The sequence below is a fragment of the Cimex lectularius genome, unplaced genomic scaffold, assembly GCF_000648675.2.
Source record: "Cimex lectularius strain Harlan isolate CLEC.00 unplaced genomic scaffold, Clec_2.1 scaffold52, whole genome shotgun sequence".
Taxonomy (NCBI): domain Eukaryota; kingdom Metazoa; phylum Arthropoda; class Insecta; order Hemiptera; family Cimicidae; genus Cimex; species Cimex lectularius.
In genome coordinates, this window is record NW_019392742.1 from 816,894 (window position 1) to 961,072 (window position 144,179).

Consider the following 144,179-nt stretch of genomic DNA (forward strand, 5'->3'; position numbering starts at 1 on the left):
ATGAAAGATAATATCGTATTTTTTTCAATGCTTATTGATTTGTGAACATTGTCTGTTTTGAAGTAACAAGCATTCAGCGCTATAGATCACCTTGAAAAAGTTTTTTTTACTGAATTCACCGGTGTCGAAGATTGTTGAAAAGAGTACGCTTTTAAAAGAAACCATATAGTTGAGCTCTAGGTAGGCAAGTCTAACATACAAAGAATAAATTGGTTTGCACATTCTAAATATTCAAGTTATTCCAACCTTCTCCAGGAAAGGTTTCGTTTTCCTACCGCGTAATCTATATTCTTGTTTTAAATTTCCCTATCCAATTTAATTTTTTGTTAATTGAAAACTAAGTTTTATTGTTACTAAGTTTTATTGTTATTCGTCTAATTTGGTTATCCTGGGCCGTTATTCTCGTTATCTCACGGATCGATCAAACATTATTTTTGGAGTATATCGGTGTGCTGTCGTGCTCCTCAATTCTTAAAACAATGTGATTATAAAACGAAAAGAACAAAATTATCCAAGTGCTTAGTAACTTAACTACCTAATTAAATATTGATGAACTATTTCACTCCATGTAACTTAGTTTGTGAAGTAGGAGGCTTGGGGCCGACATGCAGCTGAGGTCATCATGTTTTCAGCTGCAGCCATTTGGGCTTATCGATATATGTATATTACATCTACCTCAGGTTGTCAACTGTAGAAATTATAAAATACATATATTATTTGTTATTTTATATTTACCAATCTATCAAACTCTTTCTCTCTCTGAATGAAAAAGGGATAGAGACAGATAAAGAGAGAGAGAGAGAGAGAGAGAGAGAGAGAGAGAGAGAGAAAGCGAGAAAAAAAAAAGAAAGAGCGAGAGTGTGTAGTGATACAGGGAGAGAAAGAGAGAGAGAGAGAGAGAGAGAGAGAGAGTGAGAGAGAAAGAATAAAAAGAAAATCAGAACGGCCATGTGAGAAAGAGTGACAGCGAGAACGAGTCAGAGCAGAGTATGCATGTAAGGGAGGGGTGAGTGAGAGTGGGAAGGAGAGAGAGAGAGAGAGAGAGAGAAAGCGAGAGAAAAAAAAGAAAGAGCGAGAGTGTGTAGTGATAGAGGGAGAGAAAGAGAGAGAGAGAGAGAGAGAGAGAGAGAGAGAGAGAGAGAAAGAATAAAAAGAAAATCAGAACGGCCATGTGAGAAAGAGTGACAGCGAGAACGAGTCAGAGCGGAGTATGCATGTAAGAAAGGGGTGAGTGAGAGTGGGAAGGAGAGGGAGAGAGAGAGAGAGAGAGAGAGAGAGAGAGAGTGAAAGAGAAAGAATAAAAAGAAAATCAAAAACGGCCATGTGAGAAAGAGTGACAGCGAGAACGAGTCAGAGCAGAGTATGCATGTATGAGTGAGAGTGGGAAGGAGAGAGAGAGAGAGAGAGAGAGAGAGAGAGAGAGAGAGAGAGAGAGAGAGAGAGAGAGAGAGAGAGAATGAATGAATGAATGAATGAATATCGTTATATTTAAAAAACCTCGCAAAAAAGAAGACATAGGGAAGAAGGGGAAAGACGGAATGACTGAATGAATATTGTTTTATTTAAAAACTTTCGCAGGAAAAGAGGGAGAAAAATAGATTAAGTAAGTCACCATGAGAGAAAGGAGAGAGAGAGAGAGAGAGAGAGAGAGAGAGAGAGAGAGAGAAGAAAAAAGAGAATGAATGAATATTGTTTTATTTAGAAAAACCTCACAAAAAGAGAGTGAGAGAAAGGGTGAGAAGATAAGGCGGGAAAGAGAAGGAATGAATGAATGAATATCGTTTTATTTAAAAATCCTCGCAAAAAGAAAGCGAGAGATAGGGGGAGAGAGAAAGAGACTAAGTGAGCGAAGGAGGAAAGAAGAGAAAGACAGAAAGAAAAAAGAGGGAGAGGAAGAGTGAGAATGCATGAATATCGATTAATTTAAAAAACCTCGCGAAAAGAAAACGTAAGTGAGTGAACGAGAATGAAGTGAGTTACGAAGGGAGGAAGAGAAAGATAGAATGTGAGGGTGAAAGAGAGAGAGAGTGAGAGAGAGAGAGAGAGAGAGAGAGAGAGAAAGATACAAAGTCGTAAGCGAGTGACGGTAAGGTGGTTTTTTCGTTTCTCAATGTAATTTTTATATGAAAAATAGTTGGATCGTTCTTTTCATATGTAGTTATGTAATTATAGAATGGGGCTTCATATTCTCTCTTATTTTTCGTTATTTTTTATTCTTTATCGTTTCCTACTTTTGAAGTATTTTTTTAAGATTTATATACCTGCAATACCACGATCCATATTTTTTTTAACGGCGTCGTAGATTTGAAGGACTTAAACAACTATAAAGTTGATCTAAAGTTAAGCGTGTCAAAAATGCGAAGAAAAACATTAGTTGGTACATCCAAAATATTCAAGTTATTCTTTAGGAAAGTCGATTTTTTTTCCAAGGGGACTGTGAACCACCTAATTTGGAAATGTTATTTCTCTGGCTTACTTTCATTCCCGAGGATCGAAACATTAATGTATACGTTGGCGACAGGTACGGCAGTTAGGTGAGTTTTGTAAACGAGTTAAAGTACATAGTTATAGTAAATTTTACAAGAACTAGGCTGTGAATACCTCATATATATTCCAGTGGGGTGTTATTAATGCCTTTGTCGTGCTCGCTTCTATATTGCATAATTATGTATGATGGCCCTTAATTGGGTACACTCGGTCCGGAGATTTGTCCCTCCAAAAACTTGGCCCGGGCTTTGGAAAAAAGACCGTTAATCCGGGAATAAGGTTGAACTTTAAATTGGCGATTCTATGAAAAACTGGATAAAGGCTGAACGGTGTAAAGAGACGGTTTAATTGCGTCGTCTGTCACAGCGCGGCGGGTCTTTTTGTCGTCGGTCCGTCGCGGCATTCCCGGGGTCCGGACGTGTCGCCTCTTCGCGTACCACGGCGGGTGAGTTATCGAACCGGACAATGAGTCGGATTTGTCATAATTGCCTCCGTCGGGGCGGTTTGAGACGGAGCAATTAACATTGGTAACGGAGAAGAGGCTGGCTTTGGGCTTGGCTGGTAGGCCGTCTAACGGAGACAGTCGTCCGGCTATTTCAACAGAAGACTTGCCGCTACCTTACAATGTATGCACAGAGACGGGGACTTTCTCCCCCCAACGGACGGCCCCCGTCGGAAGACGGTCGAATACAGTACGATTCGCTTCACGCAATTATCCTTTCTTGCCGCCGAGGGAGAAACTGGTGCCCTCCTCCTGTCGACGGAGATGACGTCTCTTTGCAGACTCATCCTCTAAAGGCACCCAACCATCAAAGCACAATGCTATACGCCAAAAAAAGGAAAAAATTCGAACTTTTGACATGTCATTTCACTTACAAAGCACGTACAATATACATAAATAAAAGATGAGTTATGAAAAATGAACAACATATAGAAAAAAATACAATCATGAGATCTCCTCTTCAACTGCTGCAACTCGACAGTCAATAACAATTAAAGGAATCCAAAACCTTAAAGCCCTTTTAAGCTAACACATAAATCCGGGACCCTAGAATTCCATCAGATTTTAGATCATAAAGAATATCCGACAGTATAGGAGGCCGGGTCTAGAACGGAAAAGGCCTTACCAAGTTGCGCTTATGTCACGCCAAATCACCCAACGACACCGTCCGATGGGCGAGACTATGCAGGTGCCCATTGTCTGGAAGATTTATCTTGGTAGCAAATAATAACAGACTGCAAAGAAGTTAGTCTATAGTTTTCTGATGAATCTGTAGAACTTCATTGATTACGATATTGCCACTGCGCAAGGTTAAGTTAGTCTATAATTATTTTACAATTAATTAAGTTTGTCAGTTGAGATTAAAAAGTCAATGGCACGAGCGGGATTCGAACCCACGATCTTCGGCTTGATACGCCGCTGCTCTACCACTTGAGCTATCGTGACCACACCGGAGTCTGACACCAACTTCCCATCTCAACCACGCCTTTTGAATTTTACCTCCTTTTTGCTTTTTTTATCTCAACTGCAAACCTTAATTAATTGTAAGATATTAATTGGTCAAGCGGACCACGAAACTAGTGAATCTATAATTACTGTATAATACCCCGGGTTATTTACCCCGCCCCGAGGAATATCGAAGTACTCTGGGGGAGTGAATGTGACCAGACTTCTATGTTTGTGGCGATATATATGTTATGTATTGTATGTTGTGTATCTATTCTTAAATTGACAACCTGAGGTACTAACAAGAGGCTAGCATTTTAAAATAACGACGTAATATACAAGTAAAAGCAGAGAGTCAGTAACCAGATCGAGATGCTCAAATAGCTGCAGTTCAATACAAAATACGCGAGAAAGACAGGAAAGAGAAGGAATACACGCGGAGGGGCGGCGATAACCTCAGCTGTTTGTCGGCCCATAAACCTTCCACTTTATATATATAATATATATACATATATATATATATATATATTATATACTGCTTAATTATTATAAGGCATCACGAATGACGTATATGCTGATGTGGCTCGAAGCAGGCGCAGATCGCTGATCCAATATTTCAAAGACATAAACATTTTTAACTGTATATAACTTTGTACGTTTACGCATGTGATAGGTGTGTAACGAATGCATTTATTAGCGTGAATAGAAAGAATTATCCCAATTACAACGAGGAATATCGATTGCTTTGGGATAGTGTGTGAATGTAATTTATTAGCGTGAATAGACGCGATTATCCCAAATTACGCCGAGGAATGTCGAGTACACTGAGGTAATGTGAATAATGATCAGACTGTCATATTTTATCTTGTTTATTTGTTATTGCTGTTTTATCCACAATTGGCCATTGTGGGCTCGAGGTTCAGAGAAACTAGTAATAGGATAAATTTAAGAGAGAATCGGCTACCATCCTAATCGTTCTGATACCAGGGGAAACAGGAAAAGCAATTAGTAGAATGAAAATGCAAAGAAAGTCAAGTATAAAAATTCAAGAAAGAGAGGAATGACACTAACAAACTAATATACATATAATAATTATACAGGTTGTCCTTTTTAGATGGTACAGCTGAATGATGATGCTATAAAAAATTGTTTAACATGTTTTAGTCCAGTTTCAATTTTTTACCTTTTTTTGAAAAAAATATATACAGGGCACCTCAGACACAGTTCAACTTCAACATTTCAAGTACGACCATCCTGACACATCCTTTTAAAGGATGCTTTACGGTGAAAACAATGGTGCAGTCGAATTTTAAAATGGTCAAAAAATGGCGAAGTTTTGACAAAAAACCCCGGCAGCGTAATTTCGACCAGGAACTTAATATTTTGCTGTACGTTATAGGTTTTAGGGTTTTCAAAATATAAAATTAGATATGTAATCCGGACTTACAATTTTAAGCCGTATCGCTTTCATCTTGTCCACGGACTTCGGGACTTGATTATGACATGCGTCTAACGTTCATTGCGCAAATGTCGATTTGGTAGGCTGAAGAAAACGTTTTTCCATACCATCGTATGGACTGAAGAATCCAAGTTCACTTCTAATGGCATACTGAACCGTTGGAATTTTCGAACTCGGTAGAAGAAATTCCGAGAATTTCGTACTCTTGTCATCATCAAGTGGTTTACAGTATCAGCGTATGGTGTGGACTTGTGGGTACCTAAGGCCGTGTTCTACTTCAAAATCTCAAGTACACCCTATACACCCTGACATATCGTTTTAAAGGATGGTTTAGAATGAAAACAGTGGTGCAACCGGATGCTAACGTGGTCAAAAAATGGCAAAGTTATGGCGAAAAAAAGATGTACACACTGCTGAACTTATGGTGAAGGTTGGTCCAATCTATAAATTTATCCAGGAATGATGCATTTAGAAACGTATTTAGAAACGTACGTAGCTGTCGTGACCTCGATCCACTCGGACATCAACTTCCGAAAAATGGCAAAAAGGAGGGAAAACTCACAAGGTGGGGTTGAGATAGGAAGTTGATATCCGAGTGGATCGAGGTCACGATAGCTCAAGTGGTAGAGCAGCGGCGTATCTAGCCGAAGATCGTGGGTTCGAATCCCGCTCGTGCCATTAACTTTTTTTCATTTCAACTAAAAACCTTAATTAATTGTAATTTATTGAACGATTACAACAAATAAATTTTTAAGGTCTGGAGATTATAGCTGCTTAGGTCTAGGATGCTGGCGGCATTGTCAACAACGCGTTGCACCAACTGTGTTGTCTTGTAATTTGAGTGAAATCTAAACTGACATTATGGACTTGTCATATTAATTGTCGGAGAAGAAGTTTTTCTCTGGAATAAACCTAAAATTTTAACCAAACAAATAGCAAAAATCTTTCTTCTTCTTCAGACATCCACTTTCTTCTGATGATTTTTACCATTAGGCCGACGCTTTACGGTGACAAGATAAATAACTCTTAAAAGGTAGATAAAGATCGATATGAATATTAATTAAAATGGATCACTCTATAAGCTCGTCGCTAATAACCAGGAAAGTCCGAGAGGATTTGGGCCAATTTGCCAATTTTTCAATTAGTCTTTCATTTTGTTAAGTAAAAAAAAGACAATTGACCGACGATACAATCAAGAAAATCTAACGACCAGATCCAGAAAAAATATTAAATATTTAAATATAAAGAACCAAACCTAATAAAGGATAACACTTCTAAATTTTTCTGGCTTCGGAAAAATTCTTCCAATCCTAAATTCTTAAAATATAGTTTCTGCCTGCCACTGAGCTGTCCATCAGAGTGAACATTTCATAGATATTATGTATCTCTATCGACATTGATTCAGGAGGTTTTGCTCTGGTCTTTTTGGCGTAAGCAAAACTTTTGATCGATTGTTCGGGGCTTGCTGTTCGTGCTCAATCTTCTTTCCACACACAATCTCATAATTCACAGCTACCCCAGTGGCCAGTTTTTTTCCAGTCATTAAAGTCAATTCCCTCTTCGTTTTTTATCCTATTCAAGCTGGTCTTCCTCATGATAGCGTTCAGGCTCTTTCACTCAAGTCACCACCCTGACTTTGGCAGTCGCCTGCCTGATCACCTCGAGTAACTCTATTCCTGTCGTTTTTACTTCACTGCCCAGGTGTGCAAAGAAAAAAGAAAATTTAACACTGGAATATCCACCAACATAAAAAGTTTTGCTAAAATTTATAGATTTTTATCATAATCATTTCTTCCTTTGGAATCAACGGCGTATTTAGACTAAAGGGAAAATTCTTTAGTTCTATTGTCAAAGAAATGGAAATTACCAGATCCACTATTGCAAAATGAAGGCCTTTGGCGCTAAATTTATGTTTTTTTAAACATCTTGCCGGCTACCTGTATTACTCATTTTCACAATAATATTGCAAACTTTTGGTTCACGATGGTGACTTTCCATGGTTAAACTGGATTCAAATGGAGAAAAGACGAGAAATATTGTTTGTTTACAAAACTATTAATATTCATGTTTACTTTTTTTAATTAAATCCGTTATGAAAAATGAGGATTAACAATTTTTTTGTTTTTTGTTTGTATTTTCTATTCTGCTTTATCCAATGAACAAGAATATATCGATTAATTTAATTAAAATTAATAGAATAAGAATAATTGACAGGGGCGTCGGTGGCCGCAAAGGTTTAGGCGTTGACACGGCGCCCATCTTGTAAGGTAAAGGTTCCGGGTTCGAATTCAGCGGCCCATTTGAAACTTGTTTCAATTTACTAATAATTTTTGTCATCCGGCCCGGAGGACCCAAACTAGGAAATAGTACTGTAATAATTTGAGGTTATGGCGTTGACATGGCTTTCATCATTTAAAGAGGGGGGGGGGTTCAAATCCAGGGGCTCTGCTTTCGAACCCAACGTACTTACAAATGGGCTTTTTTTTCAAAAAAAAAAAAAAACCGGCACCCTGAGGGTTTGTATGGCCTCTGCTGTCGCGAACCCTCCTAAAAAAAACCATTCATTTTTGTGCAGTTTAGTTCAACTTGTATGGTGATCTTAATTTAAATCCTTTTTAAAAAGATAGTTCCCACTCACAGTAAGTTGTTTTGCAACGATCCGGATTTCGAGCCTTTTAGCCCATCATCAGGTTGAAGGACTTCTACAACCACGTCTCAATCAATCTCAACAAATTTTAATTGTTATTATTTTTATAGTAATTTAATAATATTCAGTATTTACTATTATAATATTTATTTGTGTTATAATTTCCGCGTTTCGCACGTTCAAATTGAGCGCCATTAAAAAAAATTAGCTGCTACTTGGAACGTCGCGTTGGCGGAGGTATCAGCGGGTTCACTTTGGAATTCATGTCGAGAGACGTGGTTATAGAAGTCCTTCAACCTGATGATGAGCTAAAAGGCTCGAAATCCGGTCGTTGCAAAACAACTTACTGTGAGTAGGAACTATCTTTTTAAAAAGGATTGAATACAACACTCACTCCATCAATTATCATTTCTCTTAATTTAAATTGTCTTCTGGCCCGGAGGAATGGCTTTCCTCTCGGAAGTGTCTCTATTGAAAATTCGCCCTCCTCTGAGTTTTCGTCGCGTTTTCCCTATAAATGGGAGCGGAAATGTATTTTTCCCCCGGTCCCGCCTCCAGGGCAGATAAACGCGATGAAAAACGGCCCGGGCCGAAGGAGGAGTCGTGTGCGGTGATCTCTCTATCAAAAGGCCCCCCGCTCGAGGGACGTCGCGTCTGGAGTAGAGGGAGATGATCCCCGAGGAGGGCTTCCTCCGGGAGAGATCAGCCGATCAGTCCCAAATCGGACCCGACACAATGTACAGTGCTGTTCTGTTCGTTCTCCTCGCCGTCAACACGCGTCACCTCCAAGTCATCGCCCAAGGTAAGCACACGAGCGATGCCGCCTCCGGCAACTAACGCTTTTTTTTCAACACCGCTAACCAAGCCAATCTCCATATCACTATCTTTCATTCTAAATCGCAAAAAAATCCCTACTCTTAATAAATCTAAAACCTTCAGTTATCTGACGGACCTTTTCTACATTGATGAATTATTATAAATATAAAGAGACCAAAAAAACAAACCTTGAAATAGCTAAGCCCTATCTGCCAAAGAGGAAAAATGAAATAACCGACACCGACAAACATTTGAATCATATTCTGTTTTAAAATTTATATCCTTAACATACAATTTTAGCACTTCGAACTTACTAAAGTTTCAACATGGCTATAGAAATCCCTTGATACACAAAACTGAAGTCTTTTATTTCTCATAGTAAAGAAAAATGGCTAGTTTACGTAAAGTTTAATAGCATAAATAACTAAGTTAAATAATTAGGATTTACCAAAGTTTCAACAAGGATGTCGCAAATTCGCTACGCAGAAATTTTATCATTGTCAAAAAATTAAAAAAAAATACCATGTTGTGATTTTATTGTTTTGTTATATCAAAATTCAAATTGACGGGCTTTTACCGATCAAGTTTTAGTATACTTTCAGCTTGTTAAACATACGTTAATTTCACGAACCTACTAGAAAATTTATTTTATTACTTCTGATAGAGAAACATTTATTAATTTAGAAAAAATATTTATTTAGCATTTATTTGTATATAAATAATGACTTTTTAGCTTTCTTTCTTTCAATCCGAAATCTAAATATACAATCTTTAGAATTGAACTTTTAGAACGGAATTTTTAAAATCTAACTGCAAATAAAATGTGATTGACTCGGTTCACCTACTGAACCTTTTGTGCCATATAATTATGCAAAAATTAAATGACTTATACGATCAATTTTCTTTCATTCGACTTGTGGCAATGGTTTCAAAAATTAAGCTTTTTGACTGATTGTAATTGGTTATTTTAATGTTATGAAAAAAAAGCTTGAAAATATATTTTTTGTTTTTACGTGGTAAAATACAGTAGCACTAATTTAAGTTGTGTATTTGGAACTTAATTTGTCTATTTCTAATCCGTTCGACTTCGCAATACGGGTCTTCTAGTCTATCTAAGAATACAAGAAATGGTTATATTAAGAAAGTTTTTTTTTTAATGAAGTAGGATTCAGTTTTAAGTTTAAAGTTTATTAACTTCCACTAGCTGTGGCTAATTTGTAAAAATATACGGAATACGTCTTTTATTTCTAATGTTCAAAAATCTATGGAAAACAGAAGACACATGCAATGCTTGTGGAAAAGAAGCATTGATGTACAAATCAACCATTGTATAAAATGTCCTTACTATTTTATTTTTATTTTTGGTAAATAGATCAAAAGTTCATCAAAGTCAATAAAAAGACACACCAATTAAACAGACTTGCTTTGAATTTATTTTTTGACAACTTATAAATCAAAACTTATCGTACTTTTGCACAGATTCTACATGATTATTTTTATGTTTATGTATGCGTATTATTCTTTTTTACGTGAGACAGTAAAGTACAGTAGCAATGATTTATGTTTGGCATTTCGAACTTACGAAACATTCAACATGCCTATCATAAAAAATTAAAAATTCAGGAAATCAGCTATGTTATATCTTATGGTAATAAAAAAAATGATAATTTTTAGTAGTTTGAACTCATAAATTAAACATTTGGTATTTACCAAGCTTTCACTACCTATGGCTATTTTTTTAGCATGTTATAATTCCAAACTGATTGTATTTGCATTGATGGTTCTTGTTTATTTTAATGATAAGAAAAACACTTGAAAGTTTATTTTCGGTTTTTACGCGAGATAGTAAAATACCATGAGGCTTAAATATTTTATGTGTAATACTCTAAAATCGATAAAACAAAAAGCAGAAGAAGCAAATATTCACTTTGTGGAAGGAAGCATTTGTGAACAAATCAACCAGTTCATAAAATTCGCGTACGACTTTTATTTATCATTTAACGAATGGTTGATCAATTCATCAATCGTTTTTCTTATTTTCACGTGAGATAGCAAAATATAATCAATTTATGGATGGTTAGGGAAGCACTAATTTAATTTGGCTATTGGGACTTCCCAATTAACGGCGCGATTATCACAAATCGTTTGTTCAAATTGTCAACAAAAGTATTTTATTTCTCATAGTAATAAAAAACATTACTGCTTTGATTAAGAACATTTTATGAGTAAAAAATTTGAGATTTATCATAATATCAACACGGCTATGACAAATTTCTTTTAAAAAAATTGCAGCCCAATTTTATTCTGTTTATTGAATTTATGTTGGCTGCATAAAAATACAAACTGTCCCTTCTTTTATTTATCGGGTTTTAGTTGTATATTATGTGCAGAATCTGCTAGAAAATGTATTTATCAAGTTTTTGGTAGTAAAATTTAATTAAAACTAATTTAGAAAAATAAGCAGCTTAGGTCTTTTCTTTCTGATAGTCAAAAATCAGCAAGAAAACAGACAAAAAACCTGCCCAACTTGAGGAAGAAAATATTGATGAATAAATCAACCATTTTATTAAATTTTATTTCTCATTCCAACAAACGGTTGATTAGATCATCAATGCTTCCTTCCACAATTTGAACATAAAACGCACAACCGAACAAAGTAGCCAACAAGTAAAAAATAAACTTTTAAGTTTATTTTTTGGTAAATTATAAATCCAAAGTGTTCGTATGTTCGAGTTTATTTTTCAGAAAAACGGTGGAAAGTGTATTTTTACCCGAGAGAGTAAAATATAGTGGCACTAATTTTCATAAGCATTTAAAATTTACCATAGATTCAACGGGCCTATCTCAAATCCGTTAAAATTTGCAACGCAGGTCTTTTATATATCCAGGTGATAAAAAATAGCTGATTTAAAAGAATAAATACATATATAATTCACATAAAATATATCAAATATTCATTAGCTATAGATTATCTGTAAAAATGTGGGCTGAGGTCTTTGATTTCTTGTAGTCGAAAATCGATAAATTAAATTAAACACATTATTTTTTGTGCCACAGAACTTGTAGAAAAAACATTGATGAAAAATCAACCATTGTTTAAAATTAGTGTAGACTTTTATTAGTCATTCCAGTAATTAATGTAATAGTTTTGATTTTTTCTGAGTTTTACAGTTAGTAAAATGTAATAGCATTAAATGAAATGGGGGATCTAGAACCATCAAAGTTTAGACCTGGTTATCTCAAATTTTAACAATTTTTTTTTCTCATAGTAATAAAAACATTTTATTTAAGAAAATTTAGTAGGATTGATTTATAAGTTAAACATTTGTAATTAACCGCAGCAGCAACAACATTATCTAAAATGTACAACGACAGTTTCTAAAATGCAAATCTTTAAAAATGTGCCCTACGTCTATTCTTTCTTCGTTGGCTATTTTAAAATGCAAACTGGTCTATTTTGCTTATCATGTTTTAGTTCTAAATTAATTGATCCAATTCAACTGACTGTTTATGTACGGTTTTTTGGGTAAAATTTGGAAGTATTAATTTTTAAATTGAACACTTGGAATCTACTAAACTTTCACTAGCTATCTATCCGCAAAAATTGTAAAAATATAACCCTAAGATTCTTCATTTACAATAGCCAAAAATTTACAAATGAAACATAGTAATAATAATAATGCTTTATTAGTACAAAAAATGTTTACAAAACAGAACATATGCCTTAACATAAAATAACGGCATGGATAAAATCCGTCTGCCAGTATTCATATGAAATATATGAAAAAATAATGAAACATAGTATTATAGACAGAAAGTTTATTTTTAGTATATTATTAAATAGTTAAATTATGTGAAGATTGTACTTGTTATGGTGATGTTAAGATTTGACTTTTTGTTTTATTTGTGATAGTAAACTCCTAGCATTAATTTATTTTGAGCATTTGGAAATTTAGTTATCTGTTTATATTTTTAAATTAGCCTGTTATTAATAAGAGTAAAATTTAACAGTAATAATAATTTATAGCCAATATAACAATCGACAAATATGTTAAAAACGCAAATATTCACTTTTGTATCATGCTAAAGACTTTAGGGATTTCACTGCAATAAAATCCAAACAGATCACACTTTCCTTTATAAAGTTTTAGGTTAGATTATGTTTACCAGAAATATATTTATGTTAACGTTAAGAAGTCGAAACAAATTTTTCTCTATCTTTCATGTAATAAAAAACTCCTTTGAATAATTGTTGCGTATATATTACACAAATTAAATATAAGGAAATTTAACGTGGTGGGTATAGTAAATGTAGAAAAAAGCAAGGATATTTTATTTCCAATAGACAAAAATCGATTAATAAAAATTATTTCAAGCGGAATAGGCATTTTTATCGAGTTTTAGTCGCCTTGTTTTAATAATGAAAAACAAGGTTATGTCAATTCTACGAAATATGCTAGAAAGATTATTTTATATATTAACGTATAAATTAAGCATTTTAAACAAAAGTTTTGATGGCTATCGCAAATCGGTTTACATTCCCAGTCTCTTATTATTCATAGCAATAAAAGAAACTACTATTTTTACGATGGGTATTAAAGCAACTGATTTACTTCAAACACCTTTGCAATAGCTGAATCTTATTATTTAAAGATGGAGAAGCAATAAAATTAACGACGATCAAACGTGTTCCTACTTTTTATTTAAGACAGAAAAGTTTTGTCTTTTTAAAAAGATTGATCAGCAAACTCACTCCACCATTTATAATTTCTAGCAAAGTTTAGTTTCATCTCATTTTAAGTTAGACATTTGAACTTTTATATATATTTTTGTCGATTTTTTTGTAAAAAATGTGAATTTGAATGAACAAAGTTAAAAATGAGAATGATTTGAGTTAAATATTTTTTATTCGAAATCAAAATTAAAACAGTTCTGATTAACAAATTCCCTTTATCTTACTTATGTTAATCATGGATTCGTTGTTAAAATTAAAAAAAAATCTGGAAATTCTGTTTGCATTTGTCTTAAGGCAGCATTAATTATCGTTAATGTATCAAGTTTGAACATAAGCTATACAAAAATCGTAAAAATGTAGAATACGGGTTTTGTCTACCTCATACTGAAAATTTAAAAATACAATATCTTGATTTTTTTGTCATATTAAAATATATATTAATACTGAGGTTTTATAAGCTAACTTTTTTCATCTTGTTACTCGATTTTTAAACAACATAGATCTAGAATAATTGGTACTACTGCGACTCTTTGCTGAGATATCAGTTGAGTGGAGTCAGAGATGGGTTTGGTTTACCTGATGCATTTAATCTAAGATTAATCTATTTGAAGGTATTTAGAGGAAATTTATTAAATATCTAATTTACAAGTTAGAACTTCAATGGTACGAGTGTGTCGAATGGTTCAAACTATGATACTTTGAAGATGATGCAAAATGATACTTTGAAGATCGTGAAATACGGTCTGGTGTGACGTAGGTTTTCTTTATCGTGCCAATGTTTCGATCTTTATTGAGATCATCTTCAGGGCTTAAAATGTTATTTTTCTGCGTAATTGAGTCATTCTTGTGTGTCGTGTTGTGATTGCCCTAGAGTCACTAAACACCTTACACTATGCAAAATGTTCTCTCTTCGGGATTGTTCTCGATGGGGATGTTTTTATGTAGAAGGTGATAAAACCATTACTACTGTCCACATCTTCTCAGCCGGATAAATCTCCATGTCCCTACTCACAGTTGTCGTCAGCAACACAGTTTTTACATCCAGTTTCATAAGTTAAATTACGGGAAATTTGGTATTACTTACCTTCAAAAGGACTTTAATGAAATATGTGACGTGCATAATTTGGATATATTTGGATCCTCTTTTAATATATTCATTAACGAAATGCCTAAATCCTTATGTTTATAATTAGTGTATTTATTTTGATACTCACAAAACTATTTGTGTTTCCTAATTTTAAATATTGTAATATGAGTGTACCGATTAGGGGTGTCATCCCCCTGTAATGTCTAAAACAAATAAATAAAAGAACAAGAAAGGCGTAACAATATTGAGTAATTAAAAAAAGAGAGAGAGAGAGATACGTAAACATATTAAGTAAAAGAAGTAGAGAGACAAATATATTGAGTAAAAGAGGACGAAAGAGAAAGAGTGAGCAAAAAATCAACATTATTATTATGTTAACAATTTGTCTGTAAATTTATAATGTCGATTGCTGTGGGTTTTCTGAATATTTGGAAGTCAATTTTGTCATTCAGTCTGCCTGAAATTCAAGTTTGTGTATTGAGGGATAATCATTAAGGGGCAGTTGTTCTAGGTAGTTTTTTACCATGCGTTTTATGATTTTTGTGAGGGTTTCGTTTGTTCATGTTGTCATCTTCGTTTGGTATGATTTTTATTTTTTGGTATTGTCGAAGTTTTTCTGTGATTATGACTAGCTTTTTTTCGCTTTAGTGATAATCAGGTTGTTCGTTAGTAACTTGTGTTGGTGTAATAATTTTATATTTGCTGGTTATTTATTTAGACTTGTCAAGATTAAAAGAATAAAAATAATAATACTTATTTATTTAGAAATCGTGAGATGCGGTCTGGTGTGATGTAGGTTTCAGAAAAACATTTTCTTTATCGTGTCAACGTTTCGATCTTTATTGAGATCATCTTCAGGGCTCAATAAAGATTGAAACGTTGGGAAGATAAAGAAAATGTTTTTCTGAAACCTACATCACACCAGACCGCATCTCACGATTTCTAAATAAATATCGGTTAACGGTCATTAATCACCACACAATAATACAATATAATAAGCATAATAATAAGAAAAATTGTTTCCTATAGACGATTGTTTGGACAATACACCTTTGGCTATTATTGGTGTTGTTGTTACATTATCTTGACAACAGTTAAGTATAAATTTGTTTGTCTGCTCTGAAATTTTTTTTAAATTTTGAAAGCAATGGAACACTGATAAAAATCATATCAAAGGTCAGACGGGTTTTGTATTTTGGCCGAGAAAATGAAATATTTGCAAGATCGTCCGGTGGCCAGATGACCTGATGAACAGAATTCCAAAGAGAAAATAAATCTTTTATTAAAATGTTTCGTATCATAAAATAGACAGTTCATAAAGCACAATTGGACGAGTGTCATTATAAATGTATTGACATCATAGTTAATTTAAAAAGCTGGGTTTTCTGTAGGGTTCAGCCAAGAAATGGTTCCAAAGAATAATGCCAAATATTTTACATCTTGTTTGATTACAATATTCCTCTTAATTTTTATTATTTGTTTGGAAGTTTGTTGGTGACAAATATACCCGAAATAAACGTCAAGTGTAATTCTTGAGTAAAATAAACATCGCGTAAAGCTGTCAGCCGTGCGCTTAGACCGTTCCAGTGCGGCGGCCAGATTATCATACCAAAAATTTATGCATGCCGGGAGCCGGAATGTTCGGCTGAGCACTTGATCGGCCGAACAAGACTCGATTAAACTGCTTAGATGACGCATTCCAAGATGCCATTTTACCGTCTCGGGGATCCTTTGAAATGGAAAATGGGTTAAAGCCGAATCGGCAGTGGAGTTTCTGTTTTTGAAGTATTCATCGTCTTTGTCTGTGTGTTACTGTTGATTTTTGTGTGTGTATATATTTCATTAATAAAACCTAGTTTTCTCTAATTATCAACCCGTGCCGCTGAATATAACTGGTTGGGAAATTACTAGTGTCCCCCTGGTTTTATGAGAAACCGTTGTGGTTAGCAAAAAAAAATCCAGCGGAAATCTAGAACAAACCCTTCTTTAAATACCTACTGTATTATAATTTTATAACAGTAAAAAATGATCCTAGCCCATTTATATACGTTTCTACCAGTATAATTTTTTTGCAAAAAAAAGATATGAAATAAGATACTCATGTTACTAAAATCTGATCCCAAAAACTGTATTAATATTTCCTAGGTTCATTTTTAATTGTTCACGGCGTAATGGATAAATTTGAACTCGCTCGTTCTCTCTCTCACTCACTCACTCAATCTCTCTCTCTCTCTCTCTCTCTCTCTCTCTCTCTCTCTCTCTCTCTCTCACCCACTCGCTCTCTGTCGTTTTTATTTTTGGTTAAAGTTTTTGTTGTTACATACGTCTTATTTGCCTTACTACATTTCATTTTCAATGTATTAAATTATTTATTTATGTACAAAATACTTTGACATGTAAAGGAAAGAGTGGAAAGGAGAGTCAGAGAGAGAAAATTATAAGATGTGTGATAGGGAGAGAGAGAGAGAGAGAGAGAGAGAGAGAGAGAGAGAGAGAGAGAGAAAGAATGTCACAGAGAGGTGGAGAAAGTACAAAGAGAGAGAGAGAGAGAGAGAGAGAGAGAGATAATGAAGGAGAAAAGAGATTGAAAAGTTGAAAGGGAGAGAGGGGCGGAAAGAAAGAGGAAAGAGAGAATGCTAGGGAAAGAAAAGAGAGAAAGAGAAGAAATAGAGTTGGACAGATAAATAGATTAGATCTAGAGAGAGAGAGAGAGAGAGAGAGAGAGAGAGAGAGAGAGAGAGAGAGAGAGAAAAGAGAGAAAGAGAAGAAATAGAGTTGGACAGATAAATAGATTAGATCTAGAGAGAGAGAGAGAGAGAGAGAGAGAGAGAGAGAGAGAGAGTGAGAGAGAGACAAAGAGAGAGAGAGAGCGAGAGAGAGTGAGAGAGAAAGAAAACCACATGGACAGATGAGATAGATAAAGAGATAGAGACAAAAAGAGAGAGAGAGAGAGAGTGAGAAGAAGAAAAGAGATTGGAAGGTAGAAAGGGAGAGAGAGGGGGAAAAGAAAAAGAAAGAGAGAGATAGATAGAGATATATAAAGAGAATTTATAGATACATAAATAGGAAGAGCGAGATTGAAAAGAAAAAACAGAGATAGAGAGCGAAAAGGTCATAGAGAGTGATGGAAAAAAGAGAAAGAAGGAGAGAGAGAGTGAGAGAATTAATGACAGAAGGAGTGACTGAGAAGCAGAGAGAAAGTATGAAGGAAAAAAGATTGAAAGATAGAATAGGTGAGAGAGGGGGGTGGAAAAAAGAAAGAGAGAAAATGAGAAAAAGAAAAATGAAAAAGAGAAGGCTAGGGTAAGGAAAAGAGAGCGAGGCTGAAAAGCAGACTGAAAGAAAGGAGAGAGAAGTTTTATAGACAGAGAGGAGAAAGAAAAAAAGAGAGGTAAGGTTGAATGAGAGTCAAAAAAGCGAGACAGCTAGAAACAAAAAAAGACATATAAAGTGAACGAGTGAAAAAGTGAGAAAGAGTTTGACAACGAGAACGAGATGGCTGTTTCTTTCCTTCTGTACCTTCTCTTCTTTTTTTCCATGACACATACTCTAACTTCCTCTTTCTCATCTCACTTTCTTGATCTCACATTCTTTCTGATTCTCTGTTTCACTTTGTCACATTGTTACTCACTCTCTTTTACTCTTCCTCCCTCGCTCTCTCTCACTCTCTCTCTCTCTTTCTCTCTTTCTCTGTCTCACTCTTGTTCTCTCTCTCCCTTTCTCTCTTTTTCTCTCTCTCTTCCTCCCTCTCCCTCCCTCCTTCCTTTCCTCCCTCTCTCTCTCTCTTTCTCTCTCTCTCTCTCTCTCTTTTATCCGGGTACACAGACGTCCCAGCAAACTCATCAAATTATAACTGCTTTAGAACAGATGAAAACCCTTATACAATTTGTATTAATGTATATTTACCTAAATCAATAATCAATTAGTTTAAGCAGTGGTTTCTTTTAAAAGTCATTCGTTGTAATTTTGAATGTTTGATTACTTTTTTGGCAGCGGTCATAAAATGTTTTTTTAGTGAAAATCGTGTTGGAATCCGAAACACCAAAGGCTCACAGCGAAAATAGGCGGACCTCGACAGCAATTTTATTAGGATTCAGCGCGGTTGTTCGTATTTAAAATGAATCATCTTTTGCATAGTAAGAAATATTAGAAACCAAGCCCTGTTTACTATACAAACACACTAAGCGTTTAAAGCTGCTGACGTGATTTCTTAAGATAGGCTATGGAACCGTGGTTGTTCTTATCAATCCTTCATCTGCTTAAGTAATAAATTTATTAAAATGTTAACGGAGTTTAGAGAGAGCTATGCCTTTAAACAACTATTTTAAAGCCGTACATCTTATTCAAATTCTGATTGTCTTCAGACGTTTTTTCAATTTTTTCAAGATTAGAGACGGACTATTGTGGTGGACGGACTGTAAGGGTTCTACTTGCCATTGAAGTCACGTCCGACTGAACCGAGTTTACAACACCTCGCTTTAAATAACGACCAAACCCTGACTCAGAGAGATGAACATTTTTCCTTATTGAATTTATAATAGTTCATTTGGGGTTTTTCGACGATCACGATCTCCGTGCTGAAAGCCTGTGCCACCGTCGTCGACTGCAGCCCAAAGCGAATCTGTTCTCGTTTGTCCAGCTCCATTATCTTCTCTCCGTCCGTTCGGCAGCTTACGTAATTCGCGCCGTGATTATTGTTATTAAAACATGAACACTCAAAATTTAACGCGGCTGAACTACTTAATTGTGTCTCGGGGGTTCAACGTTCTCAGCGAGCCTGTCTCTCTGTTTACACACGCGATTCAGAATATGATTTACTTAAAGTGAGTAAAATAAATTAAAACAGCTTCATTCGTACTGTTTCAGACATTTTAAATTGCCTGGTAATTTAAACAGACCAAAAGCTTCCATCGGTTTTTTTTCCATGGTTCGTCATCTTCCATCAGAAGGTTCAGAATACCCCATAAACAAAACAACCTGCAAAAGTAAATAATAATATGTCGAATTTTCTTCACAGAGAAAAAATCACTACATCAAAATATAAAACAGGCCCTAAAAGTTATTTTTAACCGAGACACATGACGTAAGTCAAAAAAGACCTAAACGCAGATTCATCCAAAAGCGTCCAGTCTTGTATTTATTGTTCATTGAAAAGTGCTAATAAAAGAACCGGTTTTAAACCTTCTTTTTCGAGATTCAAGGTGGATTTGAATATAATGTTTTCCTTGTTATAGATTAAAAGCAGAAGAGGGAGAATAAACCAGTGAACGACTTTTCCAAAGGGGGCCGTTTTGTAATTGAAGTCGTCTGACTTGTTTCCAAGATTACAACACTAATAAAATTTTCTACATCTATTTTATCTTTCTCATCTCCATGTCTTACCAAGCGTATTCTTTTTTTTTAAATTACTTTAGTCTCTTTCTTCCTGCGCGCACGTGTGTATGTGTGTTGTCTGGAGTTTCATTCACACCGTATCGTTCTTTATCTATCTACTTATCTATCTATCTATATCTATTTACTTATCTATTCATTTATCTGTATTATCCTTATACTCTCTCACTCCCTTTCCATCACGCCCCCACTCGCTCTCTCTCGCTGAATCCTAATAAAATTGCTGTCGAAGTCCGCCTATTTTCGCTGGGTTTCGGATTCCAACACGATTTTCACTAAAAACATTTTATGACCGCTGCCAAAAAAAGTAATCAAACATTCAATTACAACGAATGACTTTCAAAATAAACCTCTGCTTAAACTAATTGATTACTGATTTAGGCAAATATACATTAATATAAATTGTACAAGGGTTTTCATCTGTTCTAAAGCAGTTATAATTTGATGAGGTACGTTTGCTGGGACGTCTGTGTACCCGGATAAGAGAGAGCGAGACAAAAAGAGATAGATAAATAGATAGATAGGTAGGTAGATAGATAGATAGATAGATAGATAGATAGATAGATAGATAGATAGAGAGAGAGAGAGAGAGAGAGAGAGAGTGAGGGAGAGAGTAAGAGAGAGTGAGTGACAATGGAACACAGAGAATCAGAAGGAATGTGTGATCAAGAAAGTGAGATGAGATAGAGGAAGGTAGAGTATGTGTCATGGTAAATAAAGAGAAGGTACAGAAAGAAGGAAACATAGCCATCTCTTTCTCGTTATCAGACTCTTTCTCTCTTTTTCCAGACTTTGTCTTTTTTGGTTTCTAGCTGTCTCGCTTATTAACTATCCTACAACCTTATCTCTCTTTTTTTCTTTCCCATCTCTCTCTCTCTATAAACCTTTCTCTCTCCTTTCATTTCCTCTGCTTTTCTGCCTCTCTCTCTTTTTCTTAACCTAGCCTTCTCTTTTTCCATTTTCTTTCCCTCATTTTCTCTCTTTCTTTTTTCTATCCCCCCTCCCTCTCTCCTATTCTACCTTTCAATCTTATTTCTCCTTCATTCTTTCTCTCTGCTTCTCAATCACTCCTTTGTATCATTAATTCTCTCTCTCTCTCCTTCTTTCTCTTTTTTCCATCTCTCTATCTCGATCTATACATCTCTCTCTCTCTATGACCTTCTTTCTTTCGCTATCTCTGTTTTTCCTTTTCAATCTAGCTTTTACTCTTTATATATCTCTATCTCTCTAACTCTCTCCCCTATTTTGTCCTCCCTCCCTTGCCAACGCTTTTTCTCTCTCTCTCTTGCTTGTTAGATGTAGGAATTTTCAAATCTGAAAAAATCACTACATTTATAAATAAGCTATTAATCAAACAACATGCCAATTTATCTCTATCTCTCTCTCGCTCACCCTCTCTCTTTTTTTTCAGGTGAGAGATATAAGATGGAGGTGACATTAAAAAAAAAATATAACGAAGACAGTAAAAATGAAACAGAGAGTTAGAATAGAGAGAGAAAGAGGTAGAGAGAGTGAGAGAGAGGAGAGTAAGAAAAACATAAAGTAAAAGGGAAAAGTAAGACAGAGTAAAAAGTAAGAAAGGGAGTGATAGATATATAGAAAGAGACTTAAACGAAAATGCTTACAGATAGAAAAATAGACATGTTGATTGATGAGTGAAAAGAATGAGAAAGAAATAAGAGATTGTTAAATAGATAAAGGTAGATAGATGGATAGACAGATAAATACAGTAAATAGATATACAGTTCGAGAGAGTGAGAGAGAGGGAGGGAGAGAGGGAGGGAGAGAGAGAGTGAACAAAGAAAGGAGGTAGAAATAGGAGATTTAGAGAGAGAGAGAGAGAGAGAAATATGGATAAACAGTCTCAGAAAGGTAGATAGATAGTTTTACTGGAAACCAAATTAATCAAGATAAAAAATTCATGAGTTTTAATAAAAATTATGTAGTTATGATAATTTGAAAGAAACACTGGAAAATCATTTAGAGATAGGATAAAAATTTGAGTTAAATTTATTCTATCAAAAAACGATTTTTCGGTGTTGTGGTGAATTTGCTTTCAAACCATCATAATTGAATAGTTTTTTATTAATACTCAAGAATTTCTTATCTCGTTTAATTTTGATTTCATTAACATAATTATATTGTAATTAATGTAACGATAAAAATACATATAGTTTGAAATAAAGAACAAAAACGTCCGGTGTCCTGTTTTTGTCTTTGGGTGTAAACATAAAAATATATTTAAAAAACTTGAAATTATGTAAATAGTTATAAAGAAAAAATTCTAAATGATTCATAAGCAGTGATTTATGCTTCTTCTAGGTACAAAATTTATTCACGAATCCCATTGAGACTTGAACAAGATCTGACCAAACCGGAAATTGAAAATGCAGGGTTTTTTTATAATGTCATATTTCTTGCATAAATATGTGCATGTGGGTGACATACGATTCGCGAGATGACGACTGTAAAAAGATAGAAAGCTGTAAAAAATTGATGTGACAGGGAGACAGTCACTGCAAAGATTGCTAAATTGTAAGGCGGCTTCGTTTAATCATCACGATCAAATTTATGTTTCCTCGGAGCTTCAGACGTCTTTACAGCCCTGGAAGGTGGCCCGTGTCAACTTCATATCTGCGGCTTCGGCTGATTTACAAATACACACAGCGCAACCTCCATTGACTCTTTTGGCTTAAGTCCAGGCTGACTCACGGGCCCAAATCCTTTTTTTTTTGTTATTTACATCCTCGATAAATTGCCGGCTTGAAAAGGGGGTTCGTGTTTCCTCGTACTTGAAATAAGCCCAGCAGACGACTTGGAGACCTGTTCCTTATTTCCACTTTATGACATCATCGGCTTCGCCGTTCCAGTTATGAATCGGTTGATTTATTTGACTTGCTCATTGGAGAGAGAGAAAAAAAATGTATGCGCTGTTTATTCGAAGTAGAAAACGGGAAGAGATTTTTATTGCCAACTTTATTTATACTTTTTTATTTTCTTCTGAGTTTCGAGTAAAAATAAAGATATCTCCGTTTCTCTAGACAGCCTGGTGCCTACCGATCCTCGTGTTTATTTTATTCAACTCCATCTTTATAAAACATCTGTATTTGTTAATTTTTATCTCTCTTAATCCATAGATTACGATCATCGTCACAAATTTACAAGTACCTATCGCCCCACAAACTTCAGAGCATGTAGAAAAATACATTGTTTTTACGAGCTCGGGCGTCGACCTCAGCAGTTTTGGTTTCCTTTTAGAGAATCCTGTTGGATCCAGTCTCATAAGAGCTTTAAAGAAAAGTTAAGAATATTAAAGAGACAAGATAAACGTCATATAAAAGTTGTACCTCGCATAGCTAAAATTTTCAAGCCCCTGCTGCTTAAATTTGTCATGCGATAATCACAGGTCGGCGTCCGTTGGTTAAATGATGAGCAACACTACAAGTTATTAATATTCCATGATGAATGGGGGTCTGCCTGTTGTAATGGACTATTCCTACGTTGAGATATTTAAAAGAAAATATCTAACAAAATTACTTGATCGTCATCGATCATCTGCCGCTATTTTCGCTGTATGAACACAATTTCATCTTCAGCAAAGCAGTTTTGTTTCAAATTTATTTTAGACTAGAAACAAGGTTTTTCCCGTGGTAATATTTTTCAAATGTAAGAAAATTTGTAATGTGGTTGTTTCTCGTTATTTTAGTCTATTTTAGCTTGTAGTTTGGTTTCATGTGCACTTCAAGTAATATATATATNAGCAAGTCACCCTGTATATATATGTGTGTGCGTGTGTGTGTGTGTGTGTGTGTGTATGGTACTTATCAAGTTTATATGTGTTTATAGTTTGTAATTTGGTTGTTTCCCGTTATTGTAGTCTATTTTCGCTTGTAGTTTGGTTTCATGTGCACTTCATCTGCCGCTATTTTCGCTGTACGAACACAATTCCCTCATCTTCAACAAAGCAGTTTTTAAGAAATGTTGTTTCCCGTTATTTTAGTCGATTTTCGCTAGTTGTTATATATATATATATATATATATATGTGTGTGTGTGTGTGTGTGTGTGTGTATCAAGTTGATATGCAGGATGTTAGATTATAACAAGTTTTAGGGGTATTTTTTTTAGTGGTTTGTGGTTTATTGGTTGTATGTTCATGTTTGTGTATTTCTACGACCCTTTTGGTTTCAAAATCATGGAGGATTTGTGTGAGTTTAATACTTTCAGTGTCTTTGATGTGAGTTTATTTTAAATCGTTTTTTAATTTATTTGTGGGATCTTTGTCAGTTATGCTCCTATAGTACACAGTTTGTTAGGTCAAAAAATGCAGAAAGCCATGTGAGTTAAAAAGTGATGATTTTTATTTGAAAAGACGAAATGACGGTCAGACGAATAAGCATAATATGTTAAAAAACATTGGAGAAGACGGTAAGGAGGGATATTGGTCTGTAGTTGTCCAATAATCTTTTTACGGTTGGTGATAAAATAATTGTGAACTAGGAAACATATTTAACATCTTTTTTTATTCAACTGATTTTGTAAAACTGTAAATATGTGACAAGAGTTTAAAGCTTTGGCCGGGTCGTAATGTACTCATCAGTCAGTTGGAAATTTATAGTGAAAGAAGTCATGTATTAAAATGATTTAGCTTATATCTTCAGGAAATATAATCTGTGGATGAAATTGAAAGTGAGAATGGATACGCACGATCGGGGCTTATGCCTCAACGCAGCATATTAGGCCCAGTACTGTTCCTGATCTATGTTAACCTTCCCGCTTACTAAATTCACTAGTTTTCGTGGTCAGCTTGACCAATTGATATCTTTCAATTAATTAAGGTTTTTAGTTGAGATAAAAAAGTCAGTGTCACGAGCGGGATTCGAACCCACGACCTTCGGCTAGAGGTGGTAGAGTAGCGGCGTATCTAGACGAAGGTCGTGGGTTCGAATCCCGCTCGTGACACTGACTTTTTTATCTCAACTAAAAACCTTAATTAATTGAAATATATTAATTGGTCAATCGGACCACGAAACAAAATTGATTTAATAAGTAAAACGAAGTATATCTTCACTAAAGCTCTCCGTGGCCTTTTCATTTGTCGCCGAGAATCAAATAGATTACACGACATTTGAAAAATGGCAAAAAGGAGGGAAAATTAGAAAGATAGGTTGAGAGGAGAAGTTAGTGTCCGAGTGGATCCAAGTCACGATAGCTCATGTGGTAGAGTAGCGGCGTATCTAGCCGAAGGTCGTGGGTTCGAAACCCGCTCGTGACACTGATTTTTTGTCTCAACTAAAAAACTAAAAATTAATTGAATTTCCCGCTTACGTTAGTGCCCTGATTGCTTCATATCTACTAATTACATTGATGAATCCACCTTCTTGTTTGGAGCTCTTTCTCTCTACGTTGTTTTATTATATTTTATGTCGAACTGCTTCATTATTTTATACATCAAGCCAGTGGTTTATTATTAATAAGCTTTGACTTGAACCATTCATCATGAGGTGTAATATTCAGTAAGAAGCCCCTCTTCCCTTAATGTTTCGGTGGGAAATTGGACAATGTGGATAGCACGAGGTTGGGTATTGAATTTCACTATAGCGTTCGTTCTGTCTGTCACATAAATTTTCTGGCGGGGAATCTGGTGCTGCATGTTTTTCTCAAAAGATTAAAACCAGTCTCAATTGCTAACAGCCCATTATGCTCTTGCATGCCACAGATATGGCAGTGGATTCTCGGACCTGCTTCATAAAATATTCAGCTTCAGAAAAGAGCTTTGAGAGTGATTCTCTCTCAGAGAGAGTTCCTCTGAGTTTAAACAGCTCAATGTACTTACAGTTCCAGGATTACTAAAAACGAAAAATATTGTTCAGATGCGTTTCAGTGGTGGGTTTGTACCGCGTCTCGCCCTGCTTGTAACCCAGATATAGTTCTCTTCTAAGAGAATTTTCGTCATGTCAAACTGAATAAAAATTTGGTCGGTTAGTCAGGTATGTACTAAAGATAACAAATCAGGGGTTCCTGGCTAAGTACCACCAAGTAGTAATTCTGGAATAAGATGCGAACTAGCAGAGTCTTCATAATTGTAAAATTTTGACAGTACAGCAGAGAATTAGTAACCCAGCGTGGATGTTCATTACTCCGCTGGTTGTTAAGACTAATGTCGAACAAATAGTAAGTTAAGAAATTAAGTATAATTAAGTATATTTATATAATGAAGTAATATATACATATATTAATAAATTATGTATTTTAACGAAGACTTTCACTATTGATTTAGAATGTATGAAATTATCGGCCCGATTTCTCACGTGATTTATTCGACCGGAAATCCAGCTCTTGTCTGTATCTTAACCGAATTTTGGAAACATTTCAAGAAACACAGTTTTTTCTTCCCACCAAAGCACTGCCGTATCTGCCAGAGGGCTTGATAAAGCTGATGGCAACGTCTCTCTTGAAGAACAAATCCGTTATTTTTACAGTATTTTCAGATAAGAAGGTTTTGTGCTAAAATCTTGCCGATTGTCTTGTATTGCGAGATTTCCCCATGAGGTCTGCGGGGAGATGAACCTGCGTTTTGGTCTGTATATCCTCGTTGGACTAAATTATTATTAATAAGGTATGTATAATGTTACAAAGTTCGCACATTTTGTTGTAAATTTTTGCCATTGAGTGTAGACTAGAGTACTCATAAAGAGTAGTAGAATGCTTGGGTAGAGCGAATTTGTCCTTGGGCTTGGTTCTGTAGTATGTATTTATGGGTGTGAATGTGCAGCGTGAAAGAGCCGATGGCGAAAAATTTAGTACTCCATCGACCCTCAATTAGATTATGGAAGAATATCTCTGAGTGAATAGTATGCAAATAGGAAAAAATATATTTAAGAGTGATTGAGAGTATGACTGGGTTTGGATTTTGGAACTGATTGCTTTGGCCTCGGTGGCTGAACCTATAAGACCGAAGTCGGACCTCGAACTGTTAATACCCGGGGTGGATCATTCTCGATGCCTTGGGACCCAAGTACTCGCTGCCGTGCTTAAGAGCAATTCTCATTCGGGTGTCTTTCCTACACACTCTCTATACGGAACCCAGTTCAATTAAGAAGGACGCATCAACGCGCGCCTCCATGGCGGGTACATACAAGAGCTTTGGCCCAAATGTAAGTGTCCGAGTGTCAACCTCTTAGAGTGACGATATCCCGACGATATATATCTTCTACTAGTCAGATCTTACGATGGCTACCTGCCGACAGTGCTCTTCTCATACGTGAGAGCTACTCTGCTGATCTAGACTACCGTCGTAGCCACTTTTTTAAATTACATTTTCATTGTTAGAGTATTGCGGTGGTTAGAACATTCAGGGAATAGCGTCCGTTTTTTCTAAAATCATACAAGCTCCAGTTGGTACTTACTATTTAAAAGTATCGTTTTTTTTTCTCTCTTTCGTGTTTAGGAAAAGTACCGATTGTTTTAGCCCGTCCGTTTTTTCTAAAATCACACAACCTTTAGTTGTATAGTAGGAATCACGAGATTTTGTGGAAAAACATGAATAAATTTAATCGTACTTACTTTTTAAAAGTATCGTTTTTTTTCTCTCTTTCGTGTTTAGGAAAAGTACAGATTGTTTTAGCCCGTCCGTTTTTTCTAAAATCACACAAGCTTTAGTTGTATTGTAGGAATCACGAGATTTTGTGGAAAAACATGAATAAATTTGATCGTACTTACTTTTTAAAAGTATCGTTTTTTCTTTTCTCTTTCGTGTTTAGGAAAAGTACCGATAGTTTTTCAGACAAATTGGATGTTTTTTCTACGTATTATTAGTAAATTAATTGTTTGCTTCAGATATTTAGTCACAGGAAATTTTATATTGCACTAGGTTTTTTGGCTATTTAAGACAAGTCATGTTTTAATAAATTATGATTCCTTAATGTAAGAGGGGTTTGGAAAAATACCAACATTATTTATGCAATATTGCCTTATTGGCTTGATTATTTATATAATTGGATAACTAAGCCCAAAGTTACTTTATGGTGGCTTATGTTAATTGCAAATACATTGAAATACCTAATCCGCTAAGAAAACCATAATAATGACACAAGTTCTTCACGTTTTTCTAAATTTTGAGATGGTTTGCCAAAATTTTATAAAAAAATCTTATTTATTAGTATTTTTATGTTTATTGGTTGACTAAATAACATGTCCTACCTAAGGTTTCTCGGGCAAATAGAGCCCTGAAAATCTTAAATATTTCGATTTTTGTAGATCAATCAAGAAAAAAGCATGTTTTTACAAATTTTACTTCTGTTTTACTAGGTTTATTTGAAAATAATATGATATGCCTTAATAAATTTGACTAAATGGCGAATTCTTTTATTAAACAAATATAAAATTATTTTGACGTTGGCTTGTGCTTTATACCATTGAACTTTTACCGATATGTAATGACATTAAACACTGATTTAATTTGGAGGAGAAATAAATCTCTTCTGTTGAGATTAGATATGGGGCAAAACAATTTTCCTCTTCAGTACCAGGTTTGAGTTCCTTCAGTCGCGGATCGTCGCAGCATGGCTGCTTCCTGAAGCTTTTTTTTTACCGGGGCGTTTTAGTTTTGTCAAGCGTACGTCGAGGGCTTTGTCCCCGATCGCCTTGCCGTGGAAAGCTTGACCTCTGAAAGTGGAGAGAGAAAAAGGACGAGGTAGAGAGAAGAAAACCGTCGCCGATGGTCGCGAAACGCTTCGAGGATGTGGGCATGAATGAAATGAAAGAGCAACAATGAACCTGAAGGTATCATTAAGCCTAGGGCCGCGCAGCGCGGCCGGTTTTTCGCAAGACCGGTTTGACAAGTTCTCCGCTTCCGAAGTACTTACCTATATCTCACCGGAAGAGAAAATAGTTTTACCCGAATTGTTCTCTAACAGTGTATTTGTCCCCCCCCCCAACACTAAGCGAAACGTCGCGGACGTCTTTTCTTTCAAAAACCGACTGACCCTATTCCTTTTGTAACGAGTCACTTAAAACTGTAAAAATACTTGCCGTATTAATAACGAAATTAGTTATTTTCTACGGACTTGATGCCTTTCATAAACATCAATTTCATTAATACTTTTTAATTTGATTCATGCTTCTGAAGTACTTTATTGTGCAAGCAGAATCAGTCATCACTATACATCCTCGGTAAAAAATTAATTGTCAACAAAATAGGATCAAATGAATATTGCGTTTGACGTTTGAATAATAGCGAGACTAAACGCACCAGAGTAAGTTATCGTCGCGGTCTAGTAAACCTCATAGCATATATATGTAACATCGTAAAATTCCAATAATTTATGTTATTAAACATTAATGGTAACATTAATGAAAATATATGCAAAAGAGGGAAAATTCGAATGGTTGTAGGTTGAGATGAGGGGTTGGTGTCCGAGTGGATCGAAGTCACGATAGCTCAAGTGGTAGAGCAGCGGCGTATTGAGCCGAAGATCGTGGGTTCGAATCCCGCTCGTGACACTGGCTTTTTCATTTCAACCAATACCTTACATAAAAATTAATTAATTGAAAGAAATTATTGGGTCGGACCACGAAATATAACGGAATCAATGAAAATATGGCAAAAGAGGGAAAATTCGAACGGTTGTAGGTTGAGATGAGGAGTTGGTGTCCGAGTGGATAGAAGTCACGATAGCTCAAGTGGTAGAGCAGCGGCGTATTTAGCCGAAGGTCGTGGGTTCGAATCCCGCTCGTGACACTGGCTTTTTCATTTCAACCAATACCTTACATAAAAATTAATTAATTGAAAGAAATTATTGGGTCGGACCACGAAATATAACGGAATCAATGAAAATATGGCAAAAGAGGGAAAATTCGAAATGTGGAGTTGAGATGAGGAGTTGGTGTCCGAGTGGATAGAAGTCACGATAGCTCAAGTGGTTAGGGAAGCGGCGTATTGAGCCGAAGGTAGTAAATTCGAATCCTCCTCGTGACTCTAATTTCCATCACAACCAAAACCCTTAGATAAAAAGAATAATTAATTGGATTAATGTTCATTTTCAAAATATTTTTGAAATTAAACTATGAACGAAATTCGACAGACAAGAGAGGTTTGATGCCTGCTATTGAAGACTAGTAGACCCAATGTATAATTTGTATAAAATTATTCTTTCTATATAAGGTTTTGGTTGAGATAAAAAGTCAATGTCTCGAGTGGGATTCGAACCCAAGACCTTCGGCTAAATACGCCGCTGCTATACCACATGAGCTATCGTGACTTCGATCCACTCGGACACCAACTCCCCATCTCAACTCCACATTTCGAATTTTCCCTCCTTTTTGCCATTTTTCAAATGTCGTGTAATCTATTTGATTCTCGGCGACAAATGAAATGGCCAAGGAGAGCTTTAGTGAAGTATACTAGCAAAAAGGAGGGAAAATTCAAAAGGTGGGTTTGAGTTGGGAAGTTGATGTCCGAGTGGATCGAGGTCACGATAGCTCAAGTGGTAGAGCAGCGGCGTATCTAGCCGAAGGTCGTGGGTTCGAATCCCGCTCGTGACACTGGCTTTTTCATTTTAACCAATACCTTACTTAAAGATTAATTAATTGAAAGAAGTTATTTGGTCAATCGGACCACGAAATATAACGGAATCAATGAAAATATGGCAAAAGTATTGAGCCGAAGGTCGTAGGTTCGAATTCTGCTCGTGACATTAAATTTCCATCTCAACCAAAACCCTTAGGTAAAAAGAATAATTAATTGGATTGATGCGTGCTATTGAAGACTCGTAGACAACAATGTATAATTTGTATAAAATGTTTGATTTGCACAGTTCAATCGAGATTTATCGATCTATCGTTCACTCAAGCTGAAAACCTTACCTACCATTAGACTAAAGCGAAACTACACGGATCAGATTTGATGTATGCTAGAGCATTCTCGTAGACCACCATATATAAAATGGCTAAAATGATTTATAATCTGTTCGAGTCTAATCTATTTCCTGGTTATGGCAAATGTTATAGCTTTTATGCAGCAACATGCGAGGACGAACTCTCTTGAATCAAGTGCGAAACGAGACGGACCAGATGCATAACAGGCCACCGTGACTAGTAGTTTAAAATTATTGATTCCTCCCGTAGGGTTGATTTTGGCAGTTGGCACAGTTTGTTAGTTGTTGTGTTGGTATCTCTTCTGATTCCTTGCAGAACCTACAAATGCCATGTTGGATTTTACTCATCTTCATCAAAGGCCAATTCAATCCGCAGTATATTTGAGCGCACGGCCATCCGTTAATCCGTCTATCCTACGTGATGTTTGTGTATAATATAATAATAATTATTATTAATAAAGCTATCTTAACGAAAACATTTGGATTGCTTGGATACTCATCCGTCAGCATAGTTGCAATACGATTTTTTATTATTTTTTGTTACTATAATAAAAAATGAAAAAGAACGAAAAACAGAGAAAAATTAAAAAAAAATGAATTCCTTCTAATAATTAAATTATTTGACCATATTTTAAAAATTACATTATAAACCCCAGTCTCCACTATTTAGGTTTTGAAGACCCTTGCAAATGTAGACTATAAGCAAGACAAGACGGACCAGATTAGACAGCTTTCATTAGAACACACATCACATTTGTTTTAAAAAAAACTCGTACAACAACTTTATCAAGTATTATCAATAGTAGTCGTCTATTTTACAATCTAACATATTTCATATGAGACGATACTTTGTTAAACTAACAGCGAAACTAGACGGACCACCGGATGGTTTAGTTTACGGTACTCGACCAGTAGACCTCGCAACATTTTTATTTGTAAATAATTTTTTTAGAAGGTTGGACAAAATTTACAATATGTTTTCTAGCTGATATCAGTATTAAATCAAAAATATATTTAATTTATGTAAACACTTGTAAATTTGGATTATAAGCGGTTCCAGAAAGGCCAGATCGATATGAAACTGAACACCTCTAGACTGTTATTCAAGTTGGTAATTTAATTATTATTTTGAAATTGAATAAAACACTTTTAGAATTATAGCAAAACTAGATGAACCAGATCTTTGATCACAATTATCCCCACAATTTGCCCTACTGGTCATGTATTGAACATAATAATCCAACATAATTCAGATCGGTTGATAAACCAATAGCGAAACGAGACGGACCAGATTAGTTTGACGCATCATAATCGGCACACTCCCGCATAACTGGTCAAATATGATTGATTTTCCCAGTTCGATCTGTTAAAGGTACCGAGCATTGAACTAAGAGCGAAAGTAGACGGACCAGATCGGTTTGATGCATAGTACGACATCTGGGATTTAACAGGGGTTAAAACAGTGATTTATTTGTTAGTTTGATCAAGATTTATGGCCTCTAATCCTGCTATTAAAGCTAGTTCTAATTCTGTTAGAAGAAGGACGAATAACCTTTAAATAATAGCGAAACAAGACGGACCACTAGCACAATTGAGAGAAAATTCGAAGTTTGTGGAGTGTAGATTTATAATATTCGATTCTACTTTTCAACCAATTATTTCCAAAAAATAACGACATGATTATTATGATTGTGGATACTGGGAATGGAGTTTGTATTTTCCTAGCACTGCAGCTTTTGGTACTTTCCCTTGGTGCAGTTTAAACGACTCCGTCCATTCGTCCTGCATTGACTGTGCTCGGTACGTTCATGGAAAAGCGAGACGGTACGGGCCCGATCAGCATGGCTTACGATAAATTTTATTATTCAAATCACATTTATCAAGAATTAACCTAATTCGATCCCATCCGTCATTAGGTACGTTTATACAGGCAAAGAGCGAGAACTGACGGACCGGTTTATTTAGAATTATCTAATTTGCTCCTTGAGTCTTTTTCTTGCCTCCTCTGTTCTTACATTGACAATAGACTGACCGAGCCTGACTTGGTCATTGTTAAAGTTCATCGACTTTGCAGACCTGCCGCCAACTTCAAATGAAAGACTTAACCGCCTCTGTTACTACTTATTGCAAAAATTTTATTGCGCATTTTAGATATAAATATAAAATATTATTATGTGTATAGGCTAGCCAATTTTATTGTAATAGCCTCGTCACACCTACCAATTGTTTACTATCTGTCTCTCTGTCTGTCTCTCTCTCTCTCTCTCTCTCTCTCTCTCTCTCTCTCTCTCTCTCTCTCTCTCTACCTCTATCTCACGCACACTCACTCACTTTTCTTTTCGCTCATTATATCTCATTCTCTCATTTGTTCTATATCACTCACATTCATTCTCTCTCTCAATCACTCACTCATTCACTCACGCATTTTCTTTTCTCTTTTCCTCACTCACCCATCTCCTTTCTTCATATGAATTACTCTCACTCTCTCTCTTTCTCCTTTGTATCACTCAATCTTTCATCCATTCACTCATGACTTTCTTTCCTTTATTTCTAATTCACTCTCTCCCCTTTCTCTAACACTCCCTCTCTTCTCTCTCCACTTTCACCACTTCACTCTCTATCACTCAGGCACCTTCCTTTCTCTCTTTCTCACTCAATCTCTCTCCTATCTTTCTATCATTTACTCGCTTATTCATTCACTCACTGAAGCACTTTCTTACCATTCTTTCTCACTCACTCTCTCCCTTCTCTGTACCACTCTTCTCTCTCTCTCTCTCTCTCTCTCTCTCTCTCTCTCTACTTCTTCTTCTTTTTATTCTCTGTCTACATCTCTTTCTCGCTTTATCTTTAACTCTCTTTCTCCGTACCATTCTTTCGTTTTCACTCTCGCTTTCTTGTTCTCCCTTTCTCTCTCCACCGTTTTCTTTCTTTCTCGTTAATTGTAAGTGAGGTTATTCGCGACCTAAATTTGTGAATATGTTTAAGTAAAACGACATTTATCCATTCGCTCTCTCTCTCTCTCTCTCTCTCTCTCTCACTCTCTCTCTCTTCTCACTCCTTCCTTGTCGCACTCTCCATTTATTATTTTTCTTGGGTTGTTTTCGCTCCTGCCAAGTTCAACTCGAGATATGGAAGCCAAGGTGTGAGAGTCGATAGGAGGTCACCAACCCAGGGGACAAATATAACTTCCTTCTCGAAGTAAAGGTCACTCTTTCTTTTCTATTGGTCTTTGTTTAAAAAAAAATAGGCCCCTCTTTCACGGATTCGAATCGCCTCTTTTCCTTTCACACGAACAGGACCTCGGCGGGAATGAGGAAAACACGACGCCGGATAAACAGTATGGGCCGCTTGTGCTGTAAATGGATAAAATTACACACTTTTACACCTTTCATCAAATTGATAAAAAGTGTAAAAGTACGTGTGAAAAATAAGGAAAGAACAGATATAAAGAAAAGGAAAATAATGAATCTCGGTAAAACAGGAATAAACAAACCAGGACAGGAGATGAGAATATAATTAACATAAAGTTACTCAAAATAAAACGGGATAATAAATTATTAAGTTTTCCGGTGACAGTTTTAACAATCTCCAGTTAACGGAAGATGGATAAGAGTAAAGATAAAGCCCTGAGCCCACACGAGTCCTCAGTGCTTTCGTCCGATATTAAAACTTTCCTCGTTTCAACCGTCCTAGTCATGAAATATTTGTAATATATTTTATAACATGACTATAAAATACGTTAGTCGAATAAAAAACGACAGTAAATTAAGTAATTTTTGTAAATATTAACAATTAAAAACATAAATTTATTGAAACATTTAACAGAAAGACTTTACTTTAGAAGTTTCTGTAACTCGGTGCCAAAATATGGATGAAGATGACTATTTTTATTTTTAAGTACTAATTATTATGGCGTTTTTCGTTCTTTCTTTTCCTCCTGTTATGCACAAGACCATTTAATTTCTGAAAAGTAAAAAAAAACAGTATAACTGTAGGTTATAAACTTGTGATAATTTTTATGATAATATAATGATAGTAATGATAATCACATTTGCAACTCGCAAGCAAACTTTCTAAACACAATTGAGCTTTTTTTCAAAACTAAATTAAAACTCCCCCAATAAAATTTAGTAATGTGTGGTGATTAGTGACCGTTAATCGATATCTATTTAGAAATCGTGAGATGCGGTCTGGTGTGATGTAGGTTTCAGAAAAACATTTTCTTTATCGTGCCAACGTTTCGATCTTTATTGAGATCATCTTCAGGTCTCAATAAAGATCGAAACATGGCACGATAAAGAAAATGTTTTTCTGAAACCTACATCACACCAGACCGCATCTCACGATTTCTAAATAAATAGTAAAATTTAGCTTTTTCAAAACTAAATCAAACTTTCCAAACTGAATTGAGCTTTTATCAAAACCAAATTAAATTGAACTTTTTTTTTCAAAACCAAATCAAAATCCTTCCAAATCAGTTTTTTTTTCAAAACCAAATCAAATTATACTTTTTCCAAAAACAAATCACTTTCCAAATTAAATTGACTTTTTTTCAAAACGAGATCAAACTCTTTCCAAATAAGATGGAATTTTTTTGAAAATCAAATCAAACTTTCCAAATCAAAGGCTATTAAAGTATTTATTAATTACTTTAAGAAGATCCACTACAATTTTTTAAATTCTAGACTGACTGATAAATAGAATTTGATTATTTTGCACTATTAAGTCAGATTTCTTTTTAGCAAAAGTGAGAACAATAAATGTGCCCAGGAATTTGATCAATGTTTATAAAATTAGACTTTGTAAATAAACAAGAAAGCCACAAAATTCTCCTAATATTATACATATTGCATATCCAAATATTTTCGATTTACGTGGTGATTAGTGACCGTTAATCGATAATTATTCAGAAATCGTGAGATGCGGTCTGGTGTGACGTAGGTTTCAGAAAAACATTTTCTTTATCGTGCCAACGTTTCGATCTTTATTGAGATCATCTTCAGGGCCTGGGATTTACAAACATTGTTTACATATAACAATTACATTTTGGATGTGGAAAAGTGAATTTATACAATGCAAAATATATATATATATATATATATATATATTTTTTTTTTATATTCAATCAAAGTATTTCTTCTCATACAAAGTGTTTGTATTCTGTGTAATTGTACCATTCTTGCGTGTCGTGCACGTGCTAGTGAGATTTTGCTGTTTTATGTTTATATACGTCCAACGTTTGTAAATCCCATGCCCTGAAGATGATCTCAATAAAGATCGAAACGTTGGCACGATAAAGAAAATGTTTTTCTGAAACTACATCACACCAGACCGCATCTCACGATATCTGAATTATTATTTTCGATATAATTAAGGCGATATGTCAAGGGTATAAACAGGGTGAGTCACCGACTTAAACCCACCGCTTAAAACGAGTAATAGAAATACATCTGACAGACGAAACAGCGAGAACAGGCAAACCAAAATGACCTAAAATGACCGAACTGTTCATCCCCTCGTATCTTCCAAACGGAAGTCACAATAGTTTTGCATTGCTTTTATGAATTTGGAACGTTATTTCTTAATGCTTGATGAATTTCGGCAAATTTCCAAAACATGCTTCAAGTCAGTTATGTCTGAGATCATAAAATATATTTTTTCTAGCATAATCAATTTTTGTTTTTAAATCCGTTATATTTCGTGGTCCGATTGACCAAATAACTCCTTTCAATTAATTACTTTTTAGGTAAAGTATTGGTTGAGATAAAAAAGTCAGCGTCACGAGCGGGATTCGAACCCACGATCTTGGGCTAAATAGGCCGCTGTTTTATCACTTGAGCTATCGTGACTTCGATCAACTCGGTCACCAACTTCCCATCTCAACCGTCCTTGGTTATTTAGCCAAAGGCCGTTGGTTCGAATCCCGCTCGTGACGCTGACTTTTTTATCTCAACCAATACCTTACATAAAAACTTTTTTTCAAACTTGAAACTGTGTGTATGGTTGTGTCAGATTTGTTGACATGCATGCTTCTCTGCATTGATTGTTATTTGGCTAGCATATTTCTTTGATCAAAAACCACTGTTATAGCACAAAGTGAAAAAAATTCTTCAGCATGCTTTTTTCATAACTTTTCTTCTCACTCAACACTCCCAGTCGATCCGGAGTCGGTTTGGCCTTGCACGAAATGGTTTTTGCTCTTTCCCTTTCGCCTAAGCATGCCGGTCATATAAATTTGGAAATAAAAACCTGTCGTCCACGAAAGGCTGCAGATCGAGCAGCGGCAAAGAGGTGAAGGAGGGCGGCGCAGTGGAGACGTCGGACCCATGCCTCGAGTGCTCCTGCGCCAGGGGCAAGCTCCAGTGCCGACTGAAAGTTTGCCCCCGGCTCCCCAGGCCACCCCCGGAGTCCTGCATCCTCCTCCAAAGGCCCAATACCTGCTGCGACAAGCTCCTCTGCCCGGACGGTTAGTTGTACATAAATATCCTGTATTTTGTCATTGTAAAATTTTCTTGGATTTCCTGCACAAATGTTGGACTTTGTATATATGTTGTGTAAATAGTGTAGCTCTTGACAGCCATTGCAGCCTGGTTATGTTTATTTTAAATAATATTAAAGTTTTAGAACGACAGACAATTTAGCGCACTACTCAATTCTAAAAACAGCTAGGAATTTTCAGCCTCCAACGCAGGATTTTAGGCTTAGCTTCAGGTTGAATCTTCATTGGCTGTTGCTTCGCATTCGAAGATGATATGGGTGGCTGTTTCCTCCTCCTCAGGATGGTAGAGTACTCCATATTCCTTTATTTACCCTTCATACTTGAAGGTTGACGGGTACTTAATTCAACCATAAGCCCTATCACCCCATACATTCACTCTAATAAATACATTCAATCTCGATACACGTAAAAGGAAACGTACCAAGTACTTTATAATAAAACAGCCCAAATTCCTCCATAAATCGGAACAGTGGACTCAAAGACACGTTTTTTCATATCGAGTAGCAGTCTTACGCGCTTTCTGTATAGAGCCAAGAAAGAATTCAATTAAGAAGGACGCAACCTTGTTCTACATGCCAGGCATTGTACACAGTACACTGTACAGGTTCTCGAACAAAACTGTCAACCTAGACCTATTCTTATCCGGATGAAATTGTCTTTTTTAATATGATTTTTTTTTATGGACGATATGCCTACTTGCTCCCTGTAAGTGGCCAAGGCGTAGTACTGCTCGAACAAATGTAACACATGAGCAACCTTTCTCTACAAGTGTCCCAAGAACAGGTGTCCGTGTGTCAATCGTGTATGGCCTATTCTCAAACGGGTGAGCTCCCTTCCTTGCGTTTGAGACCTTCGGTGGGTCATGGCTCGGTCGTGCTCTTGACACGCAAAAGCTTCTTGGATGACCTGGCCCATTAAAACTGTCAAAGTTCTTTTATTGCGTTCTTTATTGCTCGTATAACGCCACTGGGCCAATTGCAGTGGTTCTGTTTGGAAATATCTACCGTGTTTTTGATAAGCTAGAGCTTTTCTGCCGTTCCGTCCCATATATTTTTTTTATTTTTATATTTTTAATTAATACGAAATTTCGTAATGAAAATCTTTTCTCTTTTTGTTGTTATTTCTCAATGAGTATTGCGCTAAATTTGTTCGCCAGTGCAATTTTTTTCATTTTATTTCATTTAATTTTTAAAATTGTACTTTTTTGAATATTTTATTACGGTTGTTAACAATAACCAGAAGTTTTCTACAGTAAAGCAATGGATTGTAAATTTCTGGAAGAGTCTGTGAATATTTTAGATATGTAAGCGTTCCTGTATTTCTATTTTTTTTCCAGGACAGATCCAAAAAATCAAATATCTTATAATTTTATAAATATTAGAGTTTTTTCTTATGTAATAAAATATTCTATAATTTTGTAAATATTACAGTTTTTTTGTTGTGTTTTGAAAAGAGTGAGGAACTAACCATGTTCATGTTCAACTCTACCTCAATCTACAATCGTCAGTGTTTGTATGTCTGTATGCAGTGAATCTGGAAGACAACAAGGAAAAAACCCACCGACGATCAAACGTCGTTGACTTAAGCAATCAAAAGTGTTAAATTATTCAACCATTCCCACTATTTAAAAAGAAAACTCTTGGTATTTTAAATTAACTTATTTACTTACCATCATAAATATTTAGAATTTTTGTTTCTTTTGATCATTCTGCCTCGCAAATATGTTTTGGCCAGTAGGACACGTTTCATTAGTGGCCTGACTTGCCTCACCCTGCTTATAACCCTGATAAACTACTAACCCATCAATAAAGGTGGCTGATAAGCCGAAACGAGCCTGAAAGTTCTAAACAGCAAGGAAAAGAAAAAAAACACTGTCATTTATTCTTACTGATCTAAAATCCTTGGTTTAAAAAGGTTTAAATAAAATGACAAATCTTGAAAAAAATATTACGTTATTATGTGCATCGTTAATTGTGTTTTCAACATGATAGAACCATTTTACCAAACGAAAAATAGTAAAATTGTCAAAAAGGCAACAATGCGTTTGTCCTCCCGGGTTTTTGGTTATCGTCTTCACTGGTTGTTTTGTTTTGGCCAGGGTGGTCCACAGAGTTAAATCTGTAGTTTAGCCGTTTGGACAGTTTACCTTCTTCATTGATTAATTTTTGTTTTTCTCCCTCTCGCCATTCTCGCCATAATAAGTGCTGAATTTGTTTCTTGCCTTACCCTGCTTATAACCCTAACCTTTCTCTTGAGTCTGCAGGTAAATAAACCTGTAGTTTCGTCGTTTCCGATCATTTTGGTCTGCCTATAATCGCCGTTATGGTTCGAAGAGGAATTTCGGCGTCTCTCCCCTTCCATGCTAAGATTTCTTCTTGCCCTGCTTATAACCCTGACCTTTTACTTAGGGTCTGCACAGAGATGAACCTGCAGTTTGGTCGTTTCTGATCAGTAAATCTCCCTAAGCTGGTTGTATTGGTGTGCCAGATGCATTTTTACACTTTGCCTTATTCACTGGTTTATAGCTGGTCAGGGTTATGTGCGGGGCGAGGCAAGGAAGAAAAAAACTTAATGTTAAGTACTGATTTGTATCCTTACATATTTCACTGACCATTCTGTTAGTGTCTCGATAGATAAACCTGTAGTTTGGTCGTTTCCGATCGTTTTGTTCTGCCTACCCTCTCTGTTAAGGTTAGACGCGTTTCTGCTTAACTCCATCTTCAGTGATAGGATTTTGTCTTACCTCACCCTACTTATATCCCTATCATTTTACTTCGGTCTGCTAGGAGATGACCTGTAATTTGGTTGTTTCTCTTTATTTGGTCTCTCAGTCGACGTGGAACGGCCATCGCTCGTTTTATTATTAAATTGAACTATAATTAATTAAGGTTTTTAGTTGAGATAAAAAAGTCAATGGCACGAGCGGGATTCGAACCCACGATCTTCGGCTTGATACGCCGCTGCTCGTTTTGAATTTTGAAAAATGGCAAAAAGGAGGGAAAATTCAAAAGGTGCGGTTGAGATGGGAAGTTGGTGTCCGAGTGGATCGAGGTGACGATAGCTCAAGTGGTAGAGCAGCGGCATATCAAGCCGAAGATCGTGGGTTCGAATCCCGCTCGTGCCATTGACTTTTTATTTCAACTAAAAACCTTAATTAATTATAACATATTAATTGGTCAAGCGGAACACGAAATTAGGGAATTAAATTGAACGCTGCTTTGGCGCTTTTTATATTTCGCCATCTTCAACGGAGGTTTTTTAATTGGTCAGGGATATAAGCAGGGCGAGGCAATACTCTAGTCATCTATTGACAAAACCAAGGATAGGCAGGATACTGAACTCAGTAAGATCGGAAACGTCCTAAGTTCAAAATTTTATCTGTTAGAAAGTTTAAAAAAAATTATTTCAAAATAGTACTTTATTGAGCTTAAGAAATTTTGTAAAAACTTTGGAGATGATTGAATATCATGGCAGGCATCTAGGTTTGGTGGGTAAAAACAACGATGATTGATCAGCAATTGAAAATTTTTGTATTGTCTTCATAAAAATAGAGTCCAATGACATAAATAAATGAAGATAACTGTTGATGTTCTAGATGATAAGTATATTAACAACAAGTGCTACGAAGATATCTAATGCTGATTTTTTTTTTTTTTTTTTTCAAATATGCCTAAACAAGATATGTTAGTGAAATTGGTTCAAACAGATCACAAAACCAAAATTCATTGCGTATTTAAAGAGTAAATTTCAAATTTTGAATCATTTGTCTATGTTACAGGAACTAAAAATAATGTAAAAGCCAGATCTAACTTGGAATCTAAACTAAGCGAGAGGACTGGAGGTAAGGAAAATTAAATAATAAAAAAAAACAAATAAAAATCTAATGTTTGTTAATTTGGTTTATTTTTAAGCAATGATATCTTAGATTGTTTTCTCTAAAATTGATTTTGTTTAAATAATTTATGCTGTCTATTTATGCTAGTTTCAGGCTGTATATTCAACGGAACACTCTATGCAGAAGGGTCTGCGATGACCTCCTCTCTCTGTGAGTACTGCTACTGCATAAAAGGCAAACAGCACTGCGTTAGGCCGCAGTGCACACTTTCAGTCCCTGGCTGCAGTCCCGAGTACGCCAAGCACTCTTGCTGTCCGACGAAATATAACTGCAGTGAGTCTGCAAAGCTTTAGATGATATTTTCAGAAAACTTTAATTCATCAATTTTACAGGCGATGCGTCAAACATGACCACTTCGACGACCGTATCGCCAACTTCGACACCTTCTTACATAGGTAGTTTACACAGTCGTTTTGTATATGGTAGTTTTAAAATTTCAATATCTGGCAGGTTGTCACGTCGAAGGTGTAAAATACCCGGAAGGTGAAAGGCTTCTAAAAATGGAGAAGAACTGCGAAAACTGCTTCTGTATGCAGGGTCGGGTGCGCTGTGAACCTGTCGTCTGCAGCATGCCTCCACTAAGCCACTGCCGGCCCATTATCAGCAAAGGGCACTGCTGCCCCACTAGTTACAATTGTAGTAAGGAAAAAAATAAATATCAAACTGAACATTAAACTAAATATTTATTTTACAGGTAGCCCTGAAGAGGAAACAGAATCTTCCGTTACAAAGGTTCAATTTTTTTACAATTTCAAAAATTTTAAATTCACATTTTATAACGTTTCACTCTTTAGGAGTCACAGTTTGAAACAACAACTTTTGTAACCGAAGAGAACTTCACAACTTATTTCCCAGAGTCTACAACGCCGTTTGTCACTACAACATTTGATGATACGACTATGACTGAAGTGGGCAACGATACAGAACTGAGGTCTGGAGGGTATGATGATCAGTATGTGGATGCAGATGCGACGACGACAGAATACTTCTTGTCGACTACATCGCCTTCTCAGATTACAACAATGAAGTTGAACAGTTCTGCCAGTCCGACAGTTAGGGCGATCCCAGCTGTGCTCGAAGCTATAATAAACAGGACGTTGGAACGAGACGGTGACTACGATGAGTATGACTATAACGAGCCATCTCTTCCTCCATCCTTACCAAACCTGAAGTAATATTAACCAAACTTAACTTATACGACTAGTCTTACATAATTAAAATGTTATATCAACAGGATCATTCCATTCGTGGCTGCAGATGCAGTTGTCACTGGCGATGAAGGCAGCGAGCCTTTCGAACATGACGATGGCAAACTGCGAACTACACAAGGGCCTTTGTTCTTTGAAGTTCCACAAAACAGCAAATTTTCACCTCCTGCTGAGACCGAGGGTCAGTACAATTATGAAATTGTGAATATTTTCTTTAGTCTGTTTATAAAAGAATGTCATCATACTTTAAGCTTAATTATTAATTATTGAAGAGTATACTAAAAGTCTTTCTGCCAGGAGATGTTTTTGGGTCAAACTAGACTCACTCTTGTTAATTCTTGATTTAAGTAATGAACAACTTTATTTTCTAATTAGGTGGATTTTTACCAAGAGATCCAATGATAGATGGCCCATTTTATGAATCAAAATTTGAGGGACCTTTTGTCGGAAGCTCAAACGTTCAAAGTGAGCATACATCTGAGACCAATTTACCTTTAATCACCGAACCACCCAAACTTTTTGAAGAAGGTAGTGGTTTAAGTTGTTTTTATTTTTGTATTTTTTATCAACTTAAATTTACAGGGCGTTGTAAAACAAAAGGCACCACATACCATCACGGTGAAGTCGTTAGTGAGCCAAAAGCATGTGAGCTTTGTGTCTGCTACTTTGGCAAAGTACACTGCCAAAAAGCAAAATGCAGTGATAAATCACAATGTCATAAAGACTCTTGCTGTCAGTGTGGTAAGATCTGTTTTTTTTTTTTTTAATAATAAAGTCAAACAATTTTTATTTATTTAATTTTATGCAGATGATGGACTAGAAGAACCTTTGAAAAGTGAAGTCACTCCTCCGACTTACATTCCAGAAAGTCTTTCCAACTTACCGGCCATAACAGTAGCAGATGTCATCGTGACACCGGATCCGTTCAAAGATGTCATCAGGACAGAACCAGCTCCCGATCTTGTCCATATTATGAAAGATATGATCCCTCATTTTGAAAAACCTACTGCTGTGAATTTTTCTACACCGAGGCCTAACGCGACGTCGACCACTGAGGCGACCACTACAGAAAAATCTAAGGATTACGATTATGACAATATTTCTTTCAGCAGTGTTTTAGAATTGCTGTTCAACGGAAGCCCTGAAGGGTCAAAGGCAGAGACGACGACTCAGAAGCCTTCGACAAATTCAGTCTACGACAGCCAAGATTCTGACAGCCCGGAGTTCAATCTCGTCCTCCATGCAGATGAAAGGGCCGACCATTTCAAAAACAACTCGATTGACAGCCCAGAAGAAAAAGCCGATTCAAACGAGCCATCTTCCGATTTTACAAAAGGCCTCCTTAAACTCGCCGGATGTAACATTTACGGTCGCATGTACAGAGTAGGAAAAATCATCGCTGAACTTTCAAATCCTTGCCTCGAGTGCATGTGCACAGAGCTGGGCGTCCAATGCAAGAAACTCAAATGCTAAAAAAAATTATTCAATTTTTGTTTTCTGGCACTTGGTACTCCTATGTGCAGGGTTAATTAAACAGTTAAACATAAATATTAAACATTACATATTATTAAATAATAATTTCAGGTGTTACTTTAAATTTTAACTTGATACTATTACATATTTTAAACAAAACTGTACAATTTACTAAACAATGCTATTTAATATAATAAAATCTTTTTATATATTCTAAATTTCACAACAAATAACAAATATTCTTAGCTATATTTGAAGAAAAAACTATAAATACATTTTTATGTGATTGGATCACTTTAAACAACACTTTAGCCCAGATATTTATGAAATTTAAAAGTCAGCTTTTCAAAATTTGCCTAATTTAACAACTTTTTTTATTGATACTTCAAATTAATTTATTTTTAAAATTGTTATCTTAACTGTTTAACTAACTCAAACTTTCAGGCCTTGTTAATTGTATTTACATGTGTGAAGAGGGATTGAGAAAACCGGTCGGAGAGCGAGGCAAGTGCCAATGGAGGAGGAACTCCGTATCGTCCTGTTGGACTTTGTGCTAGTCAAGGAAGTCTTAAGTTATTTTTTTATTCCAATTTCCTACATTGCCCCATTTTTGTTTCCTACAAGATGTTGACATTCTATTCGACGACACATTTTCACCCGATTCGATTCATTTAGAAAGTACTGATTTGAAAACTGGAACCCAACAGTTATTTCGTTTATATAAAATTTTTATTTCTGAACGGTTTTTATTGATTAAAAACATCTCAGTAATTGTCATTATAATCAGTATTAGAACATCTTGTTTTATATTGTCTTTTTTTTCAATAAAAAAAATAAAGTAAATAGTTAATATTTTTAGATCTAGTTATTAAAGTTGAAAGAGGCTACATAGTTTTAAACTATTATTTTAGTAATTAGTACATAATTTACTTTTTTTTAAATTAAATCTTTTTAACCCTTGTTAAATCTTACCTGCATTATCTTTAATAATTCATTGTTATTAAAAAAAAAATTAAATAATTACTCAGCATAAGAGGGTTGTTTATTGAAGTAAAATCTCATGTAAATATTATTAAAGATATATGAACTTCTTTAATTTAGATATAGTGCCATAGTTCTAACCCTTTCAGATTGTCGTTATTCATAAATTTAATTTTTATTAATCATTAGTCGCTTTGACAATTGTATACCATGATCTCAATTGTAGGTTCATTTATCTTTTCACGATGTCAACGTAGAAATGTTTGCAAAACCGTGCAGTTTCACAGTTTCATGATTAAGATGTAGCAGATTTTTTTTTGTGTGGAAATAAATCAGTTTTTAAAAATGTAAGGAGTATTTTTTTATAATACCATAGTGTCTTGGTGTAGGGTACGAATGGGGAAACTATGTCTTTTTTTGATCCAGCAAACGAATTATTATGTATTTATGTGGAAAAGTAAATCAGATGAGGATGGTGGTTTTTAATGCCATAGCTGACAATGTTAAATTTTGTAGTAAGTGTTCATAAATTTTAATTAAAATTCTTGACATTTTTTAATGAAGGTATGAGTATTAACAATGGCAGAACTAAATAAATAGCTTTTGATGAAGACGAGGATATTAACATAGTTATTATAGCCAATTCTATAAGGCTTTTTAAAAAAAGCCATTTAAATTGTTAAAATGGTCCTCCGGGCTGGATATTCCCCCAGAACACAGATTTTTTTCAGATACTTTCAATTGTGGATACCAAATTATTCACTAGGTGTCACCTCTGCATGAAACATAATCTAACCTTCCAAGCTGCAACAAATGAGCAAATATATATAAGCAAGGACTCATACATTTTATTTCAGATTCGTTGACAAGATCAAAGGAGGGGGGTTGACATGGCCTTTTGGATAAGGTGCAATAAAAAGACCATGGCTGACTGAATAAGGAAAGAAGAAGTGAGGTAGGAAATGGAAATTGAAGAAGCCATTGGAGAAAAGATCATTAGGAAAAAATTAAGGTGTAAAGCTCGTAAAGCAAGTTTTCAGATAGATAGCTAGAGATAGTAAGCTAGTCTCTTCAAGAAAAAATAATAAAGTTGACCAGCTCAGACATGGGAAGCAGATCTTGATAAAGAAATGTCTTCAACAGACAATAACCTGTATGCGATTCACAGTATTAGCATTTTTCAGTCAAATAAACCTTTTTTAAACCAAATTAAATCTTTTTAAACTTGTTATATATCTATATGAATAAAAAGTTAATTAAGATTGTTCTCTGTAGACCCTGAAGAAGAGGAAATATATTGCCGATAGCTCAGCATTGGTAAAAAAAAACACTACTTGTTCTTCTGACTATGCCTCTAATCCATGTGACTTGTACGGATGTGTAATGTTCTTACAAAATACAGCACCAAATAGAAACCCAAATTATGTCAAAATTCTTAAAAATAAAATATTATTGACAGGAAATATTTTTTTAAAATAAAATAAGAATGATGTGCAAAAGAAGATTAAAGAGACCTAACCTCAAAACTTAACTGCAATAAATAATGCTAAGATTCAAATTTTACTGTGTAAATAAAGGACTCTTTATAATCGCTAACTCTAGAAAAATGTTGCAATTGTTTAAAATATAATAATATATTAAAGTTTTAACATAAAAATGATCCCAATGTTTACGATGAAAATAAAATCATGTTCTTATTCCTGAAATAAAATGAAAGAAACGTTACTGATCATAATTTTAAATGTTTAAACTAAAAATACCGACAAAAAAAGAACAAGGTGCCCAGGATTGATACGACAATGGAACAGAATATGCTTAACCCTTTGTACAGTTCCGCTTCACCTCCTCTGAAAAATTAATATTATTTTTTCCAAACAAAGATTTCAAAACATATGATTTAAAAAAAAAATTGATAAATAATTTGAGGCGTGTTTTCTTGTAAATTCTCCATCACAAAGTAGGATCATTATTACCTTTCCCTGTATGGTCGGGCTGCTGAAGTTGCAGCCATGGATCTGTTGAAATCGCCACCACCGAATTCGAACGGGAATCTCTGAACCGTTCTGGTTTTGATCCGGAGCATCTTCCGTAAAGGCCCAAGCCCTGATGTGGACATTTGTGTTTCTATGATTTACTAAGGCACAACAAGGATTTATCTAGATACATTAAATTTTTCTAACTAATTTATCTAATTTATACTAAATCATATGCTTTCTTTTTAAAAAAGTTATTAAAGTAATTTATTTTAAAATAAACAAACGTTGAATCGACAAGCAATAATATTTAATATAAAAGTGGACAAGAGATTCATATGAAAGACAAAACAGTTCCAGCGTAACAAGGTGGTGCCTGAAATGCAAATTTTCAAAATTTCTAAATTACAATATTCACAATTCTACAATAAATTAACATAAAATGTTCTCACCTAAAAAGAAAGGAAATTATCCGGGCTCTAGTGGTGCCGGTCCTTTTCTAACAAAAATTATGTAGGTTGAAAACACCACCAAAACAACTAAAATTATAAAGTTGTAGTAATTTGTAACTACATAAGTTATAAAATTGGCAGCTCTAAAACAACAAATTAGTAATTTATGTTAGTCAATGTTCAATGAATTGATAACAATCAGGTTCATTACTTTCTGGTTTTTTTAACACAAATACGGAACGCCCTGCGTATGACTTTTCGAGTAACCCTTTTCTTAATGTAGCGCCAGGCCTTTCGAATCCTGAAATAGTTCTATGAATAAGTCAGCAGCCAACAAATGATCAGTGATTTTCAATGACCTGCCTTACCCGAGTGTCCGGTACATAGAATGAGCAACGCCACTGAAGAAATTTCTGACCTGTTCAACAACAAGCACTATTATTAAAATGAATAGATAAATTTATATTTATATATGGTTTACAAAATTAATGAAAGTTTAAATAATGAAAATTGGTTAAGTTTAAAGGAAAATCATAAACGACTTTCTAACCTAACCAAAACAATATATTCTTTTAGATTTAACTCACATGAATGTAAACGCTGACGAACTTTTCTTTAGTACTTTTACAATATATTTCTACATTTAAAATCAGGGTGATTTTACAAGGATTGTTAATTTAGCTTTTGATTTTTTCCACTATCACGGCTAAGTGCTATTTATAATATAATCTTCATATAAATTGTTTAATATTGAAAATGCAGAAACAAGCAGAAATTTTATTTACAACTATATACAGTAAGTTAGAAATCAGGAATGCGGTCATCATTCAGCAATCTTTGTTCACTTATCGCTTACATGAGAAGTAAAAGTTTGTTTACAGCCCATTATTATCCAAGATATTTGAATCGGAATATTTTTTATATAGCAACCGTCTACATTTGCTGACAGTTGTTGCTGCCATTTTTTATTATGATTAATTTTAATTTTCAAATGGTTTCAGAAATTTTCTATGAGGCACAGTTTTGTTTATCCTATTTGATATTGTATCTATCCCTTCTAGAGAAATATTGTTGGCATAAAGAGCAGTTTTACACTCTTCGGTCAAGGTATTTTGATAAAATAAACTATCAACAAGATGGGTTCAAGGATAGAGCCCTGAGAAACACTGAATAGTTATAGATTGATTATTTGAGATTGGAGTGGACTATTTTTTATTGTGTAGTGAGGGATATTATATTCTATCATCCTACTGACTTGCCAAACAGTGTCAAGGGCTTTCGCATCATTCAAAAGCATGCCAGTGTGTTTCCTTTCATTGAAGACTAAAGTTAAATCATCTATAATCCTGGCTGCCTGACCTGAAACCGTCTTGCATAACAATGCTTTAATTTGAATAGGAAGCAATATTTGAAAAAATGTGTAGACATTTCTTAAAAAGAAGAAAAGAAAGAATCACCACTATGAAAACCAGGAAGGCTAGATGAGATCTCAGAACTGACTGATTAAAAACTCCACTATATGAGATCAAATTTCCTCCAATAATTTCTACATTGAAATGAAATATACTATTATCTATTGATGATTTTTTAAACCAAACTACTTTGACCAGCAAACAGGGTTAGAATTTGTACTAGATGGAATGATTTTAGATATAATGTCTTTACCTTTTGAGCTCTCAACATATTCAATGAGTAAAATAATGCATTACACATAAAATTTTGAAAATTATGTTATGTTCAAAATGTGTTAAAAAAATCCCAGTATAAAAGTAAAAAAAAAGTTTGATTTAATGTTTTGAGAAGTTTGGTAATCATAAGCATATGACATCAATTTCTTCTAGTTTTTTGTTATCTTTAAAAAGAATTACATTATGCACAGCTAAATGTCAATAAATTAAAATTGATTTTTTAAAAACAACTTTGACTACTAAGCAAGGTTATTATCTAACCTGAATTGAACAATTTTTTTTGGTTAGTTCATAGTACAACAGTATGATTTATCATTGATCATCAAGCAGGGTTAGAATTGTGAACATTAGATTGAACCATTTTAGGCATAATTTCTTTACCATTTACATTTTCACCATATCCAATGAGTGAAACAATATGTTAACAGTTCTCTTGTAAACCGGATTAAAATTTTTTAGTTCATTCATCTTTTAACAATATGAACTGTGATGATTGCCTAGAAAGGTTAGAATTTGCTTGAACCTTTCTATGGATCATTTCTTTATCTCTTGAGCTTTAATAGTATCTTATGAATAAAATGATATATTAGGCCAAAAATATTGCAATTTATTTTATAATAAAACAAACTGCTTTTATCTCTATGCGAGGTTAGAATTTTGTTCACTAGATTGAATCATTTTATACATAATTTCTTTAACATTTATACTTTCACCATATTCCATGAGTAAAACAATACATTAACACTTCTCTTGTAGCCCGGATTAAAAATTTTTTAGTTCATTAATCTTTTAAGCAATATGAACCTCATTTTATCAACATTGATCGCCTAGAAGGGTTGGAATTTTGTACGCAAGATTGAACCTTTCTATGGATCTCTTAATCTCTTGAACTCTAACTGTATCCATTGAATAAAATGATATATTAACACAAAATACTGAAATTTATTTTTAGTAAAATAAGCTGGTTTTATGTCTAAGCAAGGTTAGAATTGTGTGAGTTCTCATTGTATCTAATTTCAACTAAATGTACCAAATTTGAAGATCTAGCAGGGTTGATAAAACCATTTTAGTCATCATTCTTTATATTTTGAGCTCCCACTCTATCTGATTTGAAAAACAGTACATCAAACACTTTTTAGAGGCTTAAAAATAAAACAAATGGTTTGATCTAATGATTTAAGAAGGTAATCAGAAAACGTCAAATTTATTTATTTATTTGGTACTTTCTCCCATTGAAAAGATTGATGCCACTACCCAAAACCTCTGAAGGCCATTGCCTATTGGTATACTGGGTATACTGACAGCTAAAACATGGATGTTCATTCTAGTGTAAACAATTCTAACCTTGCATAAAAATAAAACCACTTGTTGGGAGCTGTAGTCCTCAGGATGAATCTGAAGACAGAACTGACTTTACACTTAGGTAAAAATGCTATGTTTTTCTATTCTGGAATTATAACAATTGAACTGTGCTCCACAGAAATAAAAAGGTTAGAAACGCATTCCAGGAAGATAGTCATTTTCTCTGACAGTCAAGTCACTTAAGGCCTTACTCATGTGAGACAAAGGCAAAAAGCATATGGAATTGTATAGAAGCACTGGCAGAAGTCATTGACACACTGGCACGGGTCCGTATGGGATAGGAGTACAGACAGAAGAAACTGTGCAGATATTGTCAGGAAAGAAGGAGACCACAGAACACATTTTATGTTTTTGTGAGGGTCGGGTCTATTATGTGTAGATTCTTGCAACCAGGAAAGCAAAAGCCACATGCAAGATCCTACGCAAAGGAGCTGTTGTCAAGGCTATGGAGGCTGATGAACAAACTGAAGTTAGCCAGTGATTTATAAAACTAGAGGAGTACACAGGTCGAGATGCAGAAGGTCTTTGGGCCATCTCTTTTATCCCTATTCCTAGTCCTAGACCATTGAAAATAATTACATAATATACAGCTAAATATCAATAAATTAAAATCAAATTTACTTTATATCTTTATTTTTATTTTTTTTTTTAATTACAAGATGTAATTATTATTTACAATATGTAATTTGCAGTTACATGAACTTATATACTACTATTTACATTGAGGGGAGCAAATAATCAATGTTATCCTCCCTCTTCACTTTATGTTGTTTTACTGTTTACTAAGAAAGGAGGTCGCGGGGCCATTTCCTCTTGAGACGCCTTATGGGGTTGTAGGGATGGGATCTATTGGACAGGGCTTGGGAAAGACTGTTTGGATGGTGGGAGAGTTTTTTGAGGAACTTGGTACATTTTTGGGGAATAAATTTTTGGATATAAGGAATTTGAAGGTCGTTGTGCAGGGTAGCATTTGAGACATAATAAGCAGCTTTTACAATGGATCTGAAGACGTTAGATTGAAAGGATTGGAGACGTTGGATATTTGAAGGTTTAGCGGTTCCTCATAGTTCTATTCCGTATGTCCAAATCAGTTTAGACATCCTATAAGTCTGTGCAGTAGACCATATCTTCTGTTTAGGTTTTGTCGTGTCAGTCGTGTATGTTGATTCCACGTTAGTCGTGAGTCTAGGTGGAACCCAAGGTAGCGAACGCAGTCGGATTTGGGGATAGGAACATCGTTGTAGTATATCGTGAAAGGAGGTTTGCTTCAGAGTGTAAATGTGACATGGATGCTTTTGTTTATCTTCATTTTCCATTGTCTACACCAATCTGCTATACATGAGATATGTTCCTGCAGATCTTCCGAAGCAACCGCAGGATCGGAATTGGAGGATAGTATAGCTGTATCATCAGCGAAGGATGCAAGTAGGGTGGTAGGTTTAGTGGGAATATCTGAAGTATAAAGGATGTATACTGGCACACTGCCCTGCGGTACTCTGACAGCCAGGGAGCAGTATTCGGAGTAATCTGATCCTTGTCGGACCCGAAAGAACCGCTCTGTTAGATAATAGCGGAGGATTAGGTAAAGAGTATTTGGAAGGACACACTTTAATTTGTACAGAAGTCCCCTGTGCCACACACACGGTCAAACGCTTGTGCTGTATCAAGGAAAGCTCCCATACAATATTCTTTGTACTCGAGGGTGGAGGATATACAGTCAACAATGTGAAACACCTGCTGGACTGTGGAAGGGTGGGTCGGAAGCCAAACTGACGATCGGGGAGGAGATTAGACTTTAATTGTGGCAATAGCCTTTTAAGAATTTTTTCAAATACTTTGGACATGATGGGAAGTAAACTAATTGGTCAATAAGATGAGAGTTTTTGAATTGGTTTGCCAGGTTTCAGGAAGAGGATGATGTTAGAATATTTCCAAAGTAAGGGAAAATGGGTAGTGCGGAGTATACAATTGTAGAGGTATGTGAGGAATATAATAGCTTTTTTAGGGAGTTGTTGGAGAATTTGGGATGTTATCAGGTCAAAACCAGGAGCTTTGCAGTTTAGTAAACAAGACAGGATATACTTGACCATGGTGGGAGTGACAGCTTTCGGAGGGAGTGACATAGGAAGGGGAGACATAAGGTATTCGTCAATATCTGCATCCATTGAAGCATTGCTGAGTTAAGAATGAGGAGTGAAGGTTACTTGGAGATGTCAAGCAAATGTATCAGCTTTTTCTTGGTCAGATTTGCCCCATGATCAATCGTCTCGACGGAAGGGAAAATATGGAATGTGGTGTTTTAGGATTCTTCTCGTGGCTGTCCAGAGTGATTTATTAGACGTCAAAAGGTTGAATAGGTAGAAGTCAAAAGCTTTGTTGCGGTAGATTTTTAATTCTTTTTTAGCTAAACGGTATAATTGATTAAAGGATCGATGGTCGGAAGGATGCCTTGATCTCTGCCCCGCGGCTCGGGCTAGGCGTTTTAGGTACAGGAGGTTTGCAATGGGTGATGGGCGAGGTTTGGATAGTATGGGGGTTCTGGGAGGACTGGAGAGGTGTGACATCACAGCCTCATCCAGCTCTTCTCGGCTTTTTAAGGAAATGTTTAGATCGATGGAATTTTCTATTTGGGTGCGAAAGGCGTTCCAATCTATGGGGCCAATGATTAAAGATTCGGGATTTGGTTTGGGAATTGGGAGAGGGATATGTTTAGGAGAATGGGACTACGGTCTGAGGAGAGATCGTGGAGGGTTGTTATTGAATGATGCAGAGGTTTTTTAAGATTAAAAAGTCTATAAGATAGGGGAGATGGTTTACATCAGTTGGCCAATATGTAGGAGTATCAGGAGAGATAGTGGAAAGGTGGAGAGAATTAAGTGCTGAGTGGAGTGAGCTACTATGGGAGTTGATCACTCTGGAGCCCTATTGCAAGCATTTCGCATTGTAGCCTCCACCGGAGAGTAATCTTGGTCCAAGAGATTTAAAGTACTCTTGAAATTGGGTGGGTGTTATCGTTTTATTGGATGGGCAGTATACAGAAGCGATTGGAATAGATGTGGATTGAAGGATACCGAGACAGCTGTACTTTGTAGGAACTCTGTGGCATTTGTAGAAATGACGTGATGTGATAGGGTTTTGTGGATTAAGACTGCAGTTCCTCCATGGGCTCTGCGGTCAGGGTGGTCGGTTCTGTAAGTTACGTAACCTGTTATGTGTAAGTGTTTGTGTTTCGTCAGTCGAGTTTCTGTAATTAGTGCAATATGCACTTTTCTGTCATGTAATGTTGTCAGTTCTTCAGTATGTGTGTGGAGACCGTTTGCATTCCAGAGTAGGATGGAAAGGGAATCATTCATAGAAGGGATCACGTTGAGGACTTTATATCTAAAACAATCTGCTTTGGCCACTAAGCAGTTTTCCATTAATCAATTTACTTCATTAGTTCTTCTACATAATATGAGTTCACATCATATCCAACTCCAACTCACCATATCAACCTTGCCCAAGCTTAAAATTTTGAACAAATGATTTGCATCATTTCTTTCTGTTTTGAGCTTTCACAGTATCCAATGAATAAAACAGTACATCAGACACAACATTTTATAACTTTCCTTTTTGTTCAAAGAAGAAAAAAGAATATAATACCAAGTGTAAAAATGCTAAAAACATTTTTTGATTAATGTTTTGAGAATTGTCTGGTAATCTGAAGGCATCAAATTGTTTGTAGTGTTTGGCTACTTTCTCCCATTGAAAAGAATTACGTTATACACACCTAAATATCGGTCAATTAAAATAAAATTTATTTTGTATCTATAACAATCAGCTATGACCACTAAGTAAAGTGAGAATCTCATGCCCTTGATTGAAAATTTTGTTTTTTTAAATGATATATTGGGTTGTCCGGAAAATAATGCAGGATTTTGGTATTAAACAAAAAAAAAGAAACTAGTTACTTTAAAGCAATGTTCTTTAATCAAAATAATTTCCCATNAATGAGTAATCCTGTAAACGTAAACAGAATATTTTATATAGATTTTTTTTAATGAAAACTTAAAATCCTGCATTATTTTCCGGACAACCCAATAACTACATGTTCTAACTGCAATATTTTCCTAAAATAAATAGGCCCTGATGATGATGATATAATCGTTGAAAGCTCAGCAAAAACTTTAAGAATTGTCATTTCTGTTGTGACCTCACTGAAGATCCTTTTGTTCAAGTTGAAAATTTTTATTTCATCAATTCATTAGTATAATATGAGTTCTCACCATATCAACTTTGATAACCTAGCTAGGTTAGAATTCTATACACTACAAACTACTTTTGACATAGTTTCTGTATCTTTTGAGTTCTCACCATATCAACTTTGATAACAAGCAAGGTTAGAATTCTAGGTCGTTTTGTTCTATACACTGGATGAAACTATTTTAGACATAGTATCTGCATCATTTGAGTTCTCACCATATCAACTTTGATAACCTAGCTAGGTTAGAATTCTATACACTACAAACTACTTTTGACATAGTATCTGTATCATTTGAATTCTCACCATATCAACTTTGATAACCTAGCTGGGTTAGAATTCCTATACACTACAAACTGCTTTAGACATAGCTTCTGTATCTTTTGAATTCTCACCATTTAGGATGAATAAAATTGGATATTACTACTATAAAACTAATTGCTTTAATCATTAAGGAAGGTTAGAGTTTCGTTTACTGGAATGAACAATTTCAGATCAATAATTCTTTTACACAAAATAGATTTTCACCATATTAACCTTGACCACCATAAATTCAAGTAATTCATTACCTATATTACAAGGATACATCATTGAATTTAGCATCAAAATTGATTGGAAAATATGAAAATATTGAATGTGTTACAGTTGTCTTTTATAATAATTAAAATAAGTCAAATACCTGTTCACGATTTGATAGGTTGGCTGAGTGATTGCGTAGAAGACTCCTGCTTTTCTTGCTGCTAACTTTATCAACACTTTCACTACTTGAACGTGATTCTGAGTCGCTATTCAAAGAGTCTATACTTTTTCTACGCCTTTTTCGATCTCTGTATTCTTCTTTGAGCCTACGCTTTGTATCCCTTCTTTTCTCTTTTTGTTTTTGTTTCCACCTTTCGTGTTCATTTTTCAATCGAATTTGCCTTTCTTTGATTTCATCTTTCGTCTTTCTTTTGAACTCTTTGTGCGCTTGTGCCTGTCTCAATTTCCACTCTTCATATTCCATTTTCAACTTTTTCTGCTGAGCCAGAATCGATTCTTTGTTCTTCCTCAAATCTACTATCTCCTGCATTTTCTTTTCCTGGTTGCTTTGTAGACGTTCCAGATCGTCCTTGAGTTTTGCGAGTTTCTCATTTATGTACTTTTCGTTTGTATATTTTGTAGAAGAACTCGGCAACGTATCGTCCGTTTCGGCACACAGGTCTCTTTTTTCATCTATCGTCTGTTCTAACTCTGCATTTATTTTGTCTTCTGGCAAAACAAATTTCTTGTTTGTGTTCTTTTTTTCCTTCTGTTTTTTCTTTTTCTTGTTGTTATTTTCTTCAGGGAAGTTGCACTCTGTGGCTTCGGCATCCTGCCGGTTTTCTTTGTCGTCTTGTTTTTTCTTGTCATTCTTTTTATTTTTTTTGTTCTTTTGTTTTTCCTTTTTGGACTTTTCCTTTTTTCTGTTGCTTTCATTCTCAGTAACAGGCACGTCCTGATTGTCTGGTGGCTGTTCGTTATCATTTACTTCATTCGAGCTCATTCGATCAGATCTTTCACATTATTGTTCAGCATTGGTCTTTGTGGGAATACACGTACGCCGATTGTTTCCGGATAGGTCATTGGAAGTGCTAGCCAACTCCGGAAAGGGGTGCCTCACTCGTGGACAGTTGTGCCTTCCAAACTACCTCGCCGCTCGAGTAATTCGGCCATTCTAATGGTACTTTCAAATCCGAACACCCTTCTGCGAACGCGACCCAACTCCGCCGAGAATTTGGCAAGAACCCGTGAGGGCAGAATAAAACGTCGCTAATTGTAACCAACATTTGTTTACCCACTGCATTCTACAAGTAAACATATGGCACGTTGTGAACAGCATGCGAACACATGGAAAAAAACTAGACACAGAAATCCCCCCCGCCCCTTTTGTTTACCTAAAATAACTATTGTGAAAAAAACAATCAGCTAACACAATACTTAAAAGTCTAGCGAGCGCCCGTGGTGTACTAGTTTCTTCCATGCGTGCCTACTACTAACAGGAGCCAGTGGATATGCAACACCCCTTTAAGAACGGTCTCGACAGGCTTAAATCATACTGTTCGACGAGTTCTCATCACTAAATGGAATAAGCAACCGACATAAGTAACAAGATCGTCTCAACAGCTCGCACTCGTCACTCGACTGGGCTAACAGCTGCTTGAAGACCTTGAAGACATTTTCAACAGCACGACAAAAAAATCGTCATAAGATTGGATAGCTAAGCAGCTATTAAAGCATTATTAACAAAAATCCATCAAAATTAGTTAATACATCCAAAGTCTCCATAACCTGAGGAAACAATAACCTGATATCTTGGGTACCAGGACTCAAAGGAATTTTGAGCAACAAAAAAGCATACACACTGGACAGATGAGGATCAATTTATAGGCTCTGAACCTTTTCTTGGGATACCAAAAACAAACTCCAGAATCCTGAATCACAGAATGGATAAAAAAAAAGTGCACTAGAGCCAGTAAACTTATCCTAAAACAACCCTCACCAAAACCGGCAAACTCAGTTCAACTTCAGTTAGAGGCGACTCAGAGGAGTGATAGAACTATTTACCGGTCACTGGCATCAGAAATAAAACCCGACCTAACATAGGCATATTCAATGGTGATCTCATTTGTACGTTATGCAATGAAAAAGAGGAAACAGCCACCCTTCATCTTCGAATATGAAGCAACTGCTAAATGAAGCCAACCTGGGATACAAAAAAACAAACAAACAGCAGAAGTACTCATTAAAATGTGGATCGTATCGACAAACTCAAGCCAAAAGGCTGCAGTGCTTGGAGAACATAAACCCCCACTTCTTATTCTTCTTTCATGTTTTTAAATATTTATTTAATATAATTTAATTTTAATTTTTAAATTGAACCTAGAAAAGGCCTATTTTAGTCATTGGTTCGACAAAAAGACCACGGGAGACGGAAACGCGTGCCAAGGGTCAAACTCTATAGGTTTCTAGGGCTAAGAAGGGAGCCGAGCCCTTGTGCGTCCCCCGTGCCTAGGCCTCATACTCCCACCACATTCATAATCATTGTCATCATCACATCTCATCAGTAAGAGCTTCCACAACTATCCGGCTCGTCAACAGCCACTACTCTCTTCACAAAACTTATGGCACTGCACACAGGCTGCTCGAGATTCCACGGCACTCAGCAGCAATGACAGCAACATGACACCGGTCAATTATCCGATTTAAGTTGCAGTCCAATTCTTCACAGTGCTACCTTAGCTGTACATCCCACTAACAAACTGTGCTGCTACGCTTGCCCGCAGGAGGAAATGTGAAGAGATCCAACCTCTAAATCCGGGCGTGCTAATCATGTTCCTTGATGAACTAGGACTTACTGGTGTGCTTTAAGCACAGAACGGGGGATATAATAGCTCTTAAAGGGCGCAGTATAAAACGCACCCAGACTAATCTATCTGTCTAAGTCAAGTACTTATGGCTTTACCAAATCATCAAGATGGCATGACAGAAGACTTAAGAGAACTTAACAGAAACTTGGACTGCTAGGACTGAATTCATTTCTGACTGTACGGATATACTAAGCAGAACTGTGGGGTTCCATCATCATGGAAAGTCATCCAATCCTTTTAATCTCAGTCCTAAGACGAATTTTCAAATGTCCCACATCTCACTATTCACGATTTTTTAATTCCTGAACTAAACTGTTTCTTAAAGTTCCATACCAACCTCTCCAACCACCTTAACCGTACAAAAAAATTAATTGTTTAATAATTAATGTTTCTTGAAGCCTGCGGTGTGATGAAGAGACGAGAAAAGGCTAAAATAAGGGTAAATTTATGTTTCCCACTGGGGTCGTAATGTCATGTAACATTGAGGTTCTTTAGCGTGCGCGCCTGGCACATAGGCCTTATCACAGGTTCAGAATCTCAAGTTAGGAGCAACTCACCTCCGCGCACGGAAAATCTGCTTCTTCCGTGAGGTTCGGTGTAGAAGCCCACATCATCCTGCAGCATGCTGCCGACATGTCGACTTCTCCCGCTTGCCCCTTCCAAGGGGGTGGATTAACATTGTGCACTCAACCGTGTGCCGTGCGTAAAGGGATACCCAAAAGGGGTCCAAATGTATCTCCCACGCACTCCATAGATAGAGAAGGCAGCTTTATCTCCCTGGGTGTAGGGGCTCCGCCAGCGTCGAAACCTCCGGTCGCGCTACGGCTGCGGTTTCAATTTTAGCGGAATCTCTAACCACCTCCTAGGGGGGCCGCGGTAGCCGAGTGGTTAAGGCGTCAGACTCTCGGCCAATAGATCCCGCGATCGTGGGTTCGATCCCCACCATCGCCTCTGGACTTTTTCTGACGCCTAGGGGACCGGTGGCCGCAATTGGAAGAAATTGACACGGCACTCATCAATGGAAGGGCGGGATCGGATCTCAGTGTCCCTGAATTTGGTCCCAACCCCCTTCAAAAATGAGTTTCTTCGATGGAAGAACACCGGTACAACGGAGGCAAGCTGTACAGCTCAGCTGCGGTGCTCAGTAGGGAACTCCTCCAGTCCCTGGTATCCAAAAAAAAAATTAGCCTCCCGTTGGCTATACGCTTCGGCAGTCCGATCGCTCCGATTCTCGCGAGATCAGGAGGTAATTCGGCGGTCATACGCAAGGCTGCCACCAATGAAACACAACCTCTTCTCTAGGTACCCGCTAGGGGTCTCACCACTAGGCCACTGCGAGTCCTTACCCTTGCAGCTGGGCGTGAACTTGGACGAAAATACGCTGCCCCGCAGTTCAGATGGTTATGCACCATCCATCGTCCGTATATATTGTATCGTCTGATGCCACACTCGCCGTCTGTCAGCCCCTAAGCCAATAACTCCCTTAACTCATCACGAGGGACTAGGTAGGCGTAGTCTCGGCATCTTCGCACGCTGTACGCTTCCTTGGTTCTATCGTCCTTGCATACTTAAGGCGATCAAGCGCCAGAAAACTCGTGCAGCTGTGCTTAAAACAGTTCGTCACGTTCTCAAGGCTACACCGTTTTTTGTGCCTGGAAACCCCCTTGCGACTAAGGTTGGGGAGGGTCTGCTGGAGTCTCCTAGGAGCACTGCACAGTCCCAGGAAATGGATTGAGAAAAAGGGAATTTTTCGAGATGCGCTTGCCCTCACACACCTCCCACTTGCTCGTTCAATGATAACCACCTAAAAAAAGGCTAAATGTAGAAACGCGTCTGGCCAATCAAAATAGCCAGGATAGGCTGTCCAGAATGAACGAGATCAACCAAATTGTTTATCTCCCCGCAGATCCAAATAAAAGGTTCGGGTTATTAGCAGGGTGAAGCAAATCTACAACCTAACACTAAAGATAAAGAGACGCTTGTAACGGCCTAAACAACACAGATAGAAAGATCAAAGAAATCAGAAACGACCAAATTACAGGATTACCTACCCGCAGACCATAAGTAAAAAGTCAGGGAAATAAGTAGGGTAAGGCAAAACACAAATTTAGAACATAACATGGCAAGAAGCCGTAACCGTCTGATAGATTTAAACAGCCCGGCTTGGTAGACTGAAATGATCGGAAACGACCAAACCAAGGTCAGGCGAGTAGGAGGGTAAGGCGGAACATTCATCACTGAACATGGCGAGAAGTCGAAACCCGTCTTTCAGACGAAAAGTAAAGATATTCACAACAAACTAGGTTTCATTTTTACTTTGCCCACTTTTTCTAATATTAACAAGTGTTTAGTCAAATCTTTAATTAATTTACACTGGTTAAGCTTTTATTGTTTTAGAAAACATGTGTTCTTTGCATGTGTGTTTCGTTTACGTGCAAGACAGGTTTTTAAATAAACCTTATCGCTCAGTTCATGATGGATCTAATAAAAAGATAATTCATAAAACGAGGTGAAGCAATTTGAAAATACAAATTAGCCCTTTAGTTGTACAATAAGGCATATTTATAAGTTTAGGTTTTATAAAAAGGCTCTGAAAACGTTATCACTGTTATATTTAAATGTCAAGTAAAATTTCTATTAGTCTGTATATTGATAAATTAATTCGCAGGGTGGTAGACGTTTTGTCCCAAGGAGCTGCAGGAGAAGTGACACAGAAGAAAGGCAAAGGTATTTTTAAAATGATACTTTATAACACATATTCTTAAAAACGATTGTTTTTAATTAAAGGTTATGTGAGATAAAGAAGATGATAGTGATTGGCTTCGTGATCTACACCTTAGTCGTCTTCAGCCGCAATCAATGAAGGCTTAAAAAACGAGTATGAAAATAAAATTCCGGCTGAAAAATTCACATTTGTTTCTTTTCTCTTTGTAAAAATAATATAAAAAAATACGGTCACATGTTTTATTATCAAAGCAAGACAAAGTAGCCGGATCATGCGAAAATAGCATACACAACCAGCCGAATGGACAGGGGGGACGACAACGCCGAAACGGAGGAACATCTCGTCGTGTGTGCAAGCGGTTCGGAAAACGATCCGATTTCCAGCCGGAACCGAGGGAGAAACGTAAGTCCTAAGTTTGCGTCTTAGACAGTGATAACGTTCGAGAGCCTTTTTAAAAGATTTTGAAACAAATATTTCTATCGTATAAGTTTTTCCTGAAGCAGAAAACTGCAGTTTCAAAGGTATAAGTCAACTTTAATATTTGTGTGTGTTCAACAAACAATAAAAATGCAAAGAACCTCTTCAGATATTTTACTATCATGAAAACACAAGCGCAGGATCAACGTAAGTATTTAAATACTTATTTACGTGATGTCTACGGGGTGTTGAATTTTTAATCTGTTAGTTCTAAACATTTTGTCTGCTTATGCCTGCTGGCATAGTCTGTAATGTAAATAGCCATTTCAAGTGATCAATCAGGGTTATAAGCAGGGTGATACAGGATGGATCTCACTCTGCTGATGGGGAAGCGGACAAGCCAACAAAACGAGGCCTACATGATCGGTAATGAATAAATTAGAAGTTAGCAATATAATATGAAGGCCGGTCATAGAAAAAAACAGAGAAAAAGAGACAGTGACCACTTGATAGAGAGAGAGAGAAGGGAGAAGAAAGAAAGAGAGAAGGAGAAAGAGAGCGAGAGAAAGAGAGAGAGAGGGAGAGAGAGTGAGAGAGAAAGAGAGAGCCGTATAAAGATCTGTACCACAACCACTGGTTGACCTCAATTCAACTTGACCTCTGCTCAAAGGTTGAAGTACAAAGTACAAATATTGAGGCGACCTGGCTTTGAACTGTATATTTAAAGCAAAAAGAAAGTGAGAGAGAGGGAGAAAGACAGATAGACAGAGAGAGAGTTACTGAGAGAGAGCCAGATGAGATTTTTGATTTGATAAACGATTTTTTTACGCAGAGCTAGGTCAATTTGACCTTACATTATTTCTAGATGATCATATGTATATAATAATAAAAAAAGTAAGTTGAATGTGGAACAATGATAATAACCAAATAAAAATTTACATATTACAACCGTAATAAATCAGCAAAGAAAGAAATTATATAATTACAAAATTTACTAATATTGTTATAGATTACATACATACAAACTTACGTTTTCATCACCTCTTTAAAACATAGCTACAGAGAGAGAGAGAGAGAGAGAGAGAGAGAGAGAGAGAGAGAGAGAGAGAGAGAGAGAGAGAGAGAGAGAGATGGAAAAAGAAAGAGAGAGGGAGAGAGGAGGAAATAAGAAAGGGAGAGATAAGGAAGAAGAGAGAGAGAGAGAGAGAGAGAGAGAGAGAGCGAGAAGGGAGAAGAAAGAGAGAGAAGGAGAAAGAGAGAGAGAGAGAGAAGAAGATAGAGAGAGGGAGAAAGAGAGACAGTGAGAAAAGGAAGAAGAAAGAGAGAGAAAGAGAGGGAGAGAGAGAGAAGAGAGAGAGAGGAAAGAAGAAAGAGCGAGAGAGAAAGAGAGAAATTGAGAGAAGGAAGAAGAAAGAGAGAGAGAAAGAGAGAGAAAAAAAAGAGAGGGAGAGAAAGTGAGAGAGAGAGAGAAAGAGAGACTGCGAAAAAGAAAGCCAGATAGACAGAGAGAGAAAGAAGAGAGAAAGAGCGAGAGAGAAAGAGAGAAATTGAGAGAAGGAAGAAGAAAGAAGAGAGAAAGAGCGAGAAAAAAGAGAGAGAGAGTGAGAGAGAGAGAGAGAGAAAGAGAGACTGCGAAAAAGAAAGCCAGATAGACAGAGAGAGAAAGAAGAGAGAAAGAGCGAGAGAGAAAGAGAGAAATTGAGAGAAGGAAGAAGAAAGAGAGAGAGAAAGAGAGAGAAAAAAGAGAGGGAGAGAGAGTGAGAAAGAGAGACTGCGAAAAAGAAAGCCAGATAGACAGAGAGAGAAAGAAGAGAGATAGAGAGAGAGAGAGAGAAAGAGAGAAATTGAGAGAAGGAAGAAGAAAGAGAGAGAGAAAGAGAGAGAAAAAGAGAGGGAGAGAGAGTGAGAGAGAGAGAGAGAAAGAGAGACTGCGAAAAAGAAAGCCAGATAGACAGAGAGAGAAAGAAGAGAGATAGAGAGAGTGAATGAAAGAGACAAAACGAGAGAAGGAGGGTGAGAAAAAAATGAAAAAGGCATATTTTAAAAACAATTCTATTAATGTAGAAACATAAAAAGTTACACATATAAATGGACGAAAGGCATATAAACTTAAGATATTTAAATGCTTACAAGTAAATTATGTAGGTAGAAATATGTTTAGATGGATAAATAATTGACATCAATATGCCGAATCGCAGGTAAAATCTCGTAAATTTGTAAACAAACGTCGTGTTGTGTTGAACCAGATGAGCTTTGAAATCGCCTTTTACTCTCGGGTTTATACCTCAGACTAGAGTTTGTTTGCATGAAGCAATACTAAGCTGCAACCTACCATAGATCTACAATGGTTACGATTACAAAGGTTGTAAGTTGAGATGAGGAGTTGGTGCCCGAGTGGATCGAAGTCACGATAGCTCAAGTGAGTATAGCAGCAGTGAACTTAGCCGAAGGTCGTGGGTTCGAATCCCTCTCATGACACTGACTATTTTATCTCAACCAATACCTTAAATATAGATTAATTAATTGATAGTTGATAGACTCCGAAATATCTACACCCTTCATTAGTAGTTTGATATGTAAGTACAAAATACAGATTAACACAGCTAATAATTTGATGTTACTCTATTTGTTGAATCGTTTTTCCATCTCTCGTCAAAATTAAGTTTACCGTACAGAACTATTTTATATATAAGCAGTCCGTCTATTCTCGCATGTTCTAAAACGGCGCATCTTAGAAAAAAAAAGAACTTAAAGAGATTCACCTTCAAACCGGACCATGCTATAAAAAAGAGGAAATGGAAGTGGAACAGACGCATAGATAAAGGTCCTAGATGCATAACCAGAAAGGAAATTGGGGCGTGAAAGGGCAGAGAAAAGATAATCGGGAAGTACGGCCGGCTTAACTCTACATAAAACTATTTTCAAAAGCAATAAAGTTGAAAAGATAGTGTTTCTTATTAATATATTCCTTGTATTTGCACTAAGCAATAAAGAATTATTAATGACTTTATTTTTTGTTAAATTTATTGGATTAAGTTTGACAAACTTTTATTTGCGACATGGAATATTTTTTTGTTTTTAAAGGTCAGAAGTGTTATTTCGGATCGTGGCCAGTTTAGGTTGATGCTGAAAACAATTTCGGAATGCTTTTAGCCTCGATTGTTTATTTGTTTTTCAAAACTAAAGTTTGAATAATATTTCGTGAGATGGCCTGATGGTTTATGCCAAGTGGTTCTCACGGCCTATCCGGCTCGAAGAGTGGCTCCTTATCTGGTGAGTCGTTAAGAGCTCAAACAAATGAACAAAGGCCGTCCGACAATGGGATCGATATCCACCAGATGAAAAGAGATCTGAAACAATCGGGCTCGTTACGTCGGATCGCCGTATTGGAGCCTCGTTCTCAACCTCCGTCTATGATTTAATAAAAGAAAACCATAAAAAGTGATTATCATCGACGTAAAAACGGAAAAAATTGGGCACTTTCATGGCCCTTGACGAGTTTATCTGGTACAATACTGAATTTCCAAAATCTCTTTTTGAAAAGTCCATCATATAACAAATTTCGACCTATCAAGTACTATCAAACATTACGTTGCAGTTTAATGCTTTTTTGGTAAAGTTCTTTACTTTTCCTCCCACTTCATTGCTAAAGTTTACAATTTTCTTATCCAAAAATCATCTAGATTTTCTTTCTGCTGGACTGGGGTGTTTTGCTTTGCAATGATAAACCAATGGTAATATCATTAGTTATATGTAAACAACAACAACAACAACAGACCACCTTTTCACAAATAATAATAATAATTCAAAAACGTGGATATGATTACCCTACATTAAATTTAAATACATCAAGCCGGGGACCGCGGTAGCCGAGTGGTTAGCATGAGAGACTCACGCCGCGGTCGTGGGTTCGATTCCCACCGTCGCCTCTAGCCCTTTTTCACAATAACCCCAAAAAAAAATTGAACACACATATACGAATTGTCACATGGCTAATATGCATAGTTCATAACGCAAAAAAAAAAAAAATCAAGCCTATGTTAAAATATGCCTGTCTAAGTATACGAGTCTTCGTTCCATATGCCATCAGAGTCATAGAGATGAATTTTTTGAATTTATCATGATATGTTTTACATTCTACAATTAACTTTTTTAATTTATTATACCAGTCACGGCACCGAAGCTCTACATTAGTAAGTTTCTGTAAATATTAAAATAAGAATATAAGAAGTTTGCGGGCATATCTCGTCCTACTTTTATCCCTGAGGAACCATTAACGCGTCTGATAGGCCCGAACAATTATGTTTGGAAACATCCAAACGGCAGTTTAATTTTAATTAGCTCATTTGGTCGAATTATCATTTTTATTTCATAAAATGTATGGTTTATTTGTACATTTTTTTGCCTGAGAAGTTCTTGTTCGTCAGTGAAACAAGAAAATATAAAACTCGTCTGACGTAAGAAAATCGCTTGGTTAGATCAATAAATGGGAAACTACCAAAATACATGGTTTTTAACCCGTACACACCAAAAAGGAGGTATGGGATGTAAGCAGGGTGAAGCACAGACCCACAACTTAAGATGGCTACACGAGGAAAAGCGTCTGTCAGACCAGATCAGCTAACAAAATTGATCGGAAATGATCAAACTACAAGTTCATCATCCTGTCGGTCTTAAGAAGAAGACCCAGGGACCATAGACCAAAACGGCCAGGGTAAGGCAGATCACAACGATCGCAAATATGTTACCTATGTTTTTCCCTTGCAGACCACAAATGAAAGGTCAGGGTTATAGAAAGGGTGAGGTAAGAAAAAATCTAGTTCTGAAGGTGTCGGCATGGCTGTCGTGTATCACCCTGCATATTCCTGCGTCTGACCGACTTAAAAAGCGAATATAGACAAATTATCTGATGCAATCAAACGATACGTTTATCTCCACGAAAAACACTAATTAAACACTGAACATGATGAGAAACCGAAATGCATCTGACAGACCAAAGGGTTTTAACTATATTGGTGTCTTGCCTTTTCCTATTTATATTCTTGATCTCTAGCGAACAATGTCCAATAGCGAAAATAGCAAACACAATACAGCAAAAATAGGTAGATCAAATCGATCGGAAACGACAAAACTTTGGGTTTATCCCCCCCACAGACGTCAAGAGAAAGGATAGAGGGCTTTCAGTTGGCTAAGGCTAACTCCACTGAACGGCGTGAAACCGAATCGCGTCTGACAGACAAAACAGCAAAGGTATGTATACGAAAATGTTTTATTTTATCTGTCGTCATAGTAGATTGAATAAGCGTATTGCATGTAATGCTACAGTTGTTCTCACCTGCAGCATTTTATAGCTAAAAGTAAAATAACGCTATTAACCAGAAGAAGAACCCTAGGCAAATCTTGGGGTTTAAAACCGAAAATGGCTGTACACGGCAGTAATAAGAACCAAAATAACGCTCATTAATCTGGTAGACCAAAGCTCAACAGAAAGTAGCTACTCACTAGGCAGCATACAAAGATAAGCAAATCTAGGTATCATAGGGGCAATGAGAACAACCCCTACAAGTGCACTAGAAACTCTGTTAAACCTACCTCCACTGGAAACATTTATACTAGGAAAAGCTCGCTTAGGGTCCAGAAACAAACAAATTGGTTAGGAACTAAACAATTCGAGTACAACCATAATTATCAAAATCAGACACCCATTCTTAGAAATGGGGACTGACTATATCATCCCGGAAAAATTCTTTCCAGCATCCTATAAAGTTACAACGGCCTATAAAGGAGAAGAAGAACACAGGAAAGCATCTGGTATGATGATACGGTATACAGATGGCTTCAAAGCAAACGAAGGAACCAGATCATTTACTATACAAGCCACATGAGCATCAAACTCATTAGGGAAGTACACTTCGGCCTTTCAAGCAGCAATACATGCCATCAACGCTTGTGCCCTAGAAAATCTTAAAAGAGGTTATACTGGCAAAACAAGTCTCATAAGATCTGATAGCCAAGCAGCTATTAAAGCATTAGCATGTAAAAGTATCACATCAAAATTAGTCAGTGAATAAAAATTTCCAAAACCTGAGGAAACACAATAACTTGATATCTTGGGTGCCAGGAGAATAAAAATTTTAGGGTAACGAGAAAACAGACACATTGCCCAGAGGAGGATCTGTAAGACCATACATAGGCCCCGACCCTATCTATACTTGGGATAACAAAAACAAATAAAAATTATAACAAAAAATAGAATCCTCCATCGCAGAATGGATCCAAACAAAACAAAAGGAGAAGTGGATAAATTCTAGCGGTGCTAGACATAGTAAACTTATGATGAAACAACCCTCACGAAGACTGGCAAAAACACTGCTGCAACTGGAGAGGGCTAAACTTAGAAGAGTGACTAACCAGCACTGGCATCTGAGAAAACACAACTGGGCATATACAACGATGATCTCATCTACAGATTATGTAATGAGAAGGATGAAACAGCCACCCTTATCATTTTCGCATATGAAGCAAGAGCTCAATGGAGATTTAACCTAACATACGAAAAAAACTTAGGGAATCAGATTGTACCGGTCAATGACCTAATACTTCTAAAGAGAAGGATTGAGTCTATTGCACTGAACTAAGGAACTAGGGAGGTACAATCAGCCAGAAGGCTGCAGTGTCTGGGGAGCACAAACCCCGCTTCCTAGTTTCCTTTTTATCATACCATACCATTCCTTGTGATCGACCTGGATGTCCTACATCCCTCAGCTCCAGATTATGCCACTATTACTTCCTCTTCTCCATAGACACCGCACATTATACACAGGGTTGTTATGATGAAACAACCCTCACCAAGACTGGCAAACTCACTGATGCAATTGGAGAGGGCAAGACTGAGAGGATTTGTAAGACTACTAACCGGTCACTGGCATCTGAGAAAACATCTACACAACATGGGCATATACAACGATGATCCCACCTGCAGATTATGCAATGAGGAGGGGAGAAACAGCCACCCATATTATCTTCGAATGTCAAGTAACAACTAAATAGAGATTTAACCTAATATACGAACAAAATCTACCGATACTTCTAAGAAGAAGGATTGAGTCTATTCCACTGAACTAGGGAACTAGGAAGATATTTTAGAACGTTGCGATGTAGTAGTTTTGAAAGTTTTGAGGAGCAAAGTTTGTGAATTCGCAGGTACGCAAAGCGTGGAAGTGTAATGGCCGAGGGAGAAAGTCGAAGAAAGTCATTGCTTCATCACTGTCGCCAAACTTGTACGTATCTTGACTCCCCCTACTTAAATTCGTGACTTTCAGCTCAAAATGCAAAAAAAGATCTAAAAATTTCAAGAATAAGCAACCAAAATGATCGGAAACTGCCAAATTACATAGGAAGACTAAGCTAAGACAAAACTACTTGTCAAACTTAATCCTTAAAAAAAAATATGATACATATTATAGGAATTTTGATTGTGAATGACCATCCCGATTTGCCTTTTCTATTCGGAAAATTCAGCTCCCTGCTTTGTACTCTAAAGTCTCATTTTTTGTGTACGGCCTTTGTGGGTGCTCTAAAGTGCCTATCCATACTTCTACCAGAAAAAAATCCACAATCCGATACTAATTTAATCACATGCAGTTCATGAATTGGTATAATTTCCCTCCTTTATGCGTTTCATTTGCTATTTCAAGCTGTTTGAAGGCTACGGTTCTAATGGAGTAAGATTGATTTCAATAATAGCCCGCATAGCCTTCACCTTGGCTTAGCAGGAATGGAACGTACAATTGACTTCTGAATTAAGCACACGTAACAAAGAAGCGATCTGGTTTAAATTTTCGAAATAACTCTCGACGAGTTCCAGACCAGAATGTGGTTTGCCTATTACATCGCTAATGTCCTTCACTAGACGGGCTTCGCAATGAAATAAAAGCAAATATCAACGTGATACGTAAAATAATGCTGACAATTTGCTACACATAGACACAAAGGATATTTTTCGTTTAAGGTGAAATGGCGGAAACTCGAGACAATACTTCCATCTTAAAATTATGAAACCATCACAATTTATGTACATGGAAAGCTTTATTTTCAATTAGGTAATTATCGAAGGAAGAGAAACTCGTCTGGCAGAATAACAGCATGGATAGGCAGACAAGAATGAACTGAAACGGTCAAACTAAACGTTCATCATGAATTCATCCAGAGGTAAGGAGATAAACTCGTAGTTTGGTCATTTACGATCATTTTGGTCTATCAGATGTTTCGGCTTCTCGCATCTTCAGTGCTGAATTTGCTTCTTGTCTAGCCCTGCTTATAACCCTAAACTTTTAGTTGGGATCTTCGGGAGGATAAACCTGTAATTTGGTTGTTTCCGCTTATTTTGATTCTGCTTGCCCTGGCTATCAGACGCGTCTCCGTCTTTCGCCGTGTTCAGTGTTGGATTTATATGTTTTATCATACTTATAACACTGTGCTTTTATGTGGAATATACGAGGGATAAACCTGCAGTTTGGTCGTTTCCGTTCATTCAGTTCAGCCTATCCTGAATGTTTTGGTCTAACAGACGCGTTTCAGCTTTTCGCCATCTTCAGTGCTAGGTTTGTGCCTTACCTAACCCTGCGTATAACCCTAAACTTTTAGTTGGGATTTGCAGGAGGATAAACTATAGTTTGGTTGTTTCTGTTTATTTTGATTCTGCTTGCCCCGGCTGTCAGACGCGTTCCCGCTTCTCGCCATGTTCAGTGTTGAATTTATATGAAGGTTTACCATAATTCACTTGGACTGTACGAGGGATAAACCTGTTGCTTGGTCGTTTCGGTTCATTCAGTTTAGCCTTCCTGGTTGTTTTGGTATGTCAGACTCGTTTCAGCTTCTCTCCATCTTCAGTGCTGGGCTTGTGTCTTGCCTATCCCTCCTTATAACCCTTATCTTTCCCTTGGGATCTGCGAGAGAGGATGAGGGAACTTGTGGTTTAATCGTTTCTGTTCATTTTGATCCTGCTTGCCCTGGCTGTTTTGGCCTTCGGCTTCTCCTCATTCTCAGTGCTAGGTTTTTGCTTGCCTCACCCTGTTTATAACCCTGACACTTCGCTTAGCATATGCGAGAGTATAAACCTATAGTCTGGTCGTTTCCTATCAATTTAGAATGCCTGTTTTGGTCTGTCAGATGAATTTCAACATCTCGCCATCTTTTGTTTACTATCACCTTGCTTATAACCCTTACCACTTTTTTATAGGGGGGGGATGAACGTATAGTTTGGTCGTTTCCGATAATTTTGGTCTATTCAAGCTGTTTTCGTCTGTTAGCAGATTTAGTGACAGGGAGTTTTGTGGCCCTGAAAAGGGCCGGTGTTGTTTCGTAGCGTCAAGACGATGGATCTAGGCCGAGACCGGTGCGTAGTGGTGGTCTGTGACAGAGTAAACCGTTGGCTGAGGTTCGGGGGCCGGAGCCGGTTTACTCCACAGAGGCCGAAGGTACTGAAATGCAGCAATTAACCAAGAGCAGCAGTTGGCTTTTATAACCAAGTCGGCTGTGTTTAGTAGGCGAGAAGCAGGCTAATGCTGCGAGTACCCTTGCTGTCGACGGTGTTCCATTAGTGATTTGTGAGAGCTCGTCGGGTTGACGAGTCTGGTTTCAGTGGGGTAGTGCGCCTGCGTATATTTGAAAGGGCTCTACTCTGATTGGCTTCAGAATGGAGGGCGAGAAAATTCCATAAGTGGTTGTGGCATCTAGCAGTAATGTGGTAAATACAAGTGGCCACTCAGCAGCTTTTTTATACTTTGCCTTTTCATTGGTTGGTTTGTATTTGGCCAGGGTGTACAGGGTGAGGCAAGACGGACAAGACCTTTTACAAATTAAAAATGAAGCATCGACGAAACGAACTTACTAAAATCAAACTGTAGATTGTTCTGGATGCTCGCTGTGTTGGTTGTCATAAGCAGTATAAGGCAATTCAGTAAATCCCTCTACGTCAAATCCTTTGACAAGCCATCTATGGTGATATGCCAGATTTCAACGTTTCGCCGGTGCCTTCGAATTTCAGGAATTTCAATCCTCAAAACTTCGACGCCATCGTTCTTAAAAAACTGTAACCTATGGTGGTATGACAGGTAAAGGGATAAACATTGCCAATCTTGCACAGCTTTGTTTAATCAGACTGAGGATCTTTGACGTCCTGACTCATGAAGGCCGCCTCCGTGTCCGAGGATGGCGTCAGGATGATTTTACATGCATATTTGTCACATCAATGTGGTGGTGCAATGCGATTCTGGTCCAGAAGAAATCCATATATTTTCCTCGAGTAGAGCAGTTTTGTGACTACCAGCTTCCTTCCGCCAGTCCCTTAAATGGGCGAAGTTATATGACACGGTCATAAGCATGGCGAGGTAAGACGGACAAAAATAAGACAGAGAAATGTTCAAATAAATCAAACATCTCAACCAAATAGATATAGTAGTTTGGACTGCTTAAAACTGCTGTTTTGGCCGGTTAGAAGCGTCAGTAGATAGCCAGTTTATAAGTAGGTCGAGGCACAGCAGACCTCCATTCTTATTTTAACCCTTACACAAACTCACAATAATATGGGTCTTCAATGCTGGATTTAATAAATTAAAAATTAATAACCAAACAGTTTGGTAGTAAGTGATTGATGGCATATAAACAGATCAAAATGAGCGGAAACGCCAACATTAATGGTGCATCAACTCCTAGATTCCATGAAGAAATTCTATAAGTTTCTTATGGAAAAAGCATGAAAGGCGGACCAGATGATCCAAGCATTGAAACTCAGGTAGAGGGTATAATGTTTTAAAAAGTGGTTTCGAGTTAGTGACGGGTCTTTAAGCATGTAAATATATGAATGACCGCAATGATCTCAAAGATCCAAAATATTTGATAATTTTATTTCCAACAGGTTTAATCTAAACATTATCATGAAATTATTTCATATCCTTCTTAAAAATCTAAAATATTTTTTTCGACAGAGATGGTAATTACTTTGCAGTGGTGCGTATAATTTGTATAATAACGGAGCCCTTCAGTCGAAGAAAAAAGAAAATTATAATGGTTATACCTGGGGAGTCTGTGGGTCACAAAAGGAGCGCATTCCGTATAAAATTACTCAGGAATCGCCCAGGGAAAAAGCCCCACTTGTGTGGAAGGGCTTTCGCTAATCCCCCCCGGACCCGGGCTTAGTTTTCCGTTTGGAAAAAGGAGGAAACCACGGTCCAGCTGCGCCCGCATCTGCCCCATTGTCACCGGCAGTCTTCCCTTCGGACTCGCGGTGATTTATGCCGGGGTCCTTTTGTCATGAAGGATGATTGCCGGATCCTATCTCGTGATTTCGATAGACATCCATTTGGCCGTGATAATGGGCATTCCTGAGACGACGACCTTGGCTCAGTTTTTCATCGTAGGAAAATAGACCATCCATTGAAAGCCGGCCTTTGTTACAGAGTATTTTTTTTTTAATTTCTTTTCAATGCCCACATGGATTATACATATTAAGTTGATCAGAAAATAAATTCTTCAACATCATTGAAGATCATCAAACTTTAAAACCCGTGTTTTAGCTACCTGGGCTGGCTTTGCACCTGACATCTGAAGGATGTTGACTTTTCCATCTGTTGTTCCCTTTGTAAATAGTTTTCATCCACATTTAAGAATTTGAACTTACTAAAACGATCCAAATATATTTTAAAAAGCTTTCTAGTTAGTCGACAGAGCTTGTATCAGCTGGGTGCAACACAATTTTTGATAATCAAATAGAACTAAAAAAATAATCACGGTATCTGCCAACGGCTTGGTTCGAATAAAAGTAAAAAAATTACTTAAATGATAACTTATTTTACCAAAACAGGCAAATGTGTTAAATATGTTCCGACAAAAACCTAACCATGAAAAAAGGGCCCCTTTTCCCCCCTCCCAAAAAATTAGCCTATCAATATAATGATATAGGGAGTACGCCTACTCGTGTTACAAACTTTTGCGGAAGATTCTACATTCAAAATGGAACCAAAAAGTCCGAATTAACTATGGTCCGAATCTCAGCAGTTTCGGAATTATTTCACTTTTTCTGATTTCTAAAGATTTCACGTCCTTGATTCAAATAAACAATGATAACTCCAAAACTAAAAGGTTTCGGGCAAATCCGTTTAGATCATTGAAAAACGTACATTAAATTTCCAATAAGATGTGATTAACATTAAATTTGTAAACGTGTAAGCTATTAGCAGCGAGAACTTTTGAAAGTTATTTCACTTTTTGATTTTTAAAGATTTCACGAATTTGCTTCAAATAAACAATGATAACTCCAAAACTAAAAGATTTTGGAGAAATTCGTTGATATCATTGAAAACTAGGTTAAGTTTCCGATAGGATGAGGTCAATGCTAAACTTGTAAAAATTCGTGAAATAAGCGTTTTAGTAGCGAGAACTTTGAAAAAAAATTTTTTTTTTCAAAATTTAAAAACTTACTATGGCGATTCTAAATTACTATTTCCAAACCTGGAGACCAACAAATTCCAGAAAACGTACTCCATTTAATATCCTTTTTAGTAGTGCAATTGCTTTTTTAATTTTTTTTTAAAGAAGAAGAAATTGATGAACGAAAAGAAAAACCGTGGTTGAAGGATTGGTAAGGCCGAAAGATTAATAATAATAAAAAATAAAAATAAATAAATTTTTGAATGAATTTATTGACCGTTTTTTAATTTTGATTGGAAATGCTCTCCACCCTCCGCATTGAATTTTCGACGCGCTGCCGTCGCTTTCCCGCAAAACCTGTACTTAATATACATCTGTATATAAAATGTATGTTAATGTATTCTTCATTAGAAAAATTAGCCATAGTGTTAAAAAAATATCACATAGATAACTAAAAAAGTTCTGAATCTTAAAACTCTTTTATTCCGTGGAATAACAATAAAATAATCTTTTAATAAAATTTGCAGTCGTGTTGGGAAATAAGTAAACACTTGCATTATTTCGGTTTAGAACCCAAATTTAAAAAAAAGTTTAATAAATTCATTCAAAATTTCCTTAAGTTTTTTTCTCCACCTTAGCAATCCGTCAACCACCGTTTTTTCCTCTCCTTCATCAATTTCTTAATGTTTCACAAAAGTAATTAAAAAAGAAATTACACCACTAAAAAGGATATTAAATGGAGTACGTTTTCTGAAATTTGCTGGTCTCTATGGAAATAGTCGTTTAAAATCACCATAGTAAGTTTTTTCAACTTTGACAAAAAAAAATTGTTTCAAAGTTCTCGCTACTACAGCGCTCATTTCACGAAAGTTTACAAGTTTAGTATTGAACACATCTTATTGAAAATTTAACCTAGTTTTCAATTACAATTAATTAAGGTTTTTAGTTGAAATAAAAAAGTCAATGGCACGAGCGGGATTCGAATATAGTTTTCAATGGTCTCAACGGATTTGTCCAAAACCTTTTAGTTTTGGAGTTATCGTTGTTTATTAGAAGCAAAGTCGTGAAATCTTAAAAAATCAGAAAAATAGAATAACTCCAAAACTGTTGAGATTCGGAACATAGATAATTCGGACTTTTTGGTTCCATTTTGAATGTAGAATCTACTGGCAAAGTTTGTAGCACGAGTAGCCGAACACCCTGTACTCACTGTGGCCAAGTCCGTTGTCTTTTTAGTCCATAACCTGAGAGAACTCAAAAGAAAAGATAAAAGTTCCAGACCCCCTTCCAAAAAAGGCAGCCTTTCAAAGTAGTAGTGATATCTACACTGTGGCCAACCTCACTTCACCCCTACTTTTATGAGCAACATTGTTTTTTTATTTGTATTGGTTAACTCTTGGCCAGTTTCTGAATATTAAAACATCAGGACTATGTTTTCTCATACAGGTTAGGCGGGTGAAGGGAAGGTAGAGAACTCATAAGAAAAGGAAAAGGTTATAGACTCCTCCTTGCTCATTCAGAAACTGGCCAGGTTTTAATCAGTAAAAATGAAAGAACTGTGGACAAAAAAAGAACGGACTTGGCCACAGTAAAGATACCATTATATTGATCATTTTCTTGGAGTGGGTCTGGAACTTGGCCCTTTTTACACGGTTAAGATTTTGTTGGGATATCATACTTTCTCGCTTCAGTATGCAGACGGTGTCTTGGGTTTTTTCACGTTGCCTAGGGCAGAGAAGCGATTTTGCATGTCGTAGATTTTCTCTTAAGTTCGTTTGGGCTTTTGTTGAAGAGCTGAGAGATTGGCCCCTTGGGCGTAATCGTATTTTTATTTTTTCTTAATAAGTAGGTATTTTCCATTAATTAAATGGTCCAGATCGGAGACGTGTCTAAAATTTATTATTTATAGTTTTCCTTTTCATTAAACAAGATTTATAAAAAAAATTATTCACTCCTGGAGCCGTCTGGGCCAACAAAATCACCCGTTCTAATCAACCAATTGAGCGCGCAAAAATTTGAACGTGAAATGTTAAATGAAATTTAATTATTTTTTTAAATTGTTGGATGCGTGTACTTCGCCCATTTAGAACTATTCTCCCATTCCTAAAGCGGCATAAATTTTTAAGAAACTCGCAATTTTAAGATTTTTTCTTTTACTTACAATACCCCTTTGTACCAAATTTCACGGTTCTACCTATATGGGAAGTGCCTTATCCGGCAATTTTCATGATAAAACTCCCCCCCCCCATCTAAAGTGGCACAAATTTTAGGAAAATTGCAATTTTCACATTCTTAGACCTTTGTACCATATTATATGGTTCTACCTATACAGGAAGTACTTTATAATTTTGATGGCGAGACTATACTCTTTCCGACAAAAGCGGCACTAATTTTTAGAAAATTGCAATTTTCTGATTTTTTTCCTTTACTTGCTATATAAAACCTAACGTTTTTTCGAATTTCATGTTTGTAGCTTTTCGCGAAGTACCTTATAATTTTGGTGATCAGTTAATCAATTAGTAACAAAAATGCCATTTTTTAAATTCTCCTCTTACGAAAAGGCTTATTATTAAGTTCTCAAATTTTTACAATGTCCTATGCGACCTAAGCCTAATTTAAGTATCAAATGTCAAAAGCCCATCTTAAGAGGAAGCTGAGATATGAGGGTGAGAAAAACCGAAAAATCATGTAAAGGTATGTATCTTGGCCAAAGCACTACAGTGCGCCGTGATAATCAAATTGCAACATTTACAAAGCATTTAAATTGCTTTCCAGTGCGAACAATCATTTAAAAGCATAAGGAACATAATTTCGCAGCGGTCGTACCGCTAATGAGAAGCGAAAAGCGAAACTAGGCGGCCAACAACCATAACAAGTCACGAATTCGTCCTATTCGACCAACGAACCATGTATAATTCTATAGTTGTTTGTTTTAGGTTAATCATAAACTAAAGGCTCATGAAATGTAAACCTAGATTGGTTAACCGATTGTTAGTAAAGTTGTTCTCGTTCTAGGCGATTTGGATGATTGCTTGTGACCACTCTGTTCGTCCTGTAGCTGCTATATATACGTCGTTACTATCGGGTTGTTGTACATAAAATGTCCGTTTTCACGGTAAAGTTTTGTAAGTAAACAACTTTATAAAATCAAAAACAAAGAGAGTGAGAGAGTGTGTGTGTGAAAGTGAGAATAAAAACTCATATGATGAGAAGTCAGGATATAAGTATACAGACCATTTCGTAAGTGTGAATGGTTCACTGCACTTTAGCCCAGCAAATTGAGTTTTTTTACAGCTGAAAAATAAATCTAATTTTATGAAATTATTGTATTTACATTACAACCATGGCTCAAGTGGTAGAGCAGTGGCGCATCAAGCCGAAGATCGTGGGTTCGAATCCCGCTCGTGCCATTGACTTTTTTATCTCAACTGAAAACCTTAATTAATTGTAAGATATTTATTGGTCAAGCGGACCACGAAACTAGTGAATTATAACCATAGTTTATTTGAAAATTGGTCGCTCAGAATTCCAGATAAAGTTTTGTTTCTGCGAGTTCTTGTTAACTTTATAAAGTTAATAACTGTCTATGCTTGAAGAAGTGTTTTCACTGGTTTCAGTTCATAAAGCGATTTTTTTCCCGATGGAATTAAACGGAACATTTGAGGCGAAGGGATTTGGTTCATATAATCATGTTTAATCGTCAGTTGCGTCCTAATGAGTGATGAGGCAAATTCAAAATCAATTTTTATTATCTCCTCCTAAGGAGACCTACATACTGCTAAGTGGACATGTACGGCACCACGTACTGGTACTTGGATGGATCTAGAAAGGAGGAAAATATTCGCTTCTATAACTAAATCCTCAGGACTTATGCGAATGCACACCAGGCTGATGTCCACCCAATTGGGAGAAGTAGCCAGTCTAATAAGGGGTACAAAAACAAGCATATAGCTATCATATCAGCCAAGCAGTCATCTGAGTTCTAAGTTCAAACATCATTAGCTCATCGATAGTGCTTAATTACCAAACACTCAATAAATTAGGTATTCAAGTCACCCTCTGTTGGGGTCCAGTACTTGTGGTAGTAGATGGCAAGAAAATGGGTTGCCATACTTCCGATAGGTCCCCAACCCATCTGTAGCCTAGAGATTTACGCTCTCAATGAGTATCTTAGACAAAAGAACAAAATGAAAAAGAGGTAACAGTAGAAGTCACTCTTTGAACATAAACCATTCAACAGCGTTGTAGGAAATTTTGGACAAAAAACAACAGAATGTATCAAAGGAAGCAGGAAAAAACATGAATCCTAAAAGGACTGAATGGGAAGCTGAAGAAGATTGATATACATACAACACAGCACATTCAGATTCTTCGTAATGAAAAATTTGTGTAGCAGGCGGGATTCGAACCCACGACCTTCAATACGCCTCTGCATTAACCACTTGAGCTACCGTGACTTCGATCACCTATGCCACAAACTCCTCATTTCGACTTCCCATTTTATTACAAAAGGTGGTATTAGATGTTTGTGTACATTTGCTCATCCATTGACCGCCATCACTTGGGTACGCTTTGTTTCGCTGCGTTGTAGTATGACTCTATTTTAATATGATTATTGTAAAAAAATTGGCCGTTCAGGACGCAACATTATGCTAAATGTGTGGTGTTTAGCGACCGTGAGTCTGGTGTGACGTAGGTTTTCGAAAAACATTTTGTTTATCGTGCTAACGTTTCGATCTTTATTGAGATCATCTTCAGGGCCTGGGATTCATAAACATTGTTTAAATTAAACAAATACATGTAGGATGTGAAAAAAGTAAATTTATACAATGCTAAAGATTTTAGACTCAATCAAAGTATTTGATCACCTACACAGAAAACAAACACTTCGAGTTAGTACAAATATTTTGATTGAGTCTAAAATTTCTAGCATTGTATAAATGCACTTTTTTCACATTCTACATGTATTTGTACAATTTAAACAATGTTTATAAATCCCAGGCCCTGAAGATGATCTCAATAAAGGTCGAAACGTTGGCACGATAATGAAAATGTTTTTCTGTAACCTACGTCACACCAGACCGCATCTCAGGATCCCCAAATAATCATTATGCTAAATAATAATAAAAACATAAAAACAATGTTTATTTATTTTATAATATAATCAATTTTTAGATTGTTCAAGATAGTATATGGTTATTGTTATTTTGCAGATACTTTGACAATCTATGATAATCAGTATTTTCTAGCCTTCCAGGAACTTCCTTCATGTTGTCCTTCTGGGACAAAGAGGTCTGCAAATTTCGCACCCATCAGTAAAACAAGAATTATATTTCAAGGATGGGATTTACATTGCCGATCGGCGCCGATGGTGTTTTTTTAAACAATCGAAATACTATTTTACAAAACAAGGCCGGTGGATCAGATTCCGACCGAGTAGCGGATTTCACCGAGGATCCCGGCATTATTTGCAATTCATGATATTGCGCAAATTTTCCTCGAACTGTTACGCGAGACTGGCGAGGATCAGCGGGCAAGGACGAGCCAGAGGCGCGTTTGAGAAAAATAAAACGGCCGTTTAACTCGTAGGTGTACATGCGGCTTCGTGTTTGCCTACCTGACGGTGGAAAGCTTCCAAGCTTTTGTCTACCAGGGCGTAAAAGCATTTTGTAAGGACGTGAAAGGATTCGGGAGGACGCCGAGATGCTATTTGGGACGGCGGTCGACCCTTCTGAATTCCAAAGAGCAGCGACTAGCATAATGGGAGATAACCATCGGCCTCTCTTCACAAAAAAAAGATCTATCAATTACCACAAATAGCAAAGCCAACAAAAGTTTAAAATAAACAAGATCAACAAGACACAATTATAATGTAAATAATTTAAAATAAATAAAAAAATAATATTTTTCCAGAATTTATGTTTGTTTATACCATATTTTTTATTTGTAAAATGATATCTTGAATTACTTAAAGATAAATATTTTTATCGGAAAGTAAGGTCATTGTAAATGGTAAGGTTGGATACATAAAATGATCGATGACGATGTTTCGTTAAATTTTGGATTGGATACGTTTTAAATTGGAAGATTTTGTTGTTCTTCAAAATTTGATCCTGCAATCTTCTAAGAATTCTGAAGCATCTGTTTAGTTATCGTCTTGTTTGTATGGGTTCCGTGTAGATGTAAATGTTTGAGCTTAGTGTTTTGATGGCTGCTTGGCTAACTGACATGATAGCTAAGTTCTTGTTTTTGTACCCTTTATAGAGGTTGAGTTGAGATGCTCGATTCGTGAATCTCAGCTCGGATCATACTGGTGTATTTTCCCATGGGTTCTGAGTATTTGGTTCCAGGACCGAATACTCCCACCCCTCTATCTTCTTGTGTTATTCCTTCTATCTGGTATCCGAAGGATGGTGCCATTCTTAAAGGAGGTGTTTCCCTCTCGTTCTCTTTTTTTGGTACCTAGATTTATTTGCAAGTTTTGATTAAATTCAAACATCCTGTCGTCTCTTGGAGGCCATTGTAGTATATGTCAGCGGTGATTATTCTCCGAAGGGTGAAATTTGGACATTTTTGTATGTTTATTGTCGTCCACCGCGTAAACCACTGCTCATTTGATTTGACATGGGTTTTCAGATGGTGGGAACGGCAGTTTCTTTATGAGAATAAACGGGATCGTTCCAGGACAGGAATGTGTGGGTTGTGTAGAGGATGGCCCTAAGATTCTTCCTTGAGGTACCGCTCTTGGGTAAGTAGCATTTTAGGGACAGGTAGTAAGTAATCTTTCCTAATCTTCCAGAAGATTGCCTTACCCGATCGAAGTTTTACTTTACGTCTTGGAATACAACTGTGCGGCATTCCTACCATCAAAGCGGTAACGATGACGCCTCACTTTGGAACTACATGGTTCAAAATCCTTAAAAAAAAAAAAAAAAAAAACGATTATTACTATTGTGGTTAGTTTTGTGGTTAGTCAATTATTATTTTTGATTTATTTGAATTGAACTCTACCACTTGAGCTATCGTGACCTCGATCCACTCGGACATCAACTTCCTATCTCAACCGCACCTTTTGAAGTTTCCCTCCTTTTTGCCATTTTTCAGCAAGCAGCGGCGTATCAAGCCGAAGATCGTGGGTTCGAATCCCGCTCGTGCCATTGACTTTTTATTATTTTAAACCAACGAAAACCAATGACCCGTCCCTCACATCATACTACAAAGTATATACATATCTATACTAATTTGGTGGGCCTGTGAATACTTGATATTCCGTCACAGCCACACCCATGCATACTTCGACATTCACGCAAATAAATACATTCATACAAAAAGGTGTATGTCCCACGTGTGGTGGGTTATATATAGCAATACGCGTTGATTAATTTTAAGTAATCAATGACTTTTCGTTTATAATCACTGTTGTGCTTAAGCACTTTTGTTATGTCATTGGGCGGCCCAAGTTGTGCGGCGCTGGTTGTTCGCATTCTTCTAAAATATGTCTTACTGTTACAGTTGCGCCGCACATGGGGTATTTCCTTGGTCTCTTGCCGATGAGATGTCCATGTGTTAGGCGGGTATGCCCTATCCTTAATCATGTAAGTACAATTCTTTCTTTCTGAAAATTTCAGGGACCCAAGGTTTGATTGTCGGTTTTATCACCTTTAGTTTTTCATTCCAGCTTAATTGTTTCAAGGAATTTTTAATATCCGCCGGACTAACCAGAGTGTCCGGGTCATGCGGCATTTTCGATGCTTCTTTCGCCATGTTAAAAATAGATAAAATTTAATATTAACCTGGTTTTATAACAGTTTAATCTTCCTTTCTGATTTTTCCGTGAGTACTTCCAGTTTAGGCAAACAACACGTTTGTAAATAAACCAAAGAATACATACAATAATGGACCATACTCTGGAGGATCATTTTGGTAGTTTTATATCCTCATGTTTTGACAGACCTTGATATGTACCTTGATATATATGATCTTAACATCCACTTTGTTTAAATATTATATTTATTATGTTATTTATTTTTTACCAAATCAAAATTCTTATGATCACTAAAGTCGGTCAACTTTCAGGCTCAACGGAAAAATCCCAAAGAGCAAAGATAATCGTAAAAGACGATCATTTCGCCACCCTTATTAAACCCACTCCGTATCTCATTTGTACCAGTTTTGAACCTTAAATGCCCAATTAATGTCGAAGAAGCTTTAATAGAGTGAAGTTTTAATAGCGTGTTTTTCCTTCCACCGTTGTAATCGGTCTTGTTTAGAAAGCATAGTCATCTCATAAGCTTCCGAGAAAGCTTATGGAAGACGTGATTCGGGTCGAATGTGCCGACCGTGGAAAAATTCAAGATCGGGGTCGAGCAAAGGCTCGTTACTGGATTAATTTCACACTGGAGTTGTTAAACAACATTTCAATCTGACATGCAGGATTTGTCGTCATTATGCTACCACGGTTAACCGTATCATTAAATAATATTACAAAATATATTTATTTAATCGGAAACTATTAAGATACCACTTAAAAAAAAAATATTCTTTGGCAATCTCGCTTGATAATCGCCTATTAATTTTCGACATTATGAAGTTTATATGATGAAAATTTGGATTATAATTTAGATTTTGATAATTCTTTAAGCTGCGTAAAGATTATCCTCCATTTTTTGCTCGATTGGGACATTTCGTCAAGTTCTATGCAATTGTGAAAAAAATCTAATCAGAAAATAAGGCAAATCAATAAAAACGTAACATTATATAAAAATATACTTCCTTAAAGTTTTTTGGGTATAAAATAACACCATTCGCGACATTTCCTTAACGATCTAATAGATTAGAAAGACTTTATTCTTGAGATTTGTTACTAAGGTTCTCTGGAAATGAGTGTGGAATCTTTTGGATAAAAATACTTACTAAATATCAAATTTTTGGTCATGGTACTTTGTAATTTAATCTAAAAAGTGGTACTTATAAAGAAGAAAGCATAAAAGATTTAGTCATGTCACAAGTCCCTGGATTAGAATGACTTGGTTATGCAGATTTTTTAAGGCTCTTTGAGGTGAGGATAATCTCATAACTCGCGGAAAATCTCGTTAAGAATCTTTTGGATAAAGCCAAAGTAATTAAGTAATCTTTGGTGTCCGAGTGGATCGAAGTCACCATAGCTCAAGTGGTAGAGCAGCTGCGTATTTAGCCGAAGGTCGTGTGTTCGAATCCCGCCGTGACACTGATTTTTTTTATTTCATTCAATACCTTACATAAAGATTAATTAATTGAAAAGAATATATTTGGTCAATCGGACCATGAAATCCAATGAATTTAATATGTTTAATGAAGTATATTTTCGCTAAAACTAAAATTAACAAAGAAACAAACGAAATGCGATTTTTCAAACTTTCTGCCAAAACTTTCTCATTTTATGATCAATATAAAATCCTATTAAAACATTGTTTTCAGTGCCAAAAATCCTTTAAAATGTCAGGATGTATAGGGTCGTATTTGAAATTTTTAACAAAACGTTAATACTGTAAACCATCTGATGATGACAAGAGACATTCTCGGGTTTTCCTCTGCCAACGTTCGAAAAGTCCAACTGTTTAGGGCCTGAGGTACCCTCTATTATTTTTCTCCAAAAAAAAGGTAAACATTTGAAACTAGACTAAAAAATATTAAACAAGTATTTTTTTTAAATTTTCTGGAAGAGCCATGGGTTCAAGAGAAATTCATCCGGGCCATCTAAAAAGGGCGCCCTGTATACTGTCATACAGTTTGATATTTCGTCCTTTAAAATTTAAAATTTGCTATTCATATTTTTGTTCTGGTCCTTCGGATTTTTCAGGAAGAATTTGCGTTTTCCTGAAGATTTTGTTAAGGTCCTGACCAATTGACCAATTAATATATTTCAATTAATTAAGGTTTTTAGTTGAGATAAAAATGGCAAAAAGGAGGGAAAATTCAAAAGGTGGGATTGAGATGGGAAGTTAGCGTCCGAGTGGATCGAGGTCACGATAGCTCAAGTGGTAGAGCAGCGGCGAATCAAGTCGAAGATCGTGTGTTCGAATCCCGCACGTGACACTGACTTTTTTATCTCAACTAAAAACCTTAATTAATTGTAATATATTAATTGGTCAAGCGGACCACGAAATTAGTGAATAAAATAAAGCAATGAAATTTTTAATTTTACCTGATAACGAATAATTATGAAATAAAATGGGGAGTTGTGCAAAGGATTTGATAGATAGTTCATAAATAAAATCAAACTATGAAATTCTCAATTTAAAAAAAGAACTTTATTGATTTTATGATTTGATAGACAGTTCAAAAGTTTAAAAATGAAATTTTTAATTATACAACTTAACGCATTATTACTAAATAAACATGGGGATTATGCAAGGAACTATCCAAAGCCTATTGCTACATTCGCTTTATATTGATGATTTTATTAGATTTAAATTTCGTCATTTGATAGACAGTTAATAAATGAAATAAAACTTTGGAATTATGAATTTAATAAAAATAACCGATTGTTATGAATTAACATGGGAGTTATGCAAGGGGCAATCCTAACCACATTCTTACTTTTTATTTATTTTAATGGTTTTACGAAATTTACGCTTCGTCATTTGTTAGATAGACAGTTCATATGTAAAATAAAGCAATGAAATTTTTAATTTTACGAGAGTACGAATTATTATGAAATAAACATGGGGTTTTTGTAAGGAACTATCCTAAACCTATTGTTACTTTTGCATTATATTAATGGTTTTATTAGATTTAAGGTTCGTCATTTGATAGTTAATAAATAAAATAAAGCTGTAGAGTTATGTTTAATAAAAATAATGAGTTTAATAAAAAAAAGATTCCTATGATTAATATGGTGGTTATGCAAGGGCCTATCATAACCCCATTCTTATTTTTTATTTATTTTAGTGATTTTATGAAATTTATAGTTCGCCATTTGATAGACAGTTAATATGTAAAATAAAGCAATGATTTTTTTAATTTTACAAGATAACGAATTATTATGAGATAAACATGGAACTATGTAAGGAACTAACCTAAGCCTATTGTTGCTCGTGACACTGACTTTTTTATCTCAACTAAAAACCTTAATTAATTGAAATTGATATTTGTTTTTACAGCATTGGTCATCGGCATATTGAATATTAAAAACCCAAATAATACCAAGTTTCCGAGTGGTTACTAGTTCAGAGCTTTTAGGCAAAAAACATTTTCAAAATTTCAATCTGAGATTAATTAAATGTTTAATTAATTATACACATTTTTTTCGAAATGAAAAATTAGTGTCACAAGCGGGATTCGAACCCAAGACTTTCGGCTAAATACGCCGCTGTTCTACCACTTTAGCTGACGTGACTTCGATCGCCCATGCCACAAACTTCTCATTTCGACTCCCCGATTTCATTCCAATTGTAAGCAAATCGCGGCCTCATACAGAAACACTTTTTATTAACGATTGTACTACATTAGCGGGACTGTGTAGCCGAAAGTCGAGGGTTCGAACCCCGCTTGTGACACAAATTTTTCATTTCGAAAAAATTGTGTACAATTGACTATTTATAGCATTAAGTAGAAGTTGATAAATTAAAAAATTATAATTAATTAAATGTATTCTATTATTAAGATTACATATTTCACAAATTAGTACAAATATCATCCTGTTGAATTTTCATTTCTTTTAAATTATCACGATAATACTTACTCCTAGTTTTATATTTTGTGCAGATATATTGTGCAAAAAAAGCAGGTATAAAAAGTATCGTATTGGTGTATATAATAAAATGAGGCGGGACAATAACCGGTGAAGAGGGGAAAAGGGTCACAAAAATGTGTACCTGTTAATGCGTTCAAGACGACTGTCATCCTTCGTCGGCTTTGTCCTGTGGTGACAGGGGTTAATATAAAGATGTTTTTCCTAAATGTCCTATAAACATATAGGTATGTACGAAAAACTCAGGAAAAACTCCTTATCATGACAGGGGAAACGAAAAGAAAAATTTAGTTGACAGGTTGCTAAATCATGGAAATTGAAAATATAGGTTCTTGATGATGCTCACAAACTACCACTTTAAATAATACAGCAATAAAAAAGTTAATAACAAAACTATCATCAAATCATGGAAAGTTATTCAAGGTAATCTAGTAATTATTTAGGATTTTTCAGGATTAGATCAGATACCTTCTGTCTGGACATATTTGCTAAAATTGGGCCCCTTTCGTGCATGAGGATTTTTCTTTTGGATAACAAAAGTCTAAACGACAACGCAAGGTCTTTTGGGATTGACAAATTGGTAAAGCAATTCGAATGATTTTTTTAGGGTTATTTTAAATCGGGCGACGTTTGATCAGGAGATATTATTTTTGTTAAACATAAAAATTTTCTTAAATTTCGTTAAGGTTCTTCTAGATATGGATTGAGTTAATACCAAAATTCGTTGTTTAAGTATCTTCGTAATTAATGAGAGGGCATTTTTTCTGGTTTTTTGGTTGCGATTCTTTGGGATTTGTGAGAATTACATACTTTTGGACATATCGGTAATGTTCTTCTGGAGTGCCTCTTCAAAAATTTACAGGTTGTTAAAATAATTAAATTTTTTTTGCAAATAAGAAAAACCCAAAGTTGACAACCATATTGGAAGTTAATAAAACCTTCTTTGGGAGTGATGATAGTACAAATTTGAAAGATTTTGTGGTTATTTTTAATGGAGTAACGTCCGAACTATATTCAGAATTTAATGAATGAAGGTTTTTAGTTGAGATAAAAAAGTCAGTGTCACAAGCGGGATTCGAACCCTCGACCTTCGGCTTGATACGCCGCTACTCTACCACTTGAGGTATCGTGACTTCGATCCACTCGGGCACTAACATCCCATCTCAACCCCACCTTTTTGAATTTTGAATTGAGATCGTGACACTCACTTTTTATCTCAACTAAAAACCTTAATTAATTGAATGATATTAATTGGTCAAGTGGGCCAGGAAAAAATAATGAATTTATATTCAGAATTTGGTTAATCTACAAAATTTCGAAATTTCGTTAAAATTATAAGTTAGACGAACTTCATACATGCTATTTTTTAAAGCACCTATTTCTGGATTATAAGAACTTCATCCTTGAGAAATGTTAATGTTATTGTGGCAAGTGTATCTTCATTCATAAAAGTTCGATGGGGTTCTTCTTGATTGAAGGAACTTAATTTCTGAAATTTCGTTAAGGTTGAGATTGGGAGATTTTTCATTATGTGGTTTGGTTCGTTCGAATATTTTTAAATCAGGGAGAAAATTTTAGGTTTTTGCACGATTAAATTACATATATTCTAGGCATTTCTTTAAGGTTCTTCATTGTCACTTAATATTTTCCAAGATATTAGGAATGTTTTCCGAACAATAAAAACCAATAATTGAACAAAATATGTTGCTTCTATACGATTGGAAAGTATAAAAATTCGACAAATTTTTTAAAAGTTTTTTTCATCTGATGACATCCGATCAAAAGATTTTTTTAAAGGTTATTCATGATTTGAAAATTTTACAAAAATTGCCTTCTCCTTTTTCCAGATTAGAGCAACTTCATGAAAGAATATTATTAAATTATTTCTCGATTATAAAAACTTCTTATTGAAATATTATTCATGTTATTCTGGATAAGAGTGTCTTCTTTCACGAGAGTAAAGGCTCATCTGTATTATACTTCATTCTTGTAAGTTCGTTCAGGTTGTTTGGATTGGAGGACTTCATTCTGTGAGTTCAATAAGGTTCCTCTTGATTAAAACTCATGAGTTTTATTCATTATGGTCTGTCTGGATTAAATATTGTTTATAATCGTTCATTTAGATTCTTCTACAAAGAAGAATATCCTTTCCAGAAATTTTCTTCAAATATTTTTAAACTGTAAGAACTCCATTTTTGATAAATATGCAGTGAATGTTATTCTGGATTGGAGTGATTTCATTCATGAAATTTTTTAAAGATTCTTCTGGTTTATTATTCATTTTTGTGAGTTCGTTACGGTTCTTCTAGGTGAGAGTACTTCATTCATACAAGTTCCTTAAGGTTTTTTTTGGATTGGAGGACTTCATCCTGTGAGTTCGATAAGGATCCTCTTAATTAAAACTCATGAAAATTCATTATAGTTTGTCTGGATTAAAGTTTGTTTTTAATCGTTCATTTAGATTCTTCTACAAAGGAGAAAATCCCTTCTAAAAATTTTCTTATAATATTTTTAAATTGTAAGAACACCATTCTTGCTAAATATGTAGTGAATGTTATTCTGGATTGGAGTGACGTGATTCATGACATTTTTTAAGATTCTTCTGGCTTATAATTCATTTTTGTGATTCGTTACAGTTCTTCTAGGTGAAAGTACTTCATTCATATGAGTTCGTTAATGTTCTTCTGAATCGGAGGACTTCATTCTGAGAGTTACTCAAGGTTTTTCTGGAATGGAGGACTTCATTGTGTGAGTTCGATAAAGTTTTTCTGGATTGGAGGACTTCATTGTGTGAGTTCGATAAGGTTCTTCTGGATTAAACTTTCGTAAAAAGTTACGGTTCTTCTTTATTACAGGAATTTCATTCGTGATATTTCTTAAGGGTTCTTCTGTACAGACTTCATTCTTGAAAGTTCCTTACGTTAATCAGAACTGAACTTAGTCATGAGGTTATCGTTTTTTATAGGTTATGGAGGTTCTTCTAGCAATCAGAAACTTTATTCTTAAGAATCCTTCAAGGTTATTTTGAAGTAAAGGTACGTATATTTACGTATATTTTCCTGGATGATTGTTCATGCAATGGTATATGTATTTCATTCATATGTATTATGAAGACTTTATTGAGGTTATTTAATTTGGTTAAGTGGAGTTTGCATGTTTTCGTTAAGATTTTTCTGGATTAAACGTCTTTCATTGAAAAGATTTCGTTGAAGTAATTGAAGATATGGATTATCTTAAAGTGAAAGTATTCATAATGAAAATTATTTACGTTTACATTTTTTCCAGAGAACGAAAAAGAAATGAATAGGAGATTAGGGGGATTTTCGTGTTTTGGGGCTTTTATTGTTCTTTAAGGTAAATAAATTTTCAAAATTATCGAAAATTTCATTGAAAACATTTTGGTTCATTATATTTGTCGTTGTAGTCATAGACATTTGTTAAGATTAAGATATTTTCGAACCCTTTTGCGACCAATTTTTATGGCTTGTGTATGAAAGAATTTAATCTTTATGAAAATGCTGAAACGATGTTGACTAAGGGCAACATGAAAAGTCAATGACCCTTGTTATGTACGCAGGCAGATTCCGGGTGACAGTTCGGTTACTGGTAGTGCGAAAGGACCTTATTGCCTGTATGCTGTGGTTGCATTTATTTGTTGGGTATTGGATTGCGCATTGATTTTTCCCTTTTCATTATCATTACAAATCTATTTAATGTATTAATGTATTTTCAATCTTGGAAATGTTTATGGGAATTATGAGTGTAGCTGGCATTTTCACAACATTAGCAGACGGATTTCTTTTCTTTTAACTTCTATAAAAACAAATATGAGCAATGATTTGGCCGTTCTGTCTGCAAATGCGTGTTCACGTAGCGTGCAAAGCGATAAACTCCATCGGGAAATGACACGGCTTATTCCGCTTAAAGTTTGCGTTTTTGTCTCCTAAAGCATACATGGAATAAAAAATTTTTCTCGCCGGCGTAAGTACATTGACGTCAATGGTGTCATTAGAAAGGCGAATATCAAGCGAGCATTAGGAGGAAGATCTTGCCCGCTGAAAAATACAGAAAAATCCAAACGTCCTACCGATTTGTCACAGATCGCTTTAATAGCCGCAATCTAGCGGAAGATCTTTTATAATCAATTCTACATTAAATCCATTTGGACTTCATTGTCTTGGAACGGGCTGAACGATCGTCATTATGAAAAGCCCGAGAAACTGCACGCCGCTGACGTTTACTGTCGGAATTTTCTAACTCAACTTGACCTTTTGAAGAAGCCACTATTCAACAACCACCACTATAATATCAATTTATACAAAATTCAAATTTTACTTTATTACAGAATACTTTGAGGGAGTGAGTTATATTGTAGCCATCCTTTACGACACCAAGAAAGAGGATTTTCAGTTTTTATTACAAGTCGTAAAAATAGTTTTCAAACCAGTTACGCTATGCATACAGGTAAAAACTCTTGCCGACTATCACTACTTTCTACTACAGATTACTACGTATTACTTGCCAGGTTAAATTACTAACTTTAATAATCAATTTGTTGGAATAACAGCTAATTACGGCAATTTTACGAGAAAATTCATAAAAGCTAATTGAAATTGTTAAGGTAAAAGAAAGTTTTGCAGCAAAATTGCAAGTTTCGAAAACGTTTACTTGAATTTGAGAGTCTTTTAATCAATAAACGTAAAAATATAACCATTTAAAATGTCAAATTTATGCGAATTTTAAAGAATCCCAATTAATCACGCCAATAACGTCGGTGGCCGCAACGGATTAAGCGTTGACGCGGAGCATATCACTGTAAGGTAAAGGTACCGGGTTCGAATCCAGCGGCCCTGCATTCGAACCCGACATACTTACAAACACATCCTGACGGTTTATATGACCTCACTGTTGCGACCTCTCGTTTAAAAAAAACTTATATTAATTATTTATAATAATAATTTATTTATATTAATTAGTTATTTATATTTTACAATCAATTGAAGATATTAAACAAGCAATGAAATTTTTAATTTTCCAAGATTACAAATTATTATGAAATAAACATGGGGATTATGTAAGGAACTATCCTAAGCCCATTGTTACTTTTGCTTTGTATTAATGATTTATTAGATTTAAGGTTCGTCATTTGATAGTTAATAAATAAAATAAACCTTCCTTCCTTTTTGCTTGTTCCTTTTTTTAATTTTAATGATTTTATGGTGATAAATATTATATATTATATATCATATATCATATAATTTTAATGATTTTATGGTGATAAATATTATATATTATATATCATATATCATATTCGTAATATTGATATTCTATCAATGATTTGATAGGCAGTTCGTAAGTAAAACCAGAACAATATGGGAGGACATCCACACACATTTAAACAAAATAGCCCACTTCATTCTTTAGAATTTTCAAAACCGTGAAGTAATTTCGTATATGTAGAATAACCTAAACCTGTACAGAATCAGAATTTGTGCAATTTTTGGATTTTGTTATTTGATTTCTGAAAAATGCCCAAAACCTGAATTATGACTGCATTTCAAAGAACCCAAACGAAATCGCCCTTTTCACGATATATCCTCGCCCAATCCCAATTTCCGCTAATTTTCGAGTTTTAGTAGTTAAGCTTTGCTCAAAGTCAAAGGTTGTGCTTATTTGAAAGGGGATTTATTGAAAGGAAAATCTTTTAATTAATTAATTTTTAATTTTTCCTCACTGCGATACCTCACGATATTAATGAACGTTTGGCGAGAACGGATTCTACAGAGAAAAAAGTTAATTACTTTAAGTTTAACAAAATCTTCGTCACCGTACAACGGTGAAACTCTGTTCCAATGAGGATGACGGTGCAGGAAACATGGGTTTTTTTCCTGTTTTTCATCATCCCTTCAAAAACTCCAGTATTGAGCAACTCTTAACGACTTAACACCTTTTAAAGTGGGGCTCGTAAATCACCTTGGAGTACGTCCGAATTTTCAATATCGTCCTCTACCTGACTCCCATTTCCTGGAAGAGACGGTAAGGCGGAGGAAAAGTTTCAATAGCCGAATCGCAGGTAAAATCTTGTAAAGTTGTAAACAAACGTCGTCTTGTGTTGAACCAGATGAGCTTTGAGATAGCCTTTTACTCTCGGGTTTATACCTCAGACTAGAGGGTTTGTTTGCACGAAGAATTAGGATTGATGCAACTTAGCATAATAGCTGCAATGGTTACGATTCGAAAGGTTGTAGGTTGAGATGAGGAGTTGGTGCCCGATTGGATCGAAGTCACGATAGCTCAAATGAGTAGAGCAGCAGTGAACTTAGCCGAAGGTCTTGGGTTCGAATCCCGCTCATGACACTAGCTTTTTTATCTCAAGCAAGATGTTAGATAAAAACGTATAATTAATTAAAATGGTAACAATCTTTATTCCTATTGAAATTTATTTATTTATTTATTATATCTTATTTAGACTTTAATAACATAGGGAATTGTATGATAGTAATATGCATATATGGAGCATGTTAGTAATTAAACGAATTTAAAAAAAAAGTGCTAAACATAGGGGATTCAAGTAGGAAGTGAGTTAATTTTTAATATTCCATGCCAAAACATGTAATGCATTTTGTGTCACGATTATTTTGACTTTTTTTCTATTAAAGTACTAAACAGGTTGCTTATAACTGGCGAATCTTAAATGGCAGATTAGACGAAGTTTTTTTATGTTATATTTTCAATACATAAGATTCGACGGAGGTTCCTAAACTATTTATTAATCTATAATGATAATTGTACTTTGAGTTTATTAATGTCAACAATGTCTTCAATGTCAGCTGATATGCTAAGGTTTTCAAAACATTCATTTAAATTTTTAATCTATTAATTAATCTTTTTATGTAAGGTCTTGGTTAAAATGAAAAACTTAGTGTCACGAGCGGGATTCGAACCCACGACCTAGAAGTCACTATAGGTCAAGTCGTTAGAGCACCGGCGTATTGAGCCGAAGGTCGTGGGTTCGAATCGCGCTCAAGACACTAGATTTTTTTATCTCAGCCAATACCTTTCATAAATATTAATTAATTGAAAAATGTTTATAACGTTAAAAGCTAAAGGCTAAAGGGGGTAAAGTTAGTAACATGGCGTGGCAGGGGATTTTCGGATCATGCATCTTCTGTTGTTCTTCACAGCGTAGACATCCTACCTTTCAACAATATATTGGCGGGGTAAACTTTATTTTGTATTAATTGTAATATCGATATTGAACTTGGTCCAAACTCATTTTTTTGGTTGTGAAAAAGTTCTCTACTTGTTAGAAGATCACATCTTTACCTTTAACCCTTGCATACCGTCATAGGTGGTCGTTGATCCAATTGACCCATTGTTGTATACTCACTGTTTTTAGTCGTGTTGACAACTATTTAAGGAAAAAAATTGTCTTTTATAGCTTCTGGGTTAACGTCCACGGTCTGAGATCGTGTGCCACGTGTATTGCGGTACCTCCACATCTGATTTACGCCGGAGTCGAATCAGGGGACAAAGCACATCCGTTATATCCTCAAAAGCCAACAAAGGGCCGGCCTCTTCGTGGAAAACAAGAAAAAACAACCGGGTGAACAATAAAATCCGCGACGCTTTTTCACCGGCCTGGCCGATATCGATCATTCTCAGCCGTTGACCGTTAACAAACATGTCGAAGGTGACCGTTAAAAACAAATCTGGCGGAACCCGTCGCTCCTTTGACATCCCTGGTAAAGAATTTTATTATCCATACACCGTGAAATGGATCGTCGAATTGAGTTTAGCAGATGGACTGAGAAAATTTACTCATTGTCAGTTATGAACTTATGACCATTCCTTGTGCTTGGCCTTTTGTACTCATAAGTTTAGCCAAATATAACTGGGTTTTTCTTTAATATATTCATCTAAACTTTACAGTCTGAAAATCAGCTCAAAACTTATTAAGATACTAAAAGCCTAGCAAGTCAAAGGAATAACAGACCCGGATGGTAACTCGTCGGAAGAAATAATTGTGACCAAGGGGGTTTTGCAGGAAGAAAAACCCTTCCTATTTTTTAGCTTTGTTCAATGCACATATGATGAAATTTTTCCGCAGTGGAGGAGATGAAGGAAATAAACGACTTGTTAGTAATATTTGTGCTGATGACACAGCGATTAAGCGTACTTGAATCTCAACCTCACCTCTCAATTTTTCCCTCCTTTTTGACATTTTTCGAATGTCGTGTAATCTATTTGATTCTCGGCGACAAAATTCAAAAGGTGGGGTTGAGATGGGAAGTTGATGTCCGAGCGGATCGAAGTAACGATTGCTCAAGTGGTAGAGTAGCGGCGTATTTAGCCGAAGGTCATGGGTTTGAATCCCTTTCGTGTCGCTGACTTTTTTATCTCAACCAATACCTTTCATAAATATTAATTAATTGAAAAATGTTAAATGGTCAATCGGACCACGAACTGTAATGGGTTGTAAACATTGTTATAACGAAAAAAATTTGACCTAATTAGTAATTTGAACGTTACAGATCATCCTGGCCTGCTTTGGTGATTGTCTACTAGACTACAATCGTTCGATTCGTCTTTTCTCTTTTCGCGGTCTAGCTTAGACTGGTTTTGACAAGGGAATAAGCAGAGTGAGTCATAACTAAACCCAACAATGTTTTTATTACCTGCTGAACCTTTTAAGAGCTATTTTATCCCCCATTATTTGCCTAAAGCATATCGCTGAGTCCTATTTCATCAATAAACTTGATTAGTAAGCCCGGTTTCAGTGGTTTAATTTCTTCTTTGATCACATTGTACAACCCAAAACAAGTAGCAGCGTAGTTTTTTAGTGTTGGTGTCACCTCTGCCTCTTTGCAGAATCTGCATGTGCTTGCTGTTAGGATTCGCAGTTTATTCCTGCTACCTTTGGACACATTCTGTAATTTATTTTCTTCCGAAATGTGTTAGAAGATTCTTGGATTGCCTGTGTCCAATGAGTGAATTCCACTGTTCCTTCATTTTCTTTTTGTCCTTCTGTCTGAGATACTCATTGTGGGTTCCTATGCCACAGAAGGGTGTAGCAGCTCCTTTCCTTGCAAGGGTGTCCGCTTTCTCGTTGCCTTCTACTCCCATGTGTCCTGGGACCCAGCAGAGGCTGACTTTGTTCTGCCTACCTAATATGTTTAATTTGGTTTTGCAGTTCAACACCATCTTTGACCAACTATGCCCTAAACTACAATTATATATGATTTATTTTATTAAAATTCAGATTCATACCTACAATTTTAACTTGTGTAAAATGAACAACACCAAACGAAACTAAGCTTATTATAAATTCACTAAACAAATCATTAAGAGGGTGATGGTGGGTGGTTTGCGAATAGGTAACTCTTGCTGAACCCGCATTGGGTCATTTATTCGATCCGTCTTCACTCGTCGGTTAGTTGAACTACTCAAACGTGTTTCGACATTGCGTCATCTTCATTTTAATATTTACAGCAACTGTAAGACTTTTAAGAAAATTTTGGTTCATTTAATGGCTACAATTGCCTTATTGAACACTGAGAGCGTCGTCGCTCAAAAAGAGGACACTTGGTTATGAAGTGCTCCCGTGTCTGAAGTTCCCGCAGTTCACAGCAGTAGTCAGCCATGATGACAAAGCGGTTTAAGTGTACCCAATTCTTTGCATGCCCGTCTAGAATTCATGAGCGTATACAATGTTCTTCCAATGTTTAGTGGTGGGTATTAGTCGGTCAAGGTTATAAGCCGAGCGATACAAGACACCGATTGCAGATGATGATTAATCTGAAACGACCAATGTACAAAAACAAGAGTTGCTAATGTGCCAAAGATTTATGACAACGATCCAATATCTCTTCTGTAATTCTCGCTTCATAAACTTTTTTTTATTGCATACCTGCCTTTGCCGAAGCACTAGGGAATGGGATGTCTGAAAGAGCGAGGCTGTACGCAGTTTGAAGAAGTTCGAATTTCAGTTTATGCTACAGAATTTATGGACTACCTGGGCCATTTTTATTATCGAAAAGCTCTCGTTCTCGATTTAATCTGAATAGACATCCAAAAGAACGTACTCAAAGTACACCACATTTACACTGTCTGACCTATTTTAAATTTTTAGGTCCGATGATTTTTTCATTAAAATAATTCAATTTTTTCACACAACGCAATAATTTTTAGTTAATCTTCAATAAATACTCCTCCTCTGGTAAAATGTAGGAAATGCAAGGTAGCCTGAAGGAGCGAGGTCGGTTCTGCACGTTTCTTGGTGGGTTTCATGTGGTCTGACGTAAAATCAGAAGCATTCTACTATTTTTACGACTGACCTAGTTATCTTCAACCAAGTTGTTTGCTCACAAGTTGGTCTGAATAAACTGAAGATGCTAAAATGCCAAAACGTTTTTGATAGACTTGAGTAGAAACGAGCCATCACATACGCCAACCTCAAGGAGATGTTTAGTAGTTTTATCAATACCGATCGGACAGATAATCCCTTTTGCCTTTAAGAACTTGAGGTTTAAATATTTACCTCGAGATCTTTGAAGAAACCATCCACCTGTATCAAAATTCACTCAGCCCTTTTATTTACCGTACGCTTCCTTTTCTTGCAGACAAGCCCGTTCCAATTTGCGAGGTACAATGGCCGTTCGGCGCTTTTCTTAAACATCAGAAAGGAATTCCTCAGGCTCCAAATAATGGAAATCGTTCTGCAAAGAAACGTGGGAAGTTCGGTAGCCCGAAGGTTCGATTGAATCGATTTCTTTGTGGCATTCACGAGCCCCGGCCAGGTAGACACCGTGTGTGGCAAGGATGTTCAGGTGCAGGACGAACGCAAGGATACGCGGATACAGGTTCGACACAAATTTTCCGCAACTGTCTCAAAACAGGGACAAAAGAAATTATCTCTTTTAAACGGGAAAATTAAAAACAAAGGTCTAAACTTAATATAAATAAACCGAAAAAATAAAAATTTGTTACGCCAAAGACAAGTTAGAACGGTGTTCGTCTGACAGCGTGACTCATGGTGCAACGGGTATTGAAACTGCGCGCACATGCAAATGCAAGTTAATTCGCTTTTATAATGCATGCAACGTTACTTTACATAAATTTTCAAGTCTCAATAACATACAAAACTACATAAATAATCGGGATACTTAATTCAGATAGCATTATTTCTTTTTTCGTAACATAACTGATCTCATGTGTTGTTTTCATGTTTGATGTGTTTTTTTAAAAAAAAGGAAATTTTTAATGGGAGAATAGGAAGAATATGATATACACTTCTCATAAACCCCCTCCCCCCAAAAAGAACCTGACCACCTGGTTTTTGTACGAACAAATGGCCAATGAATATTTTATCAGCCTGTTAAGTCTTGCTTGTGACTCATCCTAGGTCTCATTTTTTATAAAAATTTATGCTGAACAAGATGGCTGTTTTAAATGTTTTCGTGGCTTTAGTCATTCGTCTGTAAATTCAAAAATTCGCGGACATGTTAATTTTCGCACATTTTACGAAAACTTCAAATTTACTATGAAGCCGGAAAATCGTCCTTAGTAGCGCCCTATAGCAATCGATACGAAAAACGCTTTCAATTGAAGAGTATTCGGTTTTTTCCATGACCGCGTAAAAAAACCTCGTTTTTCCCCCAAAAAATCGCGAATAAATTGAAAAGAGTTGAGAAATCGGGCAAGCTGTAATGTGACCAATTGAACGATTATTAAAATTTCCTATCGATTCCTATAGGGCGCCGCTCCAGGTCGATTTGAAATTAACATGTTCCCGAATTTTTAAATTTACTGATGAATGACTGACGCATCTTTTACAGCTTACAATTTAAAAAAATGAAATCTTTTTTGGCAAAATGAGACAGCACAGGTCTGTGACTTATGAGGCGGAGAAAATATGCATTTTCAAAGTTTTTTTTTCCCAAGGGTTCGCACTGCAGAGGTCATATAAACCCTCTGGGTGCCAAGCCTGAGCCCATTTGTAAGTATGTCGGGTTTGAATGCAAGGCTGCTGGATTCGAACCTGGGACCTTTACCTTACAGAGATGAGTGCCGGCCAGCGACGCCCCCCTATTATATCTTGTTTAATTTAAAATCTTTAAAAACAAAGATGGAATAACGTATTACAAAAAATAATTCCATGGGTTTAATCAGAATAACATATGATGAAATATAACCTCGAGGAAGCGAGGATGTACGGACACCAACCATCCGCGAGAATATTAATTGATCAGTAATTATTATTAATTAATGTGTGGGATTTAGCATTTTGATCTCGCCTAGTTTGCCTATTCCTGTTATAGTTTCATATGATAAAATCGTTAAGTATTTTAAAAAGTGGTGTAATATTTTAATTTTTTGTGTGTTCATGTTATATTACAATGAGAGTGAAAAAGAGGTGGCGGAGAGAATAAAGGGTAAAATGTGTGTGTGTGTGTGTGTTTGTGTGTGTGTGTGTGAGAGAGAGAGAGAGAGAGAGAGAGAGAGAGAGAGAGAGAGAGAGAGAGAGAGAAAGAGAGAGAAGGTTGAGAAAGAAATAAAAGAGGGAGAGAACGAAAGAGAATTGATATGAAAATGATCTATGCACATCGGTAGAAGACATATTTACATTTTCATTTTCGTGTATTTCTTTAAAATTATTTTTCGTTACAATTAATTAAGGTTTTTAGTTGAGATAAAAAAGACAATGGCAGGAGCGGGATTCGAACCCCATTTTATATAAACTAAAAACCTTAATTAATTATAATATATTAATTGGTCAAGCGGACCAAGAAATTAGTGAATTTAATGATTTAAAATGAAGTATACTTCACTAAAGCTCTCCGTGGCCATTTCATTTATCGTCGAGAATCCAATCCGATTACATGACATTTGAAAAATGGCAAAAAGGAGGGAAAATTGAAAAGGAGGGGCTTAGATGTCAAGTGGTAGAGCAGCTGCATATTTAGTCGAAGGTCGTGGGTTCGAACCCAGCTTGTGACACTGACTTTTTTATCTCAACCAAAAACCTTAATTAATTGTAATATATTAATTGGTCAAGCGGACCACGAAATTAGTGAATTTAATTATTTTTGTTTATATTTTTATAACGCCTTCAGATCATATCATTTATCTAGAATCTGGACTTTCCCCAGTATTTTTGTTCACACTAAACTTAAATTTATGCTACATAAATAAATGTCTCAGCTTGTAACCTCGTAGATATCCTAAAATAGTTTTAAGCGAAATAATCAAAAGAAAGTTGTTTTGGTACAATGATATAAATGAAATCTGTGAGAAGAGTAGTTTAAATATAACGGATGTATTGCAGGGTAAAAAAATAAATTGCGAATTTAAGAGATAAAATTAAAAATTTGGTACTTATTGATTATCTTCTTCTATAAAAATTTGGATCGTGTAAGCGTATATGTAAGGTCCGAAATGATTAAAAGTTCGATCAACTTACTTAATAAAGGTTAGAGGTGAGTTATTCTATTTAAATAAATAATACGTATGATGACGGCGTGAAAATTTGCCCGTTGTGGAACCGTGGATGAAAATGTTTATCATTTTGTTGCTTTGTGCCCCATCCTAACTGAACTTATTTTATTTTAATAAATCTGTTGATATTTTTAGAACTTGTTGAATATTTAAATGAAAGAACTTCGGTTGTTTAGTTAAATAGTGTAAAAACTCCTGGAAATACAGAAAATTTAATAATTGAACTTTCAAAGTGTGTACTCTGCAGCTAAATAAGCATTTGTTAATGGCTATTTTATTACAATGTCTCCGATGTAATTTTACATTAATGTTTTGTGCACTTAGATCTAAGTCTGTATGTAGCGAAATCTAATTTTTGGGCTGTTGATTCTAATTTTATTGTATTTGCATTTCATTATTATTTTTATTTTCGTTTATTTCTATCAAGATGATTGTTTTGTTTGTGTTTTATGACCTTGCAGAACGAGTACGTCTAGTGTATAAACAAAGAAAGGAATGTATACTTTATTCTATATTGTGCTTGTATGTGTTAACAAAGACTTTTATTGTTATGATTATATTATTATTATAACGTCTTGGTATTTTAATTTTTATACTTTCTGATTTTTCTTATTCTATTATTAAATTATTTTAAGTATTTATATTTAAGTTATAGTAAATTATATAATCTCGCGATATCAACGAGGCACTATATTAGCCAATAATTAATTATTTATTAATTAAAATAATTAAATCTTGTGTTGCCTCATTTAAAGAACCGTTAAAAGTTGGGTGATTGGTTATCAAATCTAGATTTAATGTTTTTATAAGTTTTTCGTTTTGCTGTTTATAAAAGTAGGCGAAGTTTTCATTCGAATTTAAATTACAATTTCGAGTCATGATCATATTTTAATTGTTTACAATTAAATTGCACATGATTTTGAATAATTTGACTTTTCATGTAGCTTTAAGAGAGAGAAAGAGAGAGAGAGAGAGAGAGAGAGAGAGAGAGAGAGAGAGAGGGGGGGGGAGGGATAGAGAGAAAGAATGAGAAAGAGAAATAGAGAAGGACAACAATTATACATAAATATATAAAAGAGAAATAAAGGGAGTTTGTGTGTGTGTGTGTGTGTGTGTGTTTGAGAGACAGTGAGAGAGAGACATAAAAAGAGAGATAATGAGAAAGAGGAAAGGAGAGAAGGAGATTGGATTTACGAATGGGATTAATATATAGACTGGATAATTTTCAGAAGGATAATAAACATAATTTATGTCATATCATATTCATAATTTTCCTTTTTTTTGACACGCAGTGTTTCATTCCAAAACGTTTTCTGCGATTATAAAAATCTGACCCTATATCTCAGGTCAGAAACTCTAAAACCCACTGATAATTATTTAATTACTTGAAACTTTGTAAAATAATTATTATTTTATTATTATTTACAGATGGTACAATAAATTGACGTATTACTGGGGTATGCACAGGATGTTTGACTACTCGTGTTACCAACTTTGCCCGTAGATTCTACATTCAAAGTGAAACCAAAAGTCCTAGTTAACTACGGTCCGAATCTCAGCAGTTTCGGAGTTATTCCACTTTTTTTATTTTTAAATATTTCACGAATTTGCTTCAAATAAACAATGATAACTCCAAAATTAAAAGGTTTTAGAGAAATTCGTTGATACCCTTGAAAACTACGTTAAATTTCCAATAAAATGTGCGCAATGGTAAACTTGTAAATGTTAATGAAATAAGCGTTTTAGTTGCGAGAATTTTGAACTTTGTTTTTTGAAAGTTGAAAAACTTACTATGGTGATTCTAAACTACTATTTTCAAACCTAGATACTAGGAAATTTCAGAAAACGTGCCCAATTTATTATCCTTTTTAGTGGTGCAATTGCGGTTTTAATTACTTTTTTCAAAGATGAAGAGATTGATGAACGAAAAGAAAAACCACCGTGGTTGAATTATTGATAAGATGGAAGGATTAATAATACTAAAAAATAAAAAACTTAAAGAAATTTGAAATGAATTCATTCAACATTTTTTAATTTTGATTCGAAATGCTCTCTACTCTCCGCATTGAATTTTCGACGCGCTGCCGTCGCTTTAAACCCGCAAAACCCGTTTATCGTGTCAACGTTTCGATCTTCATTGAGACCATCTTCAGGGAGATCATCTAAAACCTACGTCACACCAGTCTGCATCTCACTATTTCCAAATAATCATTGGCTAACGTTCACTGAACACCACACATAACTAAAAACGTTTGGAATCATAAAACTCTTTTATTCCGAAGAATAACAATACAATAATCCTTTAACCAAAGTTGCAGTCATGTTGGTAAATAAGTAAACAAAGTTGCAATATTTCGGATTCGAACCTAAATTTTAAAAAAAGTTTAATATATTTATTCAAAATTTCGTTAGTTTTTTTTTTAAATTTTACACCTTACCAATCCTTCAACCGCGGTTTTTTCTTTTCCTTGATAAATTTCTTCTTCTTTGATCGAAGTAATTAAAAAAGCAATTGCACCACTAAAAAGGATATTAAATGTAGTACGTTTTCTGAAATTTGCTGGTCTCTAGGTTTGTAAATAGATTTTTTCGAAATGGATTTTTTATGATTTCACGACTTTGCTTCCAATAAACAATGATAACTCAAAACTAAAAGGGTTTGGACAAATCCGTTGATACCATTAAAAACTATGTTAAATTTCCAATAAGGTATGATCAATGGTAAACTTGTAAACGTTAGTGAAATAAGCGTTTGAGTAGCGAGAACCTCGAAAAAAAAAATTTTTCAAAGTTGAAAAACATACTACGGTGATTCTAAACTACCATGTACAAATCTGGAGCCCAGCAAATTTAAGAAAACATACTATATTTAATATCCTATTAGTGGTGAAATTACTTTTTTAATTACTTTTTTTTCAAAGACTAACTAAAACTGATCAAGGAAAATTAAAAAACGTGGTAAGGCAAAAAATTTAAAAAACAAGTAAATTTTTAATGAAATTATTTTAAAAAAGTTTAATAAATTCATCAAAATTTCCTTAAGTATTTTATTCATCTTTGAAAAAAGTTTAGAATCACCATAGTAAGTTTTTCAACTTTGACCAAAAAACAATTTACCTTTTAATTTTCGAGCTATCATTGTTTATTTGAAGCAAGATCGTGAAAGCTAAAAAAATCAGAAAAAGCGGAATAACTCCGAAACTGCTGAGATTCAGACGATAGTTAATTAGGGCTTTTTGATTCCATCTTGAATGTAGAATTTACTGGCATAGTTTGTAACACGAGTAGTCAAACACCTTGTATGAGAAAAATAATTCATTTCCCTATGGTCAGAAGGCCTTGATATATCACAGCTCCACGAGAAATTCAGTCAGATTTTATATATTGGATAATGTGTGGTGATTAGTGACAGTTAATCGATAATTATTCAGAAATCGTGAGATGCAGTCTGGTGTGATGTAGGTTTCAGAAAAAACATTTTCTTTATCGTGCCAACGTTTCGATCTTTATTGAGCCCTGAAGATGATCTCAATAAAGATCGAAACGTTGGCACAATAAAGAAAATGTTTTTCTAAAACCTACATCACACCAGACCGCATCTCACGATTTCTGAATAAATATTGGATAATTTTACAAGGTGCATCAACATTAAGATTATTCAATTTCTACTTGACGTTAAGAAAAATAAATAAATCTAGTGAATTTTTTTAAATTAGATTAGTACGTAAGAAAACGTTGATTGTTGTTCTTAAATTAGCTGAAGGACGTTGCACTGCAAGAAAGAAAACAATGACTAATATGTAAGATAATTGGTTCGCGATTAGTCCAATAAAGCAATATATATGTTTGCGGCGTATGAGCAATACAATATTATTATATTATGTTACTATTTGAGATTGATCGTTAAACAATAGTTGATGAAATGAATTAAAACTATCTGATAAGTGTTCGTTTAAAAAAGATAACAGTTTGAGAATGAGTGGTTTTTTGGTAATTTTAGTTTTTACGATGTGTTATATTGTAGAAAAAGGAAGGTGAAGGACGATGATTGTTTTAATGTGTTTTATTTATGTGAATGGATTGGTGAAGATTCGTTGAATGAGTCGACTAATGATGTTTTGGTGTTGAACGAAGATAATCGCGAAGTTTTGTACAGTCGAATTCATTAACCCGTTTGTTTTTTATATAAAAGATGTTAATAAAAAAGAGGAAATAGTTTAGATTAACACAAAGCGGGTAGAAGAAGTGAAAGTGCGATTGAGCGGCGATGGAGAGGGAATAACGGTGGCACCGAGGAGGGGAAGGAACGAGTCTCGGGCGAAGAAGGAAGCCAGTCTTGTTTGCGCCATGGCGCTGTCTGTGCTACTGTCGGTCTTATTGTTGACGTGCGTTTTGACGGACGCGTTTTCCGAGGTGATCGTGTACCGTTGTTGTCCGAAGAACCAGACGCTGAGCCCTTCCTGGGAATGCACGGGAGCGGTGAAAGAAAGGAGCTGGGCACCGGTCGTCTACGTGCAGGACAACGGCACGTTCATCACACCCGGCACCGTCCCCGATACTTGGCGATACAGCGTCCGCCGCCCCGAGTGCAGGGATAAACAGCAAATAGGTTTCTTCAGATCGAAACCCGATCCGCCGGCGTTCGTGACCCTCTTGGACGGCCGGCTTTTGACGAGTCCGTTGTTCAAAGAGGCGTACCAGACGTCCGAGTTCTGCCTCGATCAGACGGGCGCGTTGGTCTGCACCAACTTTACTGACGAGCGGGAAATCCTGATCCCTAAATGCTGCGGCACCGGGGGCTCGTATTCCGAGCGGCAGAAGGCCTGCTTTCTCACCAAAGCGACCCACTGGGAATTCATGCATCTTAACACGGTTCAGAAGTTCCCCGACTGTCCCGGGCAGGGTCCAGACTTCGTCATAGGGGGTAAGCTCAATCTGACACACTGGTTGAAAGAGAACGGCACTCTGGAAGACGACGAAGGGAGAAAGCTGTCGCCCGACGAGTTTTGCCTGGAGAAGATCGAGGAGAACCTAGAAGGTCCGGTGCATGTGTTCACCTGCCCGCCTATCGAAACCGGCTCCAAAAGGCACAACGACATCAGATTCACACTCTATCCTCTGGGCTTTTTCCTGTCCGTCTTCTTCCTCGCCGTGACGCTCATCGCTTCCTGCCTACTTCCTAGCACGTATCACGTACTTCACTGGAGGTGTCAGACGAACCACGTCGCCTGCTTGCTTATCGGCGACCTACTGCTCGCGGTCACTCAACTTTCCGGCGATGCGCTTCAAGGACCCGGCTGTGTTTTCATCGGTGAGTACAGAAAAATTGTCTTCTTTTATCTTAGTACAAACATCAACAATTCCATGTTTTAATCCATACAGAATTTGGATATAGCCGATTAAAAACAAACATTGTTATCTCTTATCAATATTCTAATATTTATCAAGCCATTTTCTGTGCATTATAAACAATAACTTATACACTATAAACTAATAGTACAAAGAATGCTCTTGAACGTGAATTGTTTGAATAACCTCTGGTCTGATCGAAGACTGTGTCAATGGTGGTTAGTGAACAATGAAGATTATGGTCTTCCTTCCATCATCTTTTATGTAAAATCTGTCTTTAAAAATTATAATAGATCAAATTATCGAATCATCTCTCCTTTCTTTCGCTGTCCATGGTCAAAACTCTTAAAAACACTACAAAGTCGATCAAATCTAGCGCCAAAGGAGCAAAAATGAAGCTAAATTCCTTCATTTCTAATAAATATTTTTATGTCGGTTGATAAGAACGAAAGAGCATTTCAAAAAAAAGAAAATAAATAAATCCTCGCCTTTCTCCCGTCAAACAGAGAAAACTTTCTAATGCATTGAAATCCTATTGGCGGAAGAAAGATAAATAAACAAAATTTGTAAACAAAAGCAAAAACAAAAATACAGCAAAGCTTTGCATTTTACAGCAAAATATAAAATCCTAAATTACTAAAACTTGATTTTTTATCGTTTAGAATAATTTGGTCAGTATTGACCTTAAACTGACAAGTCAGTGCCAATAAAAATATACGAATTCAACGATAATCTGTTATTGCTTTATGTTTATATGTTATAGTCATGCTGTTTATTATCTACTATTTTGATTTCTTATTGTAAAATTGATTCTGGGTTTTATAAAGTGATCGCAGGGAGATTAAGCGGCCCACCGCGAAAGATAATACCGTTGATTATCCGGATAAAAAAAAATGTTACGTCCCGTCTCTTGTGTCCGTTTAACTGTTGGTTCACACCGCTTGTCCGTTTCGTTTCGCCGTGACGTGGAAATAAAAAAATTACCGAATGCGCATTCCTCTCTTACCGCACCTGACAGCCCGAAGACGACCGTTTCGTCGGATCGTCCGACGTTGTAATAACATTAAGGCGAGAGAGTCCACCGTGAAATGCAAGTGAAAAATGTATACGATATAGGAAAAAAACCGTTTTTTATATAAAAGTTTTATGAAAGGATATGCACACTGGTCCGAATTCATTAGTGGTATTTATCAAATTATGCAATTTAATTGTACGGGATTTTTCAAATTAATCCAATTTTTATTAAAATAAAGCGTTTTTAGGACAATTAACTGGTTCAGTTTAGGCAAAAGTGTAGATTAGTAAAATACAGTATACACATAAAAACATCCTTCGTTAACTAGTGAAATAGAGTAAAAATTTTAAGTTCTTTCTTCGTTAGTAGTTTATGGAAACTTTACTACACTATTTTATTCATTTTTTGGTAAATAAAGTCTTTTTGTACTAAGGTACATTTTAATAAGAATCAAATTTGCAGAGTAGAGTAAAAACTAGTTATTCTGCTACAATATTTTTAATTTTTTGGGTATTTTTTTAATTTATTCGAAAAGTTTTACAGTTTAATATTTCTTTTTAACTAAAGTATTTTCTGTTTAACTGGTTGTCCTTTAGTTAGTAAATTTTGGGCGCAAGTTCAAAGTAGTAAACAGTAAATAAAACTTATTTAGAAATCGATTAACGGTCACTAATCACCACACATTATTTTATTTATTTTTTGGTAAATAAAGTCTTTTTTGTACTAGGCAAAGGTAGATCAATTTTATTAAGAATCGAACTAGCAGAGTAGAGTAAAAACTAAAGTTATTCTGCTACTATATTTTTAATTTTTTGGGTAATTTTTTAATTTATCCGAAAAGTTTTTCAGTTTAATATTTCTTTTTAAATAAAGTATTTTCTGTTAAACTGGTTGTCCTTTAATTAGTACATTTTGGGCGCATGTTCAAAGTAGTGAGTAGGAAAAAAATTAGAAACAGTTTCAACTGTTTTTTGCTCTTTAAAGTTTTTAATCGAATTTTATTGAAATTTTACTAGATTATTTTATTTATTTTTTGGTAAATACGTCATAGGGCACCATAAATAGTCTTTTTTGTACTAGGCAAAGGTAGATCCATTTTAATAAAAATCAAAGTAGCAAAGTAGAGTAAAAATTAAAGATATTTTCTCCTACTGTTTTTTTTTTAATTTTTGGGTCATTTTTTAATTTATCCGAAATGTTTTAGAGATTAATATTTCTTTTTAAATAAAGTATTTTCTGTTTAACTGCTTGTCCTTTAATTAGTACATTTTTGGCGCAATTTCAAACTAGCGAATAGAGTAAAAACTTACGAACATCCTGTACTGTCTTTTCATTTTTGAATTTGTTAATATGTTAATTATTCGATGGAATTGAACAAGTGATTTTTTCCCTCTAACTTTTTGTTTAAGGATTTCGGGACTTGGTATAGTTAATTGGGTTTTGAGAAAAATCAGTTTTGACGTAGAGTAAAAACTAAAAAACATCCTCAACCGTCTTATTACGTTTGAATAATTTCTTAATTTCTCTAGTTAATATATTGAATTGAAAACTTTTCTTTACTTTTTTAAATTTTTATTGAAATAAACTGGACTTGGTATAATTAATTTGTTTTTTCTTGGGCAAAACTTCAAACTTGTGGAGTAGGCAAAAACTTATTAACGTCCTGTACTTTCTTTTCGCTTTTAATTAATTTTTTTAATTAATCACTTTAAGGTAAGTTATCGGTATAATTTTTTGCTTAAAGATTTTTTGGACTTGATATTATTAATTAGTACGTTTTGAGAAAAAGATCAATGATGTGAAATAGAGTAAAAATCAAAAAAACATCCACAACCTTTTTTTTTTTTCCTTTTGAGTAATTCCTGAATTTCTCTAGTGAATGTGTAAAATTGAAAAACTTTTCATTACTTTTTCTAATTTTTGTTGAAATAAACTGTACTTGGTACAATTAATTTGTTTATGACAAAACTTCTAACTAGTGGAGTAGGCTAAAAATTTATTAACGCCCTGTACTGTCTTTTCTCTTTTGAGTAATTTGTTAGTTTAGCAAATTATTAGATGGAATTATACAAGAGACTTTATCAGTCTAATTTTTTGTGTGTTTAAAGACTGGCTGGACTGGTGAGGTTAATTAGTACGTTTTAGAAAGACCAACGTAGTGAAGTAGACAAAAGCTTAGAAATTAATTTTGCGTACTTCCAAAATTTTATCTAATTATTACATTAAATTGTACAAAACTTTTCACCACTTATTGAAATTTTATTGAAATAAATTGAAATGGAAAATACTTATGAATATCCTATACTGTCTTTTCTTACTTTTGAGTAATTTAGCAAATTATTCGATTGGATTGTACAAAACTTTGCTCACTTTTGAACCATTTTTTAATTTTTAAATTATTCGATGAAATGATATAAATGGATTTACCATTTCGATTTTATTTTTGAAGCCCTTTCTGGACTTGGTGAAGTTACATAATTAGTGTATTTTGTAGAAAATATCCTCAACTTACTTTTTTACTTTTGAGAAAATTCTGAATGTCTTAAATTACTTTGTGGAATTATACACAGTTTCACCAGAGAATATTTTTATGAAATAAAACCACTTCTAGACTTAAAATAGTTACTTTGTAAAGTTACATAATTTTTTGAAGTATTCATGGTTTTTACTTGTTTAATTTTTTTAAATAAAGCTCGTTTTGGTTTTTTTAAAGTTAGTTTATTGGTTTTGTTAATTCGTATCTTTTTCAGGAAATCAATGTAGTGAAGTAGAATTAATACTTAAAAACATCCTCAACACTGTTTTTGACTTTTGATTAATTTCTCAAATTATTCAATGGAATTATACACAAAGTTTCGACAATTAACTTTTTTTAAATAATATATTTCCGGGACTTAAGAAAGTTTCTTTGACACTTGGGGAACAGACCAAAACAGTTAAATAGAGTAAAAATTTGGGAATACCCTTACTGGCCTTATTTATTGGGTTGTCCGGAAAATAATGCAGGATTTTGGTATTAAACAAAAAAAAAGAAACTAGTTACTTTAAAGCAATGTTCTTTAATCAAAATAATTTCCCATACTCTCAATACATTTCTCCCAACGTGTTGGTAACTTATTAATTCCGTCTGAGTAGAATTCAGAATTTTTAGAATTGATAAAGTCAATAAATGCATTTTCCAGTTCCGTTTGATTTTTGAATATTATGTGTTGTAAGTAGTGGTCCAGGTGTCTAAAAAAATGGTAGTCAGTAGGCGAGAGGTCCGGAGAGTAGGGTGGGTGAGGCAAAGTTTCATAGCCAAGCTCCAATAATTTTTGTGACGTTACACGTGACACATGTGGTCGAGCGTTGTCATGCAACAAAATGGGCCCTTTCCGATTGACCAAAGAGGGCTTCATTACTGCCAATTTCTGATGCATGGTATTAATTTGGTTACAGTATGATTCAGCATTGATGGTTTCGCCAGGATTTAAGAAGCTGTAGTGTATTAAACCAAATGAAGCCCACCATACCGTAACCATTACCTTTTTTTGATGAGTTGGGGGCTTTGGAAAATGTATTGGAGCTTCTCCTTTGTCGAGCCACTGTCCAGAACGTCTAGTGTTATCGTAGAGAATCCACTTTTCGTCACATGTAACAATTCTGGCCAGAAATGGGTCATTTTTGTTTCGACAAAGAAGTGATGCACAAACATCAAAGCGCTGATTTTTTTGGCGATCGTTTAATGAGTGTGGAACCCAATTTTCGAGTTTTTTCACTTTTCCAATCGCCTTGAGGTGGTCAGCGACGGTCGTTTTACTGACTTTGAGTTGCTCTGCAAGTTCTCGAACAGTCGTTTTGGGGTTTTCTTCCACCACTGATCGCAGAACATCATCATTAAGAGAGGAAGGCCTTCCACGACCTTCTTCATCTTCAAGGCTGAAATCTCCCTCCCGAAATTTTTTAAACCACCTTTGCACAGTGCACTCATTAACACAACCCTCGCCCCAGACTTGGTTAATGTTTCTAGCCGTTTGGGCTCCGCTTCGGCCGAGTTTAAACTCGTAAAAGAAAATCGTACGAAATTCTCGCTTTGACATTATAAGGATGACTGAATTATTTCCAAGTAGCGGAATGCTACAGAGGTAAACAAACAATATCATTTGGAAGAGGATTAATAAGTGTTGACATTCATACAAATGAGTAATCCTGTAAACGTAAACAGAATATTTTATATAGATTTTTTTTAATGAAAACTTAAAATCCTGCATTATTTTCCGGACAACCCGATACTTTTGAGTAAACATTCAATAACCTTTAACCAGTTTAATTTTTTGCGTAAAGCTTATTCAATTCTTTATGATTAATTTGAAGTTAAATAAATGAACGCAGCACCATCGTCAACGGCTTTTTTTATTTTTGAGTAATTACTTGTTCAAATTATTCAATAATTATTTAATTACTCTAACTCTCATTATTTATTCGAACCTTTTGATGAAGTAATGTTAATTAATTTTTCCATGTTGTTATTCTTCTAATGTGAACTTTTTGGAAAAATTGCTAGGTGGTTAAATAAATTCATCTCTCAAAAATACATAGTCTCGAATGTTTTATTGTTTTACAGTACCATTCAATTAATTAAGGTTTTAAGTTGAGATAAAAAAGTCAGTGTCACGAGTGGGATTCGAACACACGACCTTCGGCTTGATACGCAGCTACTCCACCACTTGAGCTATCGTGACTTCCATCTACTCGGACACTAAGTTTCCATCTCACCCCCACATTTTTGAATTTCCCCTCCTTTTTGCCATTTTTCAAACGTCTTGTATCTATTTGATTCTCGGCGACAAGTGAAATGGCCACTGAGAGCTTTATTAGGCCGCTGCTCTACCACTTGACCTTGAAGTCACGATAGCTCAAGTGGTAGAGTAGCTGCGTATCAAGCCGAAGGTCGTGGGTTCGAATCCCGCTCGTGATACTGACTTTTTATCTCAACTTAAAACCTTAATTAATTGAATGAAATCAATTGGTCAAGCGGACCTCGAAAAATAGTGAGTTATTTTTTCAGATTGGTAATAACTTCGGTTCATCTCAAAAACCAAATTCAGTTCATATTAAACGTTCAAAAATAGTTATTAGACCCAAATTAATTAGTCTTAATGTCTGTTTTTAAGGTTTGACTTAACATCACAATTGTAAAAGTAACGTTTTTCCGTCTTGAATCGGAATGATATCTCAACAAAATTCATTAAAAATGCTATATTTTATGCAAAGTAAAACTCCTATACCATCTTCTACAAACGGAAAAATAAACAAAAGTTAATTGAGACCAGGATTCGACAAATTTTAAAAAATCAACCCTAACTTGATTCTTCTTAAGATTAATTTAAAAAGGAATTAATAGTCACAGTTTATCAGGACAACCTAATTTAAGTAGTAAAAGTGAACAAAAAATTCGAAAAAATTGTACTTTCACGTGATTTACTGTTAAATTGTGAAAGTTATATTGTAAAATCTTGTAGCGAATTTCTTGCACTATAAAATACAAAGCACTATTTTTACATCATTACTTAACATTTTTCAAAGTTGAAGCCAAAATAACATTCGGTGTATCATAGTGACCATCAATGATAACATTTCTTCTAAGAATCATTATATTCATTTATTCAATTATTTATTGCTACAACTGTCATTTTATGAAAATAAGAAAAATCGATTAAATAGAGATTTTTAAATATATTTAATATCTCGTTTAGTCCATTTTGGTTAATTGAAGCAATAAATTGTCATGATTATCGGAGAATAGCAATTTAAATCAATTATCCGAATACGCAGATCGTTTTCAAAACTGACATGAAGAAATATTACGATAACCGGATGAATGTTAAATTTTTTGTTTTATTTCAATTATTATTCACTAGAAGGTACAAGTAAACAACAAGATTCCAGCGTCAACGTATAAAATGCATTATATAACTAAATACTGTAGAATTTCTAAATATTAATATTTTTAAAAATAGCACTCGTTTATGTATAACTTATTAGTTAAAAGTAGAAAAATTATAAGCACACTGTCTCGTGTGTCTCTAAGACGTATCCTTACATTAAATTGTCATGACTTTGTGTTTGTGGTTTTATTCGCAAAAAAACAATTTTAATTTTAAACTTTCAAACGTTCTGCCAGGTTTGAAGGAAGAAGGTTGTAGGAAGAGAAGTATGTAGTTCAAGGAAAGAGTAGAATTGTTAGGACTTTGCGTTGTTTTGTTGGATATTGTGTTTTGACCACAGACCACAATCGAAAATCGGCTGAACTGAGGTCATTATTGATAAGTCAGCCGATTTGCATACCACCCTGGGCAATTTCGTAAACTGGAAATTCTTAAATTAAAGAACTGGGCCAAAGGATGAACCACCATACAATTTGTATCCTATAAAGGAAATAAAATTATGCCTAATTTATTTATGTTTATTTATTTATTTATTTATTTTTTTTTTTGCCAATTGCTCAATTTTCCCCAAAGTTTGCAATTTTCCTTCATCCTGGTCAGCGCAGTTTCATGGTTTAATCCATGCTGACTGATCAATGTAAAACTCGGAAGAATATGTAAGCAAACAAGAATGTTGTGGGGATGATGAAACTTACAAAACTTTCTCAGGAAAATGAAGAATATATAGAAAAACATTTTCAAGTAAATTATAGTAAAACCAAGAAACACCCTCTTAAGACAACTAGTTTATTACTTTCTTTAAGAAAAAATGCTTTTAATCTAAGTATAATTTAAAAATCCCTAAATTAAAAGGACAAATGGATTAAGGATTGGAAAAAATGGATTCTTACCAATATTTAAACCATGTAAAACATTTAGTTATACTTTATCATCTTCTATTTTTATATATATTTTTTAAATTATATTTTTTAAACCGTTATGACAATAAACAGCTTTGAGGATTCATCAGTTAACTATAACAAAGCAAAAGTAACAGTCGGCTTAAAATAAGACCTTGTCATAATCCCATTTGATATTGGACCGTTCGGTTTTTTTATTCTTCTGAACGTTGTTTTAATTTTTGGTCCGACCTGGGATATTATGTCCATAAATAAACATTAAAAACCACAAATTATATTGTTTAAAGGTACTGTAGATCTAAGGATCGTTGTCTTAAATCAGATTAATCTCATCCAATTCTTCCTCCTTTTATATGCAACAAATTTTATGTTCTTTTCTGGGCAATTTTTGAGGCAAATAAGGTTTTAAAACATCTATATTAATACAAACCAATATTAAAGGGTTAAGAATACATGCATTTAATCCAATATTATATAAATTTTTAGTTTTTCTGTTTCAAAACTAGCATTTGAAAGTTTATAAATCCTATTATATCAATTATATTAAAAATATAAATCGAAATTAACAACGGCCTATAGATAAACCCTTGGCTAACTCTCATATTTAACCTTAAATTTTGTCTTCCTTCAAATTTCAAAGTTTTACATCTGTTTCTGGATCCTTATTGCTAAAAATCGATAATAAAAATCCATAAATCTAATGTTTTCAATAATATAAATCTAGAGAAACAACGGACTAACGACTTATCCTTGTATTGTATACCCTCCACATCATTCATAAAATATTAATGTCGTTCTTGTATAAAGTGTCGAAAAATGGTTGTCGTTTTACGTATATATATCAGGGATTTTGTTAAGCAAGATTGGGGGCAAGTTACTTTTAAATATTGGGAAAAAGCAAAAGTAGAAATGGGCTAAGGATAGTTCCTTGCCGTACTCCCATATTATCAAAAGTTCAGTTTTTCCTTCTTCAAAATTTATACTGCTTAATGGACTTTTAGACAATAAATTCGATTTAAAAATCCACAACTCTGTTTCTCATTGCAATTAAGCAAAATTAACAATAGTCTGTGATATATTTATGGTTTCACCTCCAATTAATTAATCTTTAATTATTAAGTCCTTCCTACTATAAAACCATAGATTCTTATTTCGAAGTTAGCAAATTGCTGGGTCATTATGACAATGCTTAGTAACGAAAAATACACAATCTCACTATATTATTAGGATAAAACCAAAATTTAGGGGTAAGAAAGTTTGCTTCCTTTACTCTCATATTAATTAAAAAAACTTTAGTTCGTTCTACTTCAAAAACAAAGGTTTAAATTATTTCTATTATATGCCCTAGTTATTTTTCACCGTTAAGACAATAAAAAATAATTAAAAATGTAAATTTTTTTTATTTTTAAGACAAAACAAAGGTGTAGAGCCTTTCTTTTCCTTGCCTTATTCCCATATTAGTATGAAAAATATTATGTTCTACCTACTTAAAAGTCCAAAATTTTATGTTGTTTTTTTCAAGCTCCTGGCTCTTTACAACTGAATAATAACTAATAATGCACAAATTTTTATATATTATTAGAACAAAGCAAAGGTGATTGATTTATCCATCAACCTTAAATATTATTAAATCCATTACAGTTCGTGGTACGATTGACCTATTAACTTTTTTCAATTAATTAATCTTTATGAAAGGCATTGGTTGAGATAAAAAGTCAGAGTCACGAGCGGGATTCGAACCCACGACCTTCGGATAAATACGCCGCTGTTCTGCCACTTCGATCCGCTCGGACACAACTTTCCATCTCAGCCAATTCAATTTTTAAAAAATGGCAAAAAGGAGGGGAAAATTCGACAGGTGAGGTTGATATGGGAAGTTAGTGTCCGAGCGGATCGAAGTCAAGATAGTTCAAGTGGTAGAGCATTGGCGTATCTAGCCGAAGGTCGTGGGTTCGAATCCCGCTCGTGACACTGACTTTTTTATCTCAACCAATACCTTTCAAAAAGCCTAAAATATTACGTTCATCTTTCATTACATTCATAATAATATTCATATTTTGTGTAATTAAGAGATAAATACGAATAAAAATGTAAAATTTTAATTATATTATTAAAAGAAAGCAAATGTATAGGGCTAATAACAGTTCCTTGCCTTACTCCGTATTAATATCAAAATTTTATCGAACTATTACATTAAATTGTACAAAACTAAATGAATAATAAATTGAAATGGAAAATACTTAAGAATATCCTATACTGTCTTTTCTTACTTTTGAGTAATTTCTCAAATTATTCCATTGGATTGTACAAAACTTTGCTCACTTTTGAACAATTTTTTAATTTTTAAATTATTCGATGAAATGATACAAATGGATTTACCATTTCGATTTTATTTTTGAAGCCCTTTCTGGACTTGGTGAAGTTACATAATTAGTGCATTTTGTAGAAAACATCCTCAACTTACTTTTTTACTTTTGAGAAAATTCTGACTGTCTTAAATTACTTTGTGGTATTTTTCACAAAGTTTCGCCAGTGAATATTTTTTTGAAATAAAACCACTTCTAGACTTAAAATAGTTACTTTGTCAAGTTGCATAAATTTTTTGAAGTATTCATGATTTTTACCTGTTTAATTTTTTTAAATAAAGCCCTTTTTGGATTTTTTTAAGTTAGTTTATTGGTTTAGATAGATTGGTATTAATATCAAAATTTGTTTTTTTCTTTCTTTAAAATACAATAATCCGTTTGTGTTCATTTCTGAACGCTTATTGAATATACAAGATCTTAAATCCAAAAAATTTATGCAAGACAAACCAAAAGTAACATAGGGCTAAAGACACATCCTTGCCGTACACCCAAATTTTCATCTTCACATGTATTCATTTTGTTAACAATGAAAAATAATTTTAAAGAATTTATAAGGAAGTCAAAGTTTTAATCCTATGAGTAATAATTCCTAGACCAGAATTATTACATCGAGAGCAGGCGGACCGGATCGATAAGAAAGGACAAAATTACAATAAATTTCATTATTTAATTGTTAAAGCTTTTATTTATTTTCAAATTAAGTTATTCATAATTTTCTTGGCAAAACAATCTTTATTTGATGTATAGCCTTTGTTTGGAAAAAAGTTTGGGAAAAAAAAAATTAACCGTCTTTCATTTTAGTAATTTTCCAGTGTAGTTAAAATTTATTTCTACTGTTGACTTAGGAAGTAGAAAATCTCCAAATTGACATGTTATATTACGCATCATCATTCCAATCGATTCGTTCCTTTTATTAACAAAACGGACGAAATTAGGAAGTGAGACGTTGAAAAAATTCAGGCTCCTACTTTAATAGAACGATTGTTTATCCATCCGATCTAAGATAGATTGATCAGCCCGGTCATAAACAGATTTCACAACTCGTCGGATTTTCCATCCCTCGCTTCGATGAAACTTGAAGTGTTGGCATTTGAAACGGGTCCAACATCGGAAAATAATCGCGCTGGAAGAGGAAATTCGCCATGGGGTCAACGATCAGAGACGGCAGTCGGACAATCATCGGACAATTGAAAAATAGTAGACCCACTGACAGGCAATCCGTGGTTAATGTTAGTCTTTTTCAATTGACATTTTCAATAAACGCCTCGTTGAAAATGCACCAGGGTGTATTGAACTCACCGGGCAAGTTATTTATGTATTTATGCTGGTCCGTTGCATAAAACCGTCTTTGTTAATTTACGATCGAACTGTTCCTTCTACTCCCCACAAACAGGACCAGACATGAAGAATTATATGCAATTTTGAAAACGAGGTTAATAAACTGGAGATCTAAATCCTTTTTTTTTTTTCTTCAACACTACAAGATAAAACAACCACGAAAATCGTGTCCTTCAAAGAACATATGTGATTATGCTTAATTAATCGATCATGTAGTTTTCCCAAAAGATTAGATTTTTCTTAATCGCCATAGACAGCATAATTTCATAATTAGGGATGGTTAGGGATACATAAATACATGTTGGTGAAACATTAAGTAAACATCGGAAAAACACATATAAGCAATGCAGAATATTGCAACGAACATTACCAAAAAATCTGCAGAAAAAATTATATCAAAATATTTCAAGTAAATTGTGTGAAAACCAACTCCCTGGTCTACTGAAAAATGTATTATCTTCTTTAAGAAAAACCCTTTTTTGTCAATAAAAATAATTTAAAAATCCATAAGTTAAAATGGCAAATGGATTAAGAATCGGTTAACAATTGATCCTGTATATTTTTTAAAGATTTTTTTTTAAATTTAGAAATCGTGAGATGCGGTCTGGTGTGATGTAGGTTTCAGAAAAACATTTTCTTAATCGTGCCAACGTTTCGATCTTTATTGAGATCATCTTCAGGGCCTGGGATTTACAAACATTGTTTACATATTACAATTAAATTTTGGATGTGGAAAAGTGAATTTATTCAACGCAAAATATATTTTATATATTCAATCAAAGTATTTCTACCCACTTTGAGTTTAATTTTAACACAGCAAAAGTAACAGTAGGCTTAAAGTAGCACCTTGTCATAGTTCCAATTGATATTGAAATGTTCAATTTTTTTATTCTCCTGATGTTTTTCGTACTTTTATGTATTTCGCTTTCTAGTATCCTTCATTGATCACCACCACCATCACTCAACTGCCATATTCGTCCTGGCATTTTATGCCGAGAAATAAAAATGAAAAACCACAAATAATAAACATTTTAAGTGATTTAGGGCTAAGGATAGTTACTTGCCTTACCCCCTTGCTTAATCTCTTCCTTCAAAATAATTTCTTCCTTCTTTAAATGCAATGGCCTGGGATTTACAAACATTGTTTACATATTACAATTACATTTTGGATGTGGAAAAGTGAATTTATACAATGCAAAATATATTTTATATATTCAATCAAAGTATTTCTACTCACTTTGAGTTTAATTTTAATACAGCAAAAGTAACAGTAGGCTTAAGGTAGCACCTTGCCAAAGTCCCAATTGAATTGTTCCATTTTTTCATTATTCTGAAGTTTCTCTTACTTTTATGTACTTCGCTTTCTAGTACCCTCCATCGATCACCCAACTGCCATATTCGTCCTGGGATTTTATGCCGATAATTAAAAATTCAAAAGAAAAGTCTTTCTATAAGTCTCACAAAACTGTCAATCAATAATTGTACTTTCATCATGAAAACCTAGTAGTCTTATAAGTTAACTTCCTTGCTTTAGATCGGGCATACAACCATAATTAACAGTAGGCTTAAGGTAGCACCTTGTTAAAGTCCCAATTGATTTGTTCAATTTTTTCATTATTCTGAAGTTTCTCGTACTTTTATGTACTTCGCTTTCTAGTATCCTTCATCGATCACCACCACCATCACCCAACTGCCATATTCGTCCTGGCATTTTATGCCGAGAAATAAAAATGAAAAACCACAAATAATAAACATTGTTAAGCGATTTAGGGCTAAGGATAGTTCCTTGCCTTACCCCCTTGATTAATCTCTTCCTTCAAAATAATTTCTTCCTTCTTTAAATGCAATAAATTTTATGTTTTTCTAAGTAGTGTTTGAAAACTACAATAAAAGTCATTTCATTAACTAAAACCAAAATTAAAACAAGGACTTATCTTAATCTATTATTATTGTAAATGTTCAGTACTTTCTTCTTCAAAATCCACAAGTCTGCGCATATTTATGATTATGATAGTTTATGATAAGCACCATTTGAATATTTGGCAATAAGTAATGTTTGAACAATCATAAATCCCATTACAACGATTATACTATCAACGCAAGTCAAAACTAATAACAAACTAAGGAGAAACCCTTAACCTTACTCCCATATTGAAACATTATGTTTGGCTTCATTCAAAACCTAGTTTTCGCAAATTCATTAAAGTCTTAAAAGCCAAGACTTTTACCCTTTTACAATTCATGTCGAGAGACGTGGTTTTTAGAACTCCTTCAACCTGATGATGAGCTAGAAGCTCGAAATCCTGATCGTTAAAAACAACTTACTTTGAGTAGGAACTATCCTTTTAAAAAATTGAGCACTCCACCATTCATCATTTCTAGTATTTATTTATTTCCAAAATGCATCTTATTATATCATGAGGATAGAAAAAATTGAAAAAGTTATAAAGGTGGAAGGATGTATCATCAACTCGCTTTAAGAAAAATTAAATTTTCATATTTATTGATTATTTGATATTTTTTGCTCGATATCGTACGCTGCGTAGATTTTACCTGATCGAGTAGTCAAAACGCCGTTTTGTCAAGATTTCCAAATCGCCCCTGTACACCTTGGTAAAGCTCTCGACGACGCGTTTCGCAAAACACGGGAAACGTGATAAGTCCAACCTTCAAAGCCACGGAATGCGGAATCGTATTGTCATATTAAGTCTTCCGAGTGCCAAGAAAGTGCTTCGTTGCCATCTGCCCATTATTTTTGATGAGTACCGTCAATTTTTTTTACTTGTTATTTCTGCCATCCTACCGGTCCTCGTTGGTCATGGTCGTTTATTATCTTCCTTGGCAGGTTTGTGTCAAAACAGCGAGGATGGGGGACCAGGATAATTCTTCTCAGAGGATTTTTAACGTGCATTGCGTGTTCATTTAATATATTTACATAAATAACAATTTTTATGCAAGGTATTGGTTGAGATAAAAAAAGTCAGTGTCACGAGCTGAATTCGAACCCATAACCTTTGGCTCAATACGCCGCTGCTTTACCACTTGAGCTATCGTGACATCGAACCACTCGGACGCTAACTTCCCATCTCAACCCAACTTTCGAATTTTCTATCCTTATTGCCATTTATTCGGTCATTCGAACAACGAACTCTAATGAATTGTCCATATGCTTGAAAAATAAGCTTTAATAAAACTTCTCTTTTGATTTTGTTTTTAAGAAAAATGAATTTTCTTGAGACTTTATACTATTAGCAATCCTTTATAAAATTTTGTATTTAAGTTTGTCTATTCCTGACTATGCAAGATCGTATCAAGGGTTACGTCGGGGATATAAACAGGTCGAGGCAACGCATTTTTCAAATGTCGTACAATCTATTCGATTCTCGGCGACAAATGAAATGGCCACGGAGAGGTTTAGTGAAAATATACTTCATTTTAAATATTAAATCCATTAGATTTCGTGGCCCGATTGACCAAATAACTTATTTCAATTAATTAATCTTTATGGAAGGTATTGGTTGAGATAAAAAAAGTCAGTGTCACCAGCTGAATTCGAACCCATGACCTTTGGCTCAATACGCCGCTGCTTTACCACTTGAGCTATCGTAACTTCGTACCACTCGGAAGCCAACTTCCCATCTCAACCCACCTTTCGAATTTTCTCTCCTTTTTGCCATTTTTTCAATTTTTTGCCAATTTTATCACAACCAATTCCTTAGGACCACGAACTCTATTGGATTTAATAAATAACAATTTTATTATTGATTAAAATCGCCAGAATTTTGTCAAATTTGTAAATGTTTTATCAAATAAATCGAACTATTTTTAACCAACAGGCTGTACAACGTTGTAAAAAAATATTGGATCAGTAAGACACGTTGTTCTTGCTACGCGTATAATTTGTAAAACGTGCAAAGGTCGGCCGAGGAGGGCAGGTAGTGAAAAGTACGTGCTTTGGGTTCGGCCTGATGCAGACAAATAGGCGATTAATAATGCCTGGGACTTTTAATCATTTCGAAAACACCGAGATTCATTAGGAACCTTTCGCGTTGATATTCTTTAGAATATATCCAATGAAATAACTAGCCTTTTAGAGTGGAAGAAAGCCGATGACTGAGTCTTTTCAATCCGTATTTAGTTTCGATAGCCGTAGATTACGTTGGACGGATAAGAGACAAAAGCGGATGACTAACGGCCCCGGAGTTAAGACGACTCCTATTCACTACGGCTTCTGTATTCATCACGCTCTTTGTCCTGCACGGTTCTCATAAGCCGCTACCCTTTTTTCACACATGATTTAAAAAAACAACAACTTATATCAGAGCCATAGAACTTTCACGTTTTGACTTTATCTGAGTTGATTGACGCGATAGCATGGATTTAATTGTTACCTCGATAACCGGAGTTTTGTGTGTAAATATCAACACAGATTTTATTATCATGAAGTTAAACTGTCAACAGATAACTACTAGTTTATTTTTAGAACGAAAAAAGTCTTTAAAAAACTGTCATCCAATAATTGTACTTTCATCATGAAAACATAGTAGTCTTATAAGTTCACTTCCTTGCTTTAGATCGGGCATATAACCATAATTAACAGTAGGCTTAAGGTAGCACCTTGACAAAGTCCCAATTCATTTGTTCAATTTTTTCATTTGTCTGAAGTTTCTCGTTCTTTTATGTACCTCGCTTTGTAGTATCCTCCATCGATCACCACCACCATCACCCAACTGTCATATTCGTCCTGGGATTTTATGCCGATAAGTAAAAATTCAAAAGAAAAGTCTTTCTATAAGTCTTAAAAAACTGTCTACCAATAATTGTACTTTCATGATAAAAACCTCTTTTATATATTTTATATGTTCAATTCCTTCCTTGTGATCGGGCATAGAACCACAATTAACAAAATCAAACACCCATTCTTAGAAATGGAGACTGACTATATGATTCCGAAAACATTCTTTACAATTTCCTACAAAGTCCCAACGGACTATAAAGGAGAGGAAGAACACCGGAGAGCATCAGGTACGATGATATGGTGTACAGATGGTCCCAAAACAAACGATGGAACCGGATCGGGCGTTTTCTGTACAAACCTAAAACATAAGCAATCAAAGTCGTTAGGAAAGTCCACTTCGGTCTTTCAAGCAGAAATACATGCCATCAAAGCTGGAAAATCTTAAAAGAGGTCACTCTGGCAAAACAATCCTCGTAAGATCTGATAGCCAAACAGCCATGAAAGCATTAGCATGTGAAAGAATCTCATCAAAATTAATCTGTGAATGCATCCAAAATCTCCAAAACCTGGGGAAACACAACAACCTGATGATATCTTGGGTGCCAGGGCACAGAGGAATTTTGGGTAATGAGAAAGTATACCGACTGGCCAGAGGAGGATCTGCAGGACCATGCATAGGCCCCGAACTTGGGATAACAAAAACAAATATAGAATCCTCCATCGCAGAATGGATCCAAACAAAGCAAGAGAAGAAATGGATAAACTCTAGCGGTGTTAGACAGTAAACTTACGATGAAACAACCCTCACCAAGCTGGCAAAATCACTGCTGCAACTGGAGAGGGCTAAACTTAGAAGAGTGACTAACCAGCCACTGGCATCTGAGAAAAAATGAGAAGGAGGAAACAGCCACCCTCATCATTTTCGCATGTGAAGCAAGAGCTCAATGGAGATTTAACCTAACATACGAAAAAAAACTTAGGGAATCAGATTGTAACAGCGACAGTCAATGACCTAATACTTCTAAAGAGAAGGATTGAGTCTTTCGCACTGAACTATGGAACTAGGAAGGTACAATCAGCCAGAAGGCTGTAGTGCCAAGGAACACAACCTAGTATCCTTTTTACCATGCCATTCCATACCATTCCTTGTGATCTATCTGGATGTCCTACATCCCTTAGCTGCTGATTATGCCCACTAATACTTTCTCTTCTTCACAGACACCCCACGGTATACTAGAATATCGGATCTTTACATTATGCAGTTTGTGATGGATACTGAAGACAAGCGAAATTTTTACTATCTGTGTCAACTTGGGAGGTTGTATCAGTGCATCGTGGGTGGTAGTCGTAGGTACTACGGCGTGGACAGTGACTATAGGGTCAAGGGGTTTAACATATTTTTAAAAAATTTCGTAAATTATCTAATAAAATTGTATTGATTCAGGATATAAATAAAAAATAATAATACTCAGGACAAAAATTCTGAATTAATGGTAATTCTCTCCTATTTCAAAGGAAACACACATGCACAAAAAAATGATAGTAAGTATAGAATAAATATAATTAGGTCGTAAAGTATTTTTAATGAGTTAATGACTAATGAGCAATACTAACATCAGTCAATCATATGAATTGAACATCGCAGAATAACCCATTAACAAGATAAATAATTAGTTTGATACGGAGAGTTGTTTGAAAGATAAAGAAGATTTATAATAGTTTATAATTGTCGGATTTGTTTGCAGGTCAGCTAAGTTGGTTTTCCTTCATACGAAAATGATCTGGTCCGCATAATCTCGCCATTTTCTGTGGTCGAATTCGTTTTAAAAAAAAAAGGAGCTAACACCCACAAATGAACATTTCTGGTCTCTCTGGTCCGTTAATTTTCCTTATGTTTCCCAATTAATTGTTTTTTCTTTTCTGGTCTGTTTATTCTCGCTGTTTTCACTGCCCGAATCGGTTTTAAAGAACATAAACAACACCCAAATCACAATTGAGTATATTTTTTTATGGTCCGTTTATTCTCGCTGATTGTATTGGTCGAATCGATTTTAAGAAAAATAAACAAACTTATACTCCCAATTGATCGCTTCAGGTCGTTCTGGTCCGCGTATTCTCGCCGTTTTTACTGATTAAATTAGTTAAAAAATAAACAAATAAACGACCTAAAATTAAAACTGTATCTTTGCCGGTCATTCTGGTCCGCCTATTTTCGCCTTTTTACTGGTTAAATCAGTAAAAAAATAAAAACAAAAAAAAATAAACAAACGACGTAAATTAAAACTGTATCGTTTCCGGTCATTCTGGTCCGCATATTTTCGCCGTTTTTACTGGTGAAATAAGTAAAAAATTAATAAAAAATCAAATAAACAAACGACTTAAAATTAAAAATGTATCGTTTCCGGTCTTTCTGATCCGCAAATTATCGCCGTTTTACTGGTTAAATCGGTTTAACAAAAATTTGATAAACGACCTAAAATTAACATTTTATCGTTTCCGGTCATTCTGGTCCGCAAATTCTCGCCGTTTTTACTGATTCAATCAATAAAAAATAAATAAATAAACGACCAAAAATTAAAAATGTTTCGTTTCCTGTCATTCTGGTCCACGTATTCTCGCCGTTTTTACTGGTTAAATCAGTAAAAAAATAAATAAATAAACGACCTAAAATTAAAAATGTATCCTTCAGGTCATTCTGGTCCGCATATTTTCGCCGTTTTTACTGGTTAAATAAGTAAAAAATAAAATAAACAAACGACTTAAAATTGAAAAGTATCGTTTCCGGTCATACTGGTCCTCACATTCTCGCCGTTTTTACTGGTTAAATCGGTTTAACAAAAATTTGATAAACGACCTAAAATTAACATTTTATCGTTTCAGGTCATTCTGGTCCGCCTATTATCGCCGTTTTTACTGCTCAAATGAGCTTGAAAAAAAATAAACGACCTAAAATTCACAATTCATCGTTTACGTTCATTCTGGTCCGTATATTCTCGCCGTTTCCGCTGGTCGGTTCAAGAAAATTCGTAACGACCTCAAACTGACAATTGTTCATTTCGGATCAGTCTAGTTTTTCCATTGTTACTGTTTCAAAGAAAATATCCAACCAACTCCATGTCAGTTATTTATCTTCTGGACATTCTGGTTCGTACAGTTTCGCTGTGTCAAAGGATTTTTTACGTTTTAACCTGTCGTGTAAACGTTTCTGTGGCTTTTTGTGCGTTTCTGATCAATCAGGTCCGTTCTTTGTTGGAACAGATCTATAGGAAATATTTGAACCCCAGCCCTTTCATTTGAGCATGGTCCGTCTATTCTCGCAGTGTGCCACCGTCGGAGTGTAAAATTTCTGTACACGAATCGGCTTCACGCAAAATATCCAACGTCAATTCCTCGATTGATCATTTCTGATCAATCTTCTTTGCTTTTCCTTCCAGTCAGATTTTTTTATATGTTATTTACGTTCTAATCAAGCCTCTCTCATCAAAGATTAGAAAATAATACTGAGTTTTGGAACAGATTGAATTTTAAATGAATGACAGTAATATTTTATTTTTTAGATCTGTTCATCAAAGTCTTAATTATGTAGATATATTCGTCTAAAGTTGATGAAGTTTTTGGATTTTTTTTTTTTTGCGAAATGGTCTAATCCCTGGTTTTTAATGTAAATTTATAAAGTTAGTCTGATGGTAAGAAAAACAAATTTTTCTTTGTAATATTAAGGACGTTTTTGTTTATGAATCCAGTTGGCTTATTAAATATGGGCTGAGTAACAGACATAAAGGATCATTTTATTAATTTTGGGATTTGTGAAACTCTTAATCTCTTTATATTATAGAGATAAGCCCAGCTATTTTAAGTCCATTGTTATTTTTTATTTTATGTTATCGATAGAACGGGTTTTGTAGATTTAGATTTTACGATAGATAGACACATTAATAGATAGATAACGAGAAGAAAAGAGAAAGAAGGTAGAAAGAAAGAAAAATTGATAAAAAAAAAATAGCGAAATAGATATATAGATAAATAGATAGATAGATAGATAAATGGATAGATAGAGAGATAAAAACAAAGAGTAAGTGAGTGGTGAGTGAGAGGGAGAGAGAGAGAGAGAGAGTGAGAGAGAGAGTGAGGATATTATCTAAGGTGTTGTTTACATATTTTCTCAAAACTTTTCTTATGAAAAATAAAATAAATAAATAAACAAGAATATTAGGAAGAATGAGAACCTTTCGAATGTAGTGGTGATTACATTTAAAAAACTTTATTTATTTTTTAAAATTATAATTAATGCATGGTGAGTGCTAGCCTTTTGTCTTCGGTGATTTAAACTGGATTAAAGATGATTTTTATATGAAGGACTTTTTTTTCATTCTTTGTTTTCATGATGGGAAAGACGAGAACAGCCGTCGAAAAACCGGTTTCTTAGAGCCAAGGTGACAATTTTTTCCGTTACATTCTACCGCCGAAAGGGGTAACAGAGATAAGAAAAAAAAATACAAAAGTATAATTAATCCCTGATCCATTATCCTAAGACGAGCTGAGAGGTTAGAAAAATAATTCAAGACAATTAGGAAGGCAGAGATTAGAATTTTTTACTGTTTAGGATTTTGGGGTTAGCGTTGAAAGAACTTGCAGAATTGGATAACATTCTTCTGTTTTTTTTCCTTCACTTAATTGTTTTAATTGATCTGAACATAGATCATTTTCAACAGAAGCTTAATATCCTATTATACTATTAAAATCAATATAAAAACATTCGACTCTTATCGTCCGGCAATTAATTTCAACTGTCACCGTATCACCAACAGACTACAATGACGTTATTGTTTTGACAATAGAGTTCTGTGTATTCGTACCAGGTTCAATGGACACTAATAGAATAGTGGTTTATTGTGCAAATTAATTGGGAATTTAAATTTTTTGCGATTTAACGACTGACTTATCGCATTATTTATATACCGTGACGATGAGTGAGACTTTTACCTTCGGTGAATCTGTAAGCACTGATCGCTATTTGTTATCGCTGTGGCCTTTTCCCGCTTTTATTTAAAACGTCTGTGGATGCCGTTGTGTACATTATGACAAAAATCATATGGCTTTCTTTTCTCATCTTTCCTTGTACTTCAAACCCGACAATTGAAGACCTGAGAAGAAGAAAAGCCTCTGGCAGACCAATCTGAGGCTAACGAGACGTACATGATCCGTAAAGATCAGATTACAAATTTAATCAAAGGTTATAATGACAGAGCATCAGCAATGATCATATTAATTTGATTGGTTGAAGCGCCGAACACGTCGTGAATTGGGAGAACCAGGGCAGTCTCTTAGATGTTTCCTGAGGTCGGAAGTTATTCTTGATTGGAAGAAATTTGCGGACTTGACCCATTGTCTGGATTCAACGCTTTCTGAACCTGCAGTTTTTATCGACTTTGCATCATACTTTTTTTTCAACGCCAGTATATATTAATGAATGCGTTCGGTTATTTATTTCTTATTTAAAAACAATGTGCTGAAGCACGGCAGAGCCGCAAGTCTTTTGTTGTTGTTCTTTTTTATATTTTAATTAAAGTACTTTTTATTTATATACAATTGTAATCAAATCTTTTTATTTTTAATTCCTTTGCCACTATTCTTCGGACGGGGAAAGTCCAAAGAATTAGGTCAAATTTTGTTTGGTTTGTCAGTAACACGACATAGTCCGTCATAAATATGGTAGCTTATTAACCCGTTAGTGGCAAATAATTACTCCATAAATTAAAAATTGGTTAAATTAAAAAAAAATCAAATAGAATAATAAATATTTCCATATTATCAAGTATCTTTTTTAAAACATAGCTCTAAAATAAAGAGAATATTAATATAATATTTTAATAATAATATCACACGGGCACCTGCTCTTGGGCCAAAGCCCGCGCAGGTGCCCCTTATGCAGAGAAGTTGCTCGATGTGTCCCACATAGTGGAAACATGTCATGCCTTGGCTCCCTACCTGGAGCGTATAGGTATGCCATCCAATATGAAAATGGTACTCGAGCACTGCAGCCGGTTTCTGGGTCTCCTGTTCCGCTTTTTTGGGAAATTGGGGTTTTCTATTGTATATAATACATCTTATGTGTTGTGTGTCTATATGTTTTGTTTGAGTGCATGTATTTACTAGCGTGACTGGCGAGGGGTGAGGGTGAAATATAACGTCATCATCGCCCCTCGAACGTTGAGAGTGTATGAGTGTGTGTTCGGGGTCGATGGCGGAATATTTACAAAAGTACACCATCGACCCCAATCTAGATTAGTTTGAGTATAGGTCGGTGGAGGAATATCAAGTACTCCACCGACCAAACGGAATGAGTGTACTGTATGGATGTATTTATGTAGTGTTTGAAAGGGTAAACAGAATATATACTTAGTTGGGGGCTGAAATAACCTAGATGTCGGAAGCCCCAGTAAAAAAAAAATTCAATTACATAAAGATAAAAGCATGACCAGAAAAAGCATAATTCGTAGACAACGAGCAAGATCGTTCATACATCATGTCACCTTTGCAAAATATACCTTCTATATTTAAAGATTTTGGCGAATTAAAAAAAAGATCCGTTTCTTACAAACAAACTACAAGATAAAGACATCAATTATAAAGAGATAAAGGGATTGATATATTTTGTACCTCCTGACTCGCCCCAAAATAAAAGATTAGTTATACCTGAAAGAGCCGATCTTTCAATACTTTCATGATGGGACATCTGGCACACATTTGAGCTTCCAAAAAACTCTTGCCACAATTAGAAGTTTATCCACGTATCAAAACATGCACACGGATATAAACAATAGGGATGCCAACTGTAATATTTGCGCTCGCGTCAAGCCTAACAACAACCCATATCCAAAGAAAAGCTCTCCTCCTACTAGAGTAATGTAGCAAATTTATCTGGATTTTATTGGTCCTTTGCCGACTTCAAGCCAAGGAAATAAATTTATTCGGACGTGGAAAGATCTACAAGAATTAGGTCTAATTTTGTTTGGTTTGTCAGTAACACGACATAGTCCGTCGTAAATAGTTTCTGCAGTTTTAGGTCTTAATAAGGCATCACAAAACTTCTCTGTTCATTTTGCCATCTTGAGCTCTGATGGATGAACTATCCTACAAATGGATCAAGATGATCGAAAATGGCCAAACTACAAGGTGCGACCTCAAAAGAAAATCCCATTAGTTTTAGGGTCAGCTAAATGGCCAAATAGAAACTGGCGTAAAGGCAGGCCAAAATCATCAGAAACGACTAAGTTCATTCCCTTTTTTCTTGTAATGATTTCTTGATAATTGTCGTAAGTTTTTATTTGCAAATCTATTCTTTACACAGTACCATCATTTTCTTAAAGTAAACCCCCTAGAGTTTTACTGGGATTTACAAACATTGTTTACTTTTAACAAATACATTTAGGATGTGGATGTTTGTAAATCCTAGGCCCTGAAGATGATCTCAATAAAGATCGAAACGTTGGCACGATAAAGAAAATGTTGCATCACACCAGACCGCATCTCACGATTTCTGAATAATTATCGATTAACGGTCACTATTCACCACACATAAAAAATATTGTTTCTAAAATGTAGTGAGGTCCATTAATGTTCCTTTTGTATTTAAACTGTTCAAATTTACCAATCACACACACACACACACACACACACACACACACACACACACACACACACACACACATTCTTAATGTCTCGTTTCTTTTAATTTTTTAATTTTGACAATCAACAGTGTTCCTGAAATTTAGGGATCCTAGGAACGTCAGGAGACTCATTGGCCGTTGGCTGTCTGTGTCATGGTTGTCTTTTGTTTAGATTTTGTATACAAAAGAACTCAATATCCCTAAACGGTTGGTATTAAAATAGAGTTTACGGTTGATTGTTTACATGTCGATAGGAGAAAGGAAAAATCTTTGAGAAAAGGGGCGCCGAGGGATCCGCTTTCCCAGAGGGAGAGCACCATCCTCAGGTCGTTACCTTTCTATAAAGATTTCTCTCTCCACGATGGCAAATCCGTTCCATTATTCCACCTCGGGACAAAAAACCGCGTCAATTTAAGTCAATTGAACGGGCTTAATCTTCAACGACCATAACATAAATATGGCCCCTCCCGGCCCGATGAGCGGAACAGATTCATCACAAAAGGACCCGAGGCCTCATTGGACATTCAATGGCTCTTCATTCTGTTAGCGTCTCGAGTGGCGTAGACCCCCGCTTGTTCTGCACGACGCGGACATGACCAAAGCGAAAAGGGGCGGACGGGGACAAAGGAGGCAGATGTTCCCACCCTGTTCTCGGGTCGGTTTTTAAGTTTAAAACTTGATTAGAAAATGTACCAAAGTCTTTTATCTAAGGGGAAACTGGTTTGCCGTCCAACGGTACCAGGTGCTGTTACTTCCACAAAAATAAACTCTTAAAAAAAAGGTCCTTCAGCTTCTTCTTAAGATTGTTAGTTTCTCTGCAATATCATTAATCGACCCAAAATCCGATATTATTACTATCATAACACTATTAAATTCTTAACAGTGGCCAATTATCTATCTAATGGTGACATCACTAATGTTCAATGTGTCCTTTCGATAATTCCAGGTTTATTTAATTTAATTTATTTTTTTAAAGGGACATTTGACAGCTTGGTCATTTCAGCCCCGAGCGGGTGTGAAATATTGCAACACACATTCAATACGCATTCACACAAATAAATACATTCATACCTATACACATTGCGTTAATTTTATTTGGAGGATGGAGTACTCAATATTCCTCCATCGACCTGCATTCAACAACAGACTTATCTAATTGGGTCGATAGGGTAATTTTATTATAATATTTTATTCCGCCATTGATCCCAGTCACGTACACAGCTCGAAGGGCGATGAGGATACTATTCCACCCCATTCACTCTAATAAATACACTCACTCATACAAAACACATATCTTGACGTCTATATACAATGAAAAATTTAAAAAAATTAAAACGGACAGGAGACCCTGAAATTCGCTACTGTGTCCGAGAACCATTCTTAAATCCGGCGGCATGCCTACACGCTCTCTATATGGAGCCAAGGCATGACCCACCTCTATTATGTGGGACACATCTGCAACCTTTCTCTGCATAAGGGGTAGGTTTATTTATTATTTACAAAAATGATTTCACTGAAAGTGATAACAAATGGATTTTAAAACAAAATTGTGTTGGTTAAAAATAATCATCCATGAAAATTTATTTGATTTCCTATAAAGGGCCTGCATGATGTTCGGGCATTTTTGATCATCCTGGTCCGACGATAATCGCTGTTTTGGTCTACTATTTTCTTGGCCATTTTCAGAGGTCGATTTGCGTGCATCACCCTGCTTATTTCCTTGACCAACTAGCTGTAGCTGTCGATCATCATGTTTTTAGATTTTCAGACGTGCTTGTGCATTACATCAATACCGGCATTCAGTTATCGGTTGATATTCGACAAGAACCTGCCTTGGTGAATTTATTATGTCGGATGTTTATGGAAGGATGATGTTTATGTTGCGCCATAATCATCTGTCTGTAAATCTATCGGGATTTTTCGTTACGGTCTGAATTTTCAGTTGGTATTTGGTTTTTTCCGATCGTCCAGATCTCTAGTCTGCTTGGTCAGTCAGACTTATTTTGACAATTGGTCATCTTTACCGTTGGGATTTTTCGTACCTCGCCTTACTCTGCATATAATCCTTGGCCATGTAAAAAAACTCTTATGTAAACAGCATACTACACATTGAGCAGGACTGTAAAAATTACTATAGTTAAATTGACCGGAAATAGTTTAACAATCAATACCAAAATTCTTTGACATATCGAAAAAAAAATTATTATATTTCCTTGCATGCTAGGTGATGAACAGATTTGGTTGTTGTTGATTTTTTGGTCTTTAAGCCTTTTTAAAAAGGTTCCTAAGGGAGACGCCACATTGGATTTTTTGGTTTGTCTATCATCAACGTAAGAGAAGCTATTTGGCATTAACCATATTCAGTGTGCGGTATGTTTGTGCCTTACCTTGCTTTTTGCTTGATCAATTTTGTTGACCGAACACTACCGATCATCCTCGTACATCTTTCTGGCTGGTTAATTATTCAGACTAGCTTCGGTATTACACCAACCTAAGTTGCTGGTCTAGACTAAAATCTATAGCACAATTTAAGTTGTCAGGTGAAGGTCGTTCGGAAGAATCGTGTTAATGTACACGATCATCTATCCGTAAAACGATTGGAATTTCTTGTTAAGCTCTGTACTAGCAGTTTGGTCATTTCCGATCAACCTGATCCTATAACGGCTGGTTTGGTCTGTCAGACTCGTTTGGACAATTGGTCATTTTCAATTTTGGCTTTGTACTTCGCCTAACCCTGCTTATTCTTTACCATCTACAAACTATTATTTCAGCTGCGTATAACGCGAATGGGCTGGCCAATACTAAGGAAATTACAATTAAAATTCTAGCAACAATAGTTTTATCAACTGGGTACGGCCTTACAAATCTCTAGGCTTTTTTTATTAAAAAATTATAACACCGGAATATTTTAACAACGATTTGAAAAAAACAAATTGGTGATGTGTGAACTCACAACAAAGAAAATTATTACATTGACTTTTGGCGTCTGCTAGGTTGTGAACAGATTTGGTAGTTTATGATTTTTTGGTCTGCCTATCGTCATTTGTCATCTGATATGGTGATGAACTGATTTTGTCATTTCCGAACATTCTGGTCTGTCTTATAGTCACCGTTTAGGTCTGATGCCATTTGGCATCTGGCCATCTTTAATGTTTGGTTTGTGTCTGGCCTCACCCTGGTTATATGCTGGAACGTAAAAAAATAGTTAGTTGTCGATCAATCTTCACCGCCAACCCTGGCTGTTCTTTAGTCTTTCAGATCTGTTCGGCATTACTCCAACCTCAATAGTGGGGTGAAAGACCAGAATCTACGTATGATAAGTAATATTGTCAAGTTTATGATGACGTTAATGCTTAAATTCACGATTATTTCTCGGTAAAAATGGTTGTATTTCTAGGATTTCTTATAAAAGTCTGAACTTGCAGTTTGGTCATTTCAGATCATACTGATCCCATAGCTGCTTGTTTGCTCTATAAGACTGGTTTTGAAATTTGGCCATGTTTACCTTTGGGTCTATACCCTGTTTATATCCCGAACCAACCAAAAAATCTTATGTTTGCAAAATGCAGCGCGAATCGTCAAGCCAAGACTGCGAAAATAACAACAGTTAAATTTTCCCTAGGTTGATGATTTGTTTTGGGGTCTTCTTTCCATGTGTTTGTAGGGTACAAGGGTAAAATCAGGGTGAGGCACGACACAAACCCAACCCTGAAGATGGCAAAATGTACAGGCGTGTCAGGATGATCAGTGTCGTTTTCTGATGCCTATTAGTCGTAAAACTAAAGAACTATAGTTAAATTTGTAATTTTATCCTTAGAAATCCTTGGTCCGCCTACCCTCGCTGGGTTGGCCTGTCAGTCGCTTTTCTACTTTTCAGGTTTTCAATTATTGGGTTTGTAGTTGGTCAAGGGTATAAGCAGAATGAGACAAGACAAAAAAACCAACCCAGAAGATGGCAAAATGCACAGGCGTGTCAGGATGATCAGTGTCGTTTTCTGATGCCTATTAGTCCTAAAACTGCAGAAATATCTATAGTTAAATTTGTAATTTTATCCTTAGGGATCGTTGGTCCGTTTAGCCTCGCTGGGTTGGCCTGTCAGTCGCTTTTCTACTTTTCAGGTTTTCAGTTATTGGGCTTGTAGTTGGTCAAGGGTATAAGCAGATAGAGGCACGACACAAAACCAACCCTGAAGATGACAAAATGCACAGGCGTGTCAAGATGATCAATGTTGTTTTCTGATGCCTGTTAGTCCTAAAACTGAAGAACTATAGTTAAATTTGTAATTTTATCCTTAGGGATCATCTTGGTCCGCCTTGCCTCGCTGGGTTGACCTGTCAATTGCTTTTCTACTTTTCAGGTCTTTAATTATTGTGTTTGTAGTTGGTCAAGGGTACAAGCAGGGTAAGGCATGACAGAAAACCATCTCTGCTGTCTACATATAATTTTTTGTATAATTTACTGAATTCTGTAAAAAATAATGAAATCTAGAACGGAAAATTGGAGATAAAAGCTTAATTGTATAAGTATGCACGGTTCGTATTTAGCAAGGTTTAAAAAGCATTATATTTAATGCTAACAAGGTCCCCTCCTTTTGTGAAAGTCTCACTGGTCTTCGTGGCAATTAGTGACGACCCGTTTGTTTTCTCTCGAAACTGGCGAATTGTTTGTTTTAAGACGATCTTCTCGTCCTCCTGGTTAGCGCGTAGGTGGCGAAATAGCAGGTCTTCCCGGTCGTCAAATAATGGGCCGGGCCGGGCACGTTCGCGCAAACACACCTCGGAAATCTTTTTTCGAGTCGGACGTGACAAAAATCCCCGGGGTAGACGTCCTCAGGCCACGGGTAAAATAAATTCCGATGTCACCAACATCATCATCGCTATCATCCGGAGTCTTCGTCGGTTTATGATATTTTGGCTCTCACAATTTCAAGAAAAGACAAAAAAATAATTTTGTCGTCTATACCGAAGAATGAAGGATCCCAATCATATTCGAAACAATACAATATTAGAATGTGTGTGTGTGTGTGTGTGTGTGTGTGTGTGTGTGTGTGCGTGTGTGTGTGCGTGCGTGCGTGCGCACGCGCGCGCGTTAGAGAGTATTCAGAAATCGTGAAATGCGGTCTGGTGTGATGGAGTTTTCAGAAAAACATTTTCTTTATCGTGCCAACGTTTCGATCTTTATTGAGATCATCTTCAGGGCTCAAAGTGTTTGTCTTCTGTGTAATTGTGCCCTTCTTGCGTGTCGTGTCGAGAGTGCCACGAGAGTCAGAAGACAATCATTTTAAATTCACTTTTCCACATCCCAAATGTAATTGTAATATGTNAAAAACATTTTCTTTATCGTGCCAACGTTTCGATCTTTATTGAGATCATCTTCAGGGCTCAAAGTGTTTGTCTTCTGTGTAATTGTGCCATGCTTGCGTGCCGTGTTGCAACGTTGGCACGATAAAGAAAATATTTTTCTGAAACCTATATCACACCAGACCGCATCTCACGATTTCTGAATAATTATCGACTAACGGTCACTAATCACCACACACAAACAATCATAGTACGAAACAAAAGAAATAGTCAAAGGAAGTAAAGCAGAAACAAAGTGATCACTCTACAACGAAAAACTGTATTTAAACCTGTTCGTGATGACATGGTTAATTATTTCCTAATTCTTATTTTAATCCACCAGAATTAATGAATAGACAAAATTTTGCTCATAAAATGAAAAATTTGAAATTTTTGTAAAGAAACGATGAGATTTCCAAAGCAGACCAATTCGTGGATAATGATGGATTAGGAAGTGTCAGCTATTTAATTTGACATTGAAAAGTGAAATCATCAGATTTGTGAGAAGAAATTTTGTTGCAAATTGCAAATCGTGTGAAGAAGAAGCGACCCGGAAATGGTTCGTAACAATGAAAACGCCTACGGGCAGGCCAGTCAGCAAATCTGCAACAATTGAAAATACCAACATTTAAATTTGATTTGCAAGTTGAAATTGCAATTTGTTTCATTGAGAATTTTTTTTTTCACTGGCCTTAATTCAGGCGAACTTCTAGTGATTACGTTTATTTATTTATTAAATAACTCAATATAAAAGAATAAAGAAAATTTTGGTTTAATGGTTTTAATACAATATTTTTCTGAACTGTTCAGTCGAATGCAAGAAAGCATAGGCAATGAAGTAGGCTTAAAAATAAATATTTTCATTCTAAACAATGATAAAACTTTGAAATATTCTGTAACGCGGAGGCAGAATTTTAGGGTTTTTTTCAAAAACGAAAATGTTATTTTCTTTTTCTTATCATTATATTTCGAGTACGGACTTGTGTCGTAAAATATACGGACTTGAAAATAACAGACTATGATGCTATCGAATAATCGACCAAAAATGGCGAGAATGTGCGGATCCGGAAATAGCTCAAGAATGAAAATGTAAATAACTTCACTATTTTTCGTGGTCCGCTTGACCAATTAATATCAATCGATTAATTAAAGTTTTAAGTTGAGATAAAAAGTCAGTGCACGAGCGGGATTCAAACCCACGACCTTCGGCTAGATACGCCGCTGCTCTACCACTTGAGCTATCGTGATTTCGATCCCCTCGAGCACCAACTTCCCACCTCAACCACACCTTTTTGAATTTTCCCTCCTTTTTGCCAGTTTTCAAATGTCGTTTAATCGGATTGGATTCTCGGCGACAAATGAAATGGCCACAGAGATTTTTAGTGAAGTATACTTCATTTTAATTCATTAAATTCACTATTTTTCGTGGTCCGCTTGACCAATTAATATCAATCGATTAATTAAGGTTTTAAGTTGAGATAAAAAAGTCAGTGTTGGATTCGAACCCACGACCTTCGGCTTGATATGCCGCTGCTCTACCACTTGACCTTGAAGTCACGATAGCTCAAGTGGTAGAGTAGCTGCCTGCGTATCAAGCCGAAGGTCGTGGGTTCGAATCCCGCTCGTGGCACTGACTTTTTTATCTCAACTTAAAACCTTAATTAATTGAATGTAAATAACGTTAGACTCTAGGTCTTCATTATTTAACAATCCGAAAATTGTCACAATCACGAAATGAGATAGACAGATAGATGGAAAGAGAAAAAGAGAGAGAAAGAAAGTGATATATATATATATATACTGACTCACAAAGTCTTGGAAGGGTTTTCGGCTTCGCCGCATCCTCTAATACTTTCATCCAAAATGTGTAAGAAAGTCGAAGCCTTTAGGCGAGAGGTCGGGTGAATAGGAGGGTGCGGTACAGTTTCATGTCCTAAGTCCTTAAGTTTCCGCAGGATCGTTATTGGCACATGTGGCCTGGCGTTATCGTGAAGAAGAATCGGCCCTTACGGTTCACCAATGCTGGACAAAGACGTTGCAGTTTTCCGTGAATTTTGCCAATTTCTTGGCAATATTACTCTGTTGTGATAGTTTCACCGTGATTCAGCAATTATATCTATACAACCCCAGCACACCATCAAACAGTCGCCATAACTTTTTTGAGTCCAGATATAGGTTCGGGAAGTGTTTTGGAGCTTTATCCTTGTCCAACTGACCTGTACGCCTCCTATTATCGTAAAAAATCCATTTCTCATCGCACGTGATGATTCGATCTATAAATGGATCATTTTAGTGGCGCAACAGAAGAGACGTGCAAATTTCAAATGTCGATTTCTTTGGGCTTCGGTTAGTTGGTGCTGTACACACTTGTCGAGCTTCTTTACTTTACCAATTTGCTCCGGATGGTGAACAACGGTTGAGGGGTACACACTAAGCTTTTCCGCAAATTCGCGTGTTGGTCGTCCTCCACATCGGAACGCCTTCAGCGACCAACCCTGACTTCGAGATCGAAATCTCTGAAACCATTGCTGCACCTGCATTCCCTAATGCTTCCCTCCCCCAAACTGTATCGATGTTAAGCGCAGTTTGGGCAGCAATTCGTCCACATTTAAGTTCTTAAATCTAATTTTGCAGGTCCTCAATCTGAAAACATTCACAATAAACTAGAATTTTTTTATAGAAAAGATAGCAGTTAAAAGGATTTATTATAATCCATAAAATAGATTTGAGGATTTAGCTTTGTTTAGACGACAAACATGATCGAAAACAATTTTTTTTAAACCTGCATTAATTTTGCACCGATCCAATAGAAGAACTAAAACAAATTAAATTAAGTTACAAAGGTACACTTTTCTACTCGTTCCCTAGGAAATCTGAGGTATTCATTCTATCATTCAGCAAAATAAGCACACTTTTTTCGTTTATCTTGAAGACTTTCTTAAATATTTCTCATTGAATTTAATGATAGTCGTTAAACACGTAACGATATATTTCTGAAGACTTCTGAGACATCCTAATAAAGGATACAGGAAGTAGGCCAACTATGAAGCCCATCATTTATTATGCGCATAATTTATTTTCCTCTTTTCACGCTAATCAGCAGAATTTTGTTACTTGGTTGCCTTCCCTTATGCGAAAAAAAATTGTAGACACAACTAAAACTTTTTCCTCAGCGAACAGCTCCAGGACTTTCTCCCGGATGGGCCGACTACTTGACAAAAGAGGGGCGTAACAATATAAGTGCTTAGGCACTTTCAGCTCTTCATTTACGCCTCCTCAAAGCCAATTACCGTATTAATTTAATTCTCGAATTTCATTAAAGTTTGATAAGGTTTCTTTGAGAGACGGATGAAGCAATGCGTGATGAGATCAAGTCTTTTTACTTAAAATCCTGACGAGTATATGTAAAGAACAGCATTATATTTTTTGGCCATATTGGTTTGGAAATTCACACACAGATCGAAACAACGAGAAAAAGTGGACCAGGATGACCCAAAACCACCAAACTGAAAACAAAATTGCATAGAACAGGCCATAAGTTTTTTTGAACCTGGTGAATATGGTCACTTTCTTTGACAATTTTGTTGTAAATTGTGGTACTTCCACGTCTTGATTTTTCACAGTCGGTCCAACGAGAATTTATCAAATGTATTTAGAGATTAAAATGACCGGAAACGTCGAGTTCATCCCGCAAATTTCCATAAGAAAACTCAAAAATATAAAGTTTCTAAATAGTAATACTAATTAGTTTCTTATTCTTTTGACAAGCATTTGTGGCAGTTTTAGGTTGCAAAATTAAGGTGATTAATATATTCTCCTTTTTCGTCAAAAAACTTTTGAAAAAAAATTTTCTTACAAGTAATTAACGTTTTTAGTTGAGATAAAAAGTCAATGGCACGAGCAGGATTCGAACCCACGATCTTCGGCTAGATACGCCGCTCGATCCACTCGGACATCAACTTCCTATCTCAACCCCACCTTTTGAATTTTCCCTCCTTTTTGCCATTTTTTTTTTTTGGGGGGGGGGTTCGAATCCCGCTCGTGTCATTGACTGTTTTATCTCAACTAAAAACCTTAATTAATTGTATTATATTAATTGGTCAAGCGGACCACGAAATTAGTAATTTTTGAATTTTTCTTACAAGTTTTATATGCCTTTCAAAGCTTTTTGTTTATTAAATACTAAGTTGTTTTTTAAGATTATTGAATAAATAAAAATACATACATTTTTTGTGTAAAAATACAAATTTTCATTGAGACTTTATTTTCTAATTTTATAGTTGTTTTTTTTTAATTTTTTTACGAGGGTTCGCAACAGCAGAGGTCATATAAACCCTCAAGGCGCCGGTGTTTTTGAAAAAAAGCCCATTTGCAAGTATGTCGGGTTCGAATGGAGGGCCGCTGGATTCGAACCTGCGACCTTTACCTTACAGTGATGAGCGCCGTGTCAACGCCTAAACCGTTGCGGCCACCGATAGTTTGTTGTTAAAGTTGCTAAGTGGGGGCGTCGATGGCCACAACGGTTTAGGCGTTGACACGGCGCTCATCACTGTAAAGGTCCCGGGTTCGAATCCCGCGGCCCTGCATTCGAACCCAACATACTTATAGATATTTTTTTTTTTTTTCAAAAACACCGGCACCCCGAGTGTTGATATAACCTCTGCTGTTGCGAACCCTCGTAAAAAAAGTTGCTAAATAGTGCCCTGCGTTGTTAAGGTAGGAGTGTCCTGCTTATGGATTACTTAAAATTTTAACTGTATATTCACATTTTTTAAGTGATTTGCCATTACTTGTTTATATTATAATTGAATTTATTGAATAATCGTCTGACAAACTAGGAGAAGTGAAGCACTCATTAGGCTGTAGGTGGAAATGTCTTAAAATGATTAGCCTTGCTCACTGAGTCGTTGGGTCATTTTGGAAATACTTTAAAATTAATTTATCCTATTCTTCTTCTCAGAGATCAATTACTGCTGATATCATTGTAGAGATTTTTTTAATAGATATTTTTGCTCCGTGAGCTTTAATACCTGTAAATTGGGCCCACCTATTTTTAACTGCTCTTGTGGAAATTATGGAGATGCGATATTTTTGCTTCAGGGGATGCAAATTAGCATGAATCAAGTCCTTTCTCGGCATAGAGTCATTATTACATAATTGGTCTATTTGTAATAGGGAAAACACATACGTTAAATTACACCACATGTTTATTCAAAATATTAGGTACATCTCTAAATTTCAAGTATCCTCTTTTTGATCTCCAAATTTGTCGTATATCGGACACTGTTCACGTTCATAACATAATGTTCATAGCGTGCATCTTATCACTGTTTGTCGTGACTGAGGTCTTGGCAGACGAAAAGATAGTCGGAGGAAGGGAAGTGAAGCCTGGCGAAATGCCGTACATGATTTTCATCGCGGATTTTACAAACGGCGGCTCGGGAAGCGGTGCGTTGGTCACTCCTTGGAGGGTGACAACCGCGGCTCACGTCCTCCAGGTCAAGTTTTCTACAGAAACCGGGAAACTGTACGGAGGAGTGGTGAAAGTGAAAAATGCGGAAGATCCCCATATGCAGTCAAGAAAAATCCAAAGCGTCGTTTTCCACCCGAAAGCGAAAATATCGAAAGATCCGCCCACAGAAATGCACATTTACGACGTGGCGTGTGCGGTGACCGATTCGCCTTTCACGCTTACAAGCACTGTGAAAGTGCTTGAATTTCCGTCGAAGGAACCCGCCGCTTTTCGCGAGGCCTGGGATGTGGTTCAAAAGGATAAGAAACGATGCCTGGGCGCCGGCTGGGGCTTTCAGAAAAACGCGGAGGGAAATCTGGTCAGTAGTATGGATTTGAAAGTTATTACCGTCATACTGCTCAACGAAAGGGAATGCTTAAGATTCGCTGGCAAAGAGTGGTACGACAACGGTGTAAGGTGCGCTATTTCCAAGGAACGGGAGACGTCAATTTGCATGGGAGATTTTGGCGGTCCTCTCGTCTGCGATGGCTTGGGTTACGCTATTGTCATCGGAAACATGAGCGGCGTCCCGGTTTTTCCAGGTTATGACCCCACGATTTGCAGCGGAGTCGGCGTTTGGTACGGCTATCGCCTCTACGAAGACTTGTTCGAGATTCTATCATTAAACGATTCAAGCAATTCTCAATATCCGCCCAATCTATTTTTTCTCACCCTCTCTCTGGCTAGCATCAGATTTCTGCTCATACTTCAACAAACCTAAACCCTTAACTATCAAAGAACGATAAATACTGAATGTTCGAAATAGATGTTTAAGAAAAACCAATGGTAGCTTTATCATCACAAAATCTTCATAACTCATATTAAGGTAGCATATCAGGACATCTTGATCTGACAGAAATATTTTATTTCTATTGTTCTTATCAAGTAACATCCCATGGTGCTTAAACTTCCAACGCACCTCTTTATATTTATTACAAAATTACCCAACGAAAATCATTCAAATGGCCGAACTGTTGAACATGGTCTTCATTTATAAACAGAAGTTTTAAGTTTCGAATAAAATCCACCGCATATTGGAACTAGACTTTAAAAGAAAGAAAAAAATTCAAGTGAGTCTAAATGTACTTTATGTGGAAACTCTCCTTCCAGATGTGTATTCATAATATTTGCATACGGATAATTTGATAAAATTATTGCGCTTGACCTAAATTTTAAATTTTGTCAAAATCTACAATGACAAATACGCCACGCCAGAAAATCAATGCTTTTTAAAAAAATCCACCACAAGTCGGCTTTTTGAGTTTGGAATGATAGCTCTGCAGTTTGGTGTTTTTTGACTATTCTGGTCCGTTTATTCTTTCTAATTTGGTCTTCTTACGCGTATCGGCAATGATCGGTCTTCTATGTTCACCCAGACGAGAACAAATATGAACGATAATGTTTTTCTTTAAATAAAAAACATGACGGTGACCAGAAAGAAACTGGATAATTCAAGAATAGTCAGTTGAAAACATCCACACGAAATTTTTGACAAGTTCTAAACAGTGTTATCAATAGGTCGTTTCCGCTAAGCCTGGTTTGCTTATCCAAGAATAAGGATTGCTTATTTTTATTACGCTGAACATAGCAAAATGCTTAAATATGCCTGGCATACTTAAAGATGAAAGTAGCAGTTTTTTTTTAAATTTTGTTATTTCGAGCCATCTTGGCCTGGCGAATTGCTTCGAGCTGAAATTTGGCACAGACCGAAAAGTGGCGAGATGTCAAATTGGTGTAAAATGTCTGGGTTTGACTTACCTTACACTGCTTATTTCATTGGCCAAATAACTATAAACCCACCACTGAATATGGGCTAACTGTTGACAAAGCAAAGAAGGGAGTATAGAAATTTTTTATTTGGTTCGTTTTGATCATCCATCAACTTTGGCATTCCTGACGCTTTTCGCATGAATCGATATAAATCAAATATAAAGCAAAAAATTGCAAGATGCTAAAATGTTCCTAAATAAATGGGCTAGTCTTGCCTCACTCTGCGTAAATACGCAAAAAGGAAATCAAAGTAAATCCTTGGCATAGTATAAAACCACGAATGTATACGGTGAAATGCTTAAATTCCCTGACATACCAAAGAAGGAAGGATGCCAGTTTTTGTATTTTGGTTATTTTGACCCTTCTTGATGAATTTTAGCTTTTAGCAAGAATCAATTGAAATCAGTAACACAAACCCAACAAAGGCGAGTGCTAGGATCCTAAATGGGCTAGTCTTGCCTCACTGCGTAAATACGCCAAAAGGAAATCACCAAAGTAATTCTTTGGCATTGTATAAAACGACCAATGTTTATGGTGAAATGTTTAAATTTCTCTGACATACCAAAGAAGGAAGGATGCCTGTTTTTAGTATTTTGGTTGGTTTTCCTCTTCCTGGTTTGAACTTTGGTATACATTGAAGAATTTTAGCTTTTAGCAAGAGTCAATTGAAATCAGTAGCACAAACCAAACAACGGCGAGTGCTAAGATCCTAAATGGGCTAGCCTTGCCTCACTCTGCGTAAATACGCAAAAAGGAAATCAAAGTAAATCCTTGGCATAGTATAAAACCACGAATGTATACGGTGAAATGCTTAAATTCCCTGACATACCAAAGAAGGAAGGATGCCAGTTTTTGTATTTTGGTTATTTTGACCCTTCTTGGTCTGAACTTTGGTATACATTGATGAATTTTAGCTTTTAGCAAGAATCAATTGAAATCAGTAGCACAAACCCAACAAAGGCGAGTGCTAGGATCCTAAATGGGCTAGTCTTGCCTCACTGCGTAAATACGCCAAAAGGAAATCACCAAAGTAATTCTTTGGCATTGTATAAAACGACCAATGTTTATGGTGAAATGCTTAAATTTCTCTGACATACCAAAGAAGGAAGGATGCCAGTATTTATGATTTTGGTTATTTTGACTCTTCCTGGTCTGAACTTTGGTATACCTGAAGAATTTTAGCTTTTCGCATGAATCGATAGAAATCAGTGGCATAAAGCAAACAATGGCAAGGTGCTAAAATGGTCCTAAATAATGGGCTAGTCTTGCCTCGCTCTGCTTATTTCCTTAACCACTGAACCTGGCGAAATATTTAAATTCATCTGACGCACCAAACAAAGGAGAAGAGAAGCGTATTGCAGGTTGATAGTTTTATGCTGGTCTTGTCTTTCGCTTTAGCTTGTGATTTTATCTTTTCACTGAAAATTTGACAGAAATGAGCGACATAAAGCCGATAATGGTTAGGTGCCTTATGGTACAACATATCAGTGCTTGTCTTGTCTCTCTCTGCTCATTTCCTTTCACATAACCCCACCACCGAACAGCTAACTGCTAAAATTCGCCATACATAGGAAAGATGAGATTATAGGGAAGTATAGCAGTGTTTTAGGAGTTTAGATATTTTGGATGAACCTATTCTGATCTTTGGTAAAAGTAAGTGACACTGATTTCCGTCAATTCTAGCCAAACGCTCAAATTCGTCCGACATATCAAAGTAGGGGGATTGTAGTATTGATTATTGTTGGTAGTTGGATACTTTGGATCATGTTGTCTAATTTTTGGTATGCCTGGAGAATTTTAACTTTTTTCCTAATCAATGAAACAAACCTAACAATGAGGAAATGACAAAATGTTTTGATCTCTCCTCGCTCTGCTTATAATCCTGACCGACAAAAGTTGGGGAAATGACGAACAGGCCATGCCAAAAAACATTGCGAAAGCTTCTCAGTTTCTCCATCATCTTCTGTCTCTGCTTTTACGACTCAGATCAATTAGTACAAAATGCAAAAATTCTGAATACAAAAAAACAAGTACGAGTTCCGCATCAAGAAACCCTACTGTTAGTTTTACGGCCTGATGATCATGGCGCTCATTAACAACTCATAAAAGAGTATTGTAATATTTTATCATATGATTTTGATTTGTTAGATATTTCTAATTATCCTGGCCTGCTACCCTCGCTGTCCTTTTGGTGCGTTTCGGGATCGGCTATAAGTAGGGAGAGGCGTACAAACCCAACACTGAATATGGCCGAAACACACCTGACGGACTTAAACATCAAAAATAGGAAAATATCGGGATGGTCCGTGGTAGATATTTACATACGTTTTTTAAATTATATCAATGTTTACTAAATCGGAAAAAATAATCCACGGGGATAACCGGTCTTTACTATAAACCATTCAATTGAGCAGATTAATCCTATCATCTCACCAACTGATTAACATAATTTATTAGGATTATTGAACAATTAGGCGTACTTGAATTATCAAAACAAAGAATCTGGTGTGTAACACGCCCTAGTGTTTTTTAATTTTAATGAATGAAGGACCGTTCGAAACGGAATTTTACGTAGGTGTGATTTTCGATCCTTTAGATGAGATAAAACCTAAAAGCAATAACGAGGTTTAAAATATTGCATTTTTTATTTAAGTAGTGTGGATATGGTCGAAAAATAGGCAGTGGTTTTTACTCAGTAAATTTCTCAGAAGCGGGTTTTCAACGTGTCATGGAAAATTGCGCTGAACATAGCACCATCATGAAAGGGTGTACAAGGAGGAGAAAAAATGCCGATAAGGCCGCTAATTATCCAATTGCTCCTTCTGACGAATTCCGGGCAATTAGCCGTTCCAGGGACCGAGGGACGGCCTCGGCGGAGTTCTATCCCTCCAGGACGAGAAGCGTTCAATTAACTCCGATCCTTCGCGTGATGCGCATTCTTTCGGAAACCACTTCCCAGGCAGGTGGAGGACGGGGCCATCTGCCAACAAAAATCGGTACACGCCGGGTACACGAAACAATGCGTGGGCCGTCGAGCCCGAGGGGGCGAACCGAACTTTCCGTCTTTCCAGGCCTTTAGGGGCGCCTTATACAAAGTTTATCCTTTCCGTGATAAACAACAAAAAGGTAAATAATAAAAACCAACATGATCACATTTCACCTACCATGTCCTGATGCCAAAACGATTGGCAGAAAAACAAAAAGTAATGGAATTTTAAAAATATTCACTAATTTTTATAAATATTGTAAAAAGTGCAATGAGAGAAACACCAAGGATACATTTTCGCTCTTGACCTATTCTAAATAGAAAACAAATCGCTTTTTGTACTCCTTTTCTGAGTTTGATATTACGTCT

General features: G+C 35.6%; 3 protein-coding genes and 2 long non-coding RNA genes across 13 annotated transcripts in view; 3 read left to right on the plus strand and 2 right to left on the minus strand.

Moving 5' to 3' along the window:
* The first annotated feature begins 8,678 nt into the window (after positions 1 to 8,678).
* LOC106664958 lies at positions 8,679 to 45,348 on the plus strand. Of its 4 annotated transcripts, none has more exons than XM_014391065.2 (12): positions 8,679 to 8,842; positions 37,210 to 37,410; positions 41,222 to 41,284; positions 41,426 to 41,611; positions 41,671 to 41,733; positions 41,789 to 41,977; positions 42,033 to 42,070; positions 42,133 to 42,509; positions 42,573 to 42,727; positions 42,922 to 43,074; positions 43,129 to 43,287; positions 43,355 to 45,348. In XM_014391065.2, the coding sequence occupies exons 1-12, from the start codon at positions 8,710 to 8,712 to the stop codon at positions 44,017 to 44,019; spliced, it is 2,382 nt and encodes a 793-aa protein (XP_014246551.1). In that variant the 5' UTR covers positions 8,679 to 8,709; the 3' UTR covers positions 44,020 to 45,348. The 4 variants fall into 4 exon arrangements, with proteins under 4 accessions (XP_014246551.1, XP_024082880.1, XP_024082879.1 ...); XM_024227112.1 differs by having other exon boundaries at positions 42,922 to 43,011; XM_024227111.1 differs by having other exon boundaries at positions 41,789 to 41,974.
* Positions 45,349 to 46,656: 1,308 nt separating this feature from the next.
* Positions 46,657 to 47,210, minus strand: LOC106664813. Its single transcript, XR_001340228.1, has 3 exons — positions 46,974 to 47,210; positions 46,765 to 46,847; positions 46,657 to 46,700 (listed from the first exon to the last, which is right to left on the minus strand). It is a non-coding gene; the product is annotated as an uncharacterized LOC106664813 (long non-coding RNA).
* Positions 47,211 to 47,248: 38 nt separating this feature from the next.
* Positions 47,249 to 56,542, minus strand: LOC106664964 (trichohyalin-like). Of its 4 annotated transcripts, none has more exons than XR_001340256.2 (5): positions 55,395 to 56,542; positions 47,789 to 47,843; positions 47,637 to 47,726; positions 47,426 to 47,568; positions 47,249 to 47,349 (listed from the first exon to the last, which is right to left on the minus strand). XR_001340256.2 is itself a non-coding variant. In XM_014391076.2 (5 exons), exons 1-4 carry the CDS (start codon positions 56,235 to 56,237, stop codon positions 47,442 to 47,444), a joined length of 1,110 nt encoding a protein of 369 aa, XP_014246562.1. In that variant the 5' UTR covers positions 56,238 to 56,541; the 3' UTR covers positions 47,249 to 47,349; positions 47,426 to 47,441. The 4 variants fall into 4 exon arrangements, 2 of the variants coding, with proteins under 2 accessions (XP_014246562.1, XP_024082883.1); XR_001340255.2 differs by having other exon boundaries at positions 47,785 to 47,843; XM_014391076.2 differs by having other exon boundaries at positions 47,794 to 47,843; positions 55,395 to 56,541.
* Positions 56,543 to 60,513: 3,971 nt separating this feature from the next.
* Positions 60,514 to 80,561, plus strand: LOC106664968. Of its 3 annotated transcripts, XR_001340257.1 has the most exons (6): positions 60,514 to 60,610; positions 60,770 to 60,828; positions 60,889 to 61,228; positions 76,688 to 76,797; positions 80,309 to 80,407; positions 80,472 to 80,561. It is a non-coding gene; the product is annotated as an uncharacterized LOC106664968 (long non-coding RNA). The 3 variants fall into 3 exon arrangements; XR_001340259.1 differs by lacking the exon at positions 76,688 to 76,797; XR_001340258.1 differs by lacking the exons at positions 80,309 to 80,407; positions 80,472 to 80,561 and adding an exon at positions 78,922 to 79,527.
* A 22,637-nt stretch (positions 80,562 to 103,198) lies between these two features.
* The window catches only part of LOC106664904 (probable G-protein coupled receptor Mth-like 1), a 101,581-nt gene continuing 60,600 nt past the window's right edge, over positions 103,199 to 144,179 (plus strand). Inside the window, exon 1 of the mRNA XM_014390976.2 lies at positions 103,199 to 104,211. Coding sequence (XP_014246462.1) covers positions 103,248 to 104,211 — 964 coding nt within the window. The 5' untranslated portion in view covers positions 103,199 to 103,247. The remainder of the gene's footprint in view (positions 104,212 to 144,179) is intronic.

Excerpts from the sequence above, each read along its gene's own strand:
- LOC106664958 (XM_014391065.2), top strand. The coding sequence starts at position 8,710 with ATGATCCCCGAGGAGGGCTTCCTCCGGGAGAGATCAGCCGATCAGTCC. Across the intron at positions 8,843-37,209 it reads CCTCCAAGTCATCGCCCAAG|GCTGCAGATCGAGCAGCGGC; the intron begins GTAAGCACACGA and ends CGTCCACGAAAG. Across the intron at positions 43,075-43,128 it reads ACCCAAACTTTTTGAAGAAG|GGCGTTGTAAAACAAAAGGC; the intron begins GTAGTGGTTTAA and ends TTAAATTTACAG.
- LOC106664964 (XM_014391076.2), bottom strand. The coding sequence starts at position 56,237 with ATGAGCTCGAATGAAGTAAATGATAACGAACAGCCACCAGACAATCAG. Across the intron at positions 47,727-47,793 it reads TCTATGTACCGGACACTCGG|GATTCGAAAGGCCTGGCGCT; the intron begins GTAAGGCAGGTC and ends GAACTATTTCAG. Across the intron at positions 47,569-47,636 it reads TGTGTTAAAAAAACCAGAAA|AGCTGCCAATTTTATAACTT; the intron begins GTAATGAACCTG and ends TTGTTGTTTTAG.